General features: G+C 44.3%; 1 protein-coding gene and 1 pseudogene across 6 annotated transcripts; both read left to right on the top strand.

The window, feature by feature from the left end:
- The first annotated feature begins 21,867 nt into the window (after positions 1-21,867).
- On the top strand, positions 21,868-23,982 carry LOC147893183 (uncharacterized; annotated as a pseudogene).
- Positions 23,983-37,782: 13,800 nt separating this feature from the next.
- LOC147893182 (uncharacterized) lies at positions 37,783-140,394 on the top strand. 6 transcript variants are annotated; one of them, XM_087386033.1, is made up of 16 exons: positions 37,783-38,060; positions 38,919-39,014; positions 47,884-47,965; positions 81,654-81,710; positions 81,968-82,325; positions 82,472-82,978; positions 87,622-87,833; positions 88,039-88,510; positions 88,628-89,242; positions 90,667-90,980; positions 91,107-91,213; positions 91,637-91,778; positions 92,043-92,195; positions 124,940-125,377; positions 125,646-125,882; positions 139,740-140,394. In XM_087386033.1, the coding sequence occupies exons 1-16, from the start codon at positions 37,951-37,953 to the stop codon at positions 139,932-139,934; spliced, it is 4,095 nt and encodes a 1,364-aa protein (XP_087242159.1). In that variant the 5' UTR covers positions 37,783-37,950; the 3' UTR covers positions 139,935-140,394. The 6 variants fall into 6 exon arrangements, with proteins under 6 accessions (XP_087242159.1, XP_087242156.1, XP_087242158.1 ...); XM_087386030.1 differs by having other exon boundaries at positions 88,628-89,293; XM_087386032.1 differs by having other exon boundaries at positions 47,822-47,965; positions 88,628-89,293.
- Positions 140,395-144,179: the final 3,785 nt, after the last annotated feature.

Here is a 144,179-nt window from a genome sequence, read left to right as displayed (position 1 = left end):
CCACTTCAACCCTTTGGCTGCAGCTGTTGCTTAGCTTGTTGATGTTCTATTGTAGCATCATTGTGTGAGCTGCCTGCCTTCGTGTGGCTTTACTTTTGAAAGGGAAAGAGCCACAAGGAGAATGAAACTACAAAGAACCTTAGAAAAAACTTAGGAGAAAAGAATGTAGGAAAAACTAGAACAGACATATCTAAATCTCTAAAAGTGGGAATCGAAAGCTTTCTAATGCAAATAAGAGAGGAGGATGAGCCCTATAAGGAGAATCTAAATAAGTGAAAACATATGAAGTGAAATTGTAAATCACACATAATCACTCAAGAACTCTCAATCTTCATTCAAAACTAATCTAGGAGAGCTAGACCTAAGCTCTAATACCATGTCAAATCATGCGTGCCTCGGGATCTATGGAGTGCTCTCTAAGGTGGATGGAACCTATGTGGAAACATGATGAAGAGAGTGGTCATGACATGCACCTCAAGTCAATTAGGTTCCAAGATAGATTATCTTGGACTCATAAATAGAATCTTGAGTGTATGTATATATCAACAATACATGATAGTCTTCTTATATAGAGAGAGCCTTTAGAATAGTCAACACTTGTGGGATCCTCTGATCCACATCTCTCCTTGTGAATGTCCTCGATCCACATCCTCACATCATGTAGTCCACATCCTAGGGTGGCTAATTTAATGCATTCATATACCATACCTTTGCCTCTAATTATGTGCTCATGGCACCATATCTCAACATTATTTACCCTCTACATTATGGCTATGTCAAAAAGACAAATAGTGGACTGCAATTTGGGGAGGAATTTGATGGCCTCACTAATGCACTAGAAGAGGAGGATAATTGATGACCTCACTAATGCATTGGAAGAGGGGGATAACCTCGAAGTTCTTACTACCTCTGAGGAGGACAAGGAATAAGACCCATACTTTGTGTTGCAACATACCAAACCCAAACATAAATTGAATAAAGCACTTTAGAATAATTGGAAACCAACCTATAAGAGGTGAAAAGCAGTGGCTGGAGGAATTTGGTACTAGAAAACATCCAAGAAAGGCCATGTAAATACAAACTCTTAGGTAAGAGGCCATAGACATTTTTCTACTCTCATTTAGTTAGAGCTAGTAAGTCTTAAATACAAGTCGCACTTGGAGGAAAGAAGGGTTAAGGCCATGAGTTTTATAGCTTTTTGGATGGATTCAATGGTGGCTACAATCAAATAAGAATGGCTCAGGAGGATAAAGAAAAAACTACATTTGTCGTAGAATGGGGAGTATTTGCAAGCAATGTAATGACTTTTGGTTTGAAGAATGCTCCACCAACTTTCCAAAAGTGGATCCAAGAGGTGTTTGCAGATTACCTTACTTCCTTCATGAGAGTATTCCTAGATGACTTTACAGTCTTTAGTAAGAGAGATCAGATCATTTGGATCATCTCAGATTATGTTTTGAAAATTGTCGAATGGCTCATTTGAGCTTGAATCCAAGTAAATGTGCTTTTGTTGTGGAAAGAGGTGTGTTATTGGGGCACATTATATCTGATAATGGAATGGCTATTGATCCAAGGAAGGTATCTATCATACAGGAAGATTTTTTTCCTAAGAATGTCAAAGCATTGCCTAGATTTATTGGCCAAATCAAATGGCATAGCAAATTTCTGAGGTATCTCTCACATGTATGTATGCCACTCACCAAATTGACAAGAGAGGGAGTAAAACATGTGTTTGTAGATGCCTCTGATGTGGCAGTTGGAACAATATTGATGCAAAACAAGCATAAAAAATGGTCCTAATCTGTTTACTTTGCTAGCTGAGTGTTAACAAAGGCTGAAAAGAATTATGCAGTCATTGAAAGAGAAGGTTTGGGAATGGTATATGCTTTACATAAGTTCAGACATTACCTACTTTGGTAATAAGGTTATATTTTATGTGGATCACTAGGCTTTGATCTATTTAGTAACTAAACCACAACTAACAGGAAGAATTGCAAGGAGGATGTTATTGTTGCAAGATTTTGATTATCAGATAATTCACACACCGGGGAGAAAGCATGCAATTGCTGATTACTTGAGTAGACTTATTACAGGAGAAGATCCTAATGGAGTGCCAGATCGACTACCAAATGCAGACTTGTTCGTGACCCGAATGTATGATCCAAAAGATTGGTATGATCAGATGATGTACTAATTCTTGATTCTTTGACAAGAGATCAGAAAAAGAAAATGGTGTTACAAAGTAAGCCTTATTTGGTTATTGCTAGTGTGCTGTATAAAAGAGGTATTGATCAAGTAATTAGAAGATGTGTACCAGTTCATGAGCAGCAGGCACTATTGATAGAGGCACATGCTGGAATTGCTGGAGGACATTTCTTAGGGGAGGTCGCAAGCAAAAAGATTATGCAAGCAAGCATGTGGTGGCCGATAGTGTTTAAATATGCTCATCAAAATATGCAAAGGAGTGTTTAGCATGTCAGAGAGATGGGAAACTTTCACCGAAGAAGAGGTTGCCTCATTAACCAAATCTTCCACTTGAACCTTTTGGGAAATGGAGCTTGGATTTTATTGGTCCAATTAAACCAGTAGCCAGGTATACTAATAATAAATACATACTTGTTGCTACTGATTATTGTACTAAGTGGGTTGAGGCGATAGCCTTGAAGGATAATAAGGGAAGAAGTGTTGATTTTTTATATCATGATATCATGACAAGGTTTAGAATAGTAATTGAGATAGTGTCTGATAGAGGTACTCACTTTATTAATAAGGTTATTGCAAAGTTAACCAAGACTCACATGATGTTGCATAAGAAGTCTACATCATATTATCCACATGGAAATCGATAGGTTGAGAGCTCCATTAAATTAATTATGGAAATTTTCAGAAGGACAATTGAGGATAATCCTAAGGATGGAGATCAAAAGCTAGATTCAATTTTGTGGGTGTTTAGAATAGCCTTCAAAGTAACCACAGAACCTTCTCCTTCCTCATCCAAATCTTCATCGGAACTATCATCTTCTGAACTATCACTCTCCTCACTATTTGAGTAAGAGTCTTCCTCTTCTTCTGATTCAGAATCAAAGTCATTGTGCTTTTTCTTCTTTTCCTTCTTTTCTTTGTTCTTTGATGCTCCAGATCTTTTTTTTGCCCTTTGAGTGGCTTCCACCAAATTATTGAAATCATTTGCTCCAACAAGTTGGTCACGGCTTGCTACTACGGTCTACAACTCCCTGTTGAGCCCTTTGCAAAAATAGTCTCCCAACTGTTATTCAAAAGGCCTCTGCGGTGTTGCCAGCCTTTGATACAAATTTCTAAAATTTGTGTATAATCCTCCACTAACAAATCTTTCTATTTCATGTTGCTAAGCGTTTTAAGCATTGCCTCCACTATTTTTTCCTTAGGAAATCTTCCCAAGAAAGATCCCTTCAGTTTCTCATATGTAGCAATGTGTGGTAGCTCATACTGCATGAACCAGCTCATTGCTCTCCCTTCCATTGTGGCTTCTACAAATGGCTCCTTCTTTACTGCATCTGCTAATCTATGGAAACAGCTTGCAATCCATCGGGTTTTGAACTACCCTACATGAATGTTAGGGTCTTGTCCCTTTTTCCCTTTGAACTCTGTAGCTTTTACTAGTGGATTTGGATTTGCCATGATGAAAGGTGGTTGACCAATTTGTCTCCTTCTTGGTTGAGGTGGCAATGGATTGAACGAATTTCTTCGGGCTTCAACACAAACTCTTGCTTCTTTATATGATCCATAGGTCATTCAGAGATGAAGACTTCAGATGGTGACTCTGGGGTCAGGCTTGAATTTGCTTCCTCCACTTCTAAATACTTTGAACTCTTAGTAGAATCCATAGAGGATCCTTCCCTAGTCAGAACATAGTCGACATCCTCACTGCTTTCTCCATCTTGTTATTGTAGTTGGATATTGGTTTGAGTCGAGGCTTTGGACCTAACTCTCACCTTGGTAAAATAAGTGTGACCTCTTTGGGTAGGAGTCTCCTATTCTCATGTGTCCAACATTCGCTACCTGATCCTCCTTGAAGGTAATGATCACACCCTCGATCGGACTTCAATCGAAACTTATAATCTTCTTTACATACTATCTTTCGCATTACTTGCTTGTAGATTATTCCATACTTTATGACCATAGGCTTCTTGCTTTCAATCATCTTCTTCCAAGATGTAAACCACTTCTTCCTCCTTCAATCGCCCCTAGCCGTCTTTCTTACATTATTGTTCTCCTTTGAAAATTGAACCAAGATCTTCACCAACACTTGATTTGCACTTTCCGCTTGCCCATTTCCTTCTGGGATGCAAGCTTGCATCCGATTTGTCTTGCTCTCTAGCTTCATCAAATTGTCGCTGCTTTCCTCCATGTCGCTATCACCTTCCACCGAGGCAGCATCAAGCTTCCTTGATTCCTTCCATTTGATAAGCTCATATGAATTCGAACCAACTATAGGATCACCAACATGATGATGTATGGATTTCAACCAAGAGCCCCAATGACAGTGGGACTCGAAAAAGAGAAGGTTCAAGCGGCTAATAACTTTCTTGAAGATATGAATCAAATGCTTAAGTTAGCTTAAGATAGCATAAGAAGAGCTCAAGATAGAGCACAAAGTTATGCAAACCCCCACCATAGAAAGTTGGAGTTTGAAGTAAATGAGAAAGTCTACCTTAAGGTTTCTAAATCTTCAGAATCTCTAAAGATAGGTAAATGTCTAAAGTTGTCTCCTAGGTATTGTGGACCATTCACAATACTTAAGAGGATTGGAGAACTTGCTTACAAATTAGCCATACTTGAGGGATGTAAAGTACGTCCCGTTTTTTATGTTAGTAGGCTAAAAAGAAAGTTAGGAGATGATGATAATCTCATTGGAAATGAAGTCCTAGTTGAACTCATTGAACCTGCATCTTTACCACATGAACCAAAAATAATTTTAGATAGACAAGAAAAAAGAACCTGACACACAATATGGCAAGAATGTCTAGTTAATTGGAAAGATAGATCTGAAGAGAGTTCAACATGGGAAAGGGTAAGCAATCTCTAGAGGAGGTTTCCCAATTTTGTTTTCGAGGACATAAACCATTCTTAAGGGGAAGGGAATGTTACGTCAGCCATAATCCCAGAACTGTCTAGTGTAGTTATGGTGAAGCGTGAAACCAGAGGGCTCGACAATGCTTGTATCAATGGGAGTGTAGAGGGTCAGGGAATAGGGATTATAGGCAACAATATGGAGTGCATAAGTCCATCCTGAAAGGGCATAGAGGTTCTAAGGGTCCATATGGACACATGGCACTCAAGAGAACACCAGGTGGCAAGCACTGGGCTAGGAGGGAGGATTCTAGAGGGAGCTCAAGAAAGGAGGTTTTGTAGAGGAACCTCACGAGAGAAGGAGGGTGACAAGCTCAAGAGTGAGAATTCGAGGCTGGGTGAAAAACTAGAAGAGCCCTCTATCTTGGCAATTACATAATACTACAGCAATCTTTTGCCTTCATGGCTATAGAGTCTCTTGGATGGTTGCTTCACTCTTGACAAGGCTAGATCAAGTCTTTTGGTCAACTACAATCAAGTCTTTGGCCTTCTACAATGGTTGACAAGTCCATGCAATCCTTGGATCAAGTCTTTGGCCTTTTGCAATGGGGCTAATGAGTCCATGCAAGCCTTGGCATTGGGTTGCATGTAGTATAATTTGTGATGCATCATGTAAAAAAAAATTTTAGCATGGAACATTGCAGTAACATATTTTTCTTTGGCATGTAATATAGATTTTGTTAGATTTAGAATATAAACATGGCTCTAATACAAATTTTGCTTTGGCATGTAGTACAGATTTTGTTGAATTCAGAACATGGACATGGCTATATATATTCCACTTTGGCATGTAATACAAAGTTTTTTAATACCTTCCTCACATAGATGGTGTTCTCAATCCAAAACATGGATGGTGTGGTGAGACAGGACTCTAATTAATAATGGTGCTAAGACTTGTTTTGATAATCACAACGCATGCAATAACGAACTGATTTAGATTTCTACGACTAGATTTGATAGTGTAGAATCTATGAATAATTATAGCCTTGGAATTATCACAATGAGAGAAGAGAGGGGCTCTAATTGCATCGAGACTCGAGCGAGGGCATTGTAGTGATGGGATAGCGTATCTTAATAATGGTGAGAAAGCTACAAGTGAGACTCCTTCCTTCTCTCCCACTCTCTTTACATGGTATCAGAGCTCGGTTCATGCTAAGGAGCTAAAGAAAGCAAACCAAGTTCGCGGTGTCCTAGTAAGAGGATTAGTGTTGCTTTTCTTTTTTTTTTGAGTTTGGGAGCAAATCTCTACAGGTAGCACAATCGGAAAGTGCAAGAGTGCCCTTCGTGGTGTGGCAAAACGGTAGTATATGCTATGGGCAAGGGCAAAGCCCAAGGTGAAGTTATTTTTTTGATTTGAGGTCATTTCGAGGCTCATTTTGGTGGCGAAAGTTTTCCATAGGCACTCAGGAAAGTCCTGTTTTTGCTGTGCGACCAATGTTCTACAAGTCGGTGAAAAGTTATTGTAAAAATTACATCATATGCCTATGCACAGAGATACTAGGAGTGATAGAATCATTCTTATTGCCTGTTGATGCATAATCGTCACTAGGAAGTGACTATGCCACTCTCCTTAGTTTTGCAGATTTGCCCTTGTGAGGCAGAGCTTGTGTTTTTTTGCAGTGACAGAATATTTTGCAGTGTTCTATAATGCCATGTGATGCTCTTTCACAGATTGTCAGTGAAAAGCTTGACAAGAACAACTTCCAAGCATGGAAGTTTAGAATGACAAATTTCCTTAAGAGAAAAGGCTATTGGGAGTTCATTACTAGAGCTAAACAAGAACCAGTTATTCCTAATGTTCCCAATCAACAAGAGTTGCAGGCATTTAAAGGTTGGCATGAGAGAGCCAGGAAAGTTATGTATTGGCTGTCTATCAGTATTTTAGATTCTATGATTATGCATATTCAAGATGCAAGCACGCCGAAGGAGGCGTGGGATACTTTGACAAAAATGTATAGTACAAATACGCAAGCCAAGAAAATGCAGCTCAAGCAAGAGTTGCATAATCTGTAGAGAGAAAATATGAGCATCAATGACTACCACATGAAGGTGAAGAAGATTGCAGATGCACTTGCTTCTATTGGCTCACCAGTGGAAGATGATGATTAAGTTCTTGTGACCTTGAATGGTCTAGGAAAGGATTATGCACAATTCCGGGCATCCATTGCCGTCCGTAAGAATTTTCCTGATTTTGAGGAGTTGATTGCTCTTCTAATTTCTGAAGAGCAGGGAAATAAAGGTGCATCTTCTTCAGGAGGAACTTCAAAAGAAGCTGTCTTCTACTCAAATGCTAGAAGAGATAGAGGCAGAGGTAGATTAGGCCGATTTGGAGGCCGTGGCAGAAATCAGAATATGTAGCAAATTCAAGAGAACCAATCCTATGGAGGAGGATGCAGTAACTTTAGAGGCAGGGGGAGCCAAAGAGGTCATGGTGGATGGCAGAGAGGCCAAAATGCAAACAACAATGTTCAATGCTACTATTGTGGTAAAATGGGTCATATGGTTAAAGACTGCTAGAAAAAGTAGAATGACATCATGACTGAAAAATTGCAGCAAGGCAATTATGCATCCTCTAGTAGACAGGGTGATGACAGAAATGAGCATATGTTTATGGTGCAACACATGACCAATTCTGTGACAAGTGCAGAAGAAAGCAATGAGCATCAAACCACATGACAGGTCATGCAGAATGGATGCAGATGCAAGGAAAATGGAAAGACTAGCATTTGTGGAAACTGGTGATGATACTGCACATCCTATTATGTAGATTGGTAAAATTCCTTTGTCTATGTAGGATCATGGATGGAAAAAAGAAATACATGTTTGATGTGGTTCATGTCCCGAATATCACCAAGAACCTGGTTTCTATTGGTCAAATGGTTGACCAGGGCTTGCAGGTCAGATTTAATCCTCATGGATGCTTTGTTAAGGATATGAAAAATAAAGGTCGCTTAATAGCAAAAGGAAAGAAGAAGGGCAGGATGTTTATGTTGGATGTGGACATGCCTGAATTGAGTGTAGCAATGTTTGCACATGGGACCGGTGTAGTTACAGATATTGATATCTGGTATAAACGTATTGGTCATGTTAATGTACAGTGACTTAAATTAATGCAGGCCCAAAATATTATTGAAGGATTGCCTAAGTTCAAGGTTGCAGAAATGCATAATGTATGTGAAGCAAGGAAACCATTTCCTAGACATGTTCAAGAGAGTAAGAGGCCATTGGAATTAATCCACTCTGATGTGTGGACTACTAAAGCTGCATCTATTGGAGGCTATCATTATTTTGTCACTTTTATTGATGACTACAGCAGAAAAGTTTGGGTGTATTTTATGAAAAAGAAAAGTGAAGTGTTTGGGCATTTCAAAGCTTTTAAAGCTATGGTTGAAAAAGAAACAAGCCTGCAAATAAAATGCCTAAGGTCAGATGGAGGGGGAGAGTACCTCTCAAATGAGTTTGCAAGTTTCTTGTAGGAGCATGGCATAAAGCAACAATATTCATGCATTCATACCCCACAGTAAAATGGACTTGTAGAAAGGAAAAACAAGCAAATTGGAGAGGTATCTCCTGCCATGCTCAACAAAAAAGACCTGCCAGATTATTATTGGGCTATTATTATTGGGCTGAAGTAGTTGCTACAATAGTCTACATAATGAACAGGACTCCCATTGTAGCAATACATGGCATGATGCCAGAGGAAAGGTATACTAGTAGGAAAGCAGATATTTCTCATTTAAAAGTTTTTGGTTGCATTGCCTATGTTCATGTGCCAGATGAGTTGAGATCTAAGTTGGATCCAAAAGCTGAGAAGTGCATCTTTATTGGTTATTCTCTGCAGTAGAAAGGGTATAGATGCTCTAATCCTTCTACTCGTAAGTTTACAGTGAGCAGAGATGTCATTTTTTATGAGATGAGCAGCTAATATAAACCAGTAGATGTGATTGATGATGTAGATGCACAAAATGATAATGCTACACAGAATTCACAACAGCAATCACAAAATATGAGTGGACCTATAGTGTCCTCTAGCAGTGGTTCACATACTTCACCATGGACAGGCAGATTGAGATCAAGGGATCTTCTCAAAGCAATGCAGATAGTGATATGCAAGTATCATGAAAAGGAAAAGAGAAAGTAGATTAGCCCATGGTTGATGTGAATGCAGGTCACTCTTATGTGGATGGTGAATCCAGTGGCTCAGAACAGAGCCTTATTGATGATGAGTTGGGAATTCCTTCTGTTGTTACACCTAGAGTAAGGAAGACAAGGGATGTTTTGAGAGCACCTAGTAGTGAGCCTATTTTGCACAGGTCTACCAGAGCTAGGTATCCTGTGGATAGGCTGTAATATGATGGATTTACAGCCATTCACTATGCCAATGGTCAAAGTCATATATGAACCAGAACCCACTTCTTTTGAGCAAGCCATGGGAAAAGAAAAATGGGAGAAAGCCATGGATGAAGAAATGGATGCCTTGGAAGCAAATGATGTAGGACACTCCTAGGACTCTAGGACCACACACACTAGAACTCCAATAGTTCCAACAAAGGTTTAGAGGGGTCATAAAGTTGGGCCCAAGGGAACTCAAAGTGTGTCATTGGTAAGTCGGTTAGAGGCTTTAATATTAGAGCCACGTGGCAGTCTCAAATGTGCATGTGATGGCAAGTGTGATCTTCTCTCTCTAGCTGGTTTCTTTTTCTACCCTTAGACTTTGTTGGACCTTGGAGAGTTATGTGAAGGAGAAAAACGTACAAAATTTTCGTCACGAAACTCGAGGTGGTTGGCATGCACTCCAAGGGAAAACCGTACTGGAATTGGTGCCTTTGCCTAAAGACAAGAATGCAATTGGCTGCAAGTGGGTTAATAAGGTGAAGCACAATGTAGATGGTTCTGTGAACAAATACAAGGCAAGATTAGTTATCAAGGGGTATGCATAGACATATGGCATTGATTATGAAGAAACATTCAGTTTGGTTGCAAGGATGGCAACCGTAAGAGCAGTCATTGCTATGGCTGCATCAAAGGGATGGCCTTTACATCATATGGATGTAAAGAATGCTTTATTGCATGGTGATTTGCAAGAAGAGGTCTATATGGAGCAGCCACCAGGTAATGTTCATGCTACTCATGCTGAGTTTGTTTGCAAGTTGAAGAAAGCCTTGTATGGCTTGAAGCAAGCACCCAGAGCATGGTCTAACAAGATAGGATAGTATCTTGTCATTATTAGCTTTCAAATTTCAAAGGCAGATTTCTCACTATATGTGAGAAAAACAAAGAAAGGCATTATGTTGCTTGTCATTTATGTTGATGATTTGATCATCACAGGTGATAGTGATGAAGATATCCTTCGTGTGAAAATGCTATTGAAGCATAAGTTTGAGATGAAGGATTTGGGAGAGCTGCGTTACTTCTTGGACATTGAGATGATTAGATCCACAAGTGGGATATTGCTCTTGCAGAGGCAGTACGAATTGGACATGCTATCCAAATATGGGATGACACGCTGTTAGCCTACTTCAGTTCCTTTGGAGCATGAAGCTGAGTGCAGATGCAAGTGAGCTTCTGGAAGACCCTACTATGTACAGACGCATAGTAGGAAGTTTGATTTATATGACTATTACCAAGCCAGATTTGAGCTATGCTATTGGGTTGGTAAGTCAGTTTATGTAGGCTCCAAGGAAACCACATTTGGATGCAGCTAGATGCATACTGAGGTATGTGAAGTCCACATTGCAGTATGGACTATTTTACGAGACTGGGGTTCAGATACAGTTGCATGGATACACTGATGCTGATTGGGCTAGTAGTATTTTTGATAGACGATCTACAAGTGGATATATGTTCTCTCTTGGGAGTGCTGCAGTCACTTGGAGCAGCAAGAAACAGCTTACAGTTTCCTTGTCAAGCACAAAGGCTGAGTACAGGGGTGCAGCAATGGCTGCATGTGAGGCAGCTTGGTTGCATAAGCTACTTCATGATATGCATCAGTCTACAGATGGGCTAGTTGTCATTTATTGTGACAACATGAGCAGTATACACTTGGCAAACAACCCAGTCTATCATGCTAGAACAAAGCACATTGAGGTGCATTATCACTATGTGCGGGAGAACATTCTAGTAGGCTTTATTGATCTAGTTTATGTTAGCACAGAGGATCAGGTCGCTTACATATTCACGAAGGCATTGGGTGTAGAGAAGCTGTGCAAGTTCAGAGACCTGCGTGGTGTGCAAGAATTGGGATTGAGCTCGAGGGGGAGTGTTGAGATATCGAGCTCCACTCGTGATATGCCAAGGTGACCGTTGTGCATTTATGTCACCAACTTGTTAGTTGCAGATGTGGTTGGTACACTGCCCATGGATAATAGCTGGATGACAGCTATCTTTATGTACTCTAGTTAGTGGCTCAATTAGTATGCCACCTTAGTTAGCTGAGTTTGGTTTAAGACCCACATATAAGGTTCACCTATTCTTTTGTACTTAGAGTTCTTTTGGCTTTCACAACTCAAAGGAGGAAAACTATTTTCAGCCTCCACCTTTGTGTGTATTCTGCCATTGTATATGTGAGAAAGTTGTAAGTGAGACTCCTTTCTTCTCTCCCACTCTCTTCACATGGTCATCAATTATTTTGGTTGCAAAATAAATTTTTGTTTTTTTCTGTTCAATCAGGTTAGATTAGGACAATCACATAACTCCTATTTGACTTGAACTAACTCGGTGATATATTACATGATGTTTTAGTCATTGGGCTGATCACAATCCAAGCCAGGCCATGTATGACATTGAGCCAACCCAAAAATTAAACTAAAGTAATTTAACTACTAGTAAAATAATCTAATTTAGCTACTAAGAAACACAGCGATTCCAACCACTGGGCTCGTCATCAATTATTTAGGTTGTGAAAATATTTAAATTTATTTCTATTCTATCACATTGGTTTAGGATAATCATATAACTCCTATTTAACCTAAACCAGCTTGGTGATATATTGCATGATGTTCCAACCACCGACTGGTTTCAGATAGTCACATTAAGTTTATGCTAACTTGGTTCAGAAATTAATTGGTATATGACCTAAACTAGCCCAAAAATTAAACCTAAATTATTGAACTACTAGGAAACACAGCAATTTCAACCATCAAGCTAGTCATTAATTATTTTTGTTATAAAATATATCTATATATATTTATGTTTAACCATGCTAGTTTAGGACAATCACATAACTCGTGTTTGAGCTGAAGCAGCTTAATGATCTATTGCATATGATGTTCCAACCATTGAGTTAGTTTAGAAAAATCACATTAAGTCCAAGGTAGCCTGATTTAGAAACTAACTAGTATATGGCCCAAACCAGCCCAAAAATTAAACTTAACTAGTTTTACCACTAGGAAGTGCAACAATTTCATTCACTGGGTTAATCATCAATTATTTTTGTTGTAAATTTTATTTCTTCAACCATGATGGTTCAAGACAATCACATTAAGTCCAAGCGAGTCCAGCTTAAAAATTAACAACAAGTATATGACCCAATTCAGCCTAAAAGTTAAACTTAACTAATTTAGCTACTAGGAAACACAATAATTTCAACCATCAGGCCGGTCATCAATCAGACAATAACAATATATTGTTGTTTATTTTTATTGCAAAATATATTATTATCCAACCAGGGTGGTTTAGGATAATCACATTATTGCTATTTGACCTGAACTAGCATGATGATATATTGCATGATGTTCCAATCATCGGGCTAGTTATGACAATCACATTATGTCCAAGTCATCCCAGTTTAGAAATTAAACAATTTAACTATTCCAAAAATCCATTGCAAACAACCACCGGGTTGGTTTAGGCAACCACTGACCTATGTTATATCAAGCATGAGTATGATGTGCTCATCCCATTGCTTGCATCCCGCCCTCTTTTTTCAAATGTCCTTCTTATTTGGAGAAACTCTTGCATTTTATGCCAAAACATTGTCACTCTATCAATGGTGTATGCACTTGGGATGTCTCTCCTTTTCTTGTGTTTTGTTAAAGCCCACAAACTTCTTAGATCAGGATGATCACACATTGCATTGCATATGCATTACATCCAACCATGGGATCCATTTTGGTCCTTCTAATTGAGATTATCTTCAACATTGTGCACCCAGGCCATTTCTCCTTTTTTTTATAGGATACTAACATAGCTAATGTTACCCTCTTTGGAGCTAGCTAAGCTAAGTTGTGTACCCCTTTCACCTTCTATAGGCCATTTCTCACGTTAAAGAGCATCATCTCTTGGATGTACATCTCCTGATGTGTTGGTACAGTTGTCATTCTAGGAATTTTACAATGAAAGATTAAGATTATGAAGACTCAAAATTGGTATTTATCTAAATTGCCTGATGTTTTAGCCCCAAACTCTCCCATCAATTGTGAGACCACAACTCATGTTGTTTGCTTTGATGGCCATGATCAAATGTGTTTGTCTACAACCTCTTCCTATTGCTACTCAACAAGGAGCCTTCTTTCTTCTCATCATCTTTCCCTCCACAAACATTACAAAAGTGTCTTCCATTGCCATTTCAATATTGTGCCATTTCTTTCCTTGCCCTATAATCTATTCCTTGTGTCTTGACCAAGCCTTTTAGCTCTCCTATCTCGCAGTTGAGGAGCTCCATCTTTCCAATGATGCCATGGTGACAATCAATGAACTGCCAGAATAGACCCACTAGAACAAAGACCAGCTAGCTTGTGAGGCAAGCAAAGAATATAAGACAACTTACTCAAGATAAAAAGATAATGCCAAACCAAAGGAACAAGATCACGTTGATATGACTCTACACGATATAGGTTCCAAGGTGGCAAGAGGAGGATGTACTTTAACATTCAAAGATTTATAGGTTGGAAGGTGTAAATTTGCAAACGTGCATGGAGGTAGCAAAATTTTCAGCTGCGCCATGATTTCCCCCCTCCGATGATACACATCAGTAAAATGGGATCGATTGGTTGGCCTCAAGCAAGTGCAAGGTGGACTATATTGCTTCAAAACATAAATATGCTGCTGAAGGGCATGCTATCAAGTTTGATGCTATATATTATGAAACACAATGACCTTTGACATACTTATGAGCCATATACCAAAGAATTGCATGGAAAAAAGACCAGTACAAAATTGTAAATAGTGTTGGATGTATTAAAAGATATTAACACATCAAATTACATATTTTCAAATTTTTCCATTCTAGGGTGAATCTAGATAACAATATCACCAACTATCAATGTTTTAAAACCACCATGCAATAGTCGCAATAGTTTGGCCTCCATTTTTTGAATTGGTTTTGGTTTTAAACAAATCAAGGAAAAGTTATGGAGCATTCTCTCAAATGGGTGTGCATAATTTTAACACAACATTGAAGGCCCCTTGGATCACATCTAATGTTCTCAGTTAGTTGTGTCCTTTGGCTGAGGAGAAGCTCACACAGTTTACTTTTGAAAGTTTACTTGGTCGCATGTATATGAAGAATAAAATTTTGATGTTTTTGAATAAATTGTTATATCCTATACTCTTCAAAATGCATGCTTCACATCCAACATAGCATTTATAATGCCTTAATGGTCTCATTTCAAATATTTATTCTTTCTTTCTTATTTTTGGAAGGTGTACCACAACTTGAAGACCATGTTTGCCAAATTCCATTGAGAAATGCATAAGTTATGGGTTAAGCAAAATACATATATACAAAAAAATGCCCTGAACCTCACCAAAAATGGCTACACCCAAGTGAACATTAACCCCTCAGGCTTTTGCAACACAATTTATTAAGAAACACCAAACATGAATTATAGTAGTAGAGCATTAGGTAGTTGTGATACAAAAGGTGTACTACAACTTGAAGACCATGTTTGCCAAATTCCATTGAGAAATGCATAAGTTATGGGTTAAGCAAAATACATATGTACAAAAAATGCCTTGAACCTCACCAAAAATGGCTACACCCAAGTGAGCATTGACCCCTCAGGCTTTTGCAACACAATTTATTAAGAAACACCAAACATGATTTGCAGCAGTAGAGCATTAGGTAGTTGTGATACAAAAGATGGAAATTTTTCATAATGGTAAATGTGTGACCTACACAGTCAGTACAACAAGCTCATCTGTGAGGGACAAGATTCACAATGTGGTGATAAGCCACATTCCATCTTGATCTTGTGAGTACTTTACCATAAGAATGGCACAAAGGGAAATGTGTACATGCCTTGCAACCATTTATATTACATATTGATCCATGAGCTACAAGCTAGTCCAAAAGAGAACCCTTATATCCACAAGATAGGCCTTCCACTACATGAGTTCTCCAAGATAATGGAAATAATATGATGGACTATATATGCTTTCTCATGTGAAGGATATTATTTTTGGGTTTCATGCTATAATATTTGTCTCATCTCAACAGAGCTATTCTATCGAAGGAAAACGTTTTTGGTTGCTATGAATTGTTAAGAGCTATACTTTGGATCCATTGGCAAGTCAAAAGGTGTGTAGTTTGAGGCTATTACTATATACTAGATGCAATTTTGATTTGAAATTCTATTTCTAAGTTGTTGCATGTCCAATTTTGTGTTGTTAATCTTTCTATCAGGTTATATGTTCAGCATTTAACTCGCATTTAATTTCATTGATCCTTTAAATACTTGATATTAGTGATCCTTTTGTGACCTACTACATGCAGAGGGGGAGGGTCTAAAGAGGGTCTAAATGACATGACATGTCCACTTGCTTAAGTGTTGTTCATTTAACTATGTTGCAAATATTTCCAAGAGAAACACAAATGTGCATTGCATGATGTACAGTTGTTGAATACTAGAATAAAAGAAGTAAATATAATCTTTCAATAATTTGATGCTTGTGTGTCACAACATAATTTTATCTTCCTTGAAGGGTCTTCTCCAAGCATAGATTCAAATTAGGATACCAACTTCACATAATGTTATATGAATTGATTTGTTGAGTAGCATTGCTACATATGTAGCACATGTAGGCTATATCACATTGACTATTTCTTGGTAGATGAAGATACTAAGAAGAAGATTATTGGATAATTAATTAGTGTGGCTCCTTGATACAATGGTTTCTAGAGCTAGAAAGTAAGGTTTTTGGAAAAAACTAAGGTGCCTTTCTAGCTTGTGGAAAGGAATTATTGACGTAAATAGGCCTCCATTGGTAATAAGAGATCAAAATATCGAAGCTTAAAGCTCACCAGACTAATAAACCCCTAAGTGTAAGGGATTGCTGGCTTGATTGTGATGCAACTGTGTTCTAGGTAAGTCTTTTTCCATTCTTACTTTTGTAATATAACTATCTTCTTTTAAAGTTACATAATGTTGATATACTTAATAAACCTTTCTATTCATAGCCTACCCCAACTGCAAGTTCTAGAGAGAATAGAGAGGGTGAGGATCTAGAGCAAGTGAATTTTGAGTGGGTGAGGGATCTAGGTAGCTAGAATCATGGAGGTGTAAGAGAGGATGAGATAGGTTTAGCCTCATAAAGTGATAAAAGTTATGGAGACCAAAGAGGGCTCTAGATTTGAGCTAGTGTTAAATCTTTTTTTTAATATAGAGTATGAGTTTGTATGCACTTTTTAGGATTTCTTATAATTGATCTTGTAGCCTTATGCATTTTTGCCTCGTCAAGGGAATATTTATACTCATGCCTTGGAGCATGATATCTTCATGCCTCTTTGAGGAAATTTTTATAATACATTTGGCGAGCATTTGGCAATAGATTCATCCCCTTTGAGAGTTCTTGTTTTACAAATCCGGTCCCTTTTATGTTAACTTATCATGGGGTAGAATGGGGATACAAATTTAAAATTCCCATTCTACCCCATTTAAAAAAAAATTGCATTCCATAGTGTTGATGCCTGATGAATATACATGTGCTAATTTTTTACGTCTTTTGCATCAATGCCGAATGCCTACATCAATGTTTCATACTAATAGACGGTACCAACAGATATCACAATGCTTCACACCTTTAAAGAAAATTATTTCTTCACAAATTCTATTGGTATTAGTGTCAAAAAATGCCCAATAACCTATAGTATAAGAAACTCTAGGTTTTGAAAAAATTTGTCACTAATTTCTTTTTTTTGTATTTAAGTGTCGAGGTGCATTACTAAATATACTTATACTGAATGCCCTCATGCCTAATGATGAGTGGAAGTTTGCTAAGGTGGGATCCTCACAGCAGGGAGCCACTCTATAAAATCATATAGCATGTTGCATGTGAAGAAGCATGCATTTTTTTTTTATCCTATATTTAGAAACTTGATTTTGTTTACATTATTTTTTATCCCCTTCCATGTATATAGACTTTTTTTAATTGATTTTTAAAGCTCTACTCTCAATATTCACATAATTTAAATACATAATTCCATAAGCATTTTAAGCATTGTCCTTGTGCAAGTAAATGGCAATTTTTATCCCCTTCCATAGGCATACATTTTTTCCTGTGTATTTAATGCTCCCCTCTCTATATTCACATAACATTGCATAAGTAATCTCCTCATGTATGCAAATGGCATTTAAGCTCGCCAATTTAGTTGACAATCCCTCTCTATTAACTACCATGCTATGTTATGTATGCCTTAGTATATATAAATAAGGTAATGCTTGAGAATCCTCATCATTTAATAAAATGCTAATACAATTTAATATTTGTGGATTACCCATTCATAATGAGGGTGTTTAGTTAGGGACAATTCAAGTGAAGAAAAATCAAACACGCTATATCCGCTAATGATCTACCATCAAATATAGAGGCAGACAAGGCTTTGATATTGCTAAAAGAGTCAAAAGCTATGTACTTGATATATTTACTTTGACTACAAGGGGGATTACAAAAAGTGACCGACATTGAGAGTTTTTAGTAATATGAGGGATTGTAATAGTGACATAGAAGAAAATAAAGTGTGTTTCTTACTTAGGTGACATGGGGGTGACATAAGATTGATTCAAAGGATAATTTTCCCATTAAATACTTTTTGGTTTTTAAATAAATGTATGTTTCGTACTTGGATGATCTTTGATTGATTTAAGAATCAATTGCAAGTCCATTAAAAACTATTTAGTTTTGAAATAAAATACTATTTAGCTTTTGAACTTTATGTCTCTATGAACTTATGCTAGATGGTCATTTACCTAACTATGATTTATTTCTTATGTTGCATGATTTACTTTTGTAATGCATACTCAATAAGATTACGACAACCAATGTGATAGAGACATGGCCAAAGGTTTTGTAGAATTCTATAATGTTGATTGCGTACAGTAAAGGCATAGGATCACAACAAACTTATTTTGATGTGGATATATTTAAAAGTTGAGATTTAGGCCAAGACATCCAATTTTTAATGGAAATCAAGAAGGGAAAATACAATTAGAAATGGTATTTGTTTTTTCCACAAGGTGATCAAATCAAACTAACCAAACAGGAGTGCATTTTATGCCAAACTAAAGAATCAATTATTTAGACAATATTGTTGCTCATACACATAGTCTTTTTTTTCCCCTACTAACAAAGATAGGCCCATCCAAGAAAAACACAAAATTTGCAAGCCCAAATGTTTCATCATTTGCAACAAGTTGTATATGCTCTAGATAAAGATAAACACTTTGCAATTGCCAACATAAACCCAGGATCTTTATCTATATCTTTTGATGAGTCTCCTCTTACAAATGGTATTATTGCTCCTTTAAGGTTTCTTAGCCCCATAGTTTGGTTTTGACTAGCTATTTTGACCTCATTTTAACTAGCTTGAGAAATCCCTTATGCCATCTAGCTCTAATCTTACATTCTATTGATATCAATATTGACATTAATTATTGATATCAATATTAACATTCAAAATGCTCTTGATCTTCATTTGAAGAGCCATCCCTTTGAAAATCATTTGTGATGCGTCTATGCTTCTTTTTGCTAGGCCTTGATTATTGACCTTTATTCCCCCTCTTGAGAGCCTCTCCTATGCTCATGTAGTGCTCATCTTAAGGAGCCTTTCCACCACTTTTCCATGTCTTCCTCAGAGCAACCATACAAAGCTTTCTTTTTCAATGTTGACCTTGGATTCACCCTCTTGGAAGCCCTCCTATGATGCTCCTCTAACGTTGGCATTCCCACATAAGCTCAGATAATGTTATGTATAAGTGCCACCATTTAGATATTTGTGAATCTGCTCATCCCTAACCCCATGCAATGACCAACATCCACATGTCCCTCACAATTGAGTATCTATCTATGACATGCTTTCCTTACCCACCTCAAAAAGTGCCCACACTTCAACCCAATTATTGTCAATAAAGTCTCTCGAGTTCCCTTGCTTGGCCAAAGTTCCGCGCTCCCGAATAGTAAGCGACCCAAAGAAGTCGATTTGCCTTTGAGCCTTAAGCCGTACCACAATCTGCACACTTGTTCGCCATGATGCACAAATCTCGTCCGCCCAGCTCTGCCTTTCGCACCGGCAAGCTGGAGCGTGTCGCAGGCTGGGTCAGCTCCGGTATTTATACTGCTTTCTTCATTTCCCTGGACCGTTGCTCCTGTGTCAAACTCGATACCATTGATATCATCGATGTCGGAAGAGAAGTCAAAGCGCACCCCTTGTTTCGAGATAGTAGAGAGCCCGCGAGTTCCAGAGACCCTGGAAGCCGTCGATCGGGGAAGCTGCGGCACGCCCCGAAGATGGTGAAGAAAAAAGTTGAAAAGGCACCTGGTTAATTTGCAAGCACGCGTTTTGATTAAAATGGTTTAGGCGTTGCAGTGTTTGTGAATTATGCCAGATTATGTTTTTAAATCTCTTTGCACTTTAGCAGAGGATGTTTGCGGTGCTTGAACGTCCTTAAAAACTCTAGAAAAATATGAAGACAGTAATGAGTACTCTGTGCCTGGATCTTTTGCAATTTCATTGTACTTAGTTTGTTGCTGCAATGGAAGTTCGTGCATGCTTCAAACAAAAACTCTCAGGTTTTGTATATGGTGGAAGTTATGAGATGAAAGGATTTCGAATCGTAAGATCGGAAGAGCAATTGTTCATATTTCAACTTCAGAAAGTGCTTCCTAGATGCTGAGATACTGTCTGTGAATATGTATGGCCTGTTTATTGATCTGGATGAGCTTTTTAATCCGTGATAGGAGGATAGATTAATTTCTTTGCGGTCTGCTCGATGATGATAGAAGCGGAACCCTTCTACAAGTTTCAAAAGACAAGTTCATGCCCATTGCCAACAAAGTTCTTCGTTTACATCGCTGGACAAGCACCAGCCGTCGAGCAATAACTATCGAACGAAGGTGTCGCTGTGCTGAAAAATAAACTTTGTTAGCTGTCGAGCGAGAAGTTTTCGGTCAATATTCAATATCAGAATTTGCGTGTTTGGTTGTCGATGGGATCAGGACTGCCATGGTTTCAAATCGTACGTACACGGTTTGGCCATCGAGGGTGGTGGGAGTGGGTATATTTCACAATTGGGCAGAGTGGAAAGGTCTTGTCGTCGTCCTATGCTTACGTGAAGACCTTCTGTCCAAGGAATCGTAGGTCGAGGGACGTCACGATAAGCATGAGTCTGAGGCTTGAGCGCGTCCATAAATTTTTCGATGCATAAAATAAATGGGTCAGGTGGCTGATTCGCGTGCACGACGTCGAAGATGACATTTTAAAGCTTCGAAAACGATGGGCATGAAACTTCGACGCTGCACAAAGCGACTGATTGAATGCATTCTTAAGGTCACGTTCGTTAGATCCAACTTAAGTTCCAAGCATTGTTCGGGGTGATTTAAGTTAGTAACTAGAATGCTTGGCCAACTTCTAAGTATAGTATATTGTAAGGTGGTAATAATAGGCCAATTGGTGTAACTGCTTCATAGGATTTTAGAGTTTCATAAAACTTTCTAGTGCCGGCCAAGTAAGGAGGTGTTAAGGAGGGGCTATACTTCCCTTTGTCAAACAAACTACTCTCCCCTTTTTCATGAACCACTCTCCTTGATTTGAGAAGTAGGGGCCATGCGTGACCATGGCCTAAGATAGTAGCTGCAACGAGACAATGAAAAGAACGTAACAGCGATGCTAACATGCTATAAATGTATTAACTAGCAAGGGAGGATGTTCCTCCCCTCTCATTATCGTAAAGCATGGTTTTCAAGGCTATTAATTAAAAGCATCTCTTCAATTATTTGCACATCTAAGCCGACTTGTGACTGAGAGATACAAACATACCAAACGAAAAGCGAGAGAGAGGTAGTTTCTAGAAGAGAGAGAGAGAGAGAAAGAGAGAGAGAGAGAGAGAGAGAGAGAGAGGGGCGAGCGAGACCATTAATTTGAGATGTAGGAACCACAGGACCAATAGGAGGTGGGGAAAAGCAATTGCACGTTTCTTTTTAAACATGGATTTTGTTATGGCAACTTGTTATGCCACATCTTTCTCTCAATCATTTTCTAGCCACCTTTGTGATCCATTTAGCTTCTCTGTCAGAAAACCATAACTAATCTCACCATAGCATTGTCTTTTTAATTTTCTCAAGATTACCACCATCATCAACTCTTTGCTTTAAGAAAACGTAATGAAAGTGTGAAGCGATGGAGAAATTGTACTCTCAAAATGGAAGCGTGATGCAACAACACTTTGGAACAAGCTAACAAGAGACAATAGTAGTAGCGAAAGAATACGTACCTCTACCAAAGCAAAAGAATCATGTTGATCCAAATCTCTTCCTGTGAAATAAATGAAAGGTCTACTTGCGAAAGAGATGATTGAGGAAAAAAAGCTCAAAACAATTAAACGCAATGTGGTGCAACAAATCGTTAAAAGCAACAAAGTTGATGTAAACTTAATTCAAGAGGCACTTGATGAGAGTGGAGTCGGTAGGAATGGTTATTCTTTCATTTTCAAGGCAGTATCATCAACTTTTAAGGATCAGAGGATCAAACGTGTCCTTCTTCCAAATCTTGCAGAAGTGTGGAATTTGTTGAGAGCCTTGCTTAATCAACAGGTAGATGAATTTATTGGACATTGTTTGCATATTGATGATGCTTTTGAAGGTAGTAAGGGTACCACTATGTATAATCCAAGGAATAACATTTTTGTTTATCTTGAGCAATTACAAAGACCAATGGTTGCATTCTCTAGGATCGCATTTGAAGAGTGTTAGAGTCGGCTTAGATTTGTTCTTAAGCTTTATGAATGTGAAATTCTTAAGGAGAGGAAAATTGAAAGGGTGACTATCATGCTTATGAATAGGGCACTTGATACATCAATAACAAAATCAAACCTAAATAATTTGATTGTACAATCAAAGAAGCACATATGGTGGTTAGGTGCATTTGAGGTAAGCATAATTTTATTTTCTTATGTTGAGTTTTAATCTTGATTATAATTAGTTGATGTGAGGCTGTTTTTGCAATTGCAGGTAAAGACAGAGGACCACCAAACTCTATTTTGGGTGTTTCATCATACAGAAATACCTACAGTTATCAAAAACTAGGTTCAAGGATGTCAACTTCATGTCGAAGGTAAGGGAGACCTTCAAGTTGATTGGCATATGGTTGGGGACCTGAAAACCCTCAAGTGCATATTCAACATAAGCAAAAGAGGTAATTCAAAATCCCCATGCCTTTACTGCAAGGAGTCAGCCCATGTGATGGATTCTAAATGGTGGAGAAGAGCACCGAATAGGGATAAGATAGACCCAGATTTCAATGCAATCCTTGATATTCCTTTGTGCAATGTACATATTTGCACATTGCATGCTTTATGTAGAATCAACGAAAAGTTGGTTTTCTTGTACATTGGATTTGCTTGGAAGCTACGACCAGAAAAGCATAGAAAAAAAAAAAGCAATTGCTACATTAGAAAAAGTACTATCAGACAAGGGTCTTCATGGAGGAGATGTTTACATCATAATAGATCTCAAGAAGTCAGCCAATGGGAAAGATGTTCCAATTAAGCCATCAATTGGTGGAGTCAAAGCAAGAAGGTTTTTATCGGAACAACAAAGACAAGAGAAGCTTGGTAGACAATCAAGGTATGTTTGAGGTATGTTTCAAGGGTGAGATACGGCCTCTGGAGGCATGTACATAACACAGTCAAAGATGATGAGGCAAATGGTCTTGCTAGAAATGTCAAAGATGATGAGGTAGATGGTCTTGCTAGAAATGTCAAAGCAGAAGTGTGGAAATCTTTGGATAAGCTTTTCATGCTTTGTGACAAAAAGAAATGGAGCACGAGTGATCACCGTTCATTGGAAGAGGAACTTAAAACCTTTGGAAAATCAATGAAGCAAGCTTGGACAAGTTGCAACATAACACACTACATGGTAAGCTAAGCTCATTTGATTTGTAAGACATAGAAATTTATTTCTTTCCATATAAAAAAGATAACTTAATCTTCTCTATAACCACCTTCCATATTTCGTTAAAAAGTATGGATGCCCTACAATATGGTCAACACAAGGAATGGAAAAGTCTCATTACATCGCAAGAAATGACATACACAACATTTCAGGGAAGCACACAAGGTAAATAGTCTCAAGGAAGTATTTCAGTGGTTCTTTAGATGTATAGTTCAAACGTTGCAAATTTGCATTATCACATGTTAATTTGGCATTCAATATGGCACAAAAGAGAAGAACAAGGCAAATCCTAGACAACTCAACAACTGCTCAAAAACTTAATCTTCTCTATGATTGTAGCATATTCTCTATATCCACCTTCCATATTTCGTTAAAAACTATGGATTCCCTACAATATGGTCAACACAAGGAATGGAAAAGTCTCATGTTACACCACAAGAAATGCATTTTTTTGACATACACAACATTTCGGGGGAGCACACAAGGTAAATAGTCTCAAGGAAGTATTTCAGTGGTTCTTTAGAGGTATACTTCAAAGGTTGCACAAATCAAGAAAAATTTTGCATTATCACATGTTAAATTGGCATTCAATATGGCATAAAAGAGAAGAACAAGGCAAATCCTAGACAACTCAACAGCTGCTTAGAAACATGCAGAGTGGAGGCAGTCAAAGATTTTTTAGGATCACAAGTGGATTGATAGAGTTTGAAACTTTATAGAGAACATGAACAATATAAATTGCAATCAAGTGAAATTGAGATTGTGTAATATTTTCCATGAAATTTTCTACAAAGCCTGTGTTGACTCATCTCCTTTGTAACATTTGAAAATACAATATAATTGGATTTACTTTTTTACTTCTTCTACATCGACTACATTCCTTCTATGTGTTTAGTATCAGCATCTACAAGTGGCTCTCTGAACCTGATAAGATGGTGCTTTCCATAACTGACTAAATGTTGAGGACTTCTTATTCCATGTGCTAAAGCATATTAAGCAATGTAAGTGAGAAAATACTCAGCCCTTGAGCATTGTTGGCCTAGACAATACCCAAAAATGTCTAAGGCAAATAGCTTTTCAATGAGAATGACTTTATCCTTGCACCAATTGATGTGGTACCCACCAAGAAACTTCGATAAACATTTAAAATAGTACGCAAATGCTTCTTCATCATTGCTCAACTATCTATGATGAATCAAGATCTTTGCAAATGACATCTTCTTCATATAGTGGGCAAGAGAAGACAATTGTCCTAGGCCTCTTTCTCTACTCCCCATGGACCTTCTAAGAAAACTGTCATCTTCAATATACAGCTACAATATCAAACAATAAGTAATTAGAAGTATGTCCATGGGTCATAGTTAAAAGGATCTAGGACAAACACAAAAGTAAAAGTGGTAGCATACCTTCATATTCTCCTCCTCCTCCTCCAAAATTTTATCGGTCTGAAGATTAATGCTCCTTTCCAAGACATTGTTTGTTTCCTTCTGCTCCTCGACCTCTGTCTGAATATTCAGTCCTATTTGAACCTTAGTCATCCTCTTCATCTAAGGCTTTTTTAAAGCACACTCAAAGTGCTTCCTTAGGGTCAAATGTATCCTCTAGTACCATCATCTCATCATCCTCGATTCTTACATCCTTGTCCAAGGTACAAGCTTGTGCAATCAAGGCAAGGGCATAATCTTCTCTAAGATTAAATATGGATTGTATATCTGAGAAAAGATAATATTCTTGACCCTAAATAGTAAAAGATAGAAGCACAAGTATGGATGGGGTAGATGTTTCAAAGTACATTCCTTCAGTAGACACTGCTCCTTGTAAAGTTTCGGATCTTAATGCTAGGAGATCTAACACTACTGCCTCCTTGGCCTCTTCCTCAAGGTTTATATCTTTCTCTTCCAATTCATGAGCCTCTTCGATGTTGATCTCTTTTTGTTCAATACTCAATTCCTCGTCAAGATTTTCGTCAGGCTTGTCCGGACTCTCCTCATCATTCCCCCCACACTTGTTATTGCTGTCACAAATAATAAACATCAAGTTGATGATCTTGATCCTTCTCGAGTGCCTTGGTGAATATATCTGCCCCATTTTGCTCTATTGGATAGTAGACCAATTTCACTATTCTGTCCTCGATCAAATCATGCACATAGTGATACTGAATCTCTATATGTTTTGTGCATGCATGAAACACTGGATTTTTAGCAATGGCCATGTAACTTTGATTGTCGCACCTCAGCATACTTGCCTCATCCTCTTGCACTCCCATGTGCCATAAGATCCTCCTCAGCCACACTGCTTCACAAGCGGCAAAACATGCTGCCTTGTACTCAGCCTCAGTAGAAGACAATGCCACTATTGGTTGTTTCTTACTGATCCAAGAGAAGATACCTGAACCTAAAGAGAAGCAATATCCAGAAACTGATTTCTTGGAATCAACATCTCTAGCCCAATCCGAGCCACAATGACCAACCAAGGAAGTGCCCATACCATGAGTGATGCCATAATCAAGAGTGCCCTTTGCATACCTGAGCACCACATCCCTGCATTCCAATGATTCTCTAAGGGCTTATTGGAGAACTGGCTCAAAACGCCAACATCAAAACTGATGTCTGGTCTGGTGTTGCACAAATAGATGAGACTATCGACCAACTTCCTGTACCTCCCGATGTCTATTGGTGGTGAGGCATCCTCCATAGACAACCTCACATTTACCTCCATAGGTGTAGCTATCTCCTTACACTTGGACATACCAAATGCCTTCAAGATCTCCCTTGCATATTTCTGCTGAGAGATAAAGATCTTGCCTGGCTCTTGCCAGACTTCAATCCTCAAACAATAGTGCATCAAGTCATCTCAAACTCAGTGCTCAATGCCTTTCTTATCTGCTGGATCATATCTTCATAGTCACCTATAATAAGGAGATCATCCACATATAGAACAATAATAGCATATTTCCACCTTTCCTATACACATACAAGTTAGCATCTGAGGCACATCTTTTGAAGTTTAATTTACGAAAAAATTTATCTATCCATTGGTACCATGCCCTTGTGGCTTGTTTTAGCTTGTACAAAGCCTTCTTGAGCTTACATACCTTATTCTCAAAATGGGGGCCCTCAAATCCTTGTGGCTGAGCCACATACACCTCCTCCTTGAGGTCACCATTCAAGAATGATGATTTAACATCCATTTGATAAACTGGCCACTTTTTATGAGCAGCCACTGATAGTACTATGCAAATAGTGGTCATTCTGGTAGTCGGAGTGAAAGATTCCTAAAAATCAAATCCTTCAACCTACAAAAATCCTTGTGCAACCAATCTGGCTTTGTACTTTTCCAAAGTCCCATCGGCCTTGTACTTTACCTTCCAAACCCACTTGGTGCCAATAACCTTTCTGTTAGGTGGTCGATCTACCAACTCCCAAGTTTCATTCTTCATCATGCTGTGTCATATTCTACTTGCATAGTGTTTTTCCAATGTCGGTCTGCAAGTGCTTCCTCCAAACTCACAGGCTCCTTTACTTTTACAATAATCTCAGCCATCAAGGCCATATTAACTTTGTGAGCAGAAGCCCTCCTTTGCTCCTCAATTCTCTGAGACCACCTTGGTCCATCTACATGCTGCTCAAAAGACATAGGCATCTGGTTATCATGGTCGTAGAGTTGCCTTACCCATCATGGCAATGGCTTTTTCGGTGGTGTAACAACAGGTTGGTGACTTATACCTTCAGCATCTGATATTTCCTCCTCCTTTATAGCTCTTGGGATAGGTCCATAGTGAATTACCTCTTCACTTGATGATAAAGTGGAAGAGCTCTTCTCTACCTCCACTGCATGTGGCTGCTCCCTAAACACCACATCGCTGCTCACTATGATCTTCTTTCCCTCTCGATCATACAAGTTATAGGCTTTCTTCTCATCACAAAAGTGGTTTGGCAGTCTAGCACCTTTCAACATACACCTCCCTATCTCCACGGTGTTCGCATTTGACGTTCAACAACTGAATTTTGCTGAGACATATGTGGTGTCATCATTTGTTGCTTGATCCCTTTGCTCTTGGAAAAATTTCCAAACTCTGTAAAAACAAACTCACCACCACCATCCGATCTGATTTTCTTCACTTTTCTCCCTACTTCATTTTCAATTTTGGAATACAATTTTGAAATGATTACCTTCACATTAAAAATGCATCCTTCCAACCTTTGCGTTGGTTTGAAGATGTGCATGCTTCTACCACAGTATTTCGAAGATTAATGCATGTTTAGAATACTCTAAATATTCTACCACATGACTATATCATTTGAAACCCTTACCCTCTTTTCTTGAGCTCTAAATCCATGTCCTAGATCATTGCCAACTAACCTTACTTTTAAAGTGATCATGGATCAAGGGTTGCGTTATAAGTGTTGCTCAACATATTTGAGTCTTATATCATATGAAGTCCCCAATAGTTGTATTATATAATGTTCAAAAAAATGACCAAAAAAATCAAGTCCCCCGAGGTCAACCCAAGAAAATCTCGCCAAAAAAAAACACCCGGATGGATGTAGGGTTACTTTTTCTATGCTTTCCTTTTTTTTCCGATGTACCCATATTTCATCAAGCATATTCCATGGTTTACCAAGAGTTCCAACATTTGGTGAGGTTGGTTTCCTTACTCTGTCTTTTTGCGATCCATGCCCTATATAATCTTCTATCTAACTATCAATGTTAATTAACTACTAAAAGCTACACATTCACAAATTACAAGTACTTTGTCACCTTATTAATGAAATTCATCCCACATTTGTTGAAAAACTCACATACACTTATCTGAAATGGTAGAACGACTGCAACGTGTAGATGAATGTCCTTGTAGTCTCTACCTTTAAAAAAAAGACGTCTAAATGCAAAAGATATTTGCCAAAGAATAACACTCCCTAACAGTGCATCTAGAAGCAAAGAGAGATAGAGAATACTTTGAGAGAAGAAGAAAACAAAGATGTACAACTAATGATAGTTCTGATATCGATGTATAAAACCTTACAAAATAGGTTTCCAAAATGTTTATACACCTTCAACAAGTACTTCTGATGTAGGATACCACCCAAGTCTCTAAATGTTGTACCATCTATGAGAGATCTCCTCCAAATATGCCATGTGATTCTCCATTAGGCCTCAACATCTGCTTCTACTAGAGCTTTGTCTGCTGCTTCCTATGCTTCCTAGATATATAGAATATAGATATAGATATAGATATATAGAAGCCCCCTCCCCTTCGACATAGTCTATGCATAAAATACATGGAGAAACATAGGTTAATTAATTTATAAATAAATTAAACCATGGAGAAACATAGCTTAATTAAAGCATAAGTAAATTAAGAAATAGATAAACATAGGTTGATTAAGCCTCCATGCACTTAAACTAATTCAAATTGGTACAAGAGGAGAATAGGAACCACTAGGAGAAATGGTTTCTATCATATTGTGATGATAATTAACTTTTGCTCTTTAGCAATCCCTCACCTTTTTTGTATTAGTAGAAGTGTGCCAAAAATTCACGGCTTCTTTTGTGTTAATGTAACCATGATTCTCTTGCCTTAGCCACTAGGAGCAATGGTTTATGTCATAGTGTAATGATGATTTGGCATAAATAGTTTTATTAATTCTATACTCTACATTTTGTGTGAGTTTATGTCATAGTGTAATGATGATTTGACATAAACAGGTTTTTTAAATTAATTCTATATTGTAACTCTTGAGGTTATATGATTCCTTTCATTTTGCACGTTTCTCCCCCCAAAAAATACTTTATATTTGCAATTACCAATAGATCAATAGATTTTTGGCAATGGAGATTGTTAGGAAGGCAGTATATGTTTAATATTGTTTTGATTTATAGAATCAATTGATAGAGTTTCTCTTTGGGAAGAGCTCTATGAGTTGTTTGAAGGTCAAAATGCAATATTGGCGAGATTGCTTTGGGACAAGATCTTTGTACATGTATTCTTAGTTTTAAAGAGAATGGAGGGCGTAAGTCTTTCATAGAGACAAAGGAGGAATACTCATTACAGAGGCTTTCAATGTTGGCAACTACAAGATTGCCCTTAAGATAAGTGACAATGACTTGTTGAAGCTCTAGTTACTGATCAACAAAGGTGATCAAGAGGCTTCTCAAGGCAAGCCTTGCCACAGGAGAGTAGAAAGACTAGATGAGGATCTTGCCAAAGCCATTAGGGTGGAGAAGTGTGTCACGCTACCTTAACAAGAGGGCCTCTACTCGCTAGATCACCCAGCCATGGATTCTTGAGAGTCACATGAGCTTACTTCCTTTTTCATTTCCTTTTGGAATCCTCCCTCCTAGCCTAGTGGCTGCCACATGGTGTTCTCTTGAGTGCCATGTGTCCATTTGGACCTTAGGGTCTCTATGCCCATTTAGGCCTTACTTATGCACTCCGTATTGATGCAAGCACTATCGAGCCCTCTGGTTTCCTACACCACCATAACCACACTAGATGATTCCGGGATTATGGCTGACGTAACATTCCGTTCCCCTTAAGAATTGTTTACGTCCTCGAAAATAAAATTGGAAAACCTCCTCTGGAGACTGCTTACCTTTTCCCATGTTGAACTTTCTTCATATCTATCTTTCCACTTAACCAAACATTCTTTCCATATAGTATGTCGCGTTCTTTTTTCTTGTGTATCTAAAATTTTTTCTGGTTCATGTGGTAAATATGCGGGTTCAATAAGTTCAACTAGGACTTCATTTCCAATGAGATTATCATCATCTCCTAATTTTCTTTTTAGCCTACTAACATGAAAAACTAGATGTACTCTACATCCCTCAAGTAAGGCTAATTTGTAAGCAAGTTCTCCAATCCTCTTAAGTATTGTGAATGGTCCACAATACATAGGAGACAACTTCGGACATTTCCCTGTATTTAGAGATTCTAAAGATTCAGGTACCTTAAGGTAGACTTTCTCATTTACTTCAAACTCCAACTTTCTATGGTGGGGGTTTGCATAACTTTGTGCTCTATCTTGAGCTCTTCTTATGCTATCTTTAGCTAACTTAAGCATTTGATTCATATCCTCAAGAAAGTCTTTGGCCGCTTGAACCTTCTCTTTTTCAAGTCCCACTATCATTGGGGCTCTAGGTTGAAATCCATACATCATCATGAATGGACTAAAACCTGTAACTGAATGTTTGGCACTGCTATATGCAAATTCTAATATGGGCAAATACTGTTCCCAATTAGTTTGCCATTTATTTACATATGCTCGAAGCATATCCTCAATGATTTGATTGACCCTTTTAGTTTGACCATCACTCTGTGGATGATCCACGGTGCTCATATTCAATGAAGTTTCCAACCTCTTAAACACATCCCTCCAAAAATGGCTATTAAATTTGCTATCCCGGTCACTAACAATACCGGCGAGTAGCCCATACAGTCTATAGATATGCTCCACAAATAGCCTAGCTAATTCTGGAGTTTTAACATCTTCACTGATAGGAACAAAATGAGCCATCTTGGTCAACCAATCCACAATTACCACACAGAGTTGTGCCCCCTCTGTGTCCTAGGTAGTCCCACAATGAAATCCATGGAGATACTTTCCCATTTACCAGATGGAATCTCCAATGGGTGTAGGAGACCTCCTACCTTAAGGCGTTCAGCCTTAGTGACCTGGCATTTTTGGCACTTCAAATTATGACATAATCTTGGACGTCCTTACCTATTCTAGGCCAAAAGAATTGTCTTTTCAGAAGTACATATGTTTTCTGAATTCCCGGGTGTCCAGCACTCGGACTATCATGACATTCAAAAAGGATTTGGCACCTAATGTCATTATCATCCGAGACACATACTCTGCCCTTGTAGAGTAGGTAGCCAACTTCAATAGTATATTTTCTCCACTTGAGTCCTTTATCACCAACCTGTGGTGTGTCACCATTTCCATGCGACTCCTCAGTGAAAGCCTCTCGATTAGTTGAATCCCTGTTTTTAATTGCTTTCCATATTTCAGAGAAGTGAGGATCAAATTCACATTTCCCTTTTAAGAACTCTAGGAAATCATTATGAAATTGAGTAAAACTCAATTCATTAACAATTGGCATTCAGCTAAGAGAGTCTACTACCACATTAAACTTCCCTTTCCTATATGTCAATTGTATATCAAACTCTTGCATTAACTCGGCCCATCTTGCTTTTCTACCTTTAAGCTCTGGCTGATTACAAATCCATTTAATGCTTTCTTGATCAAAGATGATCTCAAATTTTGCACCATATAAATAGTGCCTCCACTTCTTTAAAGCATAGACTATAGCATATAGTTCCTTCTCATATGCCGAGTAATTCCGTTGGGCACGATCTAGCTTTTTGCTTTCAAAAGCTACTAGTTGACCTTTTTGTATAAGTACTACCCCAACAGCAAAATCACTGGCATCTATCTCAACCACGAATGGTTCATTGGGATCCACTACTTTTAAGATAGGAGCTGCCACTATAGCTACCTTTAATTTTTCAAAACTTCTCTTTTGAGGTTCATCCCATATGAAGGTGCTTCCCTTCCCCTTAAGTTGGTCCGTCATCGGAACAATAATCTTAGCATAATCTTGGATGAATCTTCTATAGAATCCTGACAAACCTAAGAATATCTATAATTCTTCTAGATTTGTAGGATGTGGCCATTCCAATATGGCCCTTACTTTGTCAGGGTCCATACGAACCCCTTCTTGGGATATATTATGTCCGAAGTATTTCACTTCTTTTGCGAAGAATTCACATTTGGATTCTTTTGCAAAGAGTGAATTATTCCTATGCAGTTGGAACGCTTTTTGCAAATGTTCCAAATGTTTTTTTCTGGTTTTACTATAAATAAGGATATCGTCTAGAAATACTATAGCAAATTTCCCTAGATATGGCCTTAAGACACTATTCATAAGTGTCATGAAAGTTGCTGGAGCATTTGTTAATCCAAATGGTATTACTTTAAATTGATAATGCCCATACCTAGTACGAAATGATGTCTTAGGAACATCTTCTTCCCTAATTCGTACTTGATGATATCCTCATCTTAAATCAATTTTAGTAAAGTATTTTGCCCCTTGCAATTGATGAAAGAGCTCATCAATGCAAGGCATAGGATACTTATTTTTTATGGTGATTTTATTTAGTGCTTGGTAATCTATGCATAAACACATAGTACCATCTTTTTTCTTTACCAATAAAAGTGGTGCAGACCAAGGTGAACTACTTGTTTGGATTTGACCCTTTTTAAGATATTCCATTAACTGTCTTTCGACCACATGTTCCTCCATTTAACTAAGCCTATATGGGGGTTTACAAACAGGGGTAGATCCAGGAATTAAATCTATTTTATGATCTACTTCTCTCTCAGGAGGTAAACCATCAGGTAAATCAGACGAAAAAACGTCTTTAAATTCAAACATTAAATCTTTGAAAGAGGATTTATGCTTTTTAACATTATAAAAAACAACATTACTTCTTTCCGATGCAGAAGACATAAAATCACTAATAAAAGTAAGTTCACAAAGATATACCTCGCATTCTTCTTGGTGTAGCAGTCGTTCTAATTCCATCGAACAAATAAGAGGAGAGTTAGGCACATCATGTTCTCCCTGAATCTGAAAGACTCTACCCTCTTTTTCAAACATAATGGAGTTATTAAGATAACTCCTCTGTAAGCTACGCCCAAGACTATACAGCCATTCTCGACCAAGCACTACATCTGTTTGGTCAAGATGCATGATTTGGAAATCCAAGGCATCCTGATAGCCTTGAATATCCATCTCTACACCATATATCATGGTGTCCCAAACTTTTTTATCACTGCCCTTTGCCAAGGAGACCACATATTTATGGGCACTAGGATTCTCAGGAAATTTTAATTTCTTAACTAACGAGTAGTTTAAGAAATTATGTGTTGCACTATCATCGACCATCACTCTTACTCTTTGCCCCTTAATTTTCCCATGCATCCTCATTAAATCATGAGGACCAAAGGTGGGCTGCCACATTGCCGATGATAGACAACACATGTGGGTGCTATCCTCATGATAGACCTCTACATCACTGTACTTTTCAATACCATTAAGCGGTAACACTTGCACTGCATGCACTTGTTTTTGTGGAGGCCTATTTGGGGGCTTTAGCTCTCGCTGGTTTATTTTTAGGACAGTTCCAAGCAGCATGGTCTTTGCCCAGACATTTGAAGCAAAGATTTTCTTGCCTGGCTCTTTCACAATCCTCTTTCTTCAAGAGAGGATAATTTTGTGTTTGAGGTTTCTTAGGTGGTGCCTGAGGAACCTCCTTCTTAAAATGCCCCTTCATTTTCAAATTGGAAAATTTATTGAACTTTGGAACAAAACCTGTTTGCTCCAAAGTTCCAATTCTGAATTTCCCCGTCGTATCATCATATATTTGGGCATACTTAATGGCTTCCTCAAAGGTTTTTGGAGAATTTCTTTTCACCTCAACCTTATAAGTGTCTTTGAGACCTCTCACGAAACCCCTTATCTTTTGGAATTCATCAATTCCCTTCAGCTTAAGGACTGCCTCCCTATAATTCGCTATGTACTAGACTGGAGTGTTTTTTCCCATAGTGCAATTGTCCCAAGCCTCCCACACTCTTTCTAATTCATTTTCTGATAAAAACTCTTTTAGGAAGGCTTGTTCAAACTTAGTCCAATATCTAGGAATTTTATCGCTCTCCCTGAGGCTCATCCACCATTTATAGGCTTTATTTCCAAGGGAAAGACTTGCTTCCACGACTTGATTTTCAGGAGGTGTATTCCTGAGTCGATGAAAGTCTTGCCATTTTTGCAAGAACATATTAATCGCATCTTTATTATGCTCCTTTACTTCCCCATTGAAAATTGGCGGTTTTAAGTCCTTAAGGATGTTTGAGGTTTCTCTAAGTTGAGAGGTAGACCTCTCAACTTGATTAGGAGGAATCGGTGATTTTTCAGTAATAAATACCGATTGAGAATCGGCTATCTTAGTTATAGCTTCAGTTAGGGTTTTTAATGTTTCACTGATAACTCCTAACTGTGTTTCTATATTTTGCGTTCGAGTTTCAAGTTTAGTGAATTCCACATACGGAATTCCATAATCAATATCCTCCATTTTTACATTATCCTCTTGAGTTTCAGTTTGTACCTCCTCATGTATTTCCTCTCTAACTATTGCTTTTCCCTTTCTAGCCCTTTCCTCGGCCTCCCTAATCATACCATCTCTTTCTGGAGTTGTCATTTTACAAATGTATATTTTCTAGAAAATGTAAAGCAAAGCGCTTTATATCAGATAGAAAAATGTGATGCCCACTTTCCTGGTATTTGTTCGAGGCGTTGGATTCGTCTTGAAAGTCATCTTGCTTTCTTTGATTGTTGATCGAAAACTTTGCAGACGGAACCTCTACGCCATCGCTCCAGCTAATGAGTGTAGTTATTCCATGCTTATAGACTTTGCGTAGGCAGTGCACACTGAGTGTACTGTGCGAAGGCAGCCGACTGCACATTTATGCTCCAAGCTGAACTTTGAAGCCCCCAACCTTGGGCTTGGAGCATCCATTAAAACTTGTCTCCAACGAATCTTTGGAGTCTCGATTCTCTCTGAGCTTGGAGTTGGCATTGGACCTTCAAGGCTAGAGCTCTGAATCTCCTTATGCTTTTATTCAAATGTTGCGCGGTCGCACATACAACGATACCAGTAGTAAATGCTCCTGCGTCCCACTGTGGTTCTAAAAATAATCAAAGGCTATGCCATCGCTCAGACCTACTATGCTTGCTATCGTGCCGATTCGCGGATTCTTCTTCCTATATGCAGGACCATTGCCATTAACTTCTGCTTCACAAAGCGTGCGACCACCCATTTTTTGGGTGTCAGTACTTTAGCATCAGTTGTTCATCAATTCTGGCTCTGATACCAATGTCACACTACCTGAACAAGAGGGCCTCTGCTCGCTAGACCACCCAGCCACATATTCCTGAGAGTCACATGAACTTACTTCCTTTTTCAGTTCCTTCTGGAATCCTCCCTCCTAGCCTAGTGCCTGCCACATGGTGTTCTCTTGAGAGCCATGTGTCCATTTGGACCTTAGAGTCTCTATGCCCATTTAGGCCTTACTTATGCACTCCGTATTGATGCAAGCACTATCAAGCCCTCTAGTTTCCTGCTTCACCATAACCACACTAGACGATTCCGGGATTATGGCCGATGTAACAACGTGGGATTGGGAAGCTTGAGGAGAGATGATCATGCTCATGGAAGGTCATTAGATTAAAATATTACTCTAGAGTTGTCTAAAGGGATTTCTACTAGTCATTATCAATGTGGACCATCCATAAGGATCTCATTATGCTAGGAATCAAGAACCAAGATGGGATGGTGCTGGTTTTATGTCGGGTTGAGACAGACCTAGAATCTTTTGTAAAGGTTTGGTTGGTTCCTATCTTCTAAGGGGGGCAATTTAATGGTTTTGTTGGTGCCTTGATATTTTGAAGACTCTAGAAAATTATTCTAAATGTTGTACTAGTGTAGTTGTTGGAATAATAGGTGAGCCCCCAAATGAGAGCTCAGCTCGAGCTCAAGGGCTTGGCACTTGCATAATATTGCAAGTAGATGGATAAGTAGGGAGAAGGGTGGAGGCTAACATGTGAGCAACAAGAAGGCTTCAACATGGGTAGCAGGCATGATTCCTTCTTCTAATAGCTTGGGGTAGACCAAAGGGCCACCAATGTCTACTTTTGAGGGTTGGTTATCGGGCTGGAAAGAGCCTAGCCATGAGCCTCAATGGAGGGCAAGAGGTGTACAAAAGGAAGGCCTAGATGTGGGATTTATAAGCCTAATTATGGGAACTTGGTGGCCAGTCATTACATCAATCATAAGCATGGAAGCCCATAGCATGATTATGGTGAGGCAAGAAACTAAGAGGGGTTGACAATGCAATGGTGGACATATGAATTAATGCCTAGGAATAAATGGACCTAGCATTACAAAGGGTTGCCAAGAGGGGCCAAAAGATTAAGATACTTGGAAAGGACACTTAGCATCCCAAAAAGAGTCCACATGGCATGCACTGGGCATGGAGGAGATCTCTCTCTCGAGGGCTCTACACTGAAACAAGGAACTAGAGAGATAGAGAAATAGAGAGAGAGAATGAATCTAGGGATGCCGTTCTGAGGGGAACACTATGAGAGATCATGGCTAGGTGGATCGAATGATGAAGGCCCTCTATTTTAAGATTGAAACATTAGAAGTACATGTATTATAGGATTGAAACATTGGAAGTACCTTCATATGGGGTGAACCTCAAAAGAATAGTTTGTTGAAGTTAAAAGTGGCTATAGCATGTGCTACTATCTTAAAGATAGTGCATCCCAAAGAACCATTCATGGATGAAATAGATGCAAGTGATTTTGCTATTGTAGTGGTATTTTTACAAAAGGGTTGGCGAGTGGCTTGTGAAAGCAAAAAAGCAAGAGTTTGATATCCAATTGACATATTTGAAGGGGAAATTCAATGTGGCAATAGACTCCCTAAGTCAAATGCCAATTGTTAATGAATTGGGTTCTACTCAATTCCAAAATGATTTCCTAGAGTCCTTAAAAGGAAAATGTGAGTTTAATCCTCACTTTTTCTAAAATATGGAAAGAAATCAAGAAGAGGGGTCCAACTAATCGAGAACCTTTCATCACTGAGGAGTCGCATGGAAATGGTGACACAGAGAGAGAGAGAGAGAGAGAGAGAGAGAGAGAGAGAGAGAGAGAGAGAGAGAGAGAGAGATGTGATATGTGTGAGGAATGTTCAAGTCCTGCATAGAGTAAGTTAAGCATAAAGCCTAGCCAAGCGGTACCTACACTGGATGGGGGATTGAAATCAATTTAAGACATTTTAAAATTCCACCTTGAGACCCAGTGGAGTGGGTCTCCAACCTGTTATAGATAGCTCATGCTACTATGCATAGATTATGTCCAAGGGGCGAGACTTCCCAAAACATACAAGAAAAGATTGGAACTCAAAAACCTTCTTTCCCACGCGTGAGCCCTACCACCAAGCTACAAAGTGATATTATATGTCATAATAGTATTATAAATCGTCCCTCATCCCCCTCCCCCTATGTCTGACACGTCCCTTCCTCTCTAATTATTGCCCAAATTCAATGGCAAGGGAACCGTGGTTAGGTTGATGCAAAAGAAGGGTGTGAAATTTTGGCGCACTGCCAGTCTGCCACTAATACGAAAAATGCGAGGGATTGCTAAAGAGCGAGATTTGGGACCATTTCGATCCTAGGGACTTCGAAATTGCATCGCAAGCCAAAAGTCAGACTTTGAGGAGTGTCACTTTCATTTGATTATGTTGTTGTGCAGAATTACCGACGACAGCACCGGAATTGGCCGCGCCAGCGCAGGGGCCTTAGGTGAAAGAGAGTATGGCGAGCACTTCGTATGAAATGCCAGCGTCTGCGGCCTAAGGCATGCTCGGCAAAAGCAAAATGCTCGTTGGGCCGATTGATTGAGGTGCCATGGCAGCATTTCGAGGGCCTTTGTTCTCGCAGGTATCATAAATCAGGCTGAAAATTCTAAAATCAAGGCCTTGCTGTCCCCGTCTCCTAATCAATCTGTTTCAGGAAGCACTCTAAAATACGCCTGATTTTCTTTCCTAATCAATCTGTTCATTTTTATTGTAGTGGATGATTCTATCTTGTGTGTGTGTGTGGTACAAACTCAGATTTTTGTTGTTACATAGATGCTTGTGCTACCTCACACATTGCAGTAGCTTGTCAAAAGCGTAAGATCACGCGCTCATTCCACGCAATTCATGTTGTTCGGTGTTTGTTTATTGGACCAGCATGAAGATCGGATTGCTCTCTTCTTATCTAAAGTCGAATACTTTGTTTTGAAGTTTATTCTGCTTTGTGCTACGCATTCTGAGGCTCAAGTAATTGATTATGATTTTCTGGAGCCATTACGACCCAAGTCTACAAAAATCCTGCAGAATATGCCACAGTGATTTATGAAATTGTATGTGTCACACTAAATGCTACACAAATGTAGATTGGAATGAATTGTATGCACTGCAATAAATGACCTTTCGCAATGGAATAATTACTTTCCTTTGTCCTCGCATGGAACATCCTATGGAATCTTTTTTGTTTTGGTTGGTCCAAGTTTTTATTTGCACTTTATGTATATGCTTCATCGAGGTTTCACGCACATGTATAGCGCGTATCCTCAGGGTGACAGAAGAAAGGCCTTGTGCTTTTATTTGAATGAGAATAATGTTTGCAGACTCCATGGACAGTTGGCAACAATTTTGCTTTTACTTCGACTAGGTTAAAAAAATAGACTTTTTGCTTTAGATCTCCACTGTTCGCAGTGCTTTTGACTCCTTTTTTGGGTGGGTGCATTGACAGGCTCCTGCGTGGCTTCCACCATGGCTTATATTTTCTCCTCTTGGTTCTGATCTGCTTGCTTATGATACTCCTTCAATGTTTGCTACAAGCTGCAAGGTATACACTTTTTGAAATCTCATTTGAGGAAGACTAAACATTAGACTATCAAGTTGAGAAAGGTGACATTAATGCTAGATTGTTCCAGAACCTGAATTTCTGCAAGTGAGTGGAGCTTCTCCCTGCTCACTGCTGCTCCCCATCTCCCCTCTTTTGCTTCAAAACGGTGGTGACCGTTGGTCTGGCCAGAGGGGCTCACATGGCAGCACCCTCGACTCCCCAAGCCGTCAAGGTTCTTCTTTGTCCAGAGGACAAACACTAGGTGAAGAAGTAGTTCAGTCACTTCAGGTCAGAGCAGTGGTAAGCAGCCTCACGCCAACCAGGAGCCAGGTATGTGATTGGATTCGGGCGAGCTTATCATTCTCGATGGCGATCATATGCAGGAGGTCACTATCTATGGCAGAGGGGTTTTCCTTCTCCACTTGAGCTCCCCCAACACCACCCGGTCACTTGTGGAGCAGAGCCCCCTTCTTCTAGGCCCGCACCTTGTCTACCTTGTACATTGGTACCATGGTTTCAATATTGATGGTATGGATTCAACCCATCATGTGCCTCATTTCCCTGTGATGCTCTGATTTCCGGGGCTCCCTGAGGATCCTTCACTCCATTGGTGGTGCCTTTGGCATGATGGTGGAGTTGCCACCTTAGACGGTAGCGACAGTGGTTGCAGATGATGGAATCTCTAGACTTAGGTTGATTGTGGAGTGCCCATAGACTCTTCCGGAGGAGATCTTTGTAGAGACCTTGGGATGGTGGCGAGTTCAGACAACGTATTAAGATTTTGGGGCTGACAGGTTAATGATCATAGTGTAGGTAGATGGGGCACCTAGCTAGGGATTGTAGGAGGGGTTAGGGCAGGGATCCCCCTTAGTCGCGCCCGGAGCAGAGGGTTGCAGAGGGAGCGCAGTGTGGAATAGAACATCAGATGTAGTCCCAGACACCGTGGGTAGAGCTTTTTGGAGGGGCATGGACCAGGGTGATGCCCTTGAAGAACCGTAGACGGTGTGCCAAACTTTGAGAGCGTAGGAGGGCATAGCAAGAGGCACTTCCCCAGTCTTAGGGGAAGTAGGCAGAGGATGCCTCAGCGGACCGCCCTCGTACACCAGAGGATGAGACCTTCTTCAACGTTTAGACAGATCCACTAGTGGTGGCAGGAGGACAGAGGCCACATGACTTTTGGAGTATTGAACCATGAAACTAGTTGGAGATACCCGATGAGTATCCCCTCGCCCTGGAGATGACAGTTACAATTTTGCAGCCCCACAAAGGAGACTTGATTGGAGTGCTAGGCTCTTGTACTCGCCCTTTGTGGGGGCTCAACTTTGCCTCTACTGGGGAAGGAGAAGTGGATCCCCTCTCTCTTTGATTATTAGATGAAGGACCAAATATATCACATGATGGAGGATTGGATGGGACCTTAGGGAAGCAACATTTGGCTCAACCTTGGTGATTCTGCTACATTTCAGCTAGGTTTTTCCTATGAGAGATCGGGCATAGGTTTTGTGATGGGAGTTATTCACCTGGGACTAGAGATTCATTACACATAGGTCACGCATTGGTCTCTTCACCAGTGCGCAGCCAAGTTTGGGTCAAGGTTTCATTATGATGCAGTGGGCCCTCAAGATAGGTGTGGAACCCGCCATGCCCTTGGTACGGAGACGCACAGATGCGGATTACTCCCTCTCCAAGCCCTTTTCGAAGTCTTAAAGGTTAGATGTGGTGGTGTAGGCTCCTACTCATAAGAGAGCCTTGTTTTCTCAGACCTCTTCTCCATGAGTTAGACTTCAGTGAGTTGGAACGTGCATGGGCTCCACGACTATGCACAATACTTGATACTTCGCGGTGGTTGGTCGTTCAATGGATTTTCTTTTGATCCAAGAGCATATGTTTTTAGTAGTAGATATCAGTTGTAGACATCATCTCTTGCTTGGGAGAGGACTAGAGGTGTTGTCTCCTGCAGTAGGCAGGAGCAGAGGGGTCTGCATCTCAGTTTCGTAGGCGATGGCAGCAGGAACGCAGTATCTTGGACAACATCTTTACCTTTTAGGAGGCTTCGGACCGGGCTCGGGAAGAGCTGCAGTCTCTTGCTATACTTCTTTTTGGATTTTGAGAAGGCATATGACAAGGTGGAGTGGCCCTTTCTGGAGGGTACTATGCAATAGTTAGGCTTCTTGGATAGGTGGATTAGAGGGGTCTTGGCCTTGTATGCAGGCAGCTCCAGTCAGATGCTTATTGGTGGTCATATAGGTGGGTCTCTCTCTCTCTCTCTCTCTCTCTCTCTCTCTCTCTCTCTCTCTCTCTCTCTGAGTTCGACAGGGCTGCCCCATTGCCCCCTTTCTCTTTCTCTTCGTTGCGGAGGCTTTGGGCTCCTTGTGTTCGCAAGCTGGGGGTCTTATAGGGACGAGGCTCCCAATTCAGCAGGAGGAGGAGCTGTTGGATTCAGAGTTTATGGACGACATATTAGTTTATGTGGAGGGTTTTTACAGAGAGCCTTGAGGCAGTCAGGGAGGCTCTATCCACCTACTGTTCCACATCTGGAGCCAGGATCAGCGGGGCCAAATCAGTTGGTTTCCTTACTGCAATTGAGGACGTCCAGGAGGTTTGAGCTTGGGGGGCGGCCTTGGGCTTTAGATGGATACCATGGGTGCAGAAAGTGAGATATCTTTGATGCTAGGTGGGCACAGACGTTACAACATAGCAGTAGATCCCCTCGGTTTAGAGTGTGTGCAGCACAAACCTTCTCTATTAGAGCTCGGCCAAACTCTCACTAGCAAGCAAGGCCCTATTGGCAAACCAGGTACTCTTGGCCACTGCCTGGTACATAGCCTCTTGTTGGTGCTTTCATATTGGTTGTATGGGGCAGCTCAGGCGCTTGGTGTGCAACTTCCTTTGAGCAGGTTTTGATGCAGTCGGAACACCCGAGCCAGGTGGCGTGGCAGACGTTGATATGCTGCAAGCCCAAGGGGGCCTTAGCATCATTGATCCAGAGATGTAGAGTAGAGCCCTGTTGGGCAAGCTAGTGGTACGGGGTCTCACTCCAGGCTATGAGCCTTGGAAGCTCTTGATGCAGCGAGGGCTTCTCAGGAACACTCCTTGCATACGTGGTCAGTGGCAGCTGTCCTACAGATTGATTTTCTCAGTGGCCCCTCTTGTAGAGAAGGGCTCTCCCTTGATGAGAAGCCTTTTCAGAGTCTGGAAGCGATTGTCTCTAGGTCTTATAGGGGCCAGCCCCACATGCCGTGAGGAGTCCGATAGGCAGCCACTTATGTGGCACCCAGAGGTACGAGATCTTGAGGGACGCATGCTTGGTCAACGGACACATATTTGTTGGGCACAGTGGGATAGCGGCCTTGTGAGGTCTTTTGGAACATGGAGGCAGCTCCTTTTGGATGAGGAGGACAAAGAATAGGCACTCTCTCACATGAGAGGAGCAAGCGCTAGGGCAGCAGAGAGATGCAACAATACCGGACTCGTAGTGGGAGGGCTTGAGCACTACTTGGACTTTGCATTTTTGGTCTGGGTGGTTCTCCAGGACTAGAGTGCCTCTCAAGGTATAGTTCATTACACCTCTAGGGCATCTAGGTGTTACGTGGAGACCATTAGAATTTTCTAAGTCAAACATTTCAATGGATTCAGGTCCAAGAATTTATTTCAAATTCCTATCCATCAGGTGTTTCGGTGATTTTTTTAAATCGATCTTACTTTTTCCAAGTGCATTCAATGTCATCCCTAGGCTTGCGATTGACCATATGATATTTTATTTTTCTGCAAAGTGATCTGTCATTCAAGCAAGTACTAGTAATCCCATCTTTTTCTTTAGAATGTCCCAACAATTCATCTCTATCCACCGCATAACTAGGGGCTGTAGCATTGAGCCGTCCTCAAATGTTTGTGAGAGGGGGCATCCCTGCTTCACCCCTATTGTACTGTCGATCCAGTTTGATAGGCCTCTAGGGCATGTACACTCCCTTTGACTGACTCATACATGCTCATCACCCCCTAAATCATAATAGCTAGGATCTGCATCTCTTGTAGTCGTGTGATGATACGAGCTCGTGGAACGGTATCAAAGGCCTTTTGAAAGTCTACAAAACAGGTGTACACTTTCTGGGATCACGAGTGTGCCTCCTCAATGACTGTCCGTAAGGTGAAGATATGATCCAAAGTGGAATGTTGTCTCCTAAAACCAGCCTGCCGCAATGCTCGCTGCCCATGCATCTGTGTAGGAGGTGATCTCTCTCTCTAGTACTGACACGCAGATCTTGGCCAGCGTGAGATCGATCATGAGAGTGTGTGAGTTCCCTGTGTCCATGGATCTCCTGCTTTGTGTATCGGTACAATGGTAGTGGTACTCGTGTTGGAAAGGTCACCTCCCCATCTGTAAGCCCCCAAATGAGGAGAGCATGGGGGAGGGAGACCTAGGGCATATATCCAGAGAAAAGACGAAGAAAAGGATCATGCACCTAGAGGCATCAAATTGGCTGCATCTGATGTTGCCTTTGAGGAAGGGAGATGGCAGGGCAAGCTTGTCTTGGATCTGCCCTAGCAAGAGGTTAATGAGGAGCAGCAAGATACCTACATGGCAAGCTATTTGCGAGGCTTGTGGGTAGGCAAATGGCCTGCAACATGCCCTAAAGATGGCACATGAATATGGCGGGACAGATCAGCAGATAGGTCGGCCAACAATAAGGCTGGTTGGGCTGGTTAAGCCAGCCAACCAGGGCTAGTCAAGAGGGCTGGGTCCCTGCATGGAAAGAATGCTGCAATGAGGCAGTACCCTGCCCTTTATAGAGGGCTAGCAGGCTGGTTGGCTGGCCAACCAAGTCGGCCAGCACGCAGCCTCCTAAGGGCAGCCCACAGCCCCATATATGGGGAGCTGTGAGGTCGGTTGGAGGGCCTGCTGGGTTGGCCAGCAGGGCGTGAGGTCGGTGCACGTAAGGGGGGGCTACCAACCCCTATAAAAAGCCCCCCTTGGGGGGGTATTTACCATCCAGCAAGCCAGCAGTTTGGGGAGCAGCAGACAACTCACCCTCAGGCCTACATCCAAGAGGCAGAGGAGTCCCGGAGGTGCTGCAGACTGAGCTTATCTAGGGCTGGAACCTAGGCTGTCTTCTAGGGCAGCAAGGTGTTGGGTCTTTGGACAGAGAGTCTACATATGCTTGAGGTGGAGCACACTGGCTCAGTGCTCTAGAGATATCCGACAGATAGTGGAAGTACCTTTTGGTAAGATCAAAGGACCACAATTTGGTGGGACTTCGGATCTATCTTTCGTATTGTGTCCATAGCTTTCGACGGAAATATATTGTTTTTGTGGTTTCTATATCTGGCTTGGATCATTGTCTATTTACTAGACTACACATCTAAGTTAAGAAATTTGTGATTCTACACACAACACACACTGTGTGAGGTCTTGGGCTATTCTATTAGTCTTCCGTTGTGCGTACCCTTTGTTGGTTGATTTCTAACAACACAAAGTAGAAGGGAAACCATGACATATTGCATGATTGGACATCTGTGCTAAGATCGGGGCCAAGGCCTCTTGTCCATGTGTAAAGTGCTCAGTCCGTAAGCCCTCATGGTCCTGTGCTCTATGATTATGGAGCGGACGTAATGCAGCTCTCATGTTCTATGGGATGAAGAGGATGCAGGTGGTGGGCCGGGGAAGAGCGGACATGTCAGGTGGTGTCTGAGCCGGGATATTGTAGAGGGATGTCGCATAGGTGTGCCACACCTTTGGATCTGTAATAGATACAGGTGGTTTCCTCTCAGATAAGAGCCCCGATGCAAAAGTGGGATCCCCTCCACGAAATGATCATATCACATCATCCATCCTAAGAGCGGGAGGTCCCTAGAGAGGTTATCTCCCACTTTTGGTCGTGCCTTTGGACCAGCCTGTGACCACAAAAGATTTCCTATTCTTCTGTATGTTAGCTCATGGAGGCCTGCCCATTGGCCCGGTGGATAGTAGATGCCATTGCTGCACAGGCAAGCTGATTGAGACGATACTGCACTATCTCTGGGGATGCCCAGTAGCGCAGAGGATGTGGTCAACAGCTTTGAGGATAGTGGCTAACACCCAATGGATGGAGAGAGATTTCACTTGGGGGATGGTCGCGTTGACAAGAGAAACCAAAGGACCGTGGGTGACCTTTATGATAGGCCTCTAACGCACAAACATATACCAAACACTAGAAAAGGGCCGGCAACTCATATACTTCATCAACACATCTTGCAACAATCATAACTTCTGCAACCCAGACGATCAAATAGGAACATTGATCAAAGGAGGCTCATACACAAGGAAGACTTTCGTATGGAGCAAAGTAGGAGCACCACCCTTCTTCCAATCCCAAGAGACTCACAACCTTCATCCGTTGCTAGAAAACAACATCGTTTTGATGCCTTCCACAACAAAACTGGGTTGCCTGCAGTAATCTGGAATTTTGACCTGTTTTCCCATTGATTTGGGCTAGGACTTCTTCTAGAAAGTTGTAGAGCTCAATCTCAGCTTTCCAACAAAAAAAAGAGCATGGATCAAAAGTTATGGCAATAATATTGCCTACTACTTTTTTCTCGGGAGGTGCAACTGCTTTTTATATTTGCATCTTTTCTCCCACACCTCTACTGGCCTATCTACAACTAGTTCCACAACAAACAACTAGTTCCTATCTTCATCCAAATAAACTGCTAGTTCTAGCAAGCAAAACATGACCTAAGATATACAATATCACAGTTTCACCTAGTTCCTATCACTAGCAATTCAAAATTAGGGTCCTATAAATCTACCTATCAGCGTGGCTCATAGAGGGGGCCATGTGTTCTTGGTAGACCTCACTACTCTAGCCTTCTAGATTCAGGGTTAGATCATGGCCAAGATCAAGGCACATGAGGTGGTTCCTCCTAGCCACGTTCGCCGTGCACCTTCAACAGAGGATAGTGTGCCAGCATCATTGCTACGGCTTGGTGATGAGAGGCCAGCAGACCACTCCGGCGCATGTCGGACATGGCATGGCCTGGGGGCATTTTCTACAAGCCATGGCTTGGAGGCATTTTCTACATCCTCACTGCGAGAGGTATTCTTTGGTTGTATAGCCCGCCACGTTGGTTGTTAGTCCCTAGATTCCCTAGGCAGTATGCTGAGTTCTCAAGACATAGGTTGGCCCTTTTTGGCGACAAACCGGCTCTTCTTCTTTTTCCCATGGTCAGCAGCTTTTTTGGTTTTTGCTGATTGTATGGTGGTTTATTTCAAGCATAAATAGGAGCTCCTTATCTCTGGAACAAAAAAGGTGACATTAATGCTTATCACGCTGACATCTTAAATAGGGCTACAAAATTTCAATACACTTGAAAGCCATGATGAGACCATCTTAATAAAACAACCTAATAAAACACATTGAGCGTTGATGGTTGACATTTTAATTAGTTTGTAGATTCCTTCAATTTCTAATTGTTTGTTAGAAGGTTGGAAGGGTGAGTGGTATGAGTTTCTTTAAAGCACAGTTAGGGGAAACAGAAACGGGGAACGGAAATGGAAACGGAAACGTTTCAGGATTTCTGGGAGGGCTGAAACGGGGAAACGCCACATCAGCAAGGGGGGGGGTTTAGAAAAGGGGGTTTTGAGATGAGAACACACACATTTAGAATGCTATAGCCTACAGCTTAAAAGAGAGCCAAGGGTTGAAAGAGAGGCCTGAAACTTGAAAGTGGGGGCCTGAAAGAGGAGGGAACAGAAGGCTGAAAGAGAGGGCTGAAAGAGGGGGCTGAAGGAGGGTGCTGGAGGGGAGTAGATGATGATGGAAGGCTAAAGCAGCTTGCAGGAGAGAAAGGAGAGGAAAGGAGTGAATGGGGCTCAAGGAGGGCTAGAAAACCTTGAGGATGGAGAGAGTATGAGGCTGAAGGAGTGGAAGGAGGCCAAAATCGAAAGCAAAAAGACCAAAAACGGGGCTGGCGGCGGATTTTAAACGGCCCGTTTCAGGGCTCTGAAACGCGTTTCAGACTGGCTGAAACGTTTCAGCCAGCCGTTTCAGGGTCTTGAAACGTTTCAGACTCTGAAATGCGTTTCAGGAAACGGGGCTTCTCTGAAACGGCGTTTCAGGCCTGGCTGGGCTCTGAAACGCGTTTCAGTGTAACTGTGCTTTAAAGTCCATGGCAACTGTGATCAGTGCATGCTGCCCATGTGCAAATGCAACTCGTCATATTTTGTAGGGTCTGCAGCATAATTCAGATCCATGTGTGGACTGTCTAAGGATTTCCCGAAGCTAGGGTCTTCTCAATGTTGAGTTAGGCGGGTGGGGTAACATATTATCAGTGTGGGAGTACCCAATAAATTGATAAGGGGCTCTCTTAATTATATGAATGTAGGGCTCAGGGCTAGGAGTGCTTGCTTTGAGATATTTCAGATTTTTGACACAATGTTCTGCTCAACTCATTATTAGAAATCCACAGTTGATGCAATTTTCTTCATATTATAATGTTCCTTGGATTTCACGCTGCATTGTACAAGGAAGAATGTATATTCATACTGCATGGGTTGTCTCAATAAGGGTCCTTGAACATTGACGTTATTACGTAGACCACTCTTTTGTAAACCCTAAAAATGATATCGACCAGAAAAATGCACAATCCACAAGTGCGTCATTGTGCCACCTTGCCCCCAATTCACTAGTAGAGGCAAATGTCATCACACGTCGAATTTAGGTAATGTTGAAAATAATCGGTTGAACTCCTCATGTAAGGATCTTTATCTTCGGAATTTTGATTTATTGTTGGTGATCTTTGTTCTAAATAGTTTTGTCTTTTACCAGCAGGATGTCCAAGATTTATCATCAACTCATTGGGATACTAAGACCAGTTCATCTCCTGTTTCTAGAGAGGGAGACAACAGAGCTCATCATTTGCTGTGCTTTTCTGAAGGCGTTTTGACTAATTCACTGGCTTATGAATCTATGAAGGTATGGATGCTTTCAACCTATCACTCAATCACATCTTGCTAGTATGACAATTTAATTACTTTATTTTATGTTGGTGTATGTATCATACCTATGGTGTGATTATATACCTAGCAAGAAAGAGATCTAGATTACAGAGGAATGAAACGCATATGAAGGCTTGGAATTGGAACAGCATAATTGCAGTAGCACGTGCTCCTTTGTATTGCCCTCCTGTTGCGCATTACTGGTGTACCTTACTGTCATGCCACTTTCCCTTTTTCGTTGTATGTGCTTTAGCATGTTTATGGGACTGTGCTGCTTGTTTGTATCTAAACAGTTTCACAAGAGTTGGATGTATCTATGACTGTTTGAGTAATGCTATGGCTGTTGTGGTTGATGGAACTGTCCTGAGTCGATTCTAAAGAGCTGAGGCCTGACTAGGGCCTTTTCCAGAGTAAATAAGAGGTGATAGGAGCATGTGGGCAGCATGTTGGGAAGGGGCTTCAAGAATGGCAGCAGCAGCAGGAGCGATGATAAGGAAGCATGCCAACTTGGTTCCATAGACCATGCTTCCAACCAAATCAGGTAGGATGTCCAAGAGCTAGAGGACCAGGCCAAACTTGTCACTTGTGTAAAGGCCCAGGACCACATAGATGTTGGAGACAGTCTCCTGGAATGTACCAGTCATTGAGGATATTGAGAAATCATGGACATGAAGTCGCTAAAGTGGTGTCAGATTGCAGCTGAATGTCTTTAGAAACCCAGTATAGCTGCTTATGCTTGGGCACTGATGACGACATAAGTGTTGCTTTGCTTGCTAAGTATGTCTTCCTTTTGTTTTTCATAAAAGTTTTTGTTTACCTCTTTTTCCTTCTCTTTCATTTTCTCTTTTATTTTCTGTGTAGATTTTTGATCTTTAGAACAACACAAAATCTAAATTTGTATGATTGGATTTATTCTAGTCTTACAAAGGTGTATGAATGTCTTTGAAGTTGGACAGAACAAATGGCTCAGCCCCACAGAGTAAAGCATGCTTTGCAGAAGTCCCTGTAGCACACTGAAAGAGACTGAGGAATCTGGCTCACACCTTTCAGCAGTCGCTATGGAATCTGGCCTCTTGCGCTCCTAGATGGTGCGCAAGGTATAGATAATGTTCTGCCAGATGGTGATAAGGGTGGCTGCTGAGGAACCTCCTTCACCAAACTGCAACGTGCAACCTAGATGTTCCAGTAGTGATGCTAGACATGGTCTCCCATACACTCTCCTCTGGCGAAGGCACCAGCCGCACATGGGAGGAAGGCAATGCATCATATGCCTCTGTCGTAACCACTTGCTGGCCCTGAATCGGGTACGTTGGAGAGGCTGGGTGAATCTAGAATGCATGGCCCCCCTCTGTAAGCCACACGATTATCCCCCAAGTAAAGTCCTGTCGCATCCATTGCGTACTGGCCATTATCTTGAGAGTTGCTGACCAAATCCTCTGTGCTACCTAGCAACCCCATAGATAATGCGGGATCGTCTCTGAAACTCTTTTGCACCGCAATGGTAGCTACCATCCACCTGCATTTGGTCCAGCCAAGGGACCTAGCTCCATGGGCAACCATCTAGCAGAACCGATGAGTGCACCAACACCTTATGAGAAATCAAAGTTTTTGGGTTCCGGGGGGGTTATGGTCGCAAGGCTGAAACTCAAAGGAATTGACCGAAGGGCACCACCAGGAGTGGAACCTGCGGCTTAATTTGACTCAATACGGGGAAACTTACCAGGTCTAGATTGACAGATTCAGAGCTGATTCTTGATTCTATGGGTGGTGGTGCATGGCTGTTCTTAGTGGAGTGATTTGTCTCGTTAATTCCATAATGAACTAGACCTTAGCCTGCTAACTAGTTACACAAAGGATTCTCTTCGTGGCCAAGTTCTTAGAGGGACTATGGCCGTCTAGGCCATGGAAGTTTGAGGCAATAATAGGTCTGTGATGCCCTTAGATGTTCGGGGCCGCACGCATCGTTACATTGATGAATTTTAAAAAATCTTATGTGGCTTAAGGCTGGTCTAGAGATACGACCAAAAGCAAGAGGTGACCCCGGTGGGAACTTCCTGCTCTACCCCATGCCGCTTCCTCTAGGGTCTCCATGCTGTTGCCTCCAGTAGAAGGCATTGGCCATTGCTGGTGGTATATGAAAAGACGGGCACCTCCTCCACCCTGTCCGAGTGCCCCACCCCAGTTGGCCAAAATTACTCACCCGGGTTCCACTGAATCTGTTGTAGAGGCCGGCCCTCCCATAACCCACCCGGGTTCCACTGAATCTGTTGTAGAGGCCGGCCCTCCCATAACCATTGCTGCCAATGTGTGCTCTCCTGTCATGTTGTGGCAGATAGTCCATTCTCTACCCAAACGGCCCACAATTCTGACCCTCTGCCACTCTAGCAAGCCTAGAGCCTCATCATCTTGGAGGTCTCCCGCCAACTTGAGCAGTCCCACTTTGTAGTATCCGCGGGAGGAGCCAAGCGACTGCCATAAAAACTGAGTCCTGAGAGGCACTCCGAACTTGGGGAAGAGGCTATTTTGGGGTTAGGGCTGGCTCCCTACTAAAGGCAAATAGGCGGGAAACTATGCATAGAATCCTCGGATGACTGTAATGAAGTCCAAAAGTGGGTCAAGTTAGTGGGGGTTAGGATAATTAGTATTTGGGGTGTTTGCAAGATAGAGGGGTCTAAAGGGCTAAGGAGGTACTATATAAGTACCATCCTCTGATGTACAAGGACACTTTTTGATGTGACATCTAATCCTATCTACTCTCCCTTCTTCCTTCCTGCCTACGCTCACTCACTCTCTCTCTTCCCTACTCCCTCTCATTTTCTCCCTCTCTCTTTTCTACCTCATTCTCTCTCTCCTACCCCTTCTCCTCCCTTCTTTCCCTATCTCTCTTTCTCTTCTGCTAGTCTATCCCCCTTTCTCCAAAATTTCCCTACCCCCTTTTCTACATTGGTATCAGAGCTCCGACTCTGGCACCTTTGCTTCTGCCCTTTTCACCCTACACTATAGCTGCTACGCTATCACCAACGGTGCACAACAGAATTACACGATCTTTCAAGGCTTGGAGAACTCACAGTTACAACCTGACACATACAACCAACGCCAAGCAACGGTGGAGGATAACCAGCGTAGGCATTCACAAGGATTATTGCCAATGCAAGGGTCCTTGCAGACAAACCAGCTGGTAAACGACCAAACTGGCTCCATGAACAGATACACCAACACCGAGCGACTCTCCAGCAAGGGCTTTCAGATTCGACCCAAGCGACAAATGCTAGGATAGCAGATTCGACATATACTTGGTGCCACGATTTTCCACCCAAAGCTGCAATGGACAAATGATTATCCACCTGAGGACCTGCTAGAGTCGACGTCTCAAATGGATTCATCTTCTGTCCACAATTTGGGACCTGTTTGATCCACGTAATCGCTCGTCACACGTTTGGATTAGCAGAGGTGCAACTCGTTAGCCGTGGTATCCTCAGCCCGTCAACCGGCATCCTGTCAGCCAATCTCCATCGTCGCTCGTTGTATGTACCAAGCCCATGTGCTGCTCGCCGCGATGCCACTTGATATACCCCCACGCTGCCGCCGCGACGCCACTTCCGACGCCAACCTTAGACCTTAGTCTAAGGTTCCTAACTAGGGTTAGTCAGTAGGTCAAGTTAGGTTGGTTAGGTTTAGTTAGTGGGGTGGGACAGGCTAGTAGTTAGATCAGTTAGGTCTAGTTAGCTAGGTTAGGTTAGTTGGTCAGCTAGGTTAACCTAACTAGGTTCAATTACTAGGTTAGGCTGGGTTAGGCTAATTCAGCGTCCTAAGTGTCTTACCAGTCTTTAGGTTAGGAGTCCTAAGTGTCCTAGGTGACTTAGGGACCCCCCCCCCCCCCAACCCCAAAAAAAAAAAGCAGAAAGAAAAAGTTTTTTCCAGCCTCTTTCTTATAGCCATTTCGGGGCCTTTCTCAGCCCCGTTCGGGCTTATTTGAGCCACATTTTGCAGCTTCTTCATTGATCTTTCTTCAATACATCTCAAGCCATCATGCGTCAGGAGCAGTTCACATTTGTGGGGTCATCTGTTGAGATGGTTTCATCATACACTTATCTTGTGGTTATCTTCTCCGGACTGAGCTTCACTATGAGACCCGCGATGTAGGCACGCTTGAGTAGAGGGTATGCCTCATTGCCCAGGCTAGAGAGGCAGTGCTTCCGCTCACACTTTTAGGATCCACGCACCAAGGGGTTGCTTTTTGACTCCTTGGCTCGCCCAGCGGGGATGTACGGCAGTCCTTGTTGGGGGCCAGACTTGTCGGATACAGAGTGGGCCCGTGTGGAGCGGCTACAGGTTCTCATGCTATCACGGATGATTCGTGGTAAGTCATCCGTTCCTCACCAGATCATTCAGGTTGAGTTTGGGTCACCCCCTTTACAGCTGGATGCTGCATTTCAGGTCATCACATATCTGTACCGAGTTAGGGAATATGGGGATTATACCTCGGGGCATAGCAGGCTACCATGGATAGTTTTATCCTCTTCTATGGCACTTGCAGCAGGAGGAGATCAGAGGTGCTGGTATGCACGTACAGAGAGATGGTTTGAGCGACTGGGGCTCCACATGGATAGACTACCTCCCTTCCAGTATAGCATGGATGCTCCGTTCTCTCCCCTCTTATCACACGAGGTCAACCAGGTTATCTGTGAGGATCTACTATAGCTACACACTTTTCGGACCTGGTTGGAACCAAGTGAACTCCCAGTGAAGCTTAGCTTCTACAGAGATCACTTCTTACATATCACAGCGGAGGGTTTCATTGACCCACCAGGATACACACAGATTCACCTACCCCACTCGATGAGGATCTCTCTTGGGCAGTTCCGGGTCTCTTCACACAGACTTCGCATCGAGAGCGGCAGAGCAGAGCGACTACCCAGGAAGCGACGCATATGCACACTATGTGACATACAGGAGGTTGAGACAGAGGAGCATTTCATCTTCAGGTGTCCTGTGTACTATGAGATCCGAGGACGTTTCCACTGTCTCTTCAGAGATAGTTTTGGGATTTTAGCCCATTTCCTCTCACTCCCTCCCACTCCCTCCCTACGCTCAGCTCCCTACGCCTCCCCTCCCTACGCTCCGCTCCCTACGCCTCCCCTCCCTACGCCTCAGCTCCCTATGCTCAGCAGCCCCTCGCTCAGCCCCCCCGCTCACCTCATCGCACCCCTCCTCTCAATCCTCCGCTGCCCCCCCGCTCACCTCTTGGACCCCTCCTCTCTCTCTCAGCCCTAGCCCTCCCGCTCACCCCCTCGCACCCCTCCTCTCACCCCTCCGCTCAGCCCCCCCGCTCAGCCCCTCCCTCAACCCTCCCGCTCAGCCCCTCACTCAGCCCCCCCGCTCACCCCTCGCACCCCTCCTCTCACCCCTCTGCTCAGCCCCCGCAGCCCCTCGCTCACCCCTCCGCTCACCCCCTCCCTCAACCCTCCCACTCCCTCCCTCAACCCTCCCACTCAGCCCCCCCGCTCAGCCCCCCCACTACCCCCCGCTCAGCCCTCCGCTACCCCCCCCCCCCCCCGCGCTACCCCCCGCTTAGGCGTTGCTGCAGCTGCAGCTAACCGCACCCCCCCCCCCCTTTCGCTCCCCGCTACCCCTTTAAAAAAAAAAAATAAATAAAAGGGTCTCTTTTCCGTAAGGGGCCAAAAAAAAAAGAAGAAGAAAAAGAAGCCTCTCCTCCTTCTCCACCTCTTGGCTGCCACTCCACTTCAAGCTTCTGCACTACCTCTCCACCACCTCGCACCGGACGTGCCTCCCATTATGGGTGGGAAACTGCTGCTCCCGCTTCCGGTTGAACATTAACACTACGATCTGCACCCGCATCTGCACCCGCACTCCAAGAGAATGGGGGACAAAGCCAAGAAAGACGAAAATAACAACAACAAAAAAAAGCAAACGACACAACTGAATTTGGAGGATGTGAACACACGTTACAACCGAAGTGGACTCGGGGTAAACAGCAAGGCAAAGTTAGGACCCGCCTCAGCTTCTTCATCTATCTCTACCTCAACCTCAACCTCAACTCCCGCTACAGTGTCAGTTTCGTTTTCAGCTCCAACCTCAGCTCCCTCTATCTCTATCTCTACTTCGACTTCAGTCCCCGCTTCAGGCCCAGCTCTAGTTCCAGTCTCAGCTCCATCTACATCTACGATCAGTGACATACTCATGTCCATGGCGCCGGTTGTTGTTCCCTTTCCCTCTTCTCCTGTTACAGCTCTCACACAGCTTTTGACACCTACTTCCGAGGTGTCATATACTGTGCCGCATTATGCTTCACTCTCCCCTCTCCCTCTCAGTCAGCCCATCCTCCCACACCCCGTTGGGACTGCCTCACCCATTCCACTGTCATCTCCATTCCTCACTCAGCCACCGTCCAATTTTCGGACTCAGTCCCACTCTTTCATGCCACAGGCACCACAGTTTCAGCATGGACATGGGTGGACTGACACACCAGAGGCGCATGAGACCCTACTCACGGAGATACATAATTTTCGTGAGCGTGAGATGGAGCTGGCTCGCTTCGCACGGGAGATCTTATTCAGGGACTCAGACAGGATATCATGCAGCTCCGACAGGAGGTCACAGCCATACACACTGTCCCAGGGAGTACCCCGGTGGTCGAGGCACAGATTGCGAGCATGCAATCTGCTATTGAGGAGACTTCCAGATGGGTTGACGTGGCCAAACGGGAACCTGCAAGGGTCACCGTTTCAGCTACCCTCATGGAGCAGCAGCATAGAGTCGGTAAGGCTCTCAACATCAGAGTACGTGGGATCCCACGCACTGAGGCTACACCGATGGTAGATGCGACTGCGTTCGTGACCGCTATCCTGGGTGTGGCTGAGCACAGGATAGAGAGGGCATGGCGGGTGGGGAGAGATCCCAACCGAGAGCAACCCGTGCTCATACGATTTCATGACACTCAGGCGCGACTTTCAGCAACCCCAGACCAGTGGTGTTTGGCAAGTTTCATTCATGAGGCACTTAGACACCGCGAGAGGATACTCCGAGCATGGAGATAGGAGCAGACTTCTTCCTCGGTTGATCCCTCTTAGAGCTCTGTCACGGAGTTCTTTCAGCTAGATCACATGGATCCCAACGAGACGAGGCCTCGACATGACGGTGACCCGGAACCCGTGACCCGACAGCTCAGACAGAGGGTCGACACACAGATCACACTTGGAGACATCCCCTCCTTGTTTAGAGTTGGAGCCCGACCGACGGGGGTCACAGTAGCCCTGGTTAGACGTAGAGCTACGACCAAGAGACGTGCCAGGACCGCACCTCTGAGTGGCAAACAGCACTCTATTGCCAACTTCATGCCTCCACTACCTCATCCATTCTGATATCTTGCTGTTGCTAGGGATGATGATGATATTGATGATGATGCTGAGATTGATATATAGTCGACCACCGACATCACTATGTTGTACTTAGGACTTAGTATTGCCATTCTGCATTTTTGGCATTTTGCATTTTGCATTGGTATGGATGCTCGTTTAGTAGCTCCACTACCTTAGCTCGTTGTATCAGGATTTTCACAGTCTCATAGACCCATCGGTCTTACGAAGGCTTTAATAAACTTTCTTTCTTTCTTTCTTTCTTTCTTTCTTTCTAAGATCGGGGTGCTGATGTCTTTTGCTGAAATCTAGCTGGTCGATTCAGTGGGCTTGAATTGGCTGAGATTGACATCTGCTGCAGCAAGCTGAGCACGCAGGTTGATAGCTTCTACGCGGACCAAGCATTTGGCACAGTGGGACAGCAACAAAGCTTTGTTACATAGTATGGGACAGCCACATGCCTATGGATGGAACAAGGGGCAACATGCCTCTAGTTTTGGGAAGCTTATGCAGGGGTTTGGCCAGCATGCAAAAAACTTGGGGCAGCTTCAATGCGTGGGAGATTCACAGCCTAATGGAATCCTCTTGATTACTATCCACAATCTGTTGTACGCCATTACATTGGATGTGTTGCATTGAGTATTTTCTCCTTTTGGGCTTATTCAGAAGATTGTCATGCATCGGATTTTAGGTGGTCTGCAAGCTGAACTACACTATGCCTCACAGGCGAGTGCATTGCAAGCACGAAACAGCTTGCAAGGTCGGGATATATATGATGGTGGTTGTATGTCACGATCTGTGACGTATTCCTTTCTCTATTTCTAGACTTATGGATGGTTTGATGAATGGACACTTGTGGAAGGGTATGCCCTTTCGACGGGACACTTCCTATGAGGCACAACCCTTCACAAGAGACACTCTATTGAAGAGACATTTCTATTGTAATGTACCCTATCATCAAGGGTCACACCCTTCACAAGGGGTACACACCTCTTCATGCACACACACTTTGGAGTACACACCTTTTCATGTGTGACTCTTCACTCTCTATATAAGAGAGGCCCAATTGTATGGATGACACACAACGGATACCCTATAGACATTCAAGCAATACAATTATTCCTTGTTCTCTGCTATTTCAGTCTCCTTTTCTGTTCCTTAGCACATCTCTAAATATAGTAAATCTAGGATTTCTTACAGTGGTATCAGAGCAAAATTCGTTCCTGCATGTAGGAAATGCCCCCCACCTTCTAGCACCGATCTGATACATCTTTTCCGCTAGAAGGATACTCGTGCACATCGTGCATGGAAGAGATGGAGAGGATGAGCATAAAAATTTTTAGCGCCAACCCTGCCTAAAGTCATCTATGGCCTCTCCATCTCCCACACATCACGAGTTGATGTGAATGGACACGACAAAAATCGTGTCTTTTCAGGTGCTTGGGCTGTCCCAAAACCAAGGGGCGCACCTTTTCCACCATCGGACACACCTTTTGATGAAGAGTCTCGACTCCTCACTCAAGGGACACACCCCATCGTGGGCAAAAGGACACACCTATTCATGTAGGGACACCCCTTTTAAAAATAGGGACACACCCCTTCATGAAAAGGTGCACCTATTCCAAGGGTCACACCCCTTCGAATAGGCACACCTTTTAGGCACCAAGCACCTATAAAAGGGTACCTAGAGGGGTTAAAATGGAAAAAAACCCAGCCCCAAACCTTAGGTTTACCCTAGCTACCCTAGGGTTAATTAAACCCACTATTTAATTTTTGGGCAACCACCGAACCTTAGGCAGCCCCCAACGAAAAAGGGGCGCACCTCTTTGACGTTCCGTACGGATTTGCATGCACCGTACGGATTTCCATGCAGCAGCAGCCTGCCTCAGCCATCGCCATTTCGCTGGCAGCCCACGCAGGGTCTGCCCCCCTCAGCCCTCGCCATCTCGCTGCCAGCCCGCACAGGTTCGCTGCCCGCCTTGGCCTCGCCATCTCGCTGCCAGCCCACGCCAGCTTGCTGCCAGTTTTCACTCACCATATTGCTGCCAGCCGTGCCATTTTCGCTGCCAGCCCCTCGCCTTTTTCGCTGCCAGTTTCCTTGCCCTTGCAGCCCTGCTCCTTTCCAGTCTGCAACGTGTGCAACACCAGCCTCGCCAGCCCTTTTCTGTTTCGCCAGTCTCCCATGACAGCAGCAGCCTGGTGCGCCAGCCCCTAGTGCGATCCAGAATCGGGTACCTGCAGCCTGTTGCGCCATTCTCCTTGGTTCGCTACATTTTCCTGCCAGATCAGCAGCAGTTTCAGCCTCCTATCGCGATGAAGACAGCACCAGGCCCAGATCTGCGATTTTCTACGCAACAATTTGGCAGATTAAATCATTGCCAGGTGGAGTCTTTCCATTCTGCTTTTAAGGGTTCTCTTGTCATTCTCCAATTACAGCAAATGAAAGAATCTCCCTTAAAGCATGGAAACCCCTGGTAATTCACCCGGCATTTCAAGGACACCTCAGGCATCATCTACCACACAATATCGTGTTCAGATTGCACAACCAGCCCATTTCGGAGCTTTTGCATCTGGGTCTTCTGTGTCACGTGCCCTCCTAGTGATTTGGACCACATCCTATACCTTCTGCGTGAGGCACCTCAGTTACATTACTTCCTCAGCACAGTACAGGTTGTGTTCCACGAGACACGAAGATACCCAGAACCCGATATTCCTCAAGAGTTTGCTGTCCATCTTTGGAGAGAATTTTACCCCTCACCTTCAGCATCTCCAGGGTACTCTCCACCTCCTTCAGCTCCCAGATATCCTCCTCTACAGGTTATACCTTCTCCAAGACAGTATTTACACTATGAAGGCACTCCTTCTCCTGGATATCCTCCACTTCCGACAGCAGCTCCTTATCCCTTCTCAGATCCGTGGACTCTGCAACCTACTCCTGTCCTCTCACGAGCAGTAACACCACTTTCGGCATCACCAGTGTTACCTCAGACAGGACCTCCTTTACTAGATTTCCACGGGTGGTTCCATCCTGCCTCGCCTGCCCCCTCCAACATGAGCAACCTCAGGGAGCAGCCCAAATCCTCTTCAAGGAATGGTACAAACTAGAGCGCAAGTTCACGCTTTTCTCACAGGGATCTCCGATATGTCGCAACGCTCGGGTGAAGCCTCTCCAGAGATCAAAGACTCAAGTCCAAAAAAGACCCTTGAAGTCAACGTACAAAGCGAAACACTACTGCAACTTCAAATTTCCCAGCTTCAGGACAGCATCTCCGACTTGGTCCAGAAAGTTCAACAACTTCAAGAGTCTCGCAGTACCACACATACAGAGGATGACATGACGCAACTAGACGACTATGCGGATTCATTCCCACCAGAGGTAGAAAACACTGAACTACGTGCCCTCTACCGTTTACTTCAAGCTTCCAAAACTAAAAGACTTGACATCAAACTTCCGAAAGCCTACACTGGTCAACGCAATCGCCGAACAGTTGACCAATGGCTTGCAAAAATGCGCATGTATTTTGATACTGTTGACCTCACTGAAGGCAAAAAGATCGCCTTGGCAGCCTCCCTCCTTAAGGATACAACTTTTCTATGGTGGCAAAGACGCTTAAAGGATGGCAAAAGTGTGTTAACATGGGAACGTTTTGAACACATGCTCCTTAAGCAGTTCATACCTGCCAATGCAGACTTCCAAGCACGTTCAAAACTCCGACAGTTACGGGCTACCTGTCTTCCTATATCTCTCAGTTCACCACATTGGTGCTGGAGATTGATGGTTTAACTGAGGATGATCGCCTTCATGCTTTCATCTCAGGCCTAAATCCCTCGTTACGCATTGATGTCCTTAAAGCAAACATCACCACCACAGCTGGCGCTATTGCTTACGCAGAGCGCATTATAGATTTCCAAAACACAGGGAAGCAGAGTGCTAATCGCACACATAACTCTCCTATGGCCAAAGGTGCTCGCCCTCAAGATAACACCAGGTTTCGAAAAAACTCCGGTAATCAAGGTCAACGACAGTCTCAAGATCCCCAGAAGACTCAGAAATCATATGCTGGATTCCAACAGAAGCACTCATCCAAGGATCACGCCTCTTCTTCTTCACAAAGTCATTACCGACATCCCCAACATAAAGGTGCGGCCACTGACAAGAAGAATAACTCCAGCACAAAAGGACTTCGTACCATCTGTACAGGCGACCATAGATGGTTTGATTGTCCCAAGCGACCAAAGCAAAATTCCAATATGGAACCTAGCACTTCCCAAACAGAAGATGCTACCCCAGCACAAGACAAGAAAGACAAAGCTGTTCGAATGGCAAATACCATCCACCTGAGCCTTGCCAGCAATCCCGAACCTTCCCTGGCCACTCAAGTACTTTGTGTTCAAGGATCGATTCGTGGAACAGCGGTCACTATCCTCATCGACAGTGGCTGTTCTCATAACTTCCTCGCTAGTTCTATGGTCGATAAACTTCGGTTGACCACCAGTCCTAGTCTCATGGACTATCAGATTGACCTCGCAAATGGAACTACTTTCTTGTGCAACACCAGGATCAAAAACTTGTCTTTTCGCATCCAACATTATACGGACAAGTTGAACTTCGACATTATGTCTCTTTCTCGGTATGATGTCATACTCGGACAACAGTGGCTCTACGACTATGATCCATCAATCAGTTTTTGCAGCCATACTATCCAGTTTGTCCACCAGGGAAAACTTATTGAGCTAACTGGTTCTAGGGACTCTCCTTCAACCCGAGTTGCCTCTGCCCTACAAGTAAAGAAGTGGGTTCGTAAACGCCAAGTAAAGACTTCACTTCTGTTGGTTACGGCAGTCGAGGAGACACCAACAAAGGATTCTCCTGAATACCTCAACCAACCTTTTTTCCAGCCTTACCAGGATATTTTTCCATAGGAAATGCCAAAGCAGTTACCACCTCGACGACCAGTGGATCACCCAATCGAACTTATTCCCGGCAGTAATCCACCGTCGAAACCTCCTTATCGGGTTTCTTACACTCAAAATGAAGAAATCCAAAGAAAGGTCACCGAACTACTCGACAAAGGTCACATTCGGCCCAGTCGCAGCCCTTTCGGATCTCTTGTACTACTTGTGGAAGAAAAGAATAAGTCAATGCGCCGCTGCATCGACTACCGAGCCCTCAACAAGCCAAGTATCCATTGCCTCGCATCGATGACCTCTTCGATCAACTTCTACATGCAACACAATTCTCAAAGATTGATCTTCGTTCAGGTTATCATCAAATACGCATACGAGAAGGCGATGAGTACAAGACAGCTTTTCGAACAAAGTATGGACACTATGAATGTTTGGTCATGCCCTTTGGGTTAAACAATGCTCCAGCCACATTCATGACACTAATGAATGACATCTTCAGGCCTTTTCTCGATAAGTTCGTCATCGTTTACCTCGATGACATTCTCGTTTTCAGCAGATCCCTACATGAGCACAAACAACATCTTCACCAAGTTTTTGAAGCTCTCCGCGCAAATTCTCTCTACATCAACATTGAGAAGAGTGAGTTCTTCAAAACCCAACTTGAATATTTGGGACATGTTATTTCAGCTCAAGGCATCTTTGTGGATCCCAAGAAGGTTGAGGTAATCCAAAACTGGCCTACTCCTAAGAATGTTCATGATGTTCGCTCTTTTCTCGGATTGGCAAACTTCTACCATACAAAGGTCTATCAGTTTTCCGAAATCGCAGCTCCTATGTCCGAATTATTGAAAAGCACAGCAATTTTTCAGTGGCTTTCCGAAACAGAGTATAGTTTCCAACAACTCAAGCAAGCACTCACTACCACACCAGTTATGGCTATTGCTGACCCAAACCTTCCATTTGAGGTCATGACCGACGCTTCCGACATTGCTAGAGGAGCAGTCTTGATGCAAGAAGGCAGAGTTATTGCTTTTAACAGCCATAAACATTCTGATATCCAAACCCGATACCCGGTTTATGATAAGGAGTTTCTTGCCGTTGTACATGCTTATCGCTCTTGGAAACATTATCTCATGGGAGCCGACTCTGTGGTCAAGACAGACCATCACTCTCTAAAGTATATCTTTACTCAGCCAGTCATGAACGCTCGAGATCTGGACGACTCCGACGCTACTTGGCAATCTGATGAAGACTTACAGCAGTACCCTGGCATTTTACAGCAGTATTTTCAGAATTTACAATGATATTTTCTACATCAGTTCATTATCTCCACCAGGGTCTTATTTTGAGTGGGAGGGGATGTCACGATCTGTGACGTATTCCTTTCTCTATTTCTAGACTTATGGATGGTTTGATGAATGGACACTTGTGGAAGGGTATGCCCTTTCGACGGGACACTTCCTATGAGGCACAACCCTTCACAAGAGACACTCTATTGAAGAGACACACACTATTGTAGGGACAATAAGGGACAATATGTTTATCAATGCAACGACTATCAAATGATGTCTGGTTTTGGCCCTCCAGGGGCGGCCTTGCTGAGCAGATGGACGAGGTGCCCTTCTTTTCCTACACCACATGGATTGACAAGAGGCTTCAGATGGATTCTTCGATGTGGAACCCTTCGAGGGAGAGGCATTGGGTGGCCCAGAGAGTGCTCGAGGAGGTCCATTCTTTGTTTTGGACATGGTTATGAGCCAGTTTGCGACCGAGAAAGATCTCCTATTTTTGTTGGCTGACCGACCACGGAGACTTGCCCATCGACCCGTTGGAACAAATGCGGGTGGAGGGGTAATGTCATTGTTGCTCTGGCGACGATCCCTCACTGCCTCTAGAGCAATAAGGATTTGGATGGGAGCCCTCCAGATTATGACCCGTATGCAGAGCCTTCAGAGGGACTACACATGCAGGGTGGTGGCCTGGTTGGCTGAGGGAGGACATGCATTCCAAATTGGTGAGATCTCCCTAGCTTACCGAATACAAGGTCAGAGCATTCAGAGGATAGGCTCCATGAGGCGATCCCTCCGGATAGCCTCCCTCTTCCTCCTTTGGAGGATAGCGTATGGGAGGTAGTAACCAGTATCACTGCATGGAACATTTGGGTTGCTCGCTGCAGTCTGGTGATGGGTGAGCATCTGGTTCCACCCTCGGCTACCTTGGTCGCCATCTGGCAGGATATCATCTACACACCCTCCACTCCACCTAGGAACGTCGGACCCCAGGCTTAGGGCGACTGTCGCGAGGACACTTGATTCTGCAAGGCTTGGTTGGCAGGAATTTTTTACATCTTCACTACACATGGGATTTGCTAGTAGTATAGTCTCCCCACCTAGCTATTAGTCCCAATACCAGAGATCCCCTAGGCTGTGAGCTGGGTTTCTCTAGAACAAACTAATTTTTTTGTTTCAACCTTTTTAAGCTCACCCTGATCATAAACCTCTGGAGCCACTATTTGGGAGACTGAGATGCAGACCCCTCCGGTCCGTCCTACTACAGGAAACCACCCCTTCGGGCCTCTCCCCGGGAGGAGGTTTTGCGGTTGACTACGCGCATATGCTCCTGAGTACCCTATCATCAAGGGTCACACCCTTCACAAGGGGTACACACCTCTTCATGCACACACACTTTGGAGTACACACCTTTTCATGTGTGACTCTTCACTCTCTATATAAGAGAGGCCCAATTGTATGGATGACACACAATGGATACCCTACAGACATTCAAGCAATACAATTATTTCTTGTTCTCTGCTATTTCAGTCTCCTTTTCTGTTCCTTAGCACATCTCTAAATATAGTAAATCTAGGATTTCTTACATTGTACCTTACATATTCAGCTGTTTGATTTGACAGCAATGTCCTATGCTGACTGTCGTGACACAAATGCCATAGAGCAGCCAGTTGTTGGAGCTATGATGCCAAAGGCTATGCAAGCCTATAAAAGTAGACACCCAACATTTGGGGAGAATGCAGTCAGGCCAATGCTTGTAATGCAGTCCAGCCATGTTATGCCACTCCTTGACATGCAACCTAACAATGCTTTAGAGACATGGATGATGCCTTTGGATGCAAGATGAAACTATGGTATTTGTCAAGTGATTCCAACTGCAAATACTAAAGGATATTGTGGGGAGAAGTGTTCTAATGAAAATAGCAGCGGCTATGAACAGCAAGAACCATGCTGTCATTTCAGGAGCACCCAAGGGTATGATGGGAAAGCAGCCCTGCTTCCTCCTATGCACCAAAAAGATGAGAATGGGAAGGATATTGATCCACCCAAAGAGTCTCTTGGAGCTGTGATGCCTAGAGGAGCTATGCAGCCCAGCCATGCTATGCCTCTCCCCATCACAGCCAAGTCATGCTTCAAAGCCATGGAAGCTGCCTCTGTATGTAGGACAAGATTCTGGTTGTTTTTAGGTGGTTACAGCTGCACGTGTGAAAGGGTTTTGTGGTAATAGCTGCTCAAATAAAAACAGCAGCCCACATGATGGCAGAAGCCTACACAACAGTGACAATGAAGTAGGCCTAATGGTTGAAAAGATAGATGATGAGCAAAGCAATGTTGAGAACATCTGTGATAGAAAACAAGATGCAGATGTTGACCAGCAAGGTAAGGATGTCCTCATGCAGTGTACAGCACGCCATAATTATTGTTGCCATGTATTGACACTTGCAAAATTTGGGGACATAGTTTTCAAAGGGCAATCAAAATTTGAACACTTCAACTTACATGACATGTCTATGAAGCACACAACAGAGATGCATTCATCTAGGACTGAACTTAGTGGCAGTAATGGAAACCAGGCCAAGAAGGGTGACAATCCTAGATGGCATGTGTTCATGACCAGTAGGAATGACAAGAGCTGCAAATACACAGTACAAACTGAAAAGGATAGCCAAAGTTATGAAGACAATGGACAGCAAAAGGAAGATGGCTGTTATGGTAGTTTTGAAAATGGGCATAATAATATTGATGGCAAGCGGCCCTTGCACAACCGCATTGGTCTAAATACTTTTTGTCCCCAGCAATACATTAGTACACAACAGCAAGGTAATGCAGAAATGCAAGTTGATGGAAAAGGTGCACATGGAAGTGCAATTGCAGGAGACCAAGGTAAGTCTATAGTTGGGGATGAGGCAGACTTGCCACAACAGAAGTTGAGGACTTATTTCTCAGCTCTATGTCAGCACAATGCTTGTGAGAGGAGTTGGCCTTGATAGGAGGCTTTACATAGAGTCCGGACAACGTCAAATGCAGCTTGGACAGCGAAATCCTTTACTTGCATGGATTGAGGAACAGGTTCATAAACTTTCATTACATATTCTCTAAATTTATCAGTGTATTCAGCCACTAACAAATTTCTCTAATGAAGGTTTCTATACTGATCCCAAGCTCGTGATGGTTTGCCAAGATGTAACAAATGCTTTTTAAATTCGTTATTGAACTCTTTCCAAGTAGTGGATGCCACACCATCCCTTTGTTGTTTAATCCACCCTCTATCCGTTGCCTCATTAAACATATGTGTGGCCTCGTGGATTTCCTTCATGTCATTCCTGATTTCACAAATGACAAAGGCCTCTTCCTATTTGCTTCTATAACATTAGAACTACGGACAGTCATCCGACTAGAATAATTCTCTGGTCTATAATTGGCAATATTAGGTATATTAGCCCTCCTAGGCTCCGACCGTATGAACACTGGCTTCAAGCTCCATAGGAGCTTTTCTGTTATCCTCATGGCATGGTCTTGTAGACATATTGTGAACCGTCTTTCTAAGTTCGGATTGTCCTAAGTAGTTTGCTTGCAGTTGCTGAGCCAGAATCTGCTGTAAGGCATCCTCTAACAAAGCAATCCTTACCTGATAGTGTGGGCCGTTGGGTGCGACACCTGCTGTGTCGGCTAGACTCTCGATTCTATGGGATCCACCCTTGAGGCCTCTTCTTCAACCTCCATCGCTATAGCTTTGCCTTTATCCATATGGTGTTAGGTCTAAAAGTGTTTTGTTTTATTTTTTAAATAAAGCACTCACACTAATCAAACTGAAATCTTCAAGCAAATAACACACTCCCAAAATTTCCGCTATATAGGCATATATCAAACTGCAAAATTGTAAGCTTCAAATCACCAACACCATTCCTATACTAGGGAATTTCCTGCAACCCTAAGTAAGTGAAAAAAAACTATTGCTACAATAAAAGGAACTCTAATATTTCACAACACAGACAAGCTGAGATTTAAATAAACAAAGGAAGCCCCTTGGTTACTTTGTCTTGACCATGATCTCTTGCCCACGGGAATGGAAGCGAAGATCCTGAAAATTGGACCACCAAATCCATGCTAACTTGACATTGTCCGCTACTCAATAAGATCGTAGTGAGAGGAAAGTCAGTGCATAAAGAAAGGACTAAAATCTTGTACTTCTACCAGTACAACACGGTACTCTGAGTTTGAAAACACTATCATTTCCCAATTTGTGCCAATTATACTCTCGATTCAACTTTGTACAGAATACACCCCGTTTTGGAGAACCTTTAGGCGACGATGTTCAAGACTAACTCTGCTTGCTATCATATCGATTATAGTCTCTGCAACAAGCTCCAAATCCATTAGACTCTGGGACAGCTGTCCATATTTGTGGATATGCGTCCCCCTTTGGCTACCACACTAGCTTGTGTCCTATGCTTTGCTCATGGTTGGCCCACGCTTAGGCGCTTCAATCCATAACTCAAGCCTATGCGTCAACCCGCACATAAGCAAGACCGGTTGGGTGTCATCCAGATCCCGATTAATAGGCACCACACCTTAGTGAGTCGACCACGCAAAGCAAAATCCTGGTCAGGCTACTATGGTCGAGGCGCTTAATTTTGTGCACCGTGAGACCACACCGCCACATCCCCGCGACCTCGAATTCCAATCCCACAACTTGCGTCCAAACGACGACTGGAATTCCAATCCCACAACTTGCATGCAAATTGTTGATGCAGCACACCACAGGAGACACCCACGCAAAAAACTTGCAGAACCACCAGACTGATGACAAAGGAAATCCCCAAGGATACTCCACTATGCAGTGTGTGCTGCACAATTTTTTCTGTATGCTTTCTCTAGAGCCCTTATATCCCTAGGTGAATCTAGATGCCACATGTCAAAACCTGTAGGCCCCTAGCATGCAACCTTTTACCTCTCTTCCATTTGCCCCTTGGCGCTTCACACATTTAGGTGCACCTAGGTCCTCAACCTTAGATTCACCTAGTCTATGCTCGTCACCCTCACCAAGGACCTTAGACATTGATTCCTTTGACCATTTACATACATCACAACAATATACAATATAAACCGGTCCTCTAATGAAAAATGTCGACTGACCCTTCCAAGGTCATGTTACCTCGACTAGAGTATAACACCAATGGCTGTTTTTTACAATCCAACCAAGGTAAAACTACATTCTCAGCAAAAACCACATCTCTACTAACAATGACCTTGTCTATGCTAGGCTGAAACAACCTGTATCCTTTGCTTTGTGAGTTGCAGCCAATGAAAATGCATTTGATGGCCTTATAATGCAGCCAGCTTATGCCTCAGTTGAGAGGGTAAATGTGCATATGCAAGAGATCCAAACACCCACATGTGAGAAATTACAAGCTTGCGGTCCATCCATACTTCATAAGGGGTCATGGTCTTCAATGCTCGAGTGGGTGCTCAGTTAAGCACATAGTTGGCACACATAACAATTTATTAGGCAAAGACTTCCCCTTAAGCATGCACCTGCCCATTTCTGTAGATGTTCTACTTTTAGAAAACTCTCGGGAGAAGTATTCACCACCCCCTATCAGTGCAAAGGGTCAAGAGTTTTTCCCCAACCTCCTTCTTTGCTAATGAAAGAAAATGCTTGAAGCACGAGAAGACATCTGACTTGGCTTTCATGGGAAAAATCCAAGTAAACCTGGTAAAGTCATCTACAAAAGTAGAATAGTATAAGTCCCCCAAACAATATGTCGGCATCAGCCTGCATACATCACTATGTACTAGTTGCAATTTGATGGATGCACCAGTAGTCCCATCTTTTGGAAATGAGAAGCAATGAATTTTTCCCAATAAGCAGCCCTTACATACGTGTTTTGTAATTGCATGCATGGGTGGGAGATCTACCACCATGTCCTTTAGATGCCCCAATCTCTCGTGCCATAAGTGAGTATTGGAAATCACCAAACTGTTAAACCCTTGCTTGCACCATTTGGAACGTAATGGTACCGTATGGTCAGAGCTTGGGAATGTTTCAGAGTCCTACACATGACGCTACACAGAGACACATCAGGGCCCAGAGCGTCCCTTCACAACGGATACAATCGGGAGTCAGCTACAGGGAGGAGACAAGGGAGATAGGAGGAGTACGCAGTTCAGGAGAAGTGGCGGTTCTATATAGATCATCTCTCATTGGGGCGATCTCAGTTGACAAGAGGACCCACACTCTAGGTTCCTTGGATCCAATTACGAGTCACGACACGACTAGTCGAGATCTCTTCATAGCGATTTGCTACTTCCCACTAGAGACATCACACTTCGTCCATGCAGTGCAAGAGCAGGCTGAGACGTCACCATACACAGAGGAGAGGCAGAGACCTTGAGACCGAGACGCGGCACTTTCGATAGAGGATAGGTGCACAGATCACGCTAGCTGACATCATCTATGTTTAAACCTAGGATACGGCTGACAATGCTAACTGTGGCGCTTGTCATGCGTAGAGATGCTACCAAGAGGACACAACGGACTACTCCTCCAGACAATAGACAATGATCTATCATGGGCTTCTTGCTTGCACTGTCTGGTTCGTCACCGGGTGTACCTTGACGTGTCATGCCATGTGTGTGCTGCATTGTATGTATCGGATTAGATTGTATATGTTATGATGATGATGATGCCAGTGAGGACTATTACTATGGTGACATTGATGATGATGACATTGACTATGTCCTACACATTTTTCTAGCATGGGTGAGGATGCTCGCTTAGTAGCTCCACCCTCTTGTTCATTGTATCAGGTTTTCTATGAGTCTCATAGACCCATCGGTCTTTAGTAGACTAGAATAAACTTTCTTTCTTTCTTTCTCGTGTGGACAAATTTCATTTCTTTGACAGTTATTGGCTTTGTGTTGGAAGCTTCTTTCAGCTTGTGTTGTCTTTCAGAAATCGTTTTTCTCCTATGTTCCCTTCTCAGCTTGAGGGGGGATGCTGGAATAATTTTTTGAGGGAAACCTTATTCAAGGGGGTGAATTTCATGCAAGGCAACATCGTAGTGCTTCTAGGAGATGAGTGGTCCATTCTATGCGGGAATTTACATGGCAATAAATGGTTGAATCAACTTAAGCGGAGGAATCTCTTCTAGTGGTGATCACAAGTCAAGGCGACATCAATGTATGCACTCTGGGGCAGTTTCATCAAAGAGAATAGTAGTGATTCCTTAAGTTGGCCACTTGGTTCTAGTTCTACAATTTCTGGATGCTCATGATATTAGTTTTGAGGAAATCGGTGTTTTAAGTCTTCTTGGTCGTTTCTATGCCAGAGATGTAGATTTGCATCTTTTTTTTGTAATAAGCAACAAGCCTGGGGGCCGAGCCTAGTTCTTAGTCGATTTCCTTAATAGATTTGCTAGCTTCTCTCGCAACAGTTGCATTGTAATATATCTATGAGTTCTTGTGTTATTTCCAAAATCGATTCGGGCATTAGTATTACATCGTTCTTGTCTAGAAGCTATTGTTTGAAGTGAATCGATTTCATCCCTTGCAAACTATTATGGTTGTGTCTAAAAAAATCGATTTCATATTTCTTCAAAATACCAACATGGTCTTGCCTGCTGCACATGCTACAGCCATGTACCTGCTCTAGCCACGTGTCTGCTGCTACCAACCAGTCCTTGGAGAAAACATGCAGAAAAAATTGTGTACATGATCTTACGTGTTGTTCTCTCTGGAGGCTGGCTAGGTGGACATTCCATGTGCCGTCGCCCGTGACTATGGTTGTTTTATTCTTTTGTACGTTTCAATTGGTAGAATCCTCTTATGTATTTGACTCCACCCTGTCCATAAATTAAGACGACACTTTGCAGGGTACACCTCCAAATGCTTCCAGCCATTAAAAGCCTCCTCCTGTTGTGCCAATGTTCAGCCTGATTTGTAGCCTCTCAATGATCATGCAATTGATCAGGCAGTTGATGAGGAGCAGGCTGTCATTAGATATCAGAAAAGTGATGATGCTCATTTTAGTAGCTCCACCCTTACTGGGATTTGAATTAGGTTTTCTTTTAGTATCATAGACCCATTGGTCTTCCGAAGACTCTAATAAAATTTCTTTCTTTCTTTCTTTCTACAAGATAGTAAGCAAGCTGAGCCCTTGGCTGCTCACACCAGAGGTGCACAAAGAAAAATGTATGGCAATTTGCTTCATGTTGCTTTGATTGCTACTGCCTGTAATGAGGAACCTCTTTGTCATAAGGATGCATTTGATAACAGAGAATGGATGGATGCCATGAGGGCTGAACTTGATTTCATTCATGCAAATGGCACATGGGAGTTGTGTGACTTGCCAACAAGCAAGCGTGCCATAGGTACTAGGTGGGTCTACGAATTGAAGTGGAAAGCTAATGGCAGTGTTTACCGCTACAGAGCATGCATTGTTTTTGCGAAAGGCTATGCCCAGCAACATGGCATTATGACCATTCGATGCGTTATTGCCATTGGATCTCACAGGCGTTGGGAGGTCCACTAGTTGGACACCAAGACCGCTTTCCTTCATGGGGATTTATGTCACTTAGCATCCAAGATTTGACGTTGCAGGTTTTGAAATTCATGTATGCTGGCTGACAGAGGCCCTCTATTTGGTTCGAAGTAGGCACCACGGACATTCTTTTTTGCTATGCCTTCGGTTTCAAAGCAGCCTTATAAAGGCCACTCTTTATGTCCGGAAGACTGAATCAGAATTTCTGATTTAAATTCTTTGTGTGGATGACATGGTTATCATTGCGTCCCACTCACAGAGAATTGCAAATTTCAAGGCAGATTTGCAGAAATCATTTGCAATGTTAGATATGGGTAGGTTGCACTATGATTGGGCATCCAGTTTGCTAAAGTTGAGCTGGGCATAATGATGAGTCAATTCAAAAATATTGGACAGCTCTTAAAGCGCTTCCTATTCGAAGATTGGACGCCTGTTTCTACTCCATTGGAACTTGGCTTCTGTTTCTCCCCTAAGATGTGAGTGCCTCATTTGATGCCACTCTTTATCAGCAGGCTGTGGATTTGGCTTATTTACCGATGTCATACTCAGCCTGATTTGCAGTATGCCGTTTTCTAGTTAAGCAGGTACATGCACAAGCCCAACACACAGCATTGGCACGTAGTGAAGTGGGTCTTCCATTACACAGCATTTGGGACTGTCCTATGGTGATCAATCTTCATTGGATTTGCATGCATGCGTTCACGGACAATGATTGAGCAGGTTGTTTATGACACGAGGGTGTCTCACAGTGTCAATTGTTTGATGCTTGGCTCCTCATGCGTTTCTTGGTTCAGCAAAAAGAAGCTTATAATTGCTACTTCGAGTTGTGAAGTTGAGTACAAGGCAGCCTTCACAACTAGTGTAGAGTGTGTTTGGCTTCGTAAGTTACTTGCAGATCTTGATGTCCGCCAGACCTCCTCTACCATGATTTACATTGGCAGCCATAAGTTTTAGGTTGGGTTAGGTTAGAGTAACCCAACAACCTAATTGTCTTAGCAATCTTAGGTTATTGGTGTCCTAATTGTCCTAGGTGACCTAGGAACCCTTCCCCTCCTCCCCCCCCCCCTAAAAAAGAAAAAAAAAAGAAAAAAGAGGAAAGAAAGAGAGGCTTTTCACATTGCAAGCACGAAACAACTTGCAAGGTCGGGATATATACGATGGTCGTTGTACCTTGCATATTTAGCCATTAGAATTGACAAAGATGTCATTCTATTCTAAATGTGGAGATACAATTGCAATAGAGCAGCCACCTGTTGTTGGAGCTATGATGCCTAGAGGAGTTATGACAAAGGCTAAGCAAGCCTATAAAAATAGACGCCCAACATTTGAGAGGAATGCACTTATGCCAATGTTGGTAATGCAGCTCATCCATGCTATGCGTCTCCCTAGTACACAGCCAAATTATTGCTTCAAAGCCATGGAAGGTGCCAGTTTGCAGGACCTATTAATACATTGTTCCAGATGATGCCTTGGAAGTTCAGCACCTTAAAAGAAGAAACACCTTTAAGCAGAGAGGGAACAAGGCTACATGACAATAACAATGAAGCAGGCGTGATGGGTGAAAAAATAGATGATGAGCCCTAAACAATGATGAGCAAATCTGTGATAGAAATCAAGATGTAGATGTTGACCAGCAAGGTAAGGATTTGGATGCACGCACACTTGATACTTTTAGGCATGTAAACTTTTAGGACAAAGTATTTGGGGAGGTGAGTATCGAGCATTGTATGGTCTCCATAAAGAAGGAAAGTATAGGAGACCAAGTAAATGATAGCAAAGGATGCCAAAGTAAACTTACACATAATGACAAGGACCAGCTTGTGCAGCAAGAACAAGATATGCATGACAATTTTAATCTTGAAGCTGCATCACAACATATTCAAGAGCATGAAAGTGGGGAATGTGGCTCCATAAGTGATGCCCTTCATTTCTGCTTACTAGGTGAGTATATCTAGGTGTTTTACTCTACATGATGAGAACAAGGGCATCTCAGAGGATTGCTGTAAATGCAAGGGCAGAGCTTCGAAAGGGTGTCCTTGTGCTGCATATAGCACGTGATAAATATTGCTGCCTTGGGGTGGCACTTGCAAAAGCAATCCATGTGCACATGATGAGGCTGAACAAAACTATGTGGGTGATGCGAGGACTGTTGATTATAGTTTATCAAGGTTGACAACTAGTAACATGCAGATATCACTAGCCTATGAGCTTGAAATTCAGATAAAAAGGTTCTTTGTCCAGCAAATTGCAGACGTAAGCTAGCAAGACAAGCCCCGAGACTTAACTGTTATGATTGCAGTCCTAAGATAGTGTGATATTGAGGTTTTTGGACCACAAATTTTAGCATATTTATCATTAGAGCAATATGCTTCTTTATACTGCATGCTCAACAATGAAGGTCCATAGATGTTGGTATCACAGGGAGATCAGTCATATGTTTGCCAGCTCCTTCATGGCCACATGCAAAAGGCAATCATACATTGGAATCATGCTGTTGAAATGAATGGTTCCTTGATATACAAACTTTCAAGCCTGGATAGAAATGGGTTCATTGTACTTTCAGGTTTGAGCATCATGGCTATGGAACTTAAAATTTTGATGCAATTATTTTCAAGGGGTAATGCATTACACAGCCTTATGTGCATGCCACTATTTCAATCCATTCACAGTGAGGATTTATGGAAACTAATTTATCAGGTGACTGAAAATCGTGCAATGATATCAATCTTGGGAAATGTGCCCTATATGGAGAGCTTAAGCAGAGACAGATTTGCAATTCATCGACCCATTGAGCTTGAAGCAGAAGAGCTCGGGTTCAAGATAGAACCAAAGTCAGAATGTGTTTTTTGTATCATCATAGAGCAAAGGCATGCACCTGTTTCGACATATAAGGAGACTGTAAGTGTGATGACCTTGCTCAGACAGCTCCCACTTAGTAGTGCTTTGCATGTTGCCTTTGCCTCTACTGAGACTATAGAGCAAGCATCAGAGTTGCCACAAAACTATAATAGTTATGTTTTGTTTGAGCTCCCACCTTTTCTTGAAGGGTCTGCTATACTAATTGAGCTTGAAGGACCCACTTGGAAAAGAATGATTGCAAGAGAAGCATGTAGCCAGTGAATGGTGATTACGTTACAGATTTGGTTGCATCATATTTTGAACATCAACATATGCAAGTTTATGCCTTACCTTCAAGAAAGAAGGGGTACTCGCTAGAATCCTTGATTGGATCTAGTGGTATTGAGGATTATGGTAGAGATGACTTGCTCTATGGTGCTCAGTTGCATTCAATAAGGCATGCGTACGCAAGACTATGGTTCAGCACATGCACTTTGGATTGCACATGGCTGATAGCTTTTGGGGAATGTGCATGTTTGTGCTGTCTTCTTACTACAACGGTAATGGACAGCTAACCCTTTTCAGCCTGAAGCAAATGGAGGTCAAACAGGATCTGACATTTTCTTGTTTCATCCAACACCCCTCCTTGTTCTACCAAAACAGGTTCAAACAATGTGTTTGATTATTTTGTTGTAAGGGGGTTGGACTTTAATGTATCCGGTGACAAGAAAAGATTGTGGGGCCATGCTCACATGACTCCTAGTGGGCCTGATTTGTCTCTCTTAGATTATTTGGCCGTTGGAGGCTAGATGCACCATGTTTCAGCACAGACATTATCTTTCGAAGACATCTGAAAGATATGTGTGCTACTAGCATCCAAGTATCAGAGTCCTATGTTGTCTCATATGCGAGAATTCTAGATGCATGGAATGTTATGGAGCTGTTTGAGTCCAAATACAGCAGCCATAATGAAGTTGACTTTCAGTTCTTGACATTGGGCAAGGACAGCATAACTAGAGATGCAATGCAAAGATAGATCATTGAAGCGCCCATGGAAGCTACCATGTGGGGTATATGGCAAAGCAATTGATGCTTCCCATGTGGAGAAAAGTGGGCAGCAAAGCACAATGGGGTGCACAGAACAAAAACCATGGGGACATCTGAAACTTATGTGATTATGGAGCTTTGTGATGATGAGCATGTGAGGATGGACTACCACCTCCATGACCCTGGAGGTGCTACAACACCCAAGACAAAGGAATATTTCCTTTTGATCTTGGCGGCATTCACGATGGAATATGCTATTTTTACAGCAGGTGGCCTTGGTGCCTAACCATTACCTACGATTTTGAGGACAACATTATTTTTGAGGAGGGATGGATTGTAATGAAGGCCAAGTTGGTGAGGGTTGGAGCTAATTTGGCTAGGAAATGTTTAGGTATAGAGAGTCGCAAAAAGAGGATGTATTGGAGGGGACTGTATAAGTCCGCCTCGCCATCCTTTGTACATATTTTTTGATGGGACATCTTATCCTATCTCCTGCCCTTCTTTCTCCTACTTGCTTCCTACTCTCTCTCTCTCTCTCTTTCCCTTTCCCTTTCCTCTCTCTTCCTCTCCTCTACCCATTTCTCTCACTTCTCACTCCTTCTCCCCCTTCCTCTCTCTCCCTTCTGCCAATTCTATTCCCTTTCTTTAATCTGCCCCTACCCCCTTTCCTACAGATAGCAGAGAACAAGAATATATGTATTGCTTAACTGTATGAAGTGTATGATCGATACCAAAGGACCCTATTATATAGATAGTGAAGAGCCACACATGAAAAAGTCATGAAAAAGTCTATGCTGGTTGTGTGCACGAAGAGGTGTGTACCTCTTGGACGACCTTGAATGAGAGGCTACATTACAATGTTACAAATGGAAGTGCCCTCTTTATATGTGTATGCCTCTTTGGAACGTTGTAGCTCTTGTGAAGAGTTGTGCCTCATGGGACATGTCCCATCGAAAGGGCACACCCTCATCCATCCATAAGCATAAGGTTTTAGGAAACAGATATGTCATAGATTGTGACATGTCCGACTGTGTTGCATTACCCATGCCTCAAGTTCGTCAAACCAGGTCGAAAGAGCTACTAGGCATAGGATTTACTCTTGTGTCACCCCTCTTGCTAGACATAATGCTTTATGGGATACCCATAACATGTGGACCAAACATAAGCACACACTTGCTATGATTCAAAAGCCTCCTTGCTCCGCATAACAGTAGAAAACCTTTGGTCTGCAATCTTGACCTCCTTCAAGATAGAACATACTGTTAAACGATGGTCTATGGTGATGTGACACTTGCCTTGCATTGACCCTTCCTTTCATTTGGCCCTTAAGCGATTTCTCTTGGTTTGGCTTCCCTTTAAAGTTTCCATGGAGCTTGGCCATAACATGGCTACTCATAGTGGTCTTATATTTTGGAGTTCATAGGGTTGGTGGGCTTATGAATTGGATGCTTACATTCCAAGCTTGTCAGGAATGCAACAATATCTTTTTGTAACATGCAACAGTAATTTGATCATGTAATCACAGCAAGATCTTCTTTAAACTTTTAGCGAGGAATTAGCGTTATGCACCATAGAGAGAGAAAGGAGATAAGGGTAGAGAGAGAATGGAGTCGACAACCGATTAGGTCCCTGTACCCACTAAGGGCCCCCTCCCCCAATCGGGGGAGAATTTGCTTTATACTTGGAGAACTGAGAAATACAAATAACACTCTTCGAGAGAGCACAGAAACGCGCTTGTGAAGAGTACATTGTGCGCACGTATAGCAGACCCAAAGACGTGAGAGGCAATGCCGACCAATACCGAGACCTTGATGCTGTCCACATTGACAATATAGAGCACTTTTGCAAGGCAAGGAAGAGGCTTGTGCTGTCCACCAGAATGCAGGGTTACTGCGTGAGTGAGAGAGTGAAAGCAAGGAGTGATAGATCCTAAAAGAGAGCTGAGAGATGACTGAAATATAGAGCTGAGAAGGGAGCTATGCAAACTGTAAAAGATAACTGAAAAGAGCTGCTGAAACAGAACCCCAAACCTTACTCTGTTTGCTGATCCGACTCCCCGTCTGATGCGCTGCGTGAACACCTGCCAGGAGGGCTGAACTGAGGCCAAGAGCTGAGGCTGGTCAGAGGCCATTTTTTGGAGGTGTCAGGTTGTTCAAAAGGGGCTGGAGTGGAGCTGTAGGAGTGCTGAAGGAGGGAGGACTGAATGAGAAAAAGAGAGGGCAGAAAGGGCCTTTTATAGGGACCAAGGAGCTAGCCAACCAGCCAGGCTCAGCCAGGCTGTAGCCGACTGGTTGTTGGTCTCCTTGGCCTATAAAAGCCCCTCCTTGGCTCATTTGCTAGGGAGTTTTGTGGGCAGCCTTTGCAGGCTGCGTTTCTGGCTTCCCTCTGGAACATTGGTCAGCCTTTGGGGGTCCCTCTGGTCATATCCTAGGCTATGACCTAGACCTAATTTAACCTAAGATGGAAACACTAACTACCTACGGTTCTTTAGTGGATACTAGTGAACAAGACTGACTGTCTAACTTGACCTAAGGCTTAGAGACTAACTTATGTAGCTTGTGCCTGACTGCTGTCCCTAGACAAGGGCTTACTAAGGGGTCACATCATATGACAAAATCTCCTATTAGGGAACTATTACACACTTGTCAATGTAGCCAGTGTGTCACATTGCACCCAAGTGCAGGGGTGCATGTGACATTCTCTTCTTCTTAACTTGGCGGTAGGTTCATTGCTTCCAAGTAGTCCGCCAAAATTTTTGGAAACTCTTGGAAAAAGTCTTTGTCCAACCACATTGCTTCATGTGTATCTCGATTATGGAACTTGGTGTTAAACTCCTGGATCATGTGTCCTGACCCATGCTTGAATTTATGAAGAAGGATTTGCTTGCTCTGGTTGCAAAACTTAGGCTTCATCAAGAACTTCAGGTCGCTGCTCGTCGGAAATCTCTGTAAGCGGAGGTCCAAAATATGGCTTCAACCAAGCTACATGGAACACATTGTGCATAGTCCAACTGTCCGGAAGACGTAACTTCATTGAGACATCATTGATCTTTTGAATGATGGGGAATGGTCTGAAGCTCCTAAAAGACAGCTTAGGGCATCGCTTGCCCACCCGCTTCAATCTTTGCTTGATAATGTGCAAATACACCCATTGACCCTCTTTATATTCGACATCTCATATGGAATTGTTAGCCTGGCGCGTGTACGACGCTTGAACTTTGGCGATGCGGATTTTTACGGTCTCTGTAATCTCTGCCATTGATTTGGTAGTTTTGTTGGCTTCAAGAGATGGAGACACCATCCGAGTGAGGAGTGATGTAAACCGTCGTCCAAGCGCTGCTTCATACTATGTGTGACTAATGCTTGAGGAATAGGTATCTTTAAAAATCGCCTGCACAAGCGAAAGAAACTGCTCCCACTTTCGTTGAGCATCATGACAATATGATTTTAAAATATCAAACACCATACCATTATACTTTTTCATCTCTCCATTTAATTGCAGGTGGAAAGCGCTGGACATCTGCAGCTTAGTACCAAAATTATCAAACAAGGCTCGCAAAAAATTAGAAGTGAATTTGGAGTCTTTGTCGGATGTGATGGTCCTTGGCCACCCTCCAATGGGATATCAATACTTTATGAACAAACGAGCTACATCTTCAATGTTGGCCGTCTGTTTGTAGGGAATAAGCATACAATAATACTATCTGACAATTCTGAACATAGCTGTATACATTCTTCCGCATCTTTGGCCAATAGAAATAGTGCTCTAACTTCTCCAAAGTACTGTTGATACCTCTGTGGCCACTGTCGAGGGCTTAATGGCTTCATGGAGAAGCAACTGCCGTTTGTCTTTGAGTACACACAATCTTTTCTTATAGAAAAGCCAACCATCCTCTAATGAGTAATGGCGTGGAGTAAGCGTTGTGGCTAACTGGAACTGTGTGCCAAACTTTGCTAACTCTGCATACTGTGCCTTCATGCTATCAAGATCCTTTACTTTGATTTCGAGCACAGTGGCCTTCTCCATGGTCTGGATTGAACCTTTTCGACTTAGAGCGTTGGCAACAGGTTGTTTTTGCCGGGGACGTACTCTATCATTCTCCCAAATTGCTAGAATATCTAGCTCCACCGTTGCTGCCGATCACTCCATTGTAAACTAGGCATTGTCTGAAGCCACTTAAGGGCTTAGTGATCTATCTTGACCGTGAAAGTCCGTCCGTATAGGAAAGGCTTCCAATGTTTTAATGCCTGGATGACACGAAGGAGCTCTCTATCATAAACTGAATAGTTCTTTTTGGCATCGTTGAGCTTTTTGCTATAATATGCCACGGGCCTATCCTCTTGCTGTAAAACTACCCCTATGGCGATATTGCTAGTGTATGTAATGGATCATCCCAAGAGGTGACCTTCATAACCGGTGCTGTCATGGCCAACTGTTGTAAGTCATGGCCTGTAACTTGAACTCTCTGTTTGCGTGTATTTACTCCCTAATTACCAACCACTGCTCACCCACCACAGGGCTTAAGCATGAATGATCACTTTAAGTGCAATGAAAATTACCAGTCATCGGGCTCTGTAAGAGGGGCCGCATGTGTTGAGAATCCATCCATGTGTGAGCTATAGGCTTGACAAAATCCCACAAAGGACAGGATCTTTTGAGCCCAATTGGTGATAGCTTGAATCTTCTCTTTTTTTTCAAAAATCGTGGCTACCACCAAGTTCGTATATTTGCAGCAGTTGACATTGCAAAGACGGCTTTCCAGACAGAGCGAGCTCATTACGAGTTCGTCGTCATGCCATTTGGTCTGAAGAATGTACCACCAACGTTCAACAAGGTGATGCCTCGCGTATTTGCAGATTATATTGGGAAGTGTCTATTCATCTTTCTCGATGATATCCTTATCTTTTCCGCTCCAGCAGAGCACCATATTAAGGATGTGCGATGTGCCTTACAATTATTGTGCGATAACCAGCTATACCTCAATGCAAAGAAAAGTGAGTTTGGGTTGCTGGAAATCCAGTATTTGGGATACATAATTAGTGCTCAAGGGATCTGTTTAGATCTCTGGTCTCTCTCTGGTCTCCTTGGCCTATAAAAGCCCCTCGGCTCATTTGCCAGGGAGTTTTGTGGGTAGGCTTTGCAGTTTGCCATGTGCCCTCCCTAAAGCAGATCTACTAGAGAGTTTCTTGCTGTCCCATAGACCTTTTGGTCTCCAGTGGATGTTAATAGACTTTCTTTCTTTCTTCTCTCTCTCTCCCCCCCGTCCGTACCTCTGTACCCCGTCCGTACTATGTACCTCGTCCGTACTCTGCACCTCGTCGGTACCTCCGCACCTTCGTCCTCCGTACTCCTGTCAGTACAGTCCATCAGTAGGCAGCCAGTACCGTACAGTCCCCCCGTCCATATAGCCCGTTAGCAGGTAGCCAATATCGTACCGCCCATCTGCAAAAGCCATACCTCTCCATTCGTACCTCTCCCTCCGTACCTGTCAGAAGCAACTAACTAACCCTAACCCCGAGTTGGGCTAAACTCCCAACCCAACCCGGGGGTTAGGTTAAGCTAGGGGGTTCAAACAAACAGCCAACTATGGACTACTGGCCTACCCTCTCCTCCAAGTCTCCCTCAACTCCTACAACATCCATCAAGACTCAGTACTCTACAATTGCAGCCATGACACCCTCTCCATATGCACGGAATTACCAACAAGAAGGCTCAAAACGGCCCATCCTTGGGCAACATGATCAGATCTTTTATCTGCAATAGGCAGTGAGAGAACTACGATTGGAACTGGCAGAAGTAAAGGCTCGACTTTACATTCTAGAAGGGCTTGGTAAGCAGGCATTGATTGACGAGGCTGTAAAATCTTGTAAGGATTCCCCCCCTACCCCACAGCTAGTCTCTACAGTCAAAGATCTTGTTCACACTGAAGTACAAACTGCTAAGAAGGAAGTGATTGTGGAAGTGGACACCAAAGCATGTACGTCAGGTATTCAAGCAGAGATTAAAGAACACGAAGCTAGATGTGATAATGCCCTGAAGATTAGAATAGGGGGACTCCCAGAAGATTGGTACAAAGAGGAGGACACATTATACATATAGTGAAATATTGACAAAGATCAAAGCAAGCTTGCCCAACATTAAATGGGTGGATGAGGATGAGCAGGATGATGACGACTCCAGGCCAGCTTCTATTTTGCACTATAAAGGTCATGCAATCCTTACACTGAAGTCAAAAGATATGCGGATTAAGCTTCTTCGACAATCTTACAAGTTGAAGGGCACCAAAGTATGGATAGCAGAGGAGCTTACACAAGCTCAACTTAAGATTAAGGCAATTGAATTAGCTGAAGTCAGGGCTGCCAGAAAGGATTGAAAATGGGCAGTTTACCGTGAATGCGTAGCACTAATCAGAGAGTTCAAATAAAAACCAAAAGACTCTTAGTCTTAAACTGATGTATGGCTATTTACTCTTCTAGACTATAATGTAGGTATTCTAAATAATGTGGGTGGCTTTTTGCACTCCTTGGGAGCTGCCATGTGCCCTCCCTAAAGCAGATGTACTAGAGGGTTTCTTGTTGTCCCATAGACCTTTTGGTCTCCAGTGGACGTTAATAGATTGTCTTTCTTTCTTCCTTTCTGGTCCATTGGTCAGCCTTTGAGGGCCCCTCTGGGGCTCCTATCCTAGGCTATGACCTAGAACTAACCTAATCTAAGATGGAAACACTAACTATTTACTGTTCTTCAGCGGGTACCCATGAACAAGACTGGTTGTCTGACTTGACCTAAGGCTTAGAGACTGACTTACGTAGCTTGTGCCTGACTGTCCCTGGGCAAGGGCTCACAAAGGGGTCACAGCATACGACAAAATCTCCTATTAGGGAACTATTACACACTTGTCGATGTAGCCAGTGTGTCACATTGCACCCAAGTGGAAGGGTGCATGTGACGAAGTAGATTTGTGATGAGAGGACCAATGTATCTCTGCCACGGTGTGTGAAGAATCCCACCTGCAATTGCAAAGAGATGGAGAGCTTTATTAGTGTAGATCTTAAAAAAAGTCTATGAGACCAAAAAGATGTTCAGGTGATTGCCACACAAGATTGGTATGGATTGCTGCAGGAACAGCAGCTCCCACTACATAGATGTCCATGATAGTATAGATTTTGTCTTGTATTGAGGGTGGCATCAGGCAGACAGAGTACATGTTGAATGATCACCTCAGCTTTCTTTGAGGGAAGCATTTAAAAAAAGAGTTCTCTGGATCTCTTAACAGTGAAGACCCTGGCATCCAGCAATATTCAAAGGAATTATATGTTGGGTTTTGACTATGGATGTGGCAGGCAGCCAAGGAACTAGGGAATGCATATTGGAATACGTTCCTATCTGAATGTGGTGAATTTTGAATGAAACAGCACCTGGGTATGTGTCCTTTCTGGAAAGTCAGTTTTCAGCACACCTTTTCGCTTAAGAGGACAACTCTTCTTTGACTTAAAAAATCACCTTTCCATTTTATTAGCAGGTTCCATATAGGCTTTCTGTACTCACAATAAGTGTCTATAGCCTAAATATTTTCACGAACTAGCTGGATGTGTATATAGGCTGATTTGAGATGACATACCATCACTCGGATATCATCATATTAATGTCTAATTGTTCTCTTTTCAGGATTATAGTCTAAAAAGTGGACATGCTCTGCCTCCATCTCTGTATTCGCAACCAAAGGTGGCATTCTTGAAGCCAAATAACCAGTATTTCTTAATACAAGATGCTTATTTTCTCCATGGTTGCTTTTTTTTTACCTTTTTAAAAAGTCTCTATTTCAATGGGGTCAGTTTTTTGAAGCAAGCAGGTCGTCTGAAGATTATTTTTCTGTTTAGGTTTCAGGTAGAATTTATTTATGTGACTGCATGGACCTTGATTCCAATTGGAGTACCTTAGCATTTTCACATGTCATGATTCACTCATTTCATGTCCTGCAGAAACTTGTTTTGCAACTGTCACTTTCTCCAAGAGAGACAGCAGTAGCTTCAGATTATCGTCAAGGGAGTTCTGAGAATGAGAGATGTAAGCAGATTATAGCAACAGATGCACCAAGCCCAGATTTTACTACTCAACATGATTTGTGTGCCATGATTGGTGGGGCCACTAATTGTGGTACCGGGTCGGATCCTGCGTGTCAAGGGATCTTCCAAACTGTTACATGTGCTGGAGTTACTGAGGCACACAATGTAAGCAGAACTACTATCAATCAATGCAATGCCACTTTTTTGCCTGTTTCTCAGCGCACGCCATCAACTGAGCTGTACGTCCCACCAGTCCAGATTAGATCGTGCAAAGGTGAAGTCCTTTCGTGCTTACATTTTTAAATTAGAAACACAGGGGGAAAGAGTCCATAGACCGGCCTTTGAGTCTTAATGTATCTCTTACCAGAGTACAACCTCTTTGTGTTTATTGTATTGAAAAAGTGTTATTTCAATATACAGGCAATGTAAAAATAAAAAGTTTTGGTAAGAGAAACTCACAGACACTTTTAAAGAGGCCAGCGGAGAACAATGTCTCAGCTATCAGAAGCGGCAAGAAAGTCAAACTCAGTTCAAAGCTTATTGCTGAAGATGTGGAGGCTGCCATTGGACTCATTGTGGCAACAGCAGAGACACTGGTCATTGCAGATGTTATGAAAGATACATGCCAGGATTGTGGACCAAGAGCGATTTTGGATGCTGCATTTGAGCTCAAAAGAGGGCGAGAACTGTGTGGACTTGATGCCTTTACATTAGAAACTTCGGCATATAAAGATGCATGTGATGAGGACTGGACAGAGGGGCTTGATGACTTCTCCTTAGAAGAAGAGTGCCTAAATGTTGGGTTGTTTGATGTCCTCAAGGAGACTCATTGTGATTCTGCATGTGTAGACTCTCATATTGATGCAAGCAACATATCTGGGAAAAACCTGAACGTAGTGGCAGTGCCTGTCACGGATAATAAAGCAGGTGAGGATTAAACAAACATCACATTAGCATATTGGCTAAACATTCCATTAGATTGTAGAGCTATTTGTACTTCATGCTCAGTATCTAGTCAGAAATTTGTAATTATGGCATTCAATTCTTGTGAAAGTTGCTGCTTACAGTTTTTTGGGTCTGTGTCAATGTGTGTTTGCTGTTGAGGAAGCATACATGATGTCTTAAATTTAGCTTTTAGTGTCACTTCTTTTCACAAAACACATATCCACGTGCTTGGTAATTCGTTTTCGATCAGTAGATCATTCCTCACTATGAGGACATTTATGCATCAGTGCAATCCTGCCTCAGTGTAGTAGACATCATCAGGTTCAGCCATAGTGCAATGTGGGGAACCTCAGTGTTTCATCATGCACTTATGGCTGTCATATAGAGTCCATACTTGATGCAAATTAGTAGTTGGATCCAGGATTTCAGATCAGCCCCACCATATACGCCTCAGGGACGCCTTATGTTAAATTTCAGCTCTTCAAATTAGGATATTTACCAAAGAATGCATTGTCTACCTTTCTGTAAGGTACTAGTTGTCCTTGTCTCAAATGAGACATCTCCCTTCATCAAATTCCACCTTCTTGTTTTGTATAGTAATGGCACGAACAGATAGAAGGTTTTTCTTAAACTTGGAACATACAACACCATGTATGTCCCATTATTTTTATTCAGTATTCGTATTTATATATTACTTGTACTCTTGATTTGATGAAGTCTGGAGTTTCCTAGTTCTACATGGTCACTCTCACTATTCTCTTTGTGAGAGAACCACTCTTTGTGCAGAGTGAAGATATTGGAGGCTACAGAGTCAACGATCCATTTCTCATCAGCTTGGCCAGAGTTTTATGGTTTTGAGAAAGGCTTTCTCAACATTACTAGTCTGGTACATGGCTACATTCGCAGTGTCTTTACCATTACATTTAGGCCTGCATTTAGCCATATCTGCCTTTTCCTTCTGAATTAGGAAGCAAAGTGGTCAAGCGTCCCACAGTAAAAGCATGGTGCTTTCTTCTCTGTGTTGTTCTGTTCAAGCTGATCATCTTGACACTCAGAAGTAAAATTTTTCTTTGGTTTAGGGCTGAATTGGGGTTTCTGATTTTTTCTTTTATTTTTTGCCATAAAGGCTATATCATCCCATTACCTAAATTCTCATTGATGAGGTAACCATAAAGCTGATTAAAGTGGAAGGATGCTCTCTGTAAAAGAGCGTGCTGACACAGTTGTCCCATGAGTTTGGAAGACTGTTGAGAAGAAGATCAACTATCTGTGGATGAGGTATCTTCTCACCAAGCATTGCTAGTTGATCTATCAGATCTTTGAGCTGATTCAAATTATCATTTTTGTTTTGACCCTCTCTCATTCTAAGCCTACTCAATTGTGTTTTAATGACTAAGGCTTTTTGCATACTAGCATCTCCGTAGGTGGTCTATAATGTCTTCCAGTTTCAGCTAGAGTTTTCAGGTTTCTGACAACATGGAGCTATCCTTGATGCTTAGTTAATGAGAGTGTGAGCCTGTATGAGAGTTTTCCAATCCTCGATGGCTTGATTTTCTCAAATCTAGGGGGATGCCATCTCTTGACGTCATATGTTTCAAGTATCCAATCATGTGCAGAAAGACTCAATCTTTTCTAGGCTGACATAGAGTGAATTTATTTGAAGAAGCTTAAATACCTTTTTAAGTTGTTCTTGATGCTTGATCAGAATCTTGCTAAAGGTTAAAATCCATCAAGGTAGACAAGGACATACCTGTCAAGATAAGGCCCGAGATACCATTAATGTCATGATTGTTGCTGATGCATTGTTTTTCTCAAACGGGGACATCCATAATGTCCGAACCTTGTTTCAAAATGCTGTTTTGTATTCATCACCTTTTCGAATACACATCTATTAGAGCAAAATTTAGATGGGTTTTAAGAAATAATACTTAGTCTGAAGCATCTGTTGAAAGAGACAATCCATTTGAGGCAAAGGATACCTGTGTTAAAGGTGTTCATTCAAGGCTGCATCGCTGAGATGGAGAATGGGATAGACTTCTTCTTCTTATCAACCAATAGGACAGGAACACAAAATTGGTAGCAAGAATAGGTTGGATTTGACCTTTTTCAAGAAACTCCGTAAAGCCTCTTTTTTTCTTGTGATTTTATTAAGAAAAGACAATATGATGGTTGGTAGGTGGACCATTGTGTGGACGTAACTCAATGGCATGGTTCACTGGCCGATGAGGAGGTACATGAGGGCATGGTAAGTCAGGATGTAACTTCCTAAGTAGGGTTAGAGTAATGGTAGTTCAGGATAATAGATATGCCACAGAACTGTCCTTAAATCTAGAGGAATAATTTGAAGCTGTATTCTTTTGATATAGGTGTTGATGGTTCAGCTACCAATGAACGTTCAGTTTGTATGAACTGTGTGTGATGACTATTAAAAAATGATCTTAGAATTATAATAGTACAGCTACTGTTGGCAAGTATGACATCGTCGATGGATTAAGGGAATGGCATAAATGTCAAGCTTGTAAACATAGTGCTGAATTTTGAATGCAAAAATTCTGCACCTCTGTTTTAAGATGTAGAACTGTCTGTAAGCTTGACCCCATATTAGACCAACCTTTAAAGCTTTTAAAAGTTAAGTATTCCATGAGAACTAGCCAAGAAATTATGTGAGCAGGTGCTATCGATGAGGATAGTACTGGGATTGTCATGCATGGAACCATGAAACTGCAATACTTATGCTCACAAAGCTGGTGCAGGGTGCGCCATTTGTGAGTTTCTTGTCAAAGATAGGATTGTTGATTTGATGTCAGACAGCGTCCAAGAGACCCAATCTTCACTTGTTGATTTGGCTTTGTGACAGTTCAGATGAGATTGCCATGAGCACAGGTAAAGAGGGGAGAACCATTGGTTGATTACTTCTCTTTTCAAATAATGTTGATCTTTTCATACCATTATGGGTCTTGTATCCTTACTTGTGACTATGTAGGCCTGTCTCCTTGTGATATCTTTCACAAGCCACTTGTAATCATAATTTGCATTATTTGTGGCTCCAAAGGGTGTAGATGGTGTCAGTAAGCTTTGATGTTCTTTCTATAACATTGTTTGTACCGCTTGCCTGCATGATTCTGTTTCTTCCTCATGGTAGAATCTGATCTGGAATTTTTCTTGCTGGCTGGACACAACACTTAAAAAGTTCAAGGTTTTGGGCTTCTAACATTTAGGAACGCTTGGAAAGGGTATATATCATTCCTCGCAAAATCAGCAATGAACTTCTCTGAAGGTTGGAACAGGGGGGCTCTGGTATCAAACGATGAAAATGCTGTTTTTCAACTCAGAATGATTCAAGTGGTGTATGGACAGCTACTTTGCATGAAAGCGTGCATGAGTTCTTAGCTCAGAACAACAAATACATCTCACTGGCAGTCATCATATATTGAATGAAGAGAATGTGGATTACGGCACTCTTAGTGCTAGCCTTTATCATGGGTCAGTCTTCCCTTCATCTCTGGAGTGCTGCCAGAAACTCAATACGAAGACCTCGTCTAGTTGGATGATCATGCCTGTGTGGGTATGTGGATATGTGTGAGAGCATACGCTTAATACTATGGTCTTCACTCACTATTGGGCGCTGATGATGTAGTGGGGGATGCCATATTCGCTAATCCCTATTATGCATGATGGACATTTTGTGGTTATTAAAACTGCATTATCTTTTTCATAAAGAGAATGAATTGGGCATGTTCCTATGTTCAGCCAGAGTATATATGAAGCTCTGATACAAAGATAGAGTGGTTGCATGAAGGAAGCTCTTATGAAGCATGCAGAAATGTTTCTTATAGAAAACTGAGGTAACCAGAGCAGTTTTCACTGAAACAGATGCTCATACATGAATCACAACTGATACGGACTCGATCGGATGCTAATTCTGAAAACAAATTGTATTCACACCAAACATGAAGGGTATTTGTGGTGTGATAGGAGTATAGACAAGAACCAGAGCGTATGTGCAGGACTATACAGGGGTAGGCAGGCTAGAAGATTCCAGGAGCTTTACCTTTACCTTGTTGACATCAGAACATACACCATTCCAAAGTCCTTGGCGAGATGAAATCAAAATGCTACTTTCCTGTTCTAATAACTGTAATGGTTGAAACTTATGCAAGTGAAATCTACGTATTACTCGTGATCCAAGTGGATAATACTATATGATCAACCAATTACACATCATAACAGATCTCTCTATCTCCCTTTTAATCAACCAATTACCCATCATAACATATCTCCTTGTCCCCCTTTGATAGGCTTTACAGTTGCTCATAGACGCAGAATGCTTGTATTTCATCTTCAGAAATGAGACAAGTTTCACTTTCTGGAAGGAGATTACGTATCTGGTGTTAGGGAAGCCTTATGTTTGAAGATATGGAACTGGTTTTCCATTGGTGGCAAATTTTGTTTGAGTAACCATGAAATTTATCTTCGAGACTGTTGTTACAATTTTAACGTTGGGTGCAGCTTCTCATGCTTGAATCAGGCAACATTTTTATAGGAGCTTGTTTAGTCTCCGAGCTGTTTTTGAATATGTCCGCTGTATAGTATAGTGTGCTGATTAAAGGCTTGTTTATGCACAGGAGCACTTACAATAGTAAATCATCAGGCTAGTGGTTCATTGCAGCTTCTAGATCAAAACGATGGTGCAGCTGAGGTTCGAGAAATCTTATCGACATCGATGTGTATCTCTGAGAGGTGTAACACAGTGGTTTATTGCAATCATCTAGAGCAACAGATGCTTTCAAAGGAATCCTTCAGTAGTCGCTGGCTTGGAGGCTGGACGGGCGGCCCAGTAAGTCTTCCACAAACTGCCTCTATTGCATGATAGCAAAAGTCAAAAACTCCCAAATCGGACAATATCTGATTCAGTTTTTATGAGAATTAGTTTGAGGGGGTGGTCATTTTGTTTTATGCATGATACATGGTGATCTAATGAGTGCGATTGACCAGGGTCCAGCATCTCAAATAATTCTTGGGTTTGAACTGATGTCTTCCAGAACAAGGATGTGGAGCAACAAATCCAACAAAATGTCTTACTGGTTAGGAAGAATCATAAATTTGTGGAGTTCGAAACAAGTGATTTGTCTGAACCGTGTGATTTGGCTCAGGCTGATAGCTTGGAAAAACATGTATGTAAACTTCAGCAAACTGGCCTTGCAGCTTTAATTACCTCAACAGCGAAGCAGTTCCAAAGAGGAAATGACCATACACAAACCTTATCTGCTGAATCTTGCGCAGAAATTCTGATGGCTATGTCTCAAGCATCTGTTAAATGCTCATCGTCAGCTGTGCAGGAGCCACTCTGCTCATTTGTCCCTTGTAGCATAGCTGCAAATATAACTACACCATCTGCCAAGCAAGCTGGTATTGTTGACCATGTAGCTGAAGCTTTAAAGGCAGGTGACAGCAGCGACAAAGTGCTTGCTGGGGTTAAAACACCTGAAAAAAGGTTCCAAGCTGCCAACACAGGTATTTTTTGAAATGTAAAAATAACATGAAGAATCTATCTGTAGATTAAAATATCACAAAGCTTGTTTGGAAGTTAAATCAGTGCCATGTAATGTACTGATAAGGGCTACATCACAGAGAAGCAGAGCGTCCTCCAAGCACCATTCCAAAGTGGGGTGAAGCGTAGGCAATTGAGTTCTCTCAAGGCCTTCAGTATGAGTCCAATTTCATCTGTACAGGAGGCTGTTATATTGAGGACTGAGACACATCATTGTTTACAAAACTCACCTAAAGGCACCTGTCCGGTTAAGAATGGTGAAGCTTGTCTAGGCAAGCAAAGTTGGACAATGGAAACCAATGAATCGGTCAGAGATACAACATTGAAGTTTGCAGATATCCCTCAACTCGATGGAACTGCTCAAAACGATGGTATAAATGTCTGTATTAACAGAAGTAGCTCTAGTGGTCAGAGCAAGAGGCTTTTTCAGGACTCAGACTTGCAGAATTCTCCTCCATTAATATGGCATCGTGGCAAAAAGCGCCGACTAAGAGCTGCTCGGATTGTGGAAAGCGATTTGCTACAGGATATCGATGTTGATGCAGTATCTAAACTTTTTTCTGCCCATTGTCCAATTGATGGAATGCCCCCAGCCATTGAAAACGTTGTGATAAAAGATACGCCACCTGCACCCTGCAGTGATTTTAAGGAAGCAAATCCAGCAGTCAAATATGGCAATTCAACACCTTTTTGTGGTAACCACTCGGACAAACTGATGGCTAGCTCATCATTGGAAATGCTAAAAGGTTTTTTTCCATACACTGATCAAGATTTTTGTAATGAAGGGGAAAAGGGGGCAATTTAGAGGACCTTTAGAGGCCTCTTAGGTGGGAAATGTGGAGGGACTATATAAGTCCCCATCCACCCCTATTTGTACACTTTTTGATGTGACATCTAATCCTATCTACTTCCACCTCCTTCCTCCTACGCGCTGCCTACACTCTCTCTCCCAATCTCTCTCTGTCTCTCTCTTCCCCTCACCCCCTTTCTCTCTCTTCCTTCCTCTCCCTCTACCCCTTTTCCTCCTATCTCTCTCTCTCTCTCCTCTTCCTCTCCCCTATCCTCTTCCCCTTTTCAGCCATCTCTGGCCCTCCACCAAATCTGTCCCTGCCACCTTCATTGCATTAGTAACATAGTGCTTTTCTTGGGGCCTGGTACTTTTTCCCCTTCGAAGGATTCTGTGAATTAATACACACAACGGAGCGCACGTTGATGAGAATCCCGAATCATACACAGACAGGCAGAGTTGATCTCTCAAGCTCCTTCATTGCCTTTGGGGCATAAGCGACTATAGCAAGGCTTGGTTCTCAGAGGGTATCGATCTGCAGCCCGTCCGTCTCTCAGGCATTAGCTGCTCCTCGTCCGTCGTTCAAGCCCAAGGGTATCGATCTGCAGCCCGTCCATCACGTGAGGCAGTCCGTTAGCCGCCCGTTGCCCTTGCCTCCGATTATGTGAAAGGCCCAAGCGCCCCTCCGTCTCTCCACTGCCCGCGCCATGGATTTCTGCCGCCTGTGCTATGCCACCGTCACCCATCCCTCCTCCCGATCCTGCAAAAAAATACCTTAGTCTCAATTGTATTTCTTAGATTGCTGTTTGCTGCACTTTTGGGACAGCCATGCTGTGAAATTTTGAGGGAAAAATTCTATGGGAAGGGATGGCTGTAATGAAGGGGAAAAAGGGGCAATTTAGAGGACCTTTAGAGGCCTCTTAGGTGGGAAATGTGGAGGGACTGTATAAGTCCCCATCCACCCCTATTTGTACAAAGATGTGACATGTAATCCTATTTAGTCCCACCTCCTTCCTCTTATGCGCTGCCTACACTCTCTCCCAATCTCTCTCTATATCTCTTCCTCTCACCCCCTTTCTCTCTCTTCCTTCCTCTCCCTCTACCCCTTTTCCTCCTATCTCTCTCCCCTCTTTCCTCTCCCCTATCCTCTTCCCCTTTTCTGCCATCTCTTGCGCTTCACCAAATCTGTCCCTGCCACCTTCATTGCAATTTTCATAGAACATATTTCTCTTTGGTTTTTTACTTTATGCAAAATTTACAGTGTTAGTTAGGTGTGTCTCCCTGTCTTTGCAAACATTGCTGCTTAATTAACAGTGCGAGCAATTGGGACAGTGGGCAATTGGGAATCAAGAGTCTCCAAGGACATGCAAACACTGAACGCTGGTGATTTAAAAGGTGGTCAAATTAAATCGAAACGAGGTGGTGGTGCTGATTGTCAATGTGATCTCTTCAGAGGATTGGAATTCTTGTTTACTGGATTTCCTGCTAAGAAAAAGACAATGTGTGAAGATGTTAAAAGGAAAATTCAACAGCATGGTGGGGTGCTTCTGTCCAATGTTCCCGTTTATTCAACTATACATCATAGAAAACCTCATCAACAACAGAAGAAAATGGCAACCTGTCCAATCATAGTTTCACCACAACAGGTTATTAGAATATGTTGGCTTTGTTTCTTTCTGTCATGCCTTCTGTAATTGTTCTTAAACAATTTCATGTTTGTGCTGGAAAACTTGTAATTTGTTTTGCAGATCTGACATTTAAAAATTTTCCAGGTGCGCACAATGAAGTTCTTGTATGGATGTGCAGTGGGATCGCTTATAGTGAAACCAAGTTGGATAGATGACTGCATTACTGCTAGGACTGTACTATCGATGAAAATGTGAGTAATGTAGGCTTTGACAGTCTAAACATTGGATAAAGACTAGTTTTTTGTAATCACAGGTTTGATATTGCAAACGAGGGATACATAGTTGTTCAAAAGTCTAATGTTGTTCCTTGAAGTACCAAGTTTAGTCCAAGGTTTCCTTGTGGGGTGTCACCTCTTTTGTTTGAAAATCAGTGCCACAGATGCCATGCCCAAAAATATCATGGGATTTGACTACAGTATTGCATGGCATAATTTTTTCTAGTATGTGATTCTGCAAATGCACGTACCATCTTTTTTTGTTGTCATTGGTGGAACATGCTATCTTATAATATAAATCTATTGCCTGCCCCAGCCCTGCCTTCTATTGAAATTTAGATGGTGAGACTTGCCAATGTGTTTGTGGAAATAGATGATGATTGCACTATGAACGTGCAGGTACGGAGAGAAAGGAAAGAAGTACCACCATAGCTTTCTACGGTATGAAAAAAAGGGCAGCAACCTCTGTCTTTTTAATGGAATTGGAGCATTCGTGCATGGAAAGCGGGAATACTGTTCGAAGCTGTCCTCTTTGATCAAGGTAAGGATGCTTGTACTATCTTCTTTTGGTGAGACCTTATAGTTGACAATTAGTGTTTAAAAAAAAGTTGACCATATTGCAGAGGTAATCATTAAGAGAAGCATGCACAGCCATTAGAGCTACAAATCCCTATGTAACCTTTGAAGCAGAGAACAAACCTTACAGCGAGCATATGGATAGAGATTCTTAGAAAATTCTGCTTATGATATTCTTTTCAAGACATTGGGTTGCCTCTGAAGGGGAATTGAATCATTTCTTGAACAGCATGGAGGAGGGCAACTACTGCGGAATTTAAAGCATGCAGTGCAAGGGAGGAATGCTACAGGACCTTCGACTTGGGTGGTTGTAGTAGAACATCAAAGCGGAATTCCTAAAAGCTTGAAACATTCAGCAAGAAGCCTCGGATTCCCCATTGTGGTTTGTACTTTTCTTTTAGCTTCCTTTTACAAGCTAGGTCTAGTTTAATTAATGTTTTTTTTTTCATTAAAAAGACTTCTATTAAGTATGAAGAAAACCGGCAAGAGCAAAAGCTCAAGGTGGAAATACATCATGTGGTACATGAGAAAACACTCCTCAGAAGGAGGTAGAAAACAACCTAGGTTGAGGCTGAAAATACCATCTCAACCTTGTAGTATTCTCAGAGAAGAAAGGGGAGCCCTGCATTCTCTAGAAAATATAGCTTTCCTAGCGGAGGTTGCACGTGAGGACCCTGCATGGTCGCCCAGATGGCCATCAGAGTATGTATAGTATCCGTCCATATGTTGGCCAAGGTATAATAGCCCTGAGAAAGAACTATCTATTAGAAAACTTGAAAAGTGATATAGATCAATAATCTGTGGGATGCCTAACCAATCAGGAAAAACAGGCGACTGTTGTGCAGACTGCTTCTCAAGATGATAGCTCAATGCCTAGAGTACCTTGGAAAATGCCAAGAGTAGCTTGGAAATAGGTGCCAACAAGCAAGGGGGAGGGCTATACAACCAGTGGATTCCTTGACCCATGAAAGTGTAAAAGGTGCATGTAGGCTATGCCTTGTAGAAACGCTCTTGCCTTCCTAGACTCTGCTACACCTTGCTCCCAAATGGTTCACAAGGTATAGAAATATCGTGTCAAATGTTGACAAGGGTGGCTGCAGGCCGAGTCTGCTGCCTTCCCATTGCTAAATTGTGATGCACTACCATATGTATTCTAGGCAGTGTTGCCCAAACAACCGCTCCCAACACCATCCTTGAGAGAGACCATAGGCTGTTGACGAGAGGGGGCATAGAGTCCTGAATGTTTAGGTGGTGACACTCGGTTCATCTTTCTGTAAGTTGGAGTGACCATCTCGATGTGAAAAGTAAGTCACCCTATGCCCACCAGGTGAAGATGCGCTGGATCCGTTACATCTCCGCCACAATTCTTAAAGATCCTTTGTACCACTAGGCAGCTCTTTGTTGATATCAATATCTGTATCAATGGCGATACTAATATTGATACTGGTATCAGTGTCAATAATGGTGCTATCTTCTCCAAAGATGATGACGATGATGTTGATGATAACGCTGATGCTGATGCTGATGACGATGCTGATGATGCTGAAGCTGAAGCTGGAGCTGAAGTTGTAGTGCTTGCCTTGCTGAAGCTGAGGATGAGGCAAATCTGTGCTATCAGTCTGTAGACCGCTGCTGTTCTCGAGATTGAGCTGCTTTTGATGTTTTGTCTTTCTTCTTGTCACTGTTCTCTCCCTTTGCCATGGCCCTTGCTGTCTTTTTTAAGGGGTGCTATTTTATGTTCTTGATTTTCCCCCTTCAATCACTTGGGATGGGGGTGGGGGCTTCCTTCCCATTGGCCCTGCCTCCTTGATCTCAGATTTGAAGTAACTGAATTACTTTGAAGATTGGATATGGGGCTGAGATAGGCAATGGCGGGATGAAGGCAAGCTTTGGCAATTGAAGCAGGGTGCAACAATGATTAGCAGCAGGAATCGGGTGATCAAAGGGCAATGTGTGATGGGGAAATGGCAAAAAGCAGGGGTGGGGCAGCAAGAATTGATGGGAGGGGGCTGAGACACAGCAAGAAAGCAGCAATGTGGGAGGTTTAGTAGTCAAGGTAGTGATGGGGGACTGGGAACAGCCAAGTGTGGCACACTGGTGGCTACACAGGTATGGAATTGGGCAGCAAAGAGATGGCAAAGGAGCTGGATAGCCAGGCGATGGCTGAGCAGCAAGCGATGGAGAGTTGGAGGAGGCGGGAGCAGAAGGCGAGCGAGGCATAGGCATTAGGAGGGGACATGATCAACAGACGATGGTGGGGTAGCGGGCTGGCTAGGTGGTGCGGTAGGTGGGGGTGGGAGTGAGCAGGCGTGAGGCTAGGTGGGCTGGTAGATAGATAGATAGATAGAGAGAAAGAAAGAAAGAAAGAAAGAAATTTTATTAGAGTCTTCGGAAGACTGATGGGTCTATGAGACTGAAAGAAAACCTGATACAAATCACCGTAAAGGTGGAGCTACTGAAACGAGCATCATCACCTGTGCTGAATCCTAAGTCTGATCATACATAATCAAATACATTTGGATGTAACAATGAAAAGAAAAGGACTGGAGCGGAGCGGAATCCTCCGTATGTCATGTCCCCCTGGTTGGTGCATAGCCGGTGATGGGACGCTGGTGCCCGTCAAGGGGTGCTGTGCGTCTCGGTCTCCTGGACGAGGCTTGACACAAGACCAGAGCCACCGTGACTCTCGTGGGACATATCCCGGGTCCAAACAATGACGGGAGGTCCCGTAGAGTGATTTGTGTGTCCCCTTGATGTCTTGTGTGTCGTGCTGCGATCGTTGGGTCGGGGTCTCTGTCACGTCAGCGGCTAGAGACTAGACGATCAATGTCACTCGATGGGAAGAACTCTGTGATCTTGCTCTAAGAGGTGTCTGATGATGTGGCCAAGCCCCGTCGCCTGAGTAAGTACTCTCTATGTCAGATTCCCTCGTGAATGAAGGCCGCGAGGCATCTCTGATCTGGGTAGGCGAGGAATCTGGAAAGGAGCCTGGAGCCGTTTTGAAGAGCCAGTGGTAGCGACCTCGGATCTCGTAGTACACTGGGCACCTGAAAATAAAATGCTCCTCCGACTCAACCTCTTGACAGTCGCACAATATGCATAAGCGATGCTCCCTAGGAATCCCCTCTGCTCTGCCGCTCTCTATGCGGAGGCGGTGTGATGATACCCGAAACTGTCTGATGGAGATCCGTAGTGAGTGAGGCATATGAAGCTCAGTGTACCCCGGTGGTGTGATGAATCCCTCCTCCGAAATGCGAAGAGAGTAATCTTTGTAGAAACGTAGCTTCACTGGAAGCTCCCTCGGCTTCAACGAGGTCCTAAAGGTGTGTAGCTGCAGGAGATCCTCTCGAATAACCTGGTTGGTATGTGGCTGAAACCGGCCTCTAATCACTCAGAGGGCAGTGGAACTAAACCTCTAATCACTTCAGCACTTATTTACAGCTCACAAAGCATATATCACAACCATTAACCATTTCATGATCACCATTTGGCATTTACCCATTTGTTCACAAACAAAACCACTGAAAAAGGGATGGAGGCTAGAATGCCCCTGCTCAACAGACATAGACAAGTGCACCCGATTGGCCCCAAACACCGTGGCGCCCCTTTCGGTAGAGAAGTGTATCTAGCAAAGAAGAAGAGGTAAGAGTTTCTTCTTTTCTTTTGGTGGTATGCTCTTGATCGTCACTTTTTTCAAGATTTTTATGCATAGGGTGTTTCTTGAAGCATTTAGCTTCAATGTCTTTCTTTTTTACAGTAAGAGTATTTTAAAGAAGTGGATTTAGTATACAATGCTTCCTTAGAGATGATTGTGCTTGATGTAGATGCTCCAATGAATTTGCTCCACTTTTGATCCAGAAGAGAAGAGATTACTCCCTCAAGTGTTGGAATAGGTGACCCTAACATTCAAAAAATCATATTAATTAATTAGTTGGGGGGGGGGGGGCAATAAGTAGTCTCACGTGGGGGAGAGAGAGAGAGAGAAAGGAGTGAATGACTCAGCAGAACTAAAAAGGAATTAAAAAGGAATGATGACAAATTATCCAAAATCTTAAAAAATACACAAATCCTTTTTTCGTTTCTAGTGCAAAGCCTTCACTAAGACTTGCACCTACGGCAAGGTAAAAAAGGAGCAACCTTAAATAAAAGATATTGCTAGGCCCAAACCAGTTGCCTTCAAAGAAGTTCTACTACTTCAAAGGAGAGAGGCCTAGATCATTGAAGAAGGAAATTAGGCTGATAGAGAAAAGAGAAGAAGAGTCAAGGCTCCTTGTGATCCACATTAGGTGCCCCATTGATATGACAAATCCACAAAAAGCTCTACAAGTGATTGTAAGGACCTTCTTCCTTAGTCCCCTTGAAGGCCTAGAGCTTCACCTTAATGACCTATTTAGATTTCAGTCTCTCTCTCTCTCTCTCTCTCTTTCGCTCACTTGTGTAGATTTCACACACACTCTCTCTCTCTCTCTCTTTGGGTAGTAACTCTTTATATTTCACAGTGAAATGATTACAAGTTGCATCTAAGAGACCTTCCCTGCAATTGAGCACACAGCCCCAATTCACTAAGCCTTCGCAAGGCTTTCAAGCATAGAACACCATCACATAAGTGCACTTAACCCATAGGCTCAACCCAAAGGCATTCTCTTTTCCGAGTGCAATTCCATTGGCTGTCCAGATGCAATCACACTGCATCCCAGGTGCACTCTCCTTGAGTGGTTTCGAGATGGCATTCACAAAGCTTTTCAAAGCTCCAAAATAAAATCAGCAAAGTACCCAACCAAAGAATGACTCATGTAGCACTGCCTGGGCACCTGTGAGCCAAGAAAGAGGCGGCACACGAGGCCAACCAATAGCTTATGGCAAAAAGAAATTGCAGTAGCAAAATCACAACTCACCAAGCCTTGAAAACTCGAACCAAGTCCTCAATCGCCAAGAGGACATAGTAGCCAATGCCCAATTGCATTCTCAGCCAAAGAGGAGTGCAAAGGCATGAAGAAAGAGCATTTACAAGAGCCAACCAGCAAGAATTCCACTGAAAAATGCGAAAAGAAGCACTTCTGTCGCGAAGAAGTGGGAGTTCTTGGGCTCAAAAGAAGCGTGCTTCAGAGAGGAATGCATTGAGAAGGTTTTGGAGAAGTTTCATCGCCGGAAAGTCCTCCAAAACTGAGAAAAACCAGTCAACCAGCGCGTCGGACCACTCGAAATTCAACAAAAAGCTGTAGCTTTGCAAGAGGAGAGGCCCAGGAGGCGGTAGAAGCAAAAAGGTCCAGAAAAAGCCACTTTTGCAAATTTGACCAGCAAAAGAAGTGCTCAGCTCTGCCCGTTCTACCAAACGCACGGAGGGAAAAGCATATCACTACGAAGGGGAGGCAGAGGGGAAGCCATCGGGCCTTTAAGAAATAGAACTCAAAAACTTTAACAAGAAACTAATTGAAAAAGAATTGTAAGTAAAGAAAAGTCGAGGAATCCAAATAGGTGAGGAGTTATGAAGAAAAACGGAATTCAGCTGAAGGAGGCTGAAAAACCAGTCCAAAATCTCAACAAAGGGAGAAGATGAGAGAGAAAACCACACATGTGAAGTTTAGAAGGCCCAGGAAGGTCCAGGAATGGCAAAGGAGCATGTAGAAGGCACTAGAGCCACTTGGAACTCTAGGGGGGCCACTGAAGGTACATGGCCCTCTAGGGGGCCCATTAAAAATGCCACATCATCATTTCCCAACAACCACTCTTTTAATTCCTTGGAATGCCTTTGGGCCTAAAGATTAATTACGCTTATGTGCTAGGCACCATGCCGCGTTTAATTACACATTATTAAGCCCACGCTTGGACTTTTAAAACCAAAGTTGTCACGGTCTTGTAGTACATTAAAGTACTTTGAATTTCACGCCCCCGTGACATACCCCTCTCTTGAAACAGCAAACCACAGTTTGCTGCCCCAAAACACAGGAGCGAGCATGAAATATAGCATAAAAGAGTATACAAGAAAGCCGCAGCTATAGTATACAGAGACAGTGAAAATATGGCTAGGAGAGGCATGCATCCATCCATATATACTACTCGAAATCTATGTGATCCTCGGCGATCAATAGTCAAGATGCATCAATATCATGAAGTCTCACAGCAGAAAAATACTGTCAGCTCAGTATCTCGGATGAAACATACAGTGTCATCAAGCGACCTCATGAAATCACAGTGAGCCCATCTGTACTGAGGGAGTGGAGGTGCTACCCCCCTCTCGAACATCAGGTAATGCTCTAGACGCTCGCTCTGCTGAACTACCTGTAGGAGCCCGGACCGCAGTCAGCTCTAATTGGAAAGCATCAAGGTAAAGCTGCAATATCCCAGGTGAATCTGCCAGTTCACCTTCCTCCATCCATTTCACATCAAGTGATGGGTAATTTTGAAATTTTACCAAGTAGCGACGGATAACTTTACCCTTGAGCTTTCTATCTCTGTGTGCCAGAATCTGCTCTGGGACCAGAAGTTCATCCTGTTCTTTCACTTCAGGCTGCACCTCATCAGGTAGATCCTCGGGAATATCTCCATGATATTGCTTTAATAAGCTCACATGAAAGGCATTATGTATCTTCCAATGCGGAGGCAACTTCAGCCTGTAAGCTACCTCGTTTATCTTTTCAGAAACCTGGAAAGGACCATAGTAACGCATGTTCAGCTTTGTGTACAACCTTTCCTTGCCTTTCTTATTTTTCAGCCTTGCCTTCTGAAAACGCAGCAAAACCCAATCACCTTCTGTGAATACCAATTCCCTGTGGTGCTTATCTGCTGCTCTTTTCTGCTTGTCTTGACTTCTTTGCAAGGCATATTTGATCTTCTTGTAAGCCTCTTCAAGGCTTTCCACAAAACGATCAGCTTCGAAGATTTTCTCTTTTGTATGCAAAATGGGAGGTATCTTCCTGGCACCTTCCACTATTTCAAAAGGTGCTTTACCTGTGGATGTGTGCACCGTATTATTGTAAGCATATTCCAGCAAAGGCAAATAATGCTCCCATTTGCTTTTGTGGTCTGAGACATAGCATTTAAACATATCCAAGATGGTAGAGTTTTCCTGCTCCGATTGTCCATCGGACTGAGGGTGAAAAGATTGCGAAAAATTCAGCGTAGTGCCCATATTTTCAAACAGTCCTCTCCAAAAGAGGCTGGTCATCCTCGGATCTCTATCACTGATTATGGATTCAGGCATCCCATGATACTTGAAGACATGCTGCAAAAACAATTTGGCCATTTGATCTGCTGTAATTTTCTTTCTTACTGGCACAAAGTGGGCTTGTTTGCTAAACCTGCAAATTATTGTCCACAATCCATCATGTCCAGTAGGAGTACGTGGAAGATCAAACACAAAATCCATAGCTATGCTTTGCCATGGTCTATCGGGAATTGGCAAAGGGTGTAACAACCCAGGTGCCTTCTGCCTGTCAAACTTTACTTTCTGACAAACCATGCATGTTCTCACATATTCTTCCACATCTTTCCTCAAAGATGGCCAATAAAAGTATTGCTCCACTGCTGTAATTGTTGCTGTAATTCCCCTATGTCCTGCATATGGAGGAGCATGACTTTCCATTATGACTTTCTGTCGCATCTGATCAGTGACACAGAGTCGTCCATGCATCAAAATGAAACCCTCTTTCAACATATAGTGATCATGCCTTTGACCATCAGAAAGCTGTTCATAAATAGTTGAAAAATCAGCATCATTTCATCACATCTAACACATTGTTGTAAGCAATGCTCACTGCTGAAACACTGGGTTTCTTGGAGACTGCTTCAGGCTGTGGTTTCCTGGAAAGTGCATCAGCCACGACATTTTTGTTACCCGGCACATGTACAATTTGAAAATGAAACATTGAGAGGAAGTTAGCCCATCTCATGTGCTTTTCAGATAATTTTCTCTGCGTGAGAAAATATCTAAGTGACTGATGATCAGTTTGCACATAAAAATCAGCTCCAAGAAGGTAATGTTTCCATGTGGTCAAAGCATGTATCACTGCTAACATTTCCTTCTCGTATGTCTGCAAGTACAATTCAGCATCTTTGAGAACTCTACTCTCATATGCAACCACTCTGCCATCCTGCATCAAAGTGCCTCCTATGCTGTTCCCACATGCATCACAAGTTACAGCGAAGGGTTTTGCAAGATCTGGCAAGATAATAACGGGTTCAGAACACAATTTTTGCTTCAGCTCTTCAAAAGCTGCATTTTCCTTTGGTCCCCACCGAAACGGTACAGCTTTCTTTTGTAAAGCATGCAAGGGAGAAGCAATTTCTGCAAAGTACTTTATAAACCTCCGATAGTATGAACACAACCCAAGAAAGCTTCTGACTTCATGCAGATTTTTTAAAATTGGCCAACTCCTTATGGCCTCAACTTTTGCAGGATCCATCTTGACTCCATCCTTTGACACTATATGACCGAGAAAATGAATCTCATGCAGAAAGAACTCACTTTTCTTGGTGTTTATTAATAGCTTGTGTCTTTTCAACTCTTGAAACACAATAGTGAGGTGTTTCCTGTGCTCCTGCTCATTTTTAGAGAACACAATGATGTCATCGAAGAAAGTGCCCACAAACTTTCTGTGTGCTCTAAAAATTCTGTCCATCATTCTATTGAAAGTGGCAGGTGCATTAGTCAAACCAAAAGGCATCACAAGGAACTCATATAAGCCAAATGAAGTGTGGAAGGCAGTCTTGTAGACATCTTCAGGTTGTATCCTTATCTGATGGTATCCACTTTTAAGGTCAATACGACTGAACATTGAGGAACCTTCCAACCGATCCAATATATCATCAATGCGTGGAATTGGAAAACGGTTCTTAATTGTGACTTTATTCAAAGCCCTATAATCAATACACATTCTCCAACTGCCATCCTTCTTTTGCACAAGCAACACAGGGGAACAGTAAGGAGAATTACTTGGCTGTATTAATTCCTTTTCCAGAGTTCCTTCACTTGTGACATTATCTCTTCCTGTTGTGCCTTACTGACACGATAGGGAGGTATATTAGGGGGTGAGCTTCCTGGAATTATATCAATTTGATGATCCTCGGGCCTCTTGGGAGGTAATTCTTGAGGAAGTGCATCTGAGAAACAATCCTGAAAATCTGAAATAAAAGCAGCCCTTTCTCTATCTAAAGCAGAAAGAGTAGAGCCTTCCTGAACTGGTTGGCTGTCCTCTTTGACAAAAATCAAGTACGCTGAAATATGATGCTTTATTACGTTGGAAATACAAGAAGCTGAAACTACAGGGATGGACTCCCCTTTCAACTTTACATCAAGTACATGATTTTTGCCTATATGAGTTAAAGAAATCTTCTTGTTTCTCATCTGCACATCAGCCCCCACCCTGTACATCCAAGGCATCCCAAGCAAAGCATCACACTTTGGCAAAGGCATAATGTAGAAGTCCTCTGCATCCTGATATCCCTGGATATGCATCCTCAACTTGCCAATGATAGGAGTGACAGGTGTGTTGAGTTCAGGGTTGGCCATATCACACATGCCGGATGGCCCCATTTCCTCAGGCTTGATGCCAAGCCTTCCTGCCATATCAGGAGTTATGAAATTCGCCTTTGCCCCAGAATCAAAGAAAAACAAACAATTCTGATTTCTGATTTTTCCCCATGCTCTGCACATCTCAGTCTTTTTCATTTCCTCTTCATCATGTGCATGTGGCAAACTCCCAATCACATCTGGAAGAAGTCCTGCAGAAGGTTTAGGCTTTTTGCCCTTCCGATCAGCCTGTTTATCACCATTCTTATCATCATCTGACCTGTCTCTTTTCTTGAATGGGCAATCATAAGAGCGGTGTCCCTCTCCTTTGCATATAAAACATTTGTTTTGCTCCATGAGTGACTTTTTCTCTTCATCAGATAACTTGGTACGGGGCTGTTTATTAGGCTGTCCACGCCTTTGACCAGCTTTGAATTGGGCTTTTCCTCCCTTTTGAAACGGTCTTTTGCCATAATTTTTATTTTCAGATTTGATGTCCTTATCCTGGTGTTTGGCAGCCCGTTTGTTGTCTTCTTTCTTGCTGTCCATAAAGCCCAAATTCTTCTCCTGCATCCATGCATATGCTGTCCTTGCATTCTCAATTAATTGAGTCATAGAACCCACCTTGGTTTTGATGCAATAATCACGTAGCTCACTAGGCAATCCACAACAGTACCTCTCTATTTGCTCTTTCAAAGAAACATGCCTGTAAGAGCTCAATGGCAGCAAAACATCCCAAAACCTCTGGGTGTAATCATCAAGATTCTTGCAAAGTTTGTATGACAAGTCATGCCAGTGTGAAAGTACTTCAACTTCAAAAGTTGGAGTAAGCCAAGTAGAAGAGAACACTTGCTCAAATTCCAGCCAAGTAGCAGGTGCATCTCCATGAAGCATAAGGTTGGTGTACCACTTAAGTGCATTGCCTTTCAAAAATGTGGCGACCTTCCTCATCTTGGATGCTTCTGTAAACAAACCCCCAAGAAATGCAGCATCAAACTGTTGAAGGAATGTGAGGGCTTTGTACCTGTCCTGTACTCCATTATATGTATCAAACTTGACATGAGAACGACCATCCTTAAATTCTTTATATACATTTGATATTGGCTGTCCCAAAGATGGCTGTATATTTGCAGCATTCCCTTCACTAGGGAGAGCCATGCTTGGCTGAACATTAGGCATGGGAGCATATGCTGTGGCTTGCATGCCTGGCTGCATTCCCACATTGTCATACATGGCTTGCTTTCTATGCCCAATTGGTGGTGAAATCAACGTAGCATCAAAGATAGAATCTGTACCAAAATATTCAGGTTGCTGCCTCAAATATGGCTGAGGTGGTTGAGCCACATTTATGGACTGCACATTATTATTTTGAGGAGTAGAAATACCCAAACCAAGGCCTTGTGCTGGCTGCTCATACTGTTGCACTGGATGTACTTTTTGTACCTCTTTCTCAAGTGCTCTTTTGGGCGATCCCTCTCTCTTGGAAGTCACTTTCTGAGTCATTTTTGATGGCTGTCCCTCATGGGAAACTGATGCATGAGTGTGCGGTCCGCCATGAGAAGCTGATGCATGTGTGTACTCACTCTTTCCGTGCTTGTGCTTTCTTGATTTCTTCTTCTTCTTGGCATTTGTTTGCACAATCTGAGCCAAATTTTGAGCCAGCTGAGTCAAAGCAGTCACTGCACTTGCAAGCTGTGCATTCAACATAGTAGCATCATCTGACTCACTGCTAGAACTAGTATCACCGTTGAGCTCAGTTGTAGCTTCATGTGTGGCCTGCTCAAAAGGCATTTGTTGTGCTCCCTGCAGCTGTACACTAACACTAGCTGGATCATTAAGGCTTTCCTGCCTTCTCCTTTGAGGAGTTGTGGAGCTCTCTTGCTTATGGGTACTCACCATGTTTATGGTTGTAATATTCAGCTGTCAAAAAGTGCAGCAAAGATATCCTTCCACCAAACTACTGAGGCCCACCTCTTGAGAAAGAGTGTGTGGTATCCCGGCAATGGAACCAATGAAACCGGCCTCTAATCACTCAGAGGGCAGTGGAACTAAACCTTTAATCACTTCAGCACTTATTTACAGCTCACAAAGCATATATCACAACCATTAACCATTTCATGATCACCATTTGGCATTTACCCATTTGTTCACAAACAAAACCACTGAAAAAGGGATGGAGGCTAGAATGCCCCTGCTCAACAGACATAGACAAGTGCACCCGATTGGCCCCAAACACCGTGGCGCCCCTTTTGGTATATCTTTATATTTCACAGTGAAATGATTACAAGTTGCATCTAAGAGACCTTCCCTGCAACTGAGCACACAGCCCCAATTCACTAAGCCTTCGCAAGGCTTTCAAGCATAGAACACCATCACATAAGTGCACTTAACCCATAGGCTCAACCCAAAGGCATTCTCTTTTCCGAGTGCAATTCCATTGGCTGTCCAGATGCAATCACACTGCACCCTAGGTGCACTCTCTTTGAGTGGTTTCGAGATGGCATTCACAAAGCTTTTCAAAGCTCCAAAATAAAATCAGCAAAGTACCCAACCAAAGAATGACTCATGTAGCACTGCCTGGGCACCTGTGAGCCAAGAAAGAGGCGGCACACGAGGCCAACCAATAGCTTATGGCAAAAAGAAATTGCAGTAGCAAAATCATAACTCACCAAGCCTTGAAAACTCGAACCAAGTCCTCAATCGCCAAGAGGACATAGTAGCCAATGCCCAATTGCATTCTCAGCCAAAGAGGAGTGCAAAGGCATGAAGAAAGAGCATTTACAAGAGCCAACCAGCAAGAATTCCACTGAAAAATGCGAAAAGAAGCACTTCTGTCGCGAAGAAGTGGGAGTTCTTGGGCTCAAAAGAAGCGTGCTTCAGAGAGGAATGCATTGAGAAGGTTTTGGAGAAGTTTCATCGCCGGAAAGTCCTCCAAAACTGAGAAAAACCAGTCAACCAGCTCGTCGGACCACTCGAAATTCAACAGAAAGCTGTAGCTTTGCAAGAGGAGAGGCCCAGGAGGCGGTAGAAGCAAAAAGGTCCAGAAAAAGCCACTTTTGCAAATTTGACCAGCAAAAGAAGTGCTCAGCTCTGCCCGTTCTACCAAACGCACGGAGGGAAAAGCATATCACTACGAAGGGGAGGCAGAGGGGAAGCCATCGGGCCAAACGGAAGTCGAGGAATCCAAACAGGTGAGGAGTTATAAAGAAAAACGGAATTCAGCTGAAGGAGGCTGAAAAACCAGTCCAAAATCTCAACAAAGGGAGAAGATGAGAGAGAAAACCACACATGTGAAGTTTAGAAGGCCCAGGAAGGTCCAGGAATGGCAAAGGAGCATGTAGAAGGCACTAGAGCCACTTGGAACTCTAGGGGGGCCACTGAAGGTACATGGCCCTCTAGGGGGCCCATTAAAAATGCCACATCATCATTTCCCAACAACCACTCTTTTAATTCCTTGGAATGCCTTTGCGCCTAGGGATTAATTATGCTCATGTGCTAGGTACCATGCCGCGTTTAATTACACATTATTAAGCCCACGCTTGGACTTTTAAAACCAAAGTTATCACGGTCTTGTAGTACATTAAAGTACTTTGAATTTCACGCCCCCGTGACAGTGGCCCAATTGGGATGGTGGGTGGGAGTACTGGAGGGGCATCTAAACTGTATTGAAAAGGATGTATCCTATCGATGTGGAACCCTAGTCTCACAAACGATCTGTGAGTCCGTGCATACCAGCATCGCTCGTCTCCCTCTGCTGCCAACCTCATGGAGGAATCGAGAGCCAACCATGGCAACCTGTGTCTCCCTGATGTGCAGTCCCCATATGATCTAACTCGGTGTAGATATGTGTGTGTGTGAGAAAGAGAGAGAGAGAGAGAGAGAGAGAGAGAGAGAGAGAGTCTATTAACGTCCACTGGAGACCAAAAGGCCTATGGGACAGCAAGAAACCCTCTAGTACATCTGCTTTAGGGAGGGCACATGGCAGCTTCCAAGGAGTGCAAAAGCAACCCCAATTTATTTAGAGTACCTACATAATAGTCTTACAGAGTAATTGGCCATACATCAGTTTAAGACTGAGAGTCTTTTGGTTTTGACTTAAACTCTCTGTATGGGGCTATGCCTTCACGGTAAACTGCCCATTTTCCATCCTTTCTGGCAGCCTTGACTTTAGCTAGTTCAGTTGCCTTATTCTTGAGTTGAGCTTGTGTAAGCTCCTCAGCTATCCATACTTTGGTACCCTTCAGCTTGTAAGATTGTCGAAGAACTTTGATTCGCATATCTTTTGACTTCAATGTAAGGATTGCATGACCTTTAGAGTGTGTAATAGAAGCTGGCCTAGAGTCGCCATCATCCTGCTCATCATCATCCGTCCATTCAATGTTGGGCAAGCCTGCTTTGATCTTTGTCAATATTTCACTACAAGTCTCCTCTTTGTACCAATCTTCTTAGAGTCCCCCTATTCTAATCCTCATTGCATTATCACATCTAGCTTCGTGTTCTTTAGTCTCTGCTTGAATCTCTGCTTGAATATCAGACTTACTTGCTTTGGTGTCCACTTCCACAATCAATTCCTTCTGGGCAGTTTGTAATTCAATGTGAATGAGATCTTTGACTGTAGAGACTAGCTGTGGGGTAGGGGGGGGATTCTTACAATATTTAATAGCATCATAATTACTGCCTGCTTACTAGGCCCTTCCGGAATGTGAAGTTGGGCCTTTACTTCTGCGAGCTCCAATTGTAGCTCTCTCACTGCTTGCGAGAGAGAGAAAAGAAAGAAAGATATATTAATGTCTACAGGAGACCTCACGGGTCTATCGGACAAAATGCACACCAAAATCATCAACATCAGTTAGAGATTGAGAGTCTATGGGGGAGTATAGCAGCTTAGCCCCAAATTATTATAGCGTAACTACATTCAAGTACTATATTAAAGGTGGTCTGAATAACATCAGTTTAAGACTGAGAGTCTTTGGGTTTAGGTTTGAAATCTCTAATGAGTGCTTTCCGTCTCGATAAACTACCCATTTACCTTCTTTCCTTGCTTTTTTCACTTTGATAAGTTCATTTGCCCTTTGTTTGAGTTGGGTTGGAGTGAGCTCTTCAGATATCCAAATCCTAGTACCCTTGGTTGGTTTGTCTAAGGATCTTGGTTCTTAGAGTCCTTTCTTTGAAATAAATCTGTGCTTGGTTTCCCTTTCGAGTTATAAGACTTATGCCATTTTCATCCCAACCGATTTGTGGCATTGCCTTCTTGAGTTGGATAATCTTTTCCTCATCAATACATTCCTCTTCCTCTTCCACTTCAAAATATCTAAGGCAACTATCTTGCAATCCCCCAATATGTAAAATCTTATTGCTACTTGCTATGGCTTGCTGCTCTCTTGCCTCTGTATAAACATCACATTTGTTGATCTTGTTATGTATTGTTACTGTAATTTCCTGTCCCATGGATTTGAGCTGAGTGGTGACCATTTCTTGGACCTTGGCTACAAGCTGTGGTGTAGGAGTTGCAGTATTGCATTGCTATAGGACTTCTTGGATTACCTCCTGTTTGCCTCATTCTTCATTTCTAAAAGTGTCTTCTCCAGGGAAGCAATCAAAGCTTTGCATCTCCGAGTTCTTGTTGTTGGAAGTAGATCCGCTCATGTTGATCAAGCTTGCTTTGAAATCTATGAAAAATTAAGGCGTAAGGAGGTGATGTCGATGCCATAGTGGCGTAGGATGGCTTCTTGTTAGATGGAGTCGATGGAAAGAGCTTCGTCTTTGGGAACTCCATGCTGGGAAAGACTTGTGCAATCTGGGATCCCTTTGTTGAAGCTAACACCCCGGACCGAGCTAGGGGCTCGGCTCAGCCTGAGATTGGGTTGGATGACGACCCCCCTGTCGTTGCGAGACCTGTTGCAAGAGCTAGGCGACGTTGCGGGCTAGCAGAGGAGAGAGAGAGAGAGAGAGAGAGAGAGAGAGAGAGAGAGAGAGAGAGAGAGGCTATGCGGGTGAGGGAGGCTGAGGCGGAGAGGCTTAGCGGAGGGGCTAGCGGGAGAGGCTTAGCGGAGGGGCTAGCGGGAGAGGTGAGCGGGTGACGGAGGCTGAGGTAGAGAGGCTGAGCGGAGGGGCTAGCGGGACTTGTTGCAGGAGCTAGGCGACTTTGCGGGCTAGCGAGAGAAAGAAAAAGAAAGAAAGTCTATTGATGTCCATTGGAGACCAAAGGTCTATGGGACAGCAAGAAACCCTCTAGTACATCTTCTTTAGGGAGGGCACATGGCAGCTCCCAAGGAGTGCAAAAGCCACCCACATTATTTAGAATACCTACATGATAGTCTGGAAGAGTAAATAGCCATACATCAGTTTAAGAATGATAGTCTTCTGGTTTTGATTTGAACTCTCTGATTAGTGCTACGCCTTCACGGTAGTAAACTACCCATTTTCAATCCTTTCTGGCAGCCCTGACTTTAGCTAATTCAGTTGCCTTAATCTTAAGTTGAGCTTGTGTAAGCTTCTCTGCTATCCATACTTTGGTGCCTCTCAACTTGTAAGATTGTCGAAGAAGCTTAATTCGCATATCTTTCGACTTCAGTGTAAGGATTGCATGACCTTTATAGTGCAAAATAGAAGCTGGCCTGGAGTCGTCATCATCCTGCTCATCATCATCCACCCATTCAATGTTGGGCAAGCTTGCTTTGATCTTTGTCAATATTTCACTATATGTATAATGTGTCCTCCTCTTTGTACCAATCTTCTGGGAGTCCCCCTAAGGGCATTATCACATCTAGCTTCGTGTTCTTTAATCTCTACTTGAATATCTGACTTACATGCTTTGGTGTCCACTTCCACAATCACTTCCTTCTTAGCAGTTTGTACTTCAGTGTGAACAAGATCCGTGCATATGGAGAGGGTGTCATGGCTGCCATTTTAGAGTACCGAGTCTTGATGGATGTTGAAGGAGTTGAGGGGGACTTGGAGGAGAGGGTAGGCCAGTAGTCCATAGTTGGCTGCATGATGAACCCCCTGGCTTAACCTAACCCTCGGGTTGGGTTGGGGATTTAGCCCAACTTGGGGTTAGGGAGGACTAGGACTAGGTACGGATGGGCGGGAGAGAGAGAGAGAGAGAGAGAGAGAGAGAAAGAACGAAAGTTTATTAAAGTCTTCGAAAGACCGATGGGTCTATGATACTGTGAAAATCCTGATACAACATGCTGTGGTAGTGGAGCTACTAAACGAGCATCCATACCAATGCAAAATGCAAAAATGCAGAATGGCAGTACTAAGTCCTAAGTACAATATAGTCATGTCGATGGTCGACTATATATCAATCTCAGCATCATCATCAATATCATCATCATCCTCGGCAACAACAAGATATCAGGATGGATGAGGCAGTGGAGGCATAAAGTCGGCAATAGAGTGCTGTCGGCCACTCAGAGGTGCGGTCCTGGCACGTCTCCTGGTCGTAGCTCTGCATCTAACCAGGGCTACTGTGGCCCCCGTCAGTCGGGCTCCGACTCTAAACAAGGAGGAGATGTCTCCAAGTGTGATCTGTGTGTTGACCCTTTGTCTGAGCTGTCGGGTCACGGGCTCTGGGTCATGGTCATGTCGAGGCCTCGTCTCGTTGGGGTCCATGTGATCTAGCTGAAAGAACTCCGTGATAGAGCTCTGAGAGGGATCAACCGAAGAAGAAGTCCGCTTCTGTCTCTGTGCTCGGAGTATCCTCTCGCAGTGTCTAAGTGCCTCATGAATGAAACCTGCCAAACACCACTGGTTTGGGTAGGAGAGGAAACGGGCTAAAATCTCATTACTATCCCTGAAGAGGCAGTGGAAACGTCCTCGGATCTCATAGTACAAGAGGATACTTGAAGATGAAATGCTCCTCTGTCTCAACCTCCTGTATGTCACACAGTGTGCATATGTGCTGCTCCCTGGGTAGTCGCTCTGCTCTGCTGCTCTCGATGCGAAGTCTGTGTGAAGAGACCCGGAACTGCCCAAGAGAGATCCTCGACGAGTGGGGTAGGTGAATCTGTGTGTATCCTGGTGGGTCAATGAAATCCTCCGCTGTGATATGTAAGAAGTGATCTTTGTAGAAGCTAAGCTTCACTGGGAGTTCACTCGGTTCCAACCAGGTCCGAAAAGTGTGGCAAGTCTGACAAGTGGCCCCCAACAAGGGCTGCTGTACATTCCCGCTGGGCGAGCCAAGGAGTAAAAAAGAAACCCCTTGGTACGTGGATCTTGAAAGTGCGAGCGGAAGCACTACCTCTCTAGTCTGGCCAATGAGGCATACCCTCTACTCAAGCGTGCCTGCATCGCGGGTCTCATAGTGAAGCTCGGTCCGGAGAAGATAACCCCAAGATAAGTGTATGCTGAAACTATCTCAACAGATGACTCCGCAAATGTGAACTGCTCGACGCATGATGGCTCGAGATGTATTGAAGATCGTGACCTTGGTTTTACCCAAGTTGAACTTCAAATCATGAGACTCACAAAAGTAATGTAGTGTGTCTAGGTGTCTCTGAAGCCCCTCTGTTGAGGAAGACAAGAGAGCCACGTCATCTGCATAGAGCAAAATCTGGATCAGCGTGCCCGCAAGAGAGCAACCTACACCCCCATGTCTGCATCACTGTCTCAAGCTCATCAATGTAGAGGCCAAACAAGGTAGGCGACAAAGGACACCCTTGTTTGACCTTGATGGTACTCATCTGCCCGAACTCTGCCGGAAACTCTCTTGTAAAGTGCCATGACAGCCCAAATGATCTCCTAGTCATAACCCAAGTCCTGTAGGTGCCGTATGAGGCAGGCTCTCGGGACTGTGTCAAATGCCTTGCAGAAATCCACAAAGCAACAATAAACCCTTTGCTTCCGTGACCTTGCCTCCTCGATGATACATCTGAGTGTGAGAATGTGGTCCATGGTTCCATGATCACGCCGGAATCGGGCCTATCCCGCAGCTTGAGTCCTGGACACTCTGCAAGTTTACTAATCTCGGAGTCAAGTACTGATGCATAAATCTTGGACATGACATGTCCAATCATAATGGTCTTGTAGTTCTGTGGGCTCATGGGATCCCCTGCCTTGTGGATGGGTGAGATAGTGTTAATGGTCCAAGTGTATGGAAATCCCAAACAAACCGCTTCACTAAAAAGCTTTGCGAAGATCGGGGCTAGGAGGTTAATCCCATATGCAATGAACTCAGTGCATAGCCCCTCATGATCCTTCGCTCGGCCATTATGAAGTTTCATTACGGCATCCTTTACCCCTCCTCTAGTGAAGAGGGTGCAGGATGTGGGACGAGACATGTGTGAGAGGTTAGGGACTGGCTGATTTGGGATGTCATAAAGTGTGCGTGCATAATCAAACTAGATCTGGGTATCAGTGAGTGGCGGAGGGGACCGTCCTTGTAGAAGAAATCTCCGCCAGAAGTCCTTAGAGTTGTTACCAAACAAAATGTTCAGTAGCTCCTTCTCGTTCCGACAAACGAAGTCTAGTTTCTTCCATTGTATCAGTCTACGGTATTCACGTAGTGTATTTGGTGCGCTTGGAAGACTGTTTTTGGTTTTGAATCTGAGTTGATGGCGTAAGGCCTAACACTCATCATCGTACCAACTATTACAAGGTATGGTTCCAGGGGGTAGTGGGCGGGTGGAGCGGGTGGTGTGGGGAAAAGTGTGAATGGCAGCCTTGTGTAGTGAGCGGGTGACACAAGAAGTCCTACATAGTTGAAGAAAGAAAGAAAGAGAGAAAGTTTATTAAAGTCTTCAGAAGACCGATGGGTCTATGAGAGTGTGAAAATCCTGATACGAGCTGTGGTAGTGGAGCTACTAAACGAGTGTCCATACCAATGCAAAATGCAAAATGCCACAAATGTAGAATGGCAGTACTAAGTCCTAAGTACAACATAGTGATGTCGGTGGTCGACTATATATCAATCTGAGCATCATCATCAATATCATCATCATCCCCAGCAACAGCAAGATATTAGGATGGATGAGGCAGTGGAGGCATGAAGTCGGCAATAGAGTGCTATCGGCCACTCAGAGGTGCGGTCCTGGCACGTCTCTTGGTCGTAGCTCTACGTCTAACCAGCGCTACTGTGACCCCCGTCGGTCTGGCTCCAACTCTAAACAAGGAGAGGATGTCTCCAAGTGTGATCTGTGTGTCAACCCTGTGTCTGAGTGTCGGGTCACTGGTTCCGGGTCACGGTCATGTCGAGGCCTCGTCTCGTTGGGGTCCATGTGATCTAGCTGAAAGAACTCCGTGATAGAGCTCTGAGAGGGATCAACCGAGGAAGAGCGGTGTCTAAGTGCCTCAGTGGAAACGTCCTCGGATCTCATAGTACACAGGATACCTGAAGAGGCAGTGGAAACGTCCTCGGATCTCATAGTACATAGGATACCTGAAGATGAAATGCTCCTCTGTCTCAACCTCTTGTATGTCACACAGTGTGCATATGTGCCGCTCCCTGGGTAGTCGCTCTGCTCTGCCGCTCTCAATGCGAAGTCTGTGTGAAGAGACCCGGAACTGCCCAAGAGAGATCCTCAGCGAGTGGGGTAGGTGAATCTGTGTGTATCCTGGTGGGTCAATGAAATCCTCCGCTGTGATATGTAAGAAGTGATCTCTGTAGAAGCTAAGCTTCACTGGGAGTTCACTCGGTTCCAACCAGGTCCGAAAAGTGTGTAGCTGTAGTAGATCCTCACGGATAACCTGGTTGACCTCGTGTGATAAGAGGGGAGAGAACGGAGCATCCATGCTATACTGGAAGGGAGGTAGTCTATCCATGTGGAGCCCCAGTCGCTCAAACCATCTCTGTGTATGTGCATACCAGCACCTCTGATCTCCTCCTGCTGCAAGTGCCATAGAAGAGGATAAAGCTATCCATGGTAGCCTGCTATGCCCCGAGGTATAATCCCCATATTCCCTAACTCGGTACAGATATGTGATGACCTGAAATGCAGCATCTAGCTGTAAAGGGGGTGACCCAAACTCAGCCTGAATGATCTGGTGAGGAACGGATGACTTACCACGAATCATCCGTGATAGCATGAGAACCTGTAGCCGCTCCACATGGGCCCACTCTGTATCCGACAAGTCTGGCCCCCAACAAGGACTGCCGTACATCCCCGCTGGGCGAGCCAAGGAGTCAAAAAGCAACCCCTTGGTGCCTGAATCCTGAAAGTGTGAGCGGAAGCACTGCCTCTCTAGCCTGGCCAATGAGGCATACCCTCTACTCAAGCGTGCCTGCATCGCGGGTCTCATAGTGAAGCTCGGTCCGGAGAAGATAACCCCAAGATAAGTGTATGATGAAACTATCTCAACAGATGACCCCGCAAATGTGAACTGCTCCTCACGCATGATGGCTCGAGATGTATTGAAGATCATGACCTTGGTTTTACCCGGGTTGACCTTCAAATCATGAGACTCATAAAAGGACTGTAGTGCGTCTAGGTGTCTCTGAAGCCCCTCTGCTGAGGAAGACAAGAGAGCCACGTCATCTGCATAGAGCAAAATTTGGATCAGCGTGCCTACAAGAAAGCAACCTACACCCTCGTGTGTCTGGATCACTGTCTCAAGCTCGTCAATGTAGAGGCCAGACAAGGCAGGCGACAAAGGACACCCTTGTTTGACCCCGATGGTACTCATGATCTCGTCTGCCCACCCGGATCCTACCCGAACTCTGCTAAAAACTCCCTCGTAAAGTTCCATGACAGCCCAAATGATCTCCTGGTCATAACCCAAGTCCTGTAGGCACCGTATGAGGCAGGCTCTTGGGACCGTGTCAAATGCCTTGCGAAAATCCACAAAGCAACAATAAACCCTTTGCTTCCGTGATCTCGCCTCCTCGATGATACATCTGAGCATCAGAATGTGGTCCATGGTTCCATGATCACGCCGGAATCCGGCCTGTCCTGCTGCTCTGAGTCCTCGACACTCTGCAAGTCTGCTAACCTCGGAGTCAAGTACTAATGCATAAATCTTGGACATGACATGTCCAATCATAATGGTCCTGTAGTTCTCCGGGCTCATGGGATCCCCTGCCTTGTGGATGGGTGAGATAGTGTTAATGGTCCAAGTGTGTGGAAATCCCAAACAAACTGCTTCATTAAAAAGCTTTGCTAAGATCAGGGCTAGGAGGTTAATCCCATATGCAATGAACTCAGTACATAGTCCCTCATGATCCTTCGCTCGGCCATTATGAAGTTTCATTACGGCATCCTTTACCCCTCCTCGAGTGAAGAGGGTGCAGGATGTGGGACGAGGCATGTGTGAGAGGCTAGGGACTGGCTGATTTGGGATGTCATAAAGTGTGCGTGCATAATCAAACCAGATCTGGGTGTCAGTGAGTGGCGGAGGGGACCGTCCTAGAAATCTCCGTCAAAAGTCCTTAGAGTTGTTACTAAACAAAATGTTCAGTAGCTCCTCCTCCTTTTGACGAACGAAGTCTAGTTTCTTCCTTCGTACCAGTCTACGGTATTCACGTAGCGTATCTGGTGTGCTCGGAAGAATGTTTTTGGTTTCGAATCTGAGTTGACAACGTAAGGCCTTACACTCATCATCGTACCAACTATTACAGGGTAGGGTTTCAGGGGGTGGTGGGCTGGGTGGTGTGGGGAAAGGCGTGAATGGCAGCCTCGTGTAGTGAGCGGGTGACAAGGGCAGCACGATCCTCTAAAAGGGGTATGAAGTCAATATAAGCGAGAAGTATGTATAGACAGCCAGAGTAAGAAGGTGAGTGATCTCGATCAAAGCGTATATCGTGGTAGGTGGAGTAAGCACTGAGTGGGGTGGAAGGTGCTGTGCGAAGGGAGGTGGAGATGCGAAAGAAAAGGTATGTGTGATCAGCCCCTGGGGGGAGAGGTGCTACAGTGAAGTCAGTAATGCGAGATGTGAAGACAGGGGATCCCATGATGTAATCAACAGCATTGGAGCTGTTCTGACCATAAGATACCATTACAGTTCCAAATGGTGCAGGACAGGGTCTCGGATATCTGAGTCTCATAGCCCTGCTTCCCTATGTAGGGGAGGGGACAGGTGTCCTACGGGGGCCTGTAAGAAGTCGTCCCTCTCGTACCACTGCCCAGTTCCCCTCCTTTCGGGCTTGATCTCGCTGCTGCAGCAAAGAGCGCCTCTCAACCTGTAGAGGTGTGAGGTCCTCATCCATAGAGATCGCTGGCTGATCTCGAAGGACTGACCTGCGTCGTAGAGCTGAAAGTCGTGCCTGAGTGTCATGAAATTGTATGATCAGGGGTTGCTCTTGGTTGGGATCTCTCCCCACCCGCCATGCCCTCTCTATCCTGTGCTTAGCCACACCCATGGTAGCTGTCACGAACGTAGTCGCATCTACCATCGGTGTAGCCTCAGTGCGTGGGATCCCGCGTACTCTGATGTTGAGAGCCTTGCTGGCTCTCTGCTGCTGCTCCATGAGGGTAGCCGAAACGGTGACCCTTGTGGGTTCCTGTTTGGCCACGTCAACCCATCTGGAAGTCTCCTCAATAGCAGATTGCATGCTCGCAATCTGTGCCTCGACCACCGGGGTACTCCCTGGGACAATGTGTATGGCTGTGACCTCCTATCGGAGCTGCATGATATCCTGTTTGAGTCCCTGAATAAGACCCGCCTGCTCGCGAATGGCCCTAGCTTGCTCCTGTATGATGGGGTTTTGCTCCTGGTTGAAGTGGACCTGCTCCCGTGCGAAGCGAGCCAGCTCCATCTCACTCTCACGAAAATTATGTATCTCCGTGAGTAGGGTCTCACGGGCCTCTGGTGTGTCAGTCCACCCATGTCCATGCTGAAACTCTGGTGACTGTGGCATGAAAGAGTGGGATTGAGTCCGAAAACTGGATGGTGGCTGAGTGAGGAACGGAGATGACAGTGGAATGGGTGAGGCAGTCCCAATGGGGTGTGGGAGGAGGGGCTGACTGAGAGGAGAGGGGAGAGTGAAGCGTAATGCGGCACAGTGTATGACACCTCGGAAGTAGGTGTCATAAGCTGTGTGAGAGCTGTAACAGGAGAAGAGGGAAAGGGAACAACAACTGGCGCCATGGGCATGAGTATGTCACTGACCGTAGATGTAGATGGAGCTGAGACTGGAACTAGAGCTGGGCGTGAAGCGGGGACTGAAGTCGAAGTAGAGATAGAGATAGAGGGAGCTGAGGTTGGAGCTGAAACGAAACTGACACTGTAGCGGGAGTTGAGGTTGAGGTTGAGGTAGAGATAGATGTTGAAGAAGCTGAGGCGGGTCCTAACTTTGCCTTGCTGTTTACCCCGAGTCCACTTCGATTGTAACGTGTGTTCACATCCTCCAAATTCAGTTGTGTCGTTTGCTTTTTTTTGTTGTTGTTATTTTCGTCTTTCTTGGCTTTGTCCCCCATTCTCTTGGGGTGCGGGTGCAGATCGTAGTGTTAATGTTCAACCGGGAGCGGGAGCACCAGTTCCCCCCCCATAATGGGAGGCACGTCCAGTGCGAGGTGGTGGAGAGGTAGTGCGGAAGCCTGAAGTGGAGAGGCAGCCAAGAGGTGGAGAAGGAGGAGAGGCTAGGTTTTTTTTTTTTTTCCACGGAAAAGAACCCCCCCCCCCCCAAAAAAAAAAAAAAAAAAAAGAGGGAGGGAGGGAGGTGGGTAGTGGCTGAGTGAAGGGGTAGCGGGGAGCGAAAGGGGGGGGAGGGGGTGTGGTTAGCTGCAGCAGTGCCCAGGAAGGGCTGAGCGGGGGGAGAGCAGAGGGTAGGGGGGGCTGAGCGAGGGTGGCGGAGGGGTAGCGGAGGGCTGAGCGGGGGGGGGGGGTTAGCAGAGGGCTGAGCGGGGGAAAGCGGAGGGCTGAGCGAGGGTAGCGGGGGGTAGCGGGAGGGCTGAGCGAGGGTAGCAGAGGGTAGTGGAGGACTGAGCGGGGGGTAGCGGGGGGCTGAGCGAGGGCTGAGCGGGGGGGCTGAGAGCGGGGGGCTAGAGCTAGAGCGGGGGGACTGAGCAGAGGGGTAGCGGGAGGAGTGAGCGGGGGGTAGCAGGGGGGCTGAGCGAGGGCTGAGTGGGGGGGCTGAGAGCGGGGGGCTAGAGCTAGAGCGGGGGGGTTGAGCAGAGGGGTAGCGGGAGGGCTGAGCGGGGGGTAGCGAGAGAGAGAGAGAGAGAGAGAGAGAGAGAGAGGACAAGGGGACAACTTTGCTACTTTATGCACAGACAAATAATCCAATGATCAATATGGAGAAATACGACGGCTATGCTTTTTAGAAAGAAAGAAAGAAAGTTTATTAAAGTCTTTGGGAGACCGTGAAGGTCTATGAGACTAAAGATAAATGATACAATGAGCATAATGGTGGCGGTCTCAAAACGGGCCAGCCAACCGTTTCTACAAAAAAGAGGTTATGAAGGACGGTGTGTCTAGTCCTGATACAAAAAATATGTGTCAACCTCCAGATGATACAAAAAAGAAGGGGAGGCACCAAAAATGGGGCAGAGGGGGGAGATACATATATATGTGCAGGTGGTGATCGTCAGAGACCAATCATAGAGGGGCCGTCAAATGAGAGGCCGGAAAAAACCCTGCGATAGATGATTGGCCTCTGACGTCACGCGGCCTAGTCGAGCTCGGTCGTCGGGGGTGGCGGGTGGCCCTGTGGATGAGGGAAATGGTAACCCCGGTGGGGCGGGCAGAGAGCAGAGACGAGATGTCATGGACCCGGATGTGTGAGTCTGTCCGCTGGTGCAGCTGTCGTGGCTCTGGCTCTCGCTCACGTCCGCGTCGTCGGCTAGACTGAGGAGAGGTATCCTGTGACTGAAAGAAATCAGTGATGGGCCGCTGGGTATCCTCACGCTGTGTGTGCTGCGCGTGTCACCGTGCTCGGAGAGAGGTATCTCGGTGGTGAGTCATCTCATGTAAGAAAGCGGCTAGGCATCGCTGATCTGGGAACTGCAGCATGTGTGGGAGGGGGCCGAATCCGTCGCGGAAGAGGCAGTGGTACCAGCCTCGAATGGCATAATAGATAGGACATCTGAAAGCAAAGTGCTCCTCCGACTCGATCTCCTGCAAGTCGCAAAGTGGGCAAAGGCGGCCCTCTCGTGGGATACCCTCTGCACGTCCACTCTCGATCCGTAATCGGTGTGACAAAACCCTAAACTGACCGAGGGAGATCCGGAGCGCATGTGGTAGATGAAGCTGTGTGTAACCCGGACGTGTGATGAAGCCCGGAGGCAGTGTCGGCGGTAGAAGTCGAGCTTCACAGGAAGCTTGGAGTGAAGAAACCATGTCCGCCAGGTGTGGAGCTGGAGCAGATCCGCTCGAATGAGCCGGTTGACCTCCTTGTCAGTGGGGGAGAGGGGAGATGGTGGAGCGTCGAGGCTGTACTGAAAAGGAGGCAACCGGTCTAAAAGTCGAGGCTCAGTCGGGTGAACCAACTGGAAAGACGACTATACCAGCATCGCTGGTCCCCATCAACGGATAAGGCCATAGAGGAGGATAGGGCTAGCCAAGGTAGGTGGAGGTGACCGTCGGCGGAGGAGCTGAAATCCCTGACTCTGTGGAGATAAGTGATAGCCTGGAAAGCCGCATCAAGTTGTAGGGGTGAGGCGCCGAACTCTGCTAGAATGATCTGGTGTGGTACCGATGGTTTGCTGCGGATCATCCGAGCAAACATCAGTATCTGTAGGCGCTCGACTTGAGCCCACTCTGTGTCTGAAAGGTCGGCTTTCCACCACGGGCTACGGTACATGCCTGCTGGGCGGAGCAAAGAATAAAAAAGGAGAGACTTGGTCCGCGGGTCCTGGAAGTGGGAGTGGTAGCACTGTCGCTCCAGCCTGGCAAGAGCGACGTAGCCCCGGCTGATCCTGGCCTGCATGGCTGGGCGCATCGTGAAGATCGGGCCTGAGAAGACAACGCCCAAGTATGTGTAAGAGTCAACTATCTCAACAGGGTCGCCGGCGAAGAGAATCTGCTCTTGGTGCACAGTGGGTCTGGAAGTGTTGAAGATCATCACCTTGGTTTTCCCAAGGTTGACCTTCAAGTCATGTGTATCACAGAAGACCTGAAGTCCATCCAGGTGTCGCTGAAGACCAGTAGCAGAAGAGGATAGTAGTACTACATCGTCTGCGTATAGGAGAATCTGAATGACAGCCTCCGCAAGAGAGCAGCCTACACCTCCGAGTGTCTTGATGGTGGTCTCGAGCTCGTCGATGTAGAGGCCAAATAGAGTCGGTGACAAGGGACATCCTTGTTTGACTCCGATAGTGCTCGTGATCTCTGGGGTCCAGCTGGTGCCAATCCTGACCTGGCCCGTCACCCGCTCATAGAGAGCTACTATTGCCCAGATAACCTCCGAGTCGTAGCCTAACTCCTGCAGGCGTCTGACGAGTCGGGCGCGGGGAACGGTGTCGAATGCCTTGGGGAAATCCACAAAGCAACAATATACTCTCTGTCTCCCGTGTCTGGCCTCCTCAATGATCCCTCTAAGTGTAAAAATGTGATCGTAAGTCGAGTGATCCCCAGCCTGTCCGGATGCCTTGAGCCCCTGTACCTCTGCGCGAGCACTGACCTCGCCATCTAACACTGATGCATAGATCTTGGACATAACATGTCCAATCATGATGGTCTTGTAATTCCCTGGATCCATGGGATCTCCTGCTTTGTGGATGGGTGTGATAGTGTTCAGGGTCCAGGCTCTGGGGAACCCGTGGCAGACAGCTTCATTGAACAAAACGTTGCCAGGATGGGGGCTAGAGTTTTGATGCCATAAGCAACAAACTCTGTGCATAAGCCCTCATGATCCTTAGCTCGGCCGTTGTGAAGCTTAAGCGCTGCGTGGGTGACTCTCTGGGTTGTGAAGAGGGTGCAAGAAGTGGGACGGGGGGTGGCTGAGAGGTCGGGAGGAGGCTGATCAGGGATATCATAGAGTGTACGTGCGTAGGAGTGCCAGAGGGAAGTGTCTGTGAGGGGGGAGGGGGATTGACGTTCTAGGAATTTTCTCCAGAAATCCTTGGAGTTGCTACTAAACAGAATGTTCAGTAGCGTATCCTCATTTTGGCGCAGGAAGGCTAGCTTCTTGCGACAGACTAGTCGACGATAATCCCTGGTGAGATGTGGGTTGGCCCTAGCGTTTCGCTGGGTCGTGAGTCGGAGTGTGCGGCGTAATGCTTTACACTCGTCATCATACCAGCTATTGCAAGGGGTGGAGCCAGCGGGTGGAGGCGGGTGGACCGAGTAGTGGAAGGAAAAATGTGGTGGGCTGCATTGTGAAGGGAGTGGGTGATAAGGGTGGCTTGGTGATGTAGAGAGGGTATGGTATCTATGTGTCGGAGGAGGGAGGCTAGGTGGGCTGAGTAATCAGGTGAGAGGTTATGATCAAAGTGTATATCATGATAGGTAGTGTAGTGCGGGGTGTGGCTGGGAGGGGCTCGGGGCGCAAGGATATGAAAGAATAGGTAAGTGTGGTCGGCTCCTGGGATAAGGGTGCAGTGCGGAAGTCAGTGATATGTGGGGCTAAAGCAGGAGATCCCAGAATGTAGTCAACGACACTGGCTCCTCCGCCATGTGGGAAACATGTGAAACCAGAGGAGGTAGGCCACCGGTGTAATCCATTGTAGATGACCAAGTCCAAAAGAGCCTGCCCATACGCAGTAACGGGAGCGCGACTATCAACCGAGGAGCGGGAGAAGCCCGAGTCCTCTGTGTCCATCTCAGGTAATAGGACCGGATCTGAGTGGAAGTCCAGGAGTGATGTCTGATGTGCACCTGTCCTTGCGTTGAAATCCCCAACTAGGAGGACCTCTCCGCGTATGGAGAACTCCACAATGTCTGAGTAGAGATCTAGATAGAGGGATACCCCCGTATCCTCACGTAGCATCCGTGCGAAATGTGACGTCTCAGGAGGAAAGTAGCAGATTGCAATAAAGAGGTCGCGTGTGGAGGGGCGTCGAAATCGGAGCCATAGGTAACGAGCATGCACATCCCGTCTAACCACAGATATCAAGCTCGTGAGCGCTGAACGAAGGAGTACTGCAACTCCGCCTGATCCTTGGACCCCCCCAGTGTATCTGGTCTCCTCACGGAATACTGACTCCCAGGTATAGCCACTGACCGAGGGGAGAGGGCGCTCGGGACTCTGATGTGTCTCTGTATAGAAAACGATGTCGCGTCCAGTGTATGACTCTGAGAAGTTCCCAGGGTCAGACCATAGGGTACCATTACAGTTCCATATGGTGCATGCCAAGGGTACTGTGTGCTGAGTCTGAATCTCATAGACCATGTCTCCCTATTTGGGAGGGGAGTCTGCTACCGTGTTTGGAGTACCTGGTGGGGCTCGGCGGCGGGGGCCAACTAATAGGCGGCCATCTCGGACGACAGCCCACTTCCCCTCCTGACAGGCTACATCTCGCTGCTAAAGCAGGGTGCGCCGCTCTTCCACTTGCATAGGTGTGAGATCCTCATCCATGAAGATAGTAGGGTGATCCCGTAGTGCAGCACGCTGCATGAGTGCTGCAAGTCGAGCGTGAGTATCCCTGAATCGGATGATGAGTGGTTGTGGGCGCGTGGGGTCCCGTCCTGTGCGCCATGCATGCTCGATCCCATGCTCGGCGAGGCCGAGGGTAGAGGTCACGAAAGCAGTCGCGTCCGCTAAGGGGGTGAGTGAATCTGCGCGGGGGATACCTCATACTCAGATGTTGAGAGCCTTACTGGCCCTCTGTTCCTGCTCGGTGATGGTGGCTGAGACTGCTGCTTTGGGTGCCCGTCTCGCAACATCCACCCATCTGGTAGTCTCCGCAATAGTAGTCTGGATGGTAGCGATCCGCTCCTCCACCTCTGGTGTAGTGCGCGGGGCTGCTGTGACTGTAGCAGTGAGAGAGACAACCTCCTGACGGAGGTGAGTGATCTCCTGGTGCATGCTCTGAATAAGCTGATCTTGTGCTACGGTATGATCCCATAGTCGATGTAGCTCCGTAAAGATGTAATCTATCGTCTCAGGTGGGACGCGGGGGGGTACGAACTGGGACATGGCGTATGGCTGAGGGGGCGTGGGAGATAGGCTGGCTGTATATGGCTATGGTAGGGGAGTGGAAAAAGGCTGCTGGGTGAGGGGAAGGGGGGACATAAGAGTGGTGGAGACAGAAGGGAGTTGTGTGGGGGTTGAGGAACTGTGACCCTCTCCTGTGGGGGGCAGGCTGAGTGGTACACTGGTGAGGGAGGCAGTGGTCGGAGTAGAGATGATGGCTGCGGGAGAAAGAACTGCATTGGTGCCCATTGCACCCGATGTTTTCAGGACTGGTTGGCTATCAATTGCTAATCCACTCCTGGAGATGCGCTTTGTGATCCCTCCCACAATTGGCTTCGGAGACTGTTTGGGTTTGTGGGCCATCGTAGGACTTGTTCAGGTGCACGATTTCTTGCAGAGGCAGATCTTGTTCAGCATTGCTGTAGGGGTGCGCAGGGCCAGTGGCAAGCCAAGGCTTGCAGCAGGTCCCTACCGAGGCTGCGAGAGGGAGAGCGGGGCGGAGAGGCTACGAGAGGGGGGGGTGGCGTAGAGGCTACGGGAGGGGGGGGGGCAGAGCGGAGAGGCTACGGTGGGGGGGGGCAGAGCGGAGAGAGGGGGAGCGGGGAGAGGCTGTGAGAGGGGGAGGGGAGAGCGGGTAGCGGGGAGCGGCTGCGAGAGGGGGGGAGCGGGGCGGAGAAGCTGCGAGAGGGGTGGGGCAGAGCGGAGCTATGGGAGGGGGGGGGGGCAGAGTGGAGCTACGGGAGGGGGGGGCAGCGAGCTCCGCGAGGGGGGGGGCAGAGCGGAGCTATGGGAGGGGGGGGGGCTCACGAGCGGGGAGAGGCTGCGAGAGGGGGAGGGAGAGCGGGGAGCGGGGAGCGACTGCGAGAGGGGGAGCGGGGCGGAGAGGCTACGAGAGGGGGGGGTGGCGCAGAGGCTACGGGAGGGGGGGCAGAGCGGAGTTATGGGAGGGCAGAGCGGAGCTACGGGAGGGGGAGGGAGAGCGGAGCTACGGGAGGGGGGGGCAGAGCGGAGCTACGGGAGGGGGAGGGAGAGCGGAGCTACGGGAGGGGGGGGCAGAGCGGAGCTACGGGAGGGCAGAGGGCAGAGTGGAGCTACGGGAGGGGGAGGGAGAGCGGAGCTACGGGAGGGGGAGGGGGAGGGGCTGAGCGACGGACGACGGGGAGGGGGAGGGCTGAGCGACGGGGAGGGGGGGGGGCTGAGTGACGGGGAGGGGGAGGTCTGAGCTACAGAGAGGGGGAGGGCTGAGCGACGGTGAGGGGGGGGCTGAGCGCTGAGCGACGGGGAGGGGGAGGGCTGAGCGACAGGGAGGGGGGGGCTGAGCGCTGAGCGACGGGGAGGGGGAGGGCTGAGCGACGGGGAGGGGGAGGGCTTTCAGTTAGTGGTGATAGGTTTCATCTTGGCATTGGAATTTTCTTGCTCTCTTATGCTCACTGTGTTGACCTTTTTGTCTTGTATCCCCTTCTTGGTTTATGGGGGGATCGTTAGTATTTAATAGCATTGGTTAAGTGTAGTAAACCTCCAAGGGGTGGTGCTAAGGTTGATAGAGGGGTAAAAATGCAAGTGACATGTGGCACTATACTATGCAATACTATACATGGTGGCTTCTATCACCTTAGAGGGGCTCTTTGGCAGTTCTAAGCTCGATTCTCCCATGAGAGTGAGAGCCCTTGAGCTTCGTGAGTAGATAGGAACGATGTATGGAAGGAGCACCGCGACTTGGGATTGGCCATAAGCTGCTGGCAGTTCTTTTTGCCTCTCACGACCTTGAATGGCACTCCAACGACTTTTTATATGTTCGGCTTTTGAGAGTAGCTGGTATTGTGTTAGATAGTCTTTGCTCCAAGTGTTTGGAGCTTGAATTATCTCCTTTATAATTAGACTTTGTGGCTTGAGTGATAGGTGCTATTTGTAAACAAATGCAACAAGCCCGGTAGGGATGCAAATTTGTTAGTGTGTGAGTGGAGTGCTTTTAGCTTGTGGGTTTTCAATAAAGTTTGCTTTCATTTTATGCTGTCTATCATCCGAATTCTCTCTTTCTCTGTTCTCTTTGACAATTCTGATCATTCTAGTCTATAAGATAATATTGCATGCTTACATATCTCCAAATACCAACAAGATACTGCAGGTCCATGAGTGGATGCCCCCCAAGAGGAGGTCATGATGCGCCCGCTGTCGCTAGGGGGGGTTGTACTGCTATGAGATCAGAGGTAGATGCTGGCAGTTATTTGCGGATTCGTCGGGGCCTCCTGGCAGTGCCTCTGCATGTGACAAGGGCCACGGTAACTCTTGAACATGGATGGGATGTCCCCAAGCATGATCTGTGTGTCTGGCCTCTGTTGAGTGTGTCGCGTCGTTGGCTTTGGATCTCTGCCTTGCCGACCACCCATGATCTGGTGGTTTGGTTCTGGAAGAATTCCGTAATCATACTCTGAGATGAGTCTGTCCCTGTCTCTACGATTTGAGTAATTGCTCTTTGTGCCTAATTGCCTTATGGCTCCCTGGGTACTCCCTCAGCTCATCCACTCTCAATATGAAGGGGGGAGAGAGAGAAGAAGAAGAAGAAGAAGAATATATTATCGTCCTCTGAAGACCAAAAAATCGGCCTATGGGACCTGAGCAATACAAAATCCTCGTACACAAAGACTCCTCCCTTGGAGGGGAGGGTATTAAGAGAAACTACCTTTATGTCTTAGGTGAGTTCCTGTGCTTGAAAAGCTTATAGACAAACGTTCCTAAAGCTGGGGGTGACCCGCTATGTAGCATATCAGCCAGTCTGTTATGTCCCTCGAGAAGAGAGCTAAATGCTTTCCGGATGTGAGTATAGTAAGGGCATATCATTACCATGTGTTCTTCAGTTTCTGCCATTCCCTGGTCACATAATTGGCATATTCTGCTCTCTTTTGGCATATCTTTCCATCCTCCTATTTCAATCTGCAGCTGGTGTGATCGGGTGCGAAGTGAGGCAAAGCTCTTCGCTTATGTATTGCCATAGGTGTGCAAATGTACTTCTGCGTGGCTGTTTCTCTTCCTGTATAAGTAGCCCAATATTCGGGGTTAATAAATGTACGGTAGTACTCAAACTTATCTCTGTTTTCAGCTGTTTGCCATTTCCTGTGTAGTGCATTCAGCCTCCCAATTCCACAAATGTGCCTTTCTGCATTGATTTTAGAAGCTGTACAATGCTTTAAAAGCTCCCAGAATCCTTCGTTCGACACATGCATTCCACATCTAATTATATGTGGAATCCAGTTTATGAAGTGACAATTTCCAAAGTCTCCCATTCGAATGTGAAATTTATCTATTTATTTTGAGACCCAACCACCATTACTTTGTTTTTCACTATGTTGACCTGCATTTTTGAATATTTGCAGAAATTATATAAGGCATCCAAGTGTGCCTGCATGCATATCATTCTTATCTTTTGCAAAGAAAACCACGCTATCCGCATAAATGAGCAATAATAGTGCATAACCAGCCACCTAGACTCCTTTGCTGTTTTTTGTCATCCAATCTTGCAACTCCTCTATGAATAGACTAAGTGAGTTGGTGACAGGGGCATCCCTGCTTCACCCCTATATCGCTGCTTATGGTGACCTTTTCTTTAGAGAGAGAGAGAGAGAGAGAGAGAGAGAGATGGCTAATATGCTATTTATTTGAACGATTGCAGTCAGGTGACTGGATTATCAGCAGTTTACTGAAAGACATGCTTCTTCCTCTTCCCGCTGCTGTGTCCAATGTCAGACCTCAATTAAGGGTAGATCCCAAGGCACCTATTCGCAACTTGGTAGAAACAAGGCGGAACCTCACCCAAAAGAAAGTCATATTGAATAAAAGGAAACATGGGGTCCAAAGTTCTGGCTGTATTAATAGATCATGTAATGCAGCTGCTCTGTTAGACTCAAAAAAGAAGAGTGCTAGTGACATTTGTATCACCTTTCTTGGTGAAGGTAAAGAAACACCTGCATTGTCAAGGCCGGGTCTTTCTTTTGACTTTTTGATGAAGTATTCCAAGGCACAATCTTCCATAAAGCTTTCTCAAGATGTCTTATACTTCACAGCGATCCGCTTAAATGGTATCATATACTCAACCGGGGACGTCATAGAAGTGAGTGCTTGTTTGCACGATTGTGTGCTTTTAAATGCCATCTCTCTCTCTCTCTCTCTCTCTCTCTCTATCTATCTATCTATCTATCCACCTCTCTCTCTCTCTCTCTCTCTCTCTCTCTATATATATATATATATATATGTATGTATGTATGTATGTATGTATGTATGTATATCATGATGACTTTGATGGAACGTTTTTCGCCTCAAACATTTAGGGATTTTGCTGAGCTTGCAGCTGAAGTAATAGTACGGTGTTTGTCTTGTAGATACACCCTTACACAAAAGACGAGAAGGAACCTTATGTTGCTCAGATTCAAAGCTTTTATTCTGGTCAATGTAGCACAAGGAGGATAAGGTCTGTGACAGTGGCTTCTAGAGGAGACCTCCAGAAAGAATGCTTCATGTGCTGTAGATGGTTCTATCGTCCTTCAGACACAGGGTTTCCTTGTGTTGGCACGGACAAAGAGCTTTACCTTTCTCAACATTTTGATTCCAATGCACCAGTAAGTCTTTAATTGTTTTTGTCTATTGACAAATTTAGTACTTTCTAATTTATCTAAATTTTGCCGCTAGAGTATGTTTTGGAGCATGACTACAAATATCTATAATCTCTGGTGCAATGTAAATTGAAATAGCAAGCAGGTTATGCTCAGCTCGGTATTTATTAACAGGGAATGGCAGCAGGAGCAAGTGGTTTATAAGTCTTTTGAACACGATTTGGAGATCTGTTGATGCAAGTATGAGCTGTCTGAGCGATAGATACTGATCTGTGTGAAGCAATAACTGCTATCTTGTTTTCTACTGTTCAAGCTGATGGCCCAAGTGTTATCGCTTCCCTCGTTACTGTGTCACACAAAACTGTGCTTGAACCTGTTCAAAGCAAGTACACAGTTTGGATGAAGCAGGGATCCTTCTTCACCCAGTTTGAATCGATTAGAATCTGATACTCTTAGAGGATATTGTCAAGCACATTTCAAGGAAGGTTTGGGTTGGGTGTAGCTCAAGGGCTCCTCACCAGCTCTATTCACTAGGTGGATGTTGTCAAGCAGACTTCAAGGGACGTAATGGTTGTGAGTGTAGCCTAGGGGCTCCTCTATTTTGATTGGAAGATGTAGTCAAAACACGATGCATGAATGTGAGCAGAAGCTGCATTTCTGTTTAAAGTGTTTAAAAGAGGTTTTACAGCACAATAATAAGCCCTTTTATCCAAGGGCCTCGATCCAGGGACTGGAAATAAGTGAAATGGTTTGTCTTTCCCCCCTTTCCCTGAGAAAGTATCTTCTATTAACACATTACAATGATTCAGCCATTTGTGAGGCGCTGAGAGAAAACTAGCTGTCCAGTAGCCTACTTGTAGGCTGCCTCACAGGGTCCCAGGTCACTGTGTACGGTACCCTGAAAACCAGTGCCAACATGAACAACCAGTATGGTGGACTATACGAACAACGGATTCATCAATCTGTGAAAATGTAAAAAATGCTTTCAGGCCAAGCCTTGCAGAAATGCTGCAGCTGTCTTTCTGGAACCCTCTGTATCTGGCTCCCAAAATGGTGCAATACAATGTATAAACAAAATTGAGCCAAATATTGACAAGGGTGGCAGCATGCCGAACCTGCTACACCCCCCATTACTAGGCTGCAATTTGCTACCCAAATCCTCCGGGCTGTGATGCTGCCCTCTGTCTCCCAAATAGTTTCCTCTGGTCGACGGTAGGGAGGCGTTGAATTTTGAATCTCCTGGCTTGTGACGTGCTCCCCATCCACTAGGCAGGCCGGGGAGATAATCTCTATGGAAAAGGTAGCTGCCTCTCCGGTAGTCAGATTGCCATGGCCCATGTGAATACCCGATCAATTTGTAGTGTCCTCGCAAAATCTTGAAGGAGAGCTACCAAATCCTCTGTAAGCGAGTGCTCACTGTCTATGAAGCTCCTTATCTACATCAGCCATGGACCAGAGGAGCCACCATCCAGCAGAAGTACAAGATCTTCCTTGCTAGTCCATAAGTGTGATTAGAACTTGGCAAGGACCGTGCAAGCTTCTTGGAATGGGAATGAAGACCTACTACCAAGAGTGGTGAGAGCAACTTGTGGGCGACAGGCTGTTCCACCTGAGGGATTGACGTGGGAGCGTTGGGCTTTGTCGCTTACAGAATCGTCAATGCTACCCAGTGCTCGGCGTTTGGGAAGCTGCTCTTCAATGGCCTTCTTAAGTCTCTCCTTAGAATTGAAGTAGATTCCCCTGAGCTGGTGGTCAAAGGATTAGATTGTGCGGGGAGCTGTTGTTGCGTTACCTGTGAGGCTGCGCTATCGACGCTCCCCCCCGTTGGAAGCTGCTGTTGCTACTCCACCAAGCTATTGTTGCACCATCGACCTCACCTGCTAGCGACGGACGAGCTACGCGATGGGTGATGGAGGGCTTACGCAGGGAACAGGCATATAGAGGCTACACGATGGGCTACATGACGAGCTACATAGAGAGAGGCTACGGGCATGTAGAGGCTACGTAGAGAGGCTACCGGCGACGAGCTACATAGATAGGGGGAACGGAGCGCTGACGAGCGGATGAAACAACAGAGGGCCGAGTGCCGAGCAACGGAGATCGACGACAGAGGGCATTGCACGACGGAGGGAGGAGCATTGAACGCTGAGAGAGATGGATGGCGAGCTGTGACGCGAGAGCTTGGCTCACCTCAGACTCACGGCGTTACATTTTATTGCTTGGTGGTGGCGCAGTAGGACCAGGTGTCAGTCGAAGTCAGTCGTCTCTCCATCGCTTTGCAAAAGTAGAGATCGTCGCCGTCCGTCGCCTCTCCGTTGCTTTGCAAAAGTTGAGGGTGGCTGATTGTGGTTAGGGCAAACTTGGTAAACTTAACTGCAGTTAGTTAAACTTGGTTTGGTTGACCTTGGTTAGTTGAACTAGTACCCAGCTAGCCTAACCCTGGTCCAGTTAGCTTGACCTAATCAAACCAGTTTGGTTAGTGTAACCAGACGGGGATCAGTCTAGCTACTTTGGTTAGAGCTCAGTCACAGACTAACCAGACCAGAGCCAGTTAGTGTGGTTAGTGTAACCAGTGGGTTACTCTTCTAGTTACTGTCCAAAAAAAAAAGAGAGGAAAGAAGAGACAGTTGCAAAGTTAATTTTTGCCTTCAGATTCCACCCATCTGTCAGTCTTTTACTGTCAGAAAATCAGCATAGCAAAAGGGCAAGGCAGCTTCTGCTTCACAGCTCCAACAGTGTTTGTTTCTCGGGAGAACTGAACCTTGAGAGTGACCCTTGGTCTAGCAAGAAGGGCTCACATGGCAGCACCTTCGACCCCCGTTGTGGTTAAGATTATGCTCTCTCTGTGAGACAAGTAGCAGGTCAAGTGTGAAGTAGAGACTTTTCATGACAGGGCCCTAGTGGGTCGCATTGTTGGGCTCACCCCGTTAAGGAAACAGGTCAGGGACGAGCTTAGCCCTAGGGGTTGACCGCATCCAGGAGGTCATGATCTATGGGAGAGGAGTCTTCCTCATGCAGCTAAACTCCCCTGACACCACGGCCTCCCTTGTGAAGCAGAGCCCTATCCTACTAGGCCCTCATGTCATCTACCTCCTTCCTTGGTACCATGGCTTCACAGTCGAGGACATGGATTCAACTCATCACGTGCCACGATTCCTAGTGACACTCTGCTTCCTGGGGCTTCTGAAGGAGTACAGATCTATTCTTCCTTCCATAGGGAATTGTTTTGGCACAGTTCTAGCATCTTCGCCACAGATAGCGGCTTCATTAGTGGCAGACGAGGCGGTCCCCGACCTCTGGGTTATCGCAGAGCATCCAGAGTCCCTCCCAGAGGAGATCCTCACGGAGACCTTAGATGGAGGCAAGTTCAGGCAATGTGTGGAGATCTCTGGCTTGCCCGAGCAGTGTCTTCGGTGCAGACAGATGGTTCACCTGGCACAGGACTATTTGGTGGGCAGGGCCCCTTACCAGAGATAGGACTCGTGCTTGTTGGGTACAATAGGGGGATAGGATGAGCCGCCAGTTCTTTCACGCCATGAGGCCTAGGTCGGCAGGTGCCCAGTTGCAGAGACTGAGAGACGCTAGTGGCAGGGTGGTTTCGGACCCTCATGAGATTATGGAGTTGGTTTCGGATTTCTATCGACACCTTTTTCAGGCTGAGGAGTAGTCCCCCTAGGTGCGAGAGGCCCGCGAGGCGGTATGGGAGCATGTTCCAGTTGTGGTCTCTCAGGGCGTGAGCAGCGAGTTGGATTCTCCTTTCACAGATGATGTGCTTCGAGAACAACTTCTGACTCATAAGTGCCCAGTGGAGGATGGACTGTCCCCGGTCTTCTTTAGGAGCTTTTGGCCCTTTGTGCACCCCCTCCTTCGGCTGGCCTTTCAGGAGATCTTTGACTCAGGAGAACCCCCACCGTCCTTGAGCAGAGGCTGGATTTGTTTGATCCTGAAGGGAGGGAACTGCTCGGACATTCGACAATGGAGACCGATCACTCTGCTAGACACTGCATACAAGATCTTAGGCAAGGTCTTGAGTTTACGACCCCATCTAGTCGACATCATCCACGACACGCGGATAGGTTTTGTCCAGGAGTGTAGCATCCTCGACATCTTCACCTTTTGGGAGGCGCTGGATTGGGCTAGGGAAGAGGCGCAGCCCCTTGCGATCCTATTGTTGGATTTTGAGTAGGCCTACGATCGGGTAGAGTGGTCCTTCTTGGAGGGCATGATGCCGAGATTAGGCTTCTCAGACAGGTGGATCAGAGGGGTCTCCGCTTTGTATGCAAGGAGTTCCAGTCAGATGTTGATTGGTGGGCTCACCGGGGAGGCCTTCCCGCTCACTTGCTCCATGAGACAAGGCTGCCCATTGGCTCCCTTCCTCTTTCTCTTTGTTGCACGTTGGGCTATTTCCTGAGGTCGCAGACGGTTGGCCTCAGAGGGATGAGGCTACCGATCAGACAGGAGGAGGAGCTTCTGGACTTGGAGTTTGCAAATGATACGGCCTTGTATGTGGAGGGTTCGGAGGAGAGCCTGGATGCGGTCAGGGGGGCTCTTGAGGTTTATTGCATCGCCTCAAGGGCAAGGACCAACTGGGGCAAATCCGTCGGTTTTCTTTCAGTGACTCAGGAGTCCTAGGAGATTCTTTGGTGGGGCGCATTGGTAGGCTTCAGGTGGATCTCGAGTGCCAGTCGGCGAGGTACTTGGGATGCTGTGTGGGCATTGACATCTCCGCAGAGCAACAGATAGCCCCAGTCCTCGAGAGTGTGAGGCGCAAGCTTCTTTACTGGAGCTCAGCCAAACTCTCTTTGGCAGGCAAGGCCTTGGTGGCTAACCAGGTCCTGTTGGCCACAGTCTGGTACATAGCCTCTTGCTGGTGTTTTCATAGGGGTTACATAGGACCGTTGAGACGCTTGGTCCGTAACTTCCTTTGGGTAGGATCAGATGGCACTCGCAACACCAGAGCTAGAGTTGCGTGGCAGACAGTGATACCAACACAGGCACAGGGAGGCCTGGGTATTATAGATCCAGAGATGCAGAGCAGAGCTCTGTTGGGCAAGTTGATAGTTAGGGGTCTCACTCCAGGCATGGAGCCCTGGAAACTTCTCCTGCAGCATGGTCTCTTGAGGAATACCCCCCGCATAGGTGGTTAGTGGCAGCCGTCCCACAGGTGGATCTTTTCGGAGGCCCCCCACAGGTGGATCTTTTCGGAGGCCCCTCTCACGAGGAAGGGCTCACTCCTGATGAGGAGTCTCTTGAGGGTCTGGCAGCGGATCTCAGGAGGTCTCATTCGAGTTAGCCCCTGGTATGCGGAGGAGTTTGCACGCCAGCCGTTTATCTGGCACCCGGAGGTTAGAGACTAGGATGGTTTGATGCTAGGGCAGCGGCTACACATTGGCAGGGCACAGTGGGACAGCGGCCTGGTTCGCTCCCTGCGGACATGGTCTAGACTCCTAGCAGAGGCAGAGGCACGATTGGAGGTCCTTTCTCATTTAAGAGGGGCCGGCCAGAGGATGGTGGAGATAGAGGCAGCTATTCCGAACTCTTGGAGGGAGGGACTGCAGGTTTTCACTCCGGCACACTGGCTAGGATAGTTCTCTAGGATGGGTGTACCTCTGAGGATTCAGTTGTGCCCGTAGCTGCCAACCCCCACGAGCGCGCGGTTCTATGATGTGGGACCGGGTGGACTACTACAACCTTGGATCACAGGGGACCAGGAGATGGATGGGGTGTTAGGCAAGGTGGGTTGGCAAAGGGTCAGAGTAGTGGGACGTTTGGGCAAGGAGTGGTCGATCGACCCTTCTTGCATCACAGACCTAGATGCCCCCCGCTGGAGACTGGTTATGGGAGGGTCGCCCTCTCAGCAAGATACAGTGGGACCTTGGAGAGTGGTTATGGCCGGTCAGAGCAAGTCTCTTAGAGAGAGTGGAGGAGGTGTCTTTCTTCTCGTACACCACGCGAATAGGATGTCACCTCTAGATGGACGCAATGGTCTGAACCGCTTCGCGGGAGAGACACTGGAGTGCACAACAGGTGCCCGAGGAGGTTAGATCCATATTTTGTAGCCTGCGTCCACGGATGATATCCTATTTCTTTTGGATGGTCGCACACGGAGGTCTCCCAGTGGGCCCGTGGCTTGAGCAGATGCGGGTGGATGGCAGCTGCCACAGATGTACAGCCAGAGCTGTGGAGACTATTCCTCACTGCTTATGGAGCTTCCCAGTAGCTCAGAGGATCTGGCTCCGAGCACTTCGGATTGTGGCACGACTTCAGAGCACGTAGAGAGATTTCACGTGGGGTATGGCAGCTTGGCTTACAAAGGGGGGCCACGCCTTCTCCATAGACATGGTCTCGCCAGCTTACCGGATACAGGGTGGGAGCATTCACAGCATTGAGCTTCACTTGGCTACTCCCCCCCCTTCTCACCATCCCCGTCAGTCGAGAGAGGATAGTGTCTGGGAGAAGGTGGCCAGCATCACGGCCTGGAACATCTGGGTGGCCTGTTGCAGCTGGGTCATGGGCCAGCACCATCTTCCTCCGATGGCTATGCTGGCTGCCATTTGGCAGGATATCATTTTAAACGTTGCGATCCATTTGGGAGCGCGGTGTTCCAGGTTTTCGAGCTACTGGTGATAGGTGGGCACGTTTCTGCAAGGTGCCTGCAGGTGTATTTTATGATCTCACGCCGTGAGGGATTTGCTGGCTGTATAGTCCACCACCGTGGTTGTTAGCCCCTGTTACAAAGAATCCCTAGGCAGTGAGCTGGGATCTCTAGCAACAGGTGGGCTTTCTTTCAGCCCGTTTTTTGTTTTTGGCCACGATTGGCACCTTTCTAGTTTTGCCAATTTGTATGGTTGGATTTAAGCATTACTAGAAGTTCCTTTTCTCTGTAAAAGAAAAAAAAAAGAACTTGACAAGGACCTCATGTGGCACTTGTTGCTCCAACCAATGTCTTTTGAGACGGGATCCAAGGGCAAATCGCAAGCTGCAAATGTTTGCCAATTGCGAATGGTGTAGGAGAGGAAAGGTGCTTGCACTGTCGTCTTAGGCTCCCCAACTGGGGATGGCCATTGCAGCTCTCTCAAAAGAGTCCCTCCTGATGCTAGAGCCTCCACTTAGTGCACTCCTTTCATGGCTTGGTGTCAATGGTCCACCATGAGAAAGCTGATCGACTTGTTCCAAGTAATCTTGGTTCTAGAAGCTACGTAGTACTCTCATAATTGTTCTCTCACCCTCTCGAAGCTACGCGGTCTAATCTCTCAAGAAAGAGAGCCATGTCATCCACAAACTCCAAATCTAGGAGCACGTCTTCTTGGTGGTTGGGAGGCACATGCTATCAAGCGTGCCTCTTGTGGGTAAAGGAAGTACCCTATGGACTCCATCACAAAAAGGAACAAGAAGGGGGCCAGTGGTGGGAAGCGCTGCCTCATTGACTGCGTGAGGGAAAAGGCCTCTGAGCTAGTTGGAGCTGCTTGAATACAGTGCTCCCATTGTGCTGAAAAGCCTAGACACCGCATAGTCCTCTCTAGAAAGGCCCTGTCGATTGTCACATGCCTTCTCAAAGTCTTAAAGGAGGGTTGCACGAGACTGTGACTCTTGTCACAAGTAAAAATGTTGTCTATGATGGACCTCTGATAAACAAACCCTCTCTGTGTGTCATGTATAATACGTGTGAGAAGTGGACAATGCCTTAGACTTGAGACCTTGGCTAAGATCGTGTAAATTGTGTTCAAGAGAGTTTTCAGCCTTCATTGACAAATGTCGATTATGTCTTCCCCCTTTGGAGATCAGGCTAATCCATCCTCGGGAGAGGGATGCAAGCCTATGTCATTCATCAAAGATCTCCTAGGAAGCTAAGCAAAGGAGGGTAGTTGGGAGGTCCATTTTTGTTGGAAGAAGATTGCTTATAAACCATCCCCCCTCGGCATTGTTGCAATGGTACAGACTTGAAGGCCTCATGCATCTCCTTCTCCCTAAAAAGGGTCTCCAAGTTTCGTATCATTAAGGGGGTGAGGACTGAGAGAACTATGCCCATATCTCCTCCTGCATCACATCCACTTGAGGTTTGGCCTCCTGTGTGTGGAACAATTGCTTGTAGTCATCTTCAAGATCTCCTGCTAGTCCTAGTGAATACTCATTTCTCAAGCATTGCATGTGAATCCTTGCAGATCTCGGGCCCGTGGTCTAAAAGAAGTAGCATGCCATTCTTTCTCCTAGTTGGACGCGGCAGGCCCGTGCGTAGTGAAAGGAGTATTCGTAAATCTTGAGGACATCCACGTCTAGAGTATCGAGCTGCTTTGATCACCCGCCCCTTTGATGCTGTTGCCTTGTACACCATTCCCTACACCACATGCTCTACTTGGTTGCTATCTATTCGCTTAGTCCCTTGCAATAGTTGGTACGATGATGAGTGTAAGATATTATGCTACCAACTCATATTCAAAACCAAGCACCATCTTTTGAGCACGACAAAGACTAGATGTGAGTATTGTTGTTTAGTCCGTCCAAAGGAGGCATTCATCCGCCAAGTTGAGGAGTTTTATTAGCAACTTCAAAGACTTGTGGTGGAACTTTCGTGAGCGAAGTACTCCTCCTTTCAGTGACACCACGCTTTGACACTCCTATGCACACACCAACGATCCTTTGTCTCTCATAGCTACCTCGCCCACCTCCTGTCACAGCCGGTGACATCAGGTACGCAGCCTTGAAACGACATAATGGCCGAGCCAAAAATCACGAGGGACTATCTACTAAATACATGGCATATGGGCTAAGTACCATTTGTTTTTTTCAATCTCATAGAGCCTTTGGTCTTTCGAAGACCTAAACTTTCTTCTTTCTTTCTAGTCAAGTGCACTTGTGTTTACCAACTAGCATGAAGATTTAGGTTCTTGCTTCCAAATTCTTGCGATGGAGACAAGGTCTATTTGTCTGTCTCTTTCCATTTCAATATAGCCTTGAGGCCCCATCCATTTGGCTTGTCTATCAAGAGGTGAACTTGGTCATCAGAGAGGATCGCTTGCAGCTCTACACATTCAGGACCTTGTTAGCCATTAGAAAAAAACGGAGCTCATTTTGGAGCCTTTTAGGTTAGACAAAAAAATAGAGATCCTCCAATGAGAGAGAGGCCAACGTTATGCTGGAAATGCTTTTCTTTTTTCAAAAAAAGAGACTTTCCCACTCTAAGACGCTCGACACACTGACATTTTGAAGTTCCCGCTGTTTTTTTCTAGTGTGTTATATATGCTACACCAAATTGCAAAATAGATAAACAGACATTTGAAGTTCCCGCTCAAGCGTTTTTGAGTGTGTCATAAATGTCCTCCTGGAGAGGTCAAAACGACCAAAACAGGCTTCTGACAAGAATGTGCTTAAGAAAGCGATTTGTCACAGTAAAATCAAGGAGGAGGCTGTTTGAGTCTACTGTTTCTAAGTTAACATTATCTTAGTTTCACAGATAGGATTTTCTAAGTCCTTTACAGTTTACTTATCTATACTCCTCATGAGAGGTGAACTTTGACAAAAGTGTTAATGGAAATATCTTTTGGTTCTAATATGAAATTACAACTTTTATGCTCAAAATCCTTGACTCAATGGAGGTATATGATCACCTGGAATGTTGCATCAAGATGGAGTGGGAAGGCAGGAACTCAGCCGAGATATCTCTAGTGGGCCTGATGGCTTACTGCAGAAGTAAAAGATTCTAGAGCCTTTGCACCCTTGCCCAATCCGCCTCTAATAGATCAGGGCCCCAACATGGGCTGCCATACATACCAGTTGGACTGACCAAAGAATCAAAGGAAGAAACTTGCTTTGGGGATCCTAGCAAGGAGAGTGAAAGCACTGGCGCTCAAGTCTGACAGCGTGGCATATCCCCTACTCAGTCGAGCGTGAATCACTGGCCTCATCGTGAAGAGAGAGAGAGAGAGAGAGAGAGAGAGAGAGAGAGAGAGAGAGAGATTATTAACGTCTATGACTGAAAAGAAACTAGATACAATGAAACCTAAGGGTGGGGGCCACTAAAATGGGCACCCCTACCAAAACGACTTTTGAATCACTAAATTTGACCTCCTGGAAGGGTCAAAACGACCTAAACAAGCGCCTCTCACGCCAAGTGCCCAACTCGCTTACTTAAGCACATCTTTGTCAAGCACCTGTTTTGGTCCCTTTTGACCCCTTCAAGAGACCAAATTTAGTGACTCACAAATCATTTCGGGGGTTTTCGCCTACTCCGGACACAATGGTGATGCCAAAACCACCAAATTCCGCACCAAAAAAGTAGAAATCCATTTGTGCTTAAGAAAGCGATTTGGGCACTGCAGGGCTGCCCTGATTTTTTTAAGGATGTTAATGGTCCCTGTTACTCCATCTTATGTGCATCAATCTTTTTTTGATGCAGCTGCAGCCCTTCTTTGTCAAGTCTTTTTTGTTCCTTCTCGACAAAAGCATGAAAGCATCCTCAACATTAGTGTAAATTTGGACGAAGTACAGATTGTTTCTGGCTATCGAAACAAACCACAAAGAATGAACCTTGATTTGAATCCATAGATCCTGTGTAACTGTTCTTGCATCACCTAGTAATATGGCTTTCCAATTTGATTGGCTCCTCTATTTGAATCTGCACTGTTTTTCAGACTTGGCTTTAGGACAAGCCACATAGAGATGGAAAATGCCCTCCTTGTACCTTGGCCATCTTTGACATACCCCTTCCTATAAGAGTCCCCTCCCTTCCTATAAGACTCCCCTCCAACTTGGTTGATACAACTTCCCATACCCCTTCCTATAAGACTCCTCTCCGACCTGGTTGATACAACTTTGTTTTGAATGAGCCAAAGTAGAGTAGAATTTTTTTCAGGGATAGTGTGGTTCCAAATTTTGGTGAACCCGGACTTCGAGTAGAGGCTGCTGTCTGCTAATTTTCACCTAGTATTCAGCACTTTAAATACTCCCTCAATATCAGAAAAGGGAGTAGGAATGGGTAAAATTTGAGAGGTTCCAACCCAGCTAAACTCTCTTCTTTGGAAACCAGCGTGGGGCCCCCTTCTATTGGGCGTTGCCACTTCAAAGACCCAATCTGCCCATGACTAACTCTAGATCCTGGTTTGTAAGTCCTAATTCCCTTTCTGATCTCAGACCAAGCCTTCCATCTTTGTAAGGGTTTTGGTTCCTTGATGTCAGGCCAACGTAAGTTAAATTGAGGGTGATCATAAGTATTTGTATGGCCCTATATGTAGATGGTTTCAGAGGCTTGGACTCCACATGGACATATTGCCTCCTTTCTAGTATAGCCTTGAGGCCCTTTCTATTCCGCTCACTTATCACGAGGCTAACCATGTCATTTGGGAGGATATCATACAGCTACGTACATACAAGATCTGGACAGCACCTAGCAAGCTTTTTGTGAACCTCTGCTTCTTCAGAGAGCACTGCTTATAGATATCAGAGGAGGGCTTCATTGACTTGCCAGGTGACACATAGGTCTACCCATTTTGACTTGGAAGTGGATTGAACTGATGAGAATTAAACCCAATTGCATTGTGGTCCTCTCAAGCATAGTGTTAACTACTGCACCTCCATCCAAAACAATATTCTTGAGTTTTAAACTTGTATGTCCACTATGAGTATGGGTCTATACTATACACCAGGTCAATGGGGTGGTTTTCAAGGAGGTCATAAAGGACCAAGGAGAGAGCCCAACCTTCAAAAACAATGATGTAATAGAGATTGTTCCAATGGTGCAAAGGAACCAAATGAGCACTACAGTTCTCCAAAGGACAACTACCATAGAGACTGTTCCAATGGTATAGAGGAACCAAATCCTCAGGTCAGTTTGATAAGAGTGGCACATCTGATGAGAACTCAGTACTAGAGGCCTTGCTGTCACCTAAGACCCAGTTTAACACAAAAGTTTGCACAAGTTCATAAGGAGACACATTTCCAAAGAAGTTATCCTCGACCTCTTTGGCAAATGACATTTCTCTTGTCTTGTACTATCATGGCTTAGAAACAATTTTATAGGACCACACAAAGATCAAATATTATCATAAATCCCAAAGGTAATACTTTAAAGAGTGACCAAAGTATGCCTTCATGATACCATACTGATCAAGGATGTGACACAAGACATACAATCTAGTTATGAGGAAGAAGGAAGCATTTCGCCTTCTGTTGCCCAATCTACTACGAGATTTGTGGACTATACCACTGCCTCTCCAGAGACGGCTACGGGCCCCTTCCCAGACTTCTCTCATACCCAGACCAGAGGTGCCTCATCGCTTTGATTCACAAGGCGGTCCGACATAGAGAGCGCCTCATCAGATCACAGGAGACAGGGATTGGAGGCCTTATCAGACCCATCTCAGAGTGTGATCACGGAGTTCTTCTTGCCAGAGTAGACTACTCCCTGATCACAGATTGTAGGCGAGGCAGAGACCCCGAGACCAAGACGTGGAACATCCGACAGAGGACAGACACACAGATCAAATTAGCTGACATCTCATCTATGTTTAGACCCGGGACCCAATAGACAGGGGTTACCTTGGTGCTTTTAAGGCATAGAGCCGCTGCCAGGAGGTCACGACAGACTACACATCTAGACAGTAGACAACGATCTATCACGGGCTTTTTGCCTACATAGCCTAGCCTATCACTGGGCGTGGTTTGATGTTTCATGCCGATGTGTGTTCTGTATTGTATTGTATTGGATGAGATTGTATCTGCTATAATGATGATGATGTCAGTGAGGACTATGACTATGGTGACATTGATGATGATGACATTGACTATGTCCTACACAGTTTCCTAGCATGGGTTAGGATGCTCGTTTAGTAGCTCCACCCTTTTGCTCATTATATCAGGTTTTCTATCAGTCTCATAGACCCATTGGTCTTTAGTAGACTTTAATAAGCTTTCTTTCTTTCTTTCTCTCTCTCTCTCTCTCTTATTTGAGAGTGTGTCAGCTTAGAAGCTATCAGTTCTAGTGAATGGTGGCTTCATATATAGAGAGATCTTGAACAAGAGAGGACGCGAAGGTAGAAGAGCTCAGTTGAAATTTGATTGGAGCTTTGGGCTGCATGTAGTGTTTTCTTTGTGCTATCCTGTGATTTGGTTGTGAAATCCTTAAGAAAGTGTAGGAGGTAATTGCTTGGCGTGAAGATTACATGCAGCTTGAGCTGTTGACAAATTGGTAGAGCAATGATATATGTTGTTGAGCTTGTTTGTGTTTTGGCGAATTCGCAAGACCAAAGAGATTTGCATAGACGTTTGCTTGAGGCAGTGTTTAGGGGAGCAAAAGCAGCTCAAAAGGCATGGTAGGATTGGAAGAAACGCCTATATGGCATGGTCTTGGTGCATTATAGGCCGATGCCTGTGAATCCAGGGCGGCAGCTGGTCGTCAAGGTTTGGTAGAGCCTCTTCTTGCTCTATAAGAGCTCGAGGCTCTTAGATGGTTTGCATGGCACAACTCGCGTTTTTGGTGCATGGGCTGGAAGTTCAGCTTGCTGCATGCCCACAGATGACAAGGAAGTAAAGGTGGAAAGGAAGGAGGAGAGTTAATTCAAGGAAAAAAGCTGTATGGGGCGAATCAGAGGGAGGAGCTGAGCGTGAGTGGAGGAAGGGTTGGAATGGGAGGACTTGTCCAGCAGCGAACTCAGGGGCAACCCTTCTCCGTGCTTCTTTCTTGTTTTTTCTCACCAGTGCATATTCTAGTACACTGATCTAGGCATAACCGAGAAGGCAAGTTTGTTAATTGTTTTTTATCTATGTGCAGCATATGCAGACAGACAACTTTAGTAGACATCTAGATCTGATAAGGCAGGCAATCATTCACCAGTACTTTTTAAATGCTTATTTCTTTTGTTCCTTTTGCAGGTGCAGAGTATTATCAAGAAAGTGATGATGGTGTTATTTGTGGATGGGAAAATCTTCACCAATCACGATGATGTTGGTTGGAAAACCCCTGAGGAAGGGTCTTGTACAGTAGAGTCAGCTCATTATGTCTGCAGATTTTTTTATGACTACAAAAAGGAGTCATTACATCAGTTAAAATCTGCCTTCACATCTTAGTTTGATGTTCAGATAAACAGTAAGCATGCCTTGTCCAAATTAAGAAAATGCAAATGAAAGCCAATGAACGGACTGCGAAGAAAGCCTTCAATCTAATCTTTATCCAGAGCAAGAAAGGGGACGTCTTCTTCCAAATTGGATGGAAAAAACTCCTTGCAAACTCTGTTGTAAAGAAAGTTGGAAAAGCTCTTACAGAGCATTTCTTTGAATGCCATCCATGCTGCCAACTATCTTAACAGAGATATTATCTATGAAGGGATCCATCAGTACTTTCTTCGTAAAGAATCTGTAGACAGGCATCCTGTAAAAATATTTAAGTCTCTGATCCCGCTTTAGCAAGGATATATGGGATTTTTCAATGTATGGGAGCATCCAATTTCTTGTCTCCCAAAAACAAGAGTATGTAATTGAGATTCTAATTTAGGCAACATCGCTAACTTGTAGATTGTTGAATCCAAGATTTGGGAGGTATCATTCTACATTAAGATACATTTTTTGTTTCAAAATTCTCTAGCACAATGGCTTGCCTTGTATCATTCACATGCGCACATCTATGGCCTTTCCCATGTCCATGCCTAGAGGGAGATGTATATGTGTGTGCGTGTGGGAGAGAGAGAGAGAGAGAGAGAGAGAGAGAGAGAGAGAGAGAGAGAGGAGTTTATCAAGGATTGAAAGATTGCAGTGTCTATGAAAATGAAAAAAACTAGATACAATAAGAAAAAACCTGAAAGGGTGGAGCCACTAGGCAGGCATCCAATACTAAAAATCTGAAAAAGAGAGAAAAAATGTGGTATCAGTGTGGCGGTCCTTTGTATGCTGTTTGAGGAACCAAATCCATCGGGCAGCTGCGAATGGATAGGGGGATGTCAGTAGACACAGCAAGGATTGGCGCCATAGAGGAATGATAGAGCGCTGTTGTTGATTAACCTTTGTCCGTTGGACATGGCACTTGTCACCCCAATCGGCTATGTCCCCAGGCCAGCAAACATGGAGGAGAGATGGCCAAGACTCATCCGTGTATCAATGTGTTGGCGAGTTTGTCGTGTCTCTCTCCGGGTCTTGGCTGCATTGTCTCCTTGGGGATTGCTGGTCAATGCTATCTGATTGGGAAAAAATAGTAATCATTCCTTGATTAGACTCAAGTTAGAGGTGTCACAATATGAGCAACTAGTCTCTGTGTCATATGGCCACTTGATCGAAAATCACTACTCGTCTTTGATTTTGATGGACCAACGAGTTGGAGAGGGGTTTGAATCCATAAAAGTTAATAGTGGCGGCCTTGAATCTCATGGTACACAAGACAACTGAAGGAAAAGTGCTCCTCTTTCTCAACCTCTTTTAGTCACAAAGTGAAAATGTGGCCCTTCGGAGTTATGTCCTTAGCCCATTCCGTCTCAATTTGTAATCTGTGAGAAAGAATATGAAACTGCCCAATCGAGATGCTCAAGGAGTGGGGGAGGTGGATCCATGTGTAGCCTTGTGGGTCGATGAAACCCTCTAAATATCTGTAGGCAATGCTCTTTTTAGAATTGAGTTCCAGATGGGATTGGGCTTCTTCGGTGGGTTGATGTTGCTCTATCATTCGGTTGAAAGGGTCGTTACTTGCTCCGATTGGGGTGATTCGTTGACTCAGCCTTCGAAAATGTTGGCCCTTGGAGTGTTGAATCTAATCACCGTTTTGTGCCAAGAGGTATAGGTGTGTTCATACTCATTCTAACTTCTGTTTGCTTGACTTCAGCGTCATCATTTCAAGAAGATCATAGAACTCAAATAGGATTGGGAGGGACTTTGAAGACACTATGCAAAATTTCTAATCTTTCAAAGAAACAAAAGAATCCAAGGTTCTCTCAATCTCTCTCTTTTTAATCAATCAAAGAGATCACGAAGGAAAACTTTAAACTATCATAACTTCCTCTCCAAGAATTCAAACAACAAGCTTCCTATCTAGGTAGGGTTCATGGGATCGATCCTAATCCTTGCACGGTCTAGATAGGGTTCACGGGACAAACCCTAGCCGTAACCTTAAGGGGTCCACGTATATATTCTCAATACAAACTTATCGTACAGTTATCTCTCTCTCTCTCTCTCTCTCTCTCTCTCTCTCTCTCTCTCTCTCTCTTCCCGATCCTCTAATAGCAATGATCTCTTTAACGAAGACGAATGCTTACAAGGCCAAGGATACGGACCACAACGGGTTCCTCCTTGAACAAAGTCAACTCATGACTTGCTTGCCAAAATGTTGGCCCAAAAGGCACTCAAAAGAACGGAGGACTCCTACAAGCATCTACATTTGAGAGTATGGTTCAAGAAGAAAGATAACCAACTGCAAGCTAAAGCACTTTATATCTTTGACGAGAATTGAGCAACACAAAAGAAAGCAACAGACTACTATAAAGACAACCGGCTATCTACAATGAAACTACATCACTGCAAAGACTCAATGAACTACACAGTCCTCAAAGGCATTCAACAGCAAGGACTTGAAGCTACATAGGTGATTGACTTTCAGCAATACAATAAAGACCTACTGCAAGCAAGGACTTAACCTCCACAAACAAAGTCTTAGCACAATAGCAGACAACCAACTCAAACGCAACAACAAATGACCACAAGATAGTTAACAAAGTTACGACAACTAGATGGCGCTAATATCTACTCTTTCACTACGCCCATTTTGATCAACTACAAGTAGCAAAAGACATCAACGATGGCCTGACATGCAACGCATTAGATGTTTCAACAAAGCAAGCCAAACAATGCTTCAAAAAAGATGATAAACACATACAAGCTTGTAGTTTTCGCATTGACTTTTGCATTGAAAAGCTTTCACCATCATCTCCGCTCACATCGTCTCTATCGTCGTCCCCCTTCGCATCCTTGTCGTAGACTTCAACTCAACCTCTAGAGATTCTCTCATCCCTCTCTGCCTTATCTCTCTAGGTCATATGGCAGATTGGCCTCTCTCTCGTCCACACAAATTGGCCACATGGTTGATAAGCCATGTGGGAGGCAGGCCACCCATTGCTTGACATGTAGCAACCCACCATGACATCTTGTCCTTTACATGGTAGTGCCACATCATTTCCTATCAGGTCACTTGCCATGTCACATGCTCCACGTGGTAGTGCCATGTCATCTGTCTATCACATTATATCCTCCATGTGGCACGTTGCCCCCTCATTGCCACACCTATGCTTTGGCATATGTACTCATTGTTTGGATCATCTGTGCATAGGAATCACCACTTTGGGCACTCATTTGATCAAAAGTTGGGCTGCTTTTCAAATACCTACAACTTTTGATCTAGAGGAGATTTGGAGGAGTTGCAAAAAGCAAACTTGCCCAACAACTCAAGTGCTACATTCTTGTGACATCACATTTGACTTTTGGGATAACAACTTGTTGTTTTTATAATTAAATATCTTGATCGAAACTACTTTTGAGTCACTTGTAGCCTCTCTACACGGAGTATATAAAATGAACAATTTTGTTGCGTTTTCATTGATTGATGTATAGTGTAGGCATATGACTAGTATATCTTAGAGGAGACAATCCACCAAGCAAATTAAGACCTTGCTCGAAAATCGTGATTAGTTCCTAAGAACATTAGTCCCTTTGGATATTATCGATGGTACTCACACTCACACAAATTGTTACCCATTAGTACATTGGCAGTGGGCAGCTTCACACTTGGTACATTAGTTGGATCAATGAATTTAATACATTTTTACACAATTGCACTCACATGCCATTTCTAAAATCACCAGCCTTTCATCTTAGCATTAATTCTTGCATTTTTTGCATATATGCCTTGTAAAGCCTTTGTCTATCATGGGCACTTTGTTGCTATGTATTATATATAGGTTTTGATTTGGTGCACACATTCTGCTTGGTATGGCTAGATCTCACGAGGACGACAATGCCATTTTTCTACACCACTATGGCAAGCTCGATAACAATTATGGAAAGTAGAACTTCAAAGTAGTCAACATCTTTTAACTACAAAGATTGTGGGATGTCATCATCAAAACAGAGACGAGATGTGGGCGTCACAACATGAGACATTTTCTTTAGTACATAGACTGTATTGGAAGTTAATAATTCAAACTAAAAAAATGGTGGTTACCCACAATTCCCAACGTAAGAAGTTTCAAAAATATAAGCCACGTGTGCGGATGGAAGTTCGATCAAGAGACTTCAAAAAAAGAAAGTCAAAAAGAGTCTAACAAATTGGTAAATGCAACT

The sequence above is a fragment of the Dipteris shenzhenensis genome, chromosome 15, assembly GCF_047967505.1.
Source record: "Dipteris shenzhenensis isolate YYH24624 ecotype China chromosome 15, Dip_SZ_1.0, whole genome shotgun sequence".
In the NCBI taxonomy this organism is placed as follows: domain Eukaryota; kingdom Viridiplantae; phylum Streptophyta; class Polypodiopsida; order Gleicheniales; family Dipteridaceae; genus Dipteris; species Dipteris shenzhenensis.
The sequence above is the reverse complement of the archived record's forward strand: the minus strand, read 5'-3'. Positions and strand labels throughout refer to the sequence as shown.

Excerpts from the sequence above, each read along its gene's own strand:
- LOC147893182 (XM_087386030.1), top strand. The coding sequence starts at position 37,951 with ATGAAATGCCAGCGTCTGCGGCCTAAGGCATGCTCGGCAAAAGCAAAA. Across the intron at positions 81,711-81,967 it reads CTCTGTATTCGCAACCAAAG|AAACTTGTTTTGCAACTGTC; the intron begins GTGGCATTCTTG and ends CATGTCCTGCAG. Across the intron at positions 90,981-91,106 it reads TCATAGTTTCACCACAACAG|GTGCGCACAATGAAGTTCTT; the intron begins GTTATTAGAATA and ends AAAATTTTCCAG.